Source organism: Cinclus cinclus, chromosome 3, assembly GCF_963662255.1.
Source record: "Cinclus cinclus chromosome 3, bCinCin1.1, whole genome shotgun sequence".
NCBI classification, from domain to species: Eukaryota; Metazoa; Chordata; class Aves; order Passeriformes; family Cinclidae; genus Cinclus; species Cinclus cinclus.
The window spans coordinates 32,024,108-32,154,313 of NC_085048.1; the positions used below are offsets into that span (position 1 = coordinate 32,024,108).

Consider the following 130,206-nt stretch of genomic DNA (forward strand, 5'->3'; position numbering starts at 1 on the left):
CCAAAAGGCGGAGGATACCAATCTGAATCTGCTCCATTTGGTTAGACCCAGCATTGCCTGTTAGATGAATGCTTCACCTACTTGTTATTTTAAATACAGACCCTGCCAGTATCCACAAAGAAGGCATCCACAGCAGCATAAGGGTCCCTTACAAAAAGCCACCTGTACATAGCATGCATGCCTGAAGGCTGTTTTCTGGATCGGAGTCTCAGACTAGTTTAAAAATTGGGTGTGCTTTGCATAAGCTGGGAATCAAAAGCTACTTCAACCCTGTGCACAAAACACAATTTTTGGCTCCCAAAGAGTTTTGCAGTTAAGAAAGGAGACATTATTCAGTCTGGGCAGCAGCTGAGCAGGAGCTGTTTGGAATGCAGATTTTTCAGAGTAGAATTAAGAAACCACCATACTTTGCTAGATCCCCAGAAATCACAAAACAAAAGTCTGGGTCTGCAACAGCCTATACATAATGGAAATCAAGTTGCTCAAACACTTAGAAACCTCAGCAGTTGGATACTGTAAAGTGGGTAGTACCTGAGTTTGGTCATTTTCCAGCTTCCAAAAATCTATGGTTGAAAGCACAGCAGTAATTTATCTGCTTTATCAGTTTTCACTAACTTTGCATCCTAGCTAGTATCTATTGAGCCAAAGGTCAGCCAACTTTTAAACATACAGGATAACAATCAAGTTGCAACTGAATAAAAATGAATACTACCTCTAATCCCATAATAACTGCTATCTCTTCCTCAGGAACATAAGCTGTAGATTTTCCAAATCCATTTGCTTTGTTAATTAGAATTTGATAATGAGGAGTATCTTTTAGATCCTGTAAAAATAGAAAGAAAATAAATAGCCTCAAAGAGGTATGATGACTAAAGATTATATATTATAATCAGTTAACTTTCAGTGGGCTTACAGAACCTAAATTGAGGTACATGTATTTATATATGTGTGTGTATATCTGTACAGCCAGTTAAATTTTATGATTTTACCAATGTCAGCATTAAATATAAAGCAATCAGAACTGCAACACACAAAGTTCTTGGCATATTTGAAATATTTTTAAAGAGTCAAGAGTTTAATTAACCTTTTATTTCCACAGAAAAACAAGACTTGCAAGAAATTAGACTTAAAATATCCTTGCTTTTTGTACATAGGCCCAATGACCATGTGCTACCACCCTTCTTCCTTCACAAGTGACAACTGAGCTACAGAGAGGAAGAGACAAGTTCAGAACATAATGCCACCTCCAATAACCATGGTCCTGATCCTGGAGAGAGCTAAGGCAGTTTCTACGTGTATATATATGAATTTTCCAACAAAGAAGTGCCTATGAAAATAAATCCTGGGCCAGGGAATATGGGCCATGATACTCACTGCTCTCCATAAACATTCCTGCCCAAAGTAACCCACAATCTAAACAAATAAAAAAAAAAGTGATGGATGAATACAGATGGAGTTTATGAAGAGATCAGTATCAATCAATGAAAAGGCAGTGGCCTCTGCTCAGGGATTTCATAAAGATCTGGAAGTCAGAGGAAGGCAAGGAAAAGTTGGGCTGAAAACGTGGCTTATGTTTTGAGGTATTTACAAGGATCAAGCTTAGTAAGCTGCTGCCTGAAGGTCAGAAGGTTTTGCAAGGTGCTTATGACATGAGAGGCAAAGGCAATTAAAACCCAGAAACCAACAAAAGACAATTAAACCCCTTGTCATTGCTCTTGAAATTAAAACAGTAAAGATGAAGACAAGACCGCTGGGACAATAGAACAATGTAAGGTACATAAAAAGAATCAGTGTCTGCTGGGAAATTCTTGGGGGTTCAGCTGGTGATAGCACTACTGAGAGGAGAAAAGAAAGCAAGGATGCAGGTGTTTTGGAAGCCAAAGATGAGTGACATTTGGTTAAAATTACATCAGAGAAGGAACCAAATGCACAAAATGGGACTGAATGTCAGTTCCCAGCTGAAGATGAATTTTCTGCTATAAGTGAAGATTTTCATGTTTTCCTCATTTTCAGTCCCCTGACTTAATGATTAGTGTTAACTTCCTGCCACTTAAGCAGCATGTCAGTGGCATGCAGAGTATGCAGCATTGCATTACCAGATTAGCACTATCAACAAAGATTTCGCATCTGCTTTTCAAATACAAGGACTTAAGCAAGAAATTCAGAGGCTTTCAGAATTCTAACAAAAATATGTTTTAAAACAGATTTACACTCCAAGTAACCAGTCCTCAAAAACATTGCTTTCTCACTGAAACTGATTAAATACAGAGGGTTATTTGCATTTCTCAGGTGCAGTGAAGATGCCACGAATTATGGATAACCAGATAAAGGATATAGCAGCTTCTCAACTTTAGTCACACAGCAGTAGAAATCCCTTTAGACAGCACAGGTTGACACTGGTACTTTAAATACAACGCTGCATATAAAAAGTGAGTAGTTTTAATTTGAGATATGTCCACTACCGCCCTGACCAGCGAAGCTTAGCCAGTCAGTGGTGTAAAAACCAAGCTGTAGTGGGACCACTGAAGCAGCTGAAGTGCTGAAACAGCAAAGGTACCACTCAGCTGCACAGGTGATACAGAACTGTGGAGTATTTCCCACTAGGATAGCAGGATGTTGGTCTGTAACAGTGTTTCTGAGGTATTCTGTATATATTTTAATAAAGCAATAATTTAGTACATTCAAACCTGTTTCACTAGAGGGTATCTGGGTTGCAGTTGGTCTCCTGGAGTGTTAGCTTTTACATCCCATCCAACAATGACTCCTGAGTAGCCAAATCTTCTGTGAATTATTACCTGGCCCACACGGAACTTAATATATTCAGGCTTTGGACTGTGGACATGAGTTGATTCTAATTTAACAAAGAAAGAGACTTAGCAAGGATAAAAGTTATATTAAACATTTTAACGGAAATCATTCTGCCTTCTACTTGAAGAGAACTGACAACAGGGGAAGTAGAGAAAGATGCTTTGTTTTTTCCCCCAGAATATTAATTGCTATATTTTACAAAGGAACATCCACTAAGAAAGACACTTTTCTGTTTGTATACATTTAATATCACATAGGGATCTTAACAGAGATTTAGAAAGCATTAACACATGTATGCATTAACAATTACTTAAGCCTTACATACTTTACAGTGCTTACATGTGGTAACTTATTGTGGCATTATTTTTTGCCTGTTTAGATCACAGAATTCTTCTATTCAGTCTGATTAGGGACTTTTAACAGGAACAAAGTGGTCAGCTATTTCTTATTCCTTTTATGAAATTGATCTAAGTCAGTTCATTTGAATCAGGTGAAAGCTGCATCACTGTTTTGTAGGTCAATACAAAACACATACACTGGTGTTTTCAGTAAAATATATACACAGTTAAATCATACTGATACTTCTACACAACACAGGGAAGAGACCTTGGGTTTTATATCTCCTGTTTTGTTTACTGAATATTGTCAATCATGTTTAGAGAGATGAAAAGAGGAAAACAGTCTGCCATTTACAAATTAACTGTAGAAATCCGCTATAGAAGTCTTACAGACAACAACACGAGTAAAATATAAAAGGATTGCAAAAACTTCCATACCTGCAAAATAAGAATGGGGTTTTGCTTCATTTTCACCACTTTTAGTTTTGCTTTCTCCATAGTACCAGCTCCTAAAATGTGAAATTAATAACTCAGAATATAAAAAAGTTCTTTAGAAGCTGAGTTTTAGTAATAATCAGAAGGTTAATTATTCTAATCAAAATACTGCAAAGCCTTTAATACAAACTTCTCTACAATTTGAAGCCCGCATGAGTTTCACATTAAAACCACTTCTAAGGAATACACAAGAAAAAGGAATTTGTTCCAACAAGAAAATAAGAATATGAATCTAATTCCTTTGAATATGTTATTCTACAGTTGCATTAGAATTTTTATATCAGAGGAAACCCACTAATTTTACACAGCTGAGCAAACACTATTCTTCACTCTTAACAGCATGATTCTTCAGTATCATTTGTAAGGTCTTTAAAAATTGGTTTATGCTGGTATGGGCAAGGTGAATCCCTATAAAACAATTTTTACCATATACCAGTCCCTGGTGACGAGTCCCTGCCTAAAGCTGCAGTAAGTGTAGGTTTACCTTCTGCACTAGACTGAATTTTGTCTGAATTTAAAGGGTGGGGAGTAGGGGACAGACATGTTTTGAAAGGGGAAGTGGCTAACGTTCTTCATTGCTATAGTGAAAAAGAGAAAGTGTAAAGAAACAGAAAATGGAACATTTCCTTCTGCTGGCAATGTAACAGCAGCAGGAGTCCATGAACAGAGGTGTTTGGGTAACACTCTCCATCCCTGCTAGCAAGAAAAATCATTGGAAAACCAAAGAACTACAGGTAGTCCTAGTCTTCTTCCTCTTTGATGGTGTCTTTCAGTCTTGCGCCCTTCACCCTGCCTGGAAGAAAGTGAGAGCAGGTTCCTGGGCAAACAATGCTTTTTACAAAAGTTTTGGTTCAGCTCAAATGTGTAGAAAGACTTAAGGCTGACAAATACCTCTTAACAGAAAGAGGAATGGGCAAAATTTTAACATGTCCAAGTGCTTTGTTAAAAACAGCAGCTATTATGGAAGGTCTCAAATGACATTATTTTTAGGATAACCAGTTCTTTATAAAATATCAAGAAGACACAAACAGCTCCAACTATATAAAAGTAATATATCATTTGATCTTTGTAGGTTTTATCTTTAGGTATGCATGGAGCTTTCCACAAAGTTAAAAAGCAATTTATGGTGAACCTTAGAAGAGCACAGCTCCTGATTCTGTTCATAGACCATTCCCCTAGGTTTTGCTGGGAGCAAAACTAAGTCAAGCCCCTCCACAGTTCAGAGGACTTGACACCTTGATTATTGTATGTGGATTGAGAATAAAGGACTTTTGAAGGTTCATAAAAAGTAAAACTGACACAACAACCAGAGCTGCACTCACTTTGCCACTATAATCCTGTGCCTAGAGTGGGTCACACTCTGGGAACAGGAGGCCTTAGATGTGGCTCAAGCTACAGTTCCATGGCCTTTTTGGCTGTCAGATTGCATTCAAAGGAGACAAGGAGGAGGGAGAAGTCTTTTGCATAGGATAAAAAGGATTTATTACTTGATGGAATTCACGGGGAAAAAGACAAAAATGGCAAAGTTGCAACAATTTAAATATGGGTGAGGTTCAAGGGGAAGATACAAATTCATAGCGAATTGGAGAAATTCTCCAGTTGGGAAGGGTAAAGGGTAGGGTTCACAAAGGCATTGTCCAATGAGGGAGGTAGGGGGGGAAACTGGGTCATATGGACAAATAAGACCTCGAGTTTTAGGGGATTTCCAAAGGAGAATTCCAAGCAGGGGGCTGGCACAAAGCAGGATTGACAGGCAATTCAGGATAGATTGACGAGGTGGGTGGAAGGGAATAATTTTGGATTAAACCATTAACTTGAGCAATAACAGAACACACCATTAACAAGAAACACACTGCAACATAAATCCTTTGGAGTACTTCTGTAGTACAAGAATTAAATCTCACAAACCCTTCAACGAACTGAAAGAAGTCCATGAACAGTCTTCTTAAATTAAAATTGTATGTATGTATAAATGGATATAATTTTACTTTTTCCAGACCAATCGTTACATGGCCAGTAATGAAAATTTCACTTCTTAGCCCACAGATTTCCTGTCTATGATTTCTAATTCAGATTTTCTTGAACTACAGTATAGAGCATAAGATATCCATCCAATGCTTTAGCATCTTACCCTACAAACATGCAGTTGCTTATAGTCATTAATTTGGCTAAGTGTTGTGCCTTCAGAGTCAGATAAATTTCAAGGACAACATGGACAGGATCACTGCCATAAGTTACATTTAGTTTCTCACGGAGTTCAGCTTTGATGTTTGTATAGGATATAAGTACAAGGTTTTCTTAAAACTGGTAGAAAGTTCCAGATCAGTCTCAAGAAGCAAACGAGAGATACTTCCTCTTTGTCCCTTATTTCCCCCACAGGACACCTTCCTGCTCAGAACAGACCATGTATGAAATCTCTTAATTGCAGATGCTAATGCCCTACCTTGTCTTTGAGAGCCACAGCTTTAAACGATCTGCCCACGCATCTGGACTCAAGTAAGATCTTGTTGACATGCTCCAAGAGGCAATTATCCTTTAGGAATAAAAATTATCATCATACTGTTTTTAAAACCGTCTCTAGTATTCTTACACAGATTTTTAATACTGAAACATCGAAGTTCCACTTCTGTAGCAAAGAGGAAGAAAGGGTCAGAGTCAATTTCTCCTCAAGATTAATATCAACACTGCAAATGAATATTCTTTCAATCATCACTTGTACCAGTAAACCATATAAACTGTAAATTTTGGAAAATAAATAACATTTTTCATTACAAGACTGCTTTCTTCCTGTACTCAGACCATAGGAATTGTTAAATTACATTCAGATTCTGCAGCTTCAACTGTTACTTGAGAACAGTGAGCATGAAATATTTTAAATTGTGTACGTAATCAAAAGACTATTTAAAAAGCCTACAGGTTTTTGCATAAATCTAAATAATAAGTGGTTGACTCATGCCATGAGGCCTGAAAATTATTTCGCTCTAGGTCTTTATGCATAAGCCAAGTTTAGTTCTCTTTTCATCAGACCAATCTTTTGCTCTTCCTGCTTCGTGTATTGGAATTCCACAGATTAACCACACAGCCAGTGCACTGCACAGGCCACATTTACAACCGAGTCTCTCTTTGCAGGGTTCAAGATGACAATGTTTGCCAATGGACACCACTATCAAAAATTTGTCTCCACTTTTTATTTGGAGATACATGTGTGGGATTCTGTCAATACACAGCTTCTTAATTCATAGAAAAAATGGCATACCTTACTTACTTCTTACCATTGTCACTGCCTTAAGTAATTTACTGTGAGTGAATTTTGTGGGTTAAGAGTCTGTACTGAGTCATACCATGCAAGAAAATGCTTTATAACACTAAGTGTCAAAAGGTGACAGAAAATTAGAACTAATGTTAATCAAATGCTTAATTTTCATCTTTTGAAAGGGACATAACCCTTAGTAACACATACTGGAATGTCCCAAAAAAAGAATGAGATTAAGGCACTCATGCATATTAACGAGATTTTTATGTGAAGAAAACATCAATTGCTATTTGAATTTTAAAAGACATCATTAAGTAACAAAATACAGTCATATTAAACCACAAAAATGCCTGGGGTATGATTTAAATGTTGATTTTATATAGCAAATCCACCCACACTCCAGCTTTCCAGGACAAAGTACCACTGGGGATGAGAAAGAGTACTCTTACAAATAAATGCAGTAGGGAAGGCGAGTCTTACAACCTTTCTGTTCTTTGGATGCGCTCGGCAGACTCTGTCCCGTACCACTGAGATATGAAATACTGTGCAGGAAGAGCAAAGAGCAGCATGGAAATCTGCAGAGCTGCAGCTGCATTGATGTGAGGCATTCCAACAGGAAGTTTCGTCAAAGACACTTCACTGCTGCCTACTCTGAAAAGAGGAAGAGAAAAAATTTAAAAATATTCAAAATATGTAGCTGTGAGCTTTGCTACATGTGTAGTACTTAAAAGTTCCCTTCAGGTTGCTTTGCTGGTTCACAACATAATGTACAATCTGTACTCAGGCATTTCAGTTACAGCTGGAGCATGCTTAATTTAGGCCACTTTAACTGCATTAAGTTTTATGGTACTTAAAAAAGCTAATAGAAGACTAAAATAGAGTGCCTCACAAGACAAAAGCAAAAATCTGCTTTTAAGATTTAAACAGCCACCTTTTTTGTCTGTAAACAGAGAGAAAAAAAAGAAAAATAATCTGATTTGGTGCATTAAACATATCTGGCGTACCAGATTGATGGCCTCTATAAAAATAATCTGTTTAAGTTCAGTGATAATTGCATTTCTGACAGAACTAAGGGGTTTTTCTTTCAGGTTGAAGGCACTTACAGCACTGTACCAGGTTGATAATGTGCCACAGACCCACCACTGGATTAGAAAAGGATTTGACATCACCTCTCATTCCCATAGGCACCTGAAACACCATACTAGGGCATATCCATTATTCTTTCCTCCTTGTCCAAACAATCAAGATATTCACCTGAGGAGCACGTTTACTGTCTTTACATCTGTGAGATTTCTTCAAATCAGAACTAAGATGTGCTGAAATTTGAGACTTGTGTCTTATACACAGGTGTTCTCGGAGTTCCCAGATTTACTGCAGCATTCACCCACTCTGCTCTCCAGGAGCAGCTATTGCAGCTTCTACTCTCTGCTGGACTGGAATACTCAGCCTGCAAGCAGAAGCAATTCACTACAGTTGTGTCCAAGCTGCTTCTAGATCCTGCTGTCCTAATTTATGTAATACGCAAAATAATTTGGGTTATTGTAATAAACACAGCACATGTGCATATAGGAAGGTTGATTTATGAAAACTGCCCAGCAAAAGTAGTCAAGATCACAAAACAATGCCAAAGGGGGCTCAAAGAATATTTTAAGGAATATGGAAAAATCTTAGTGTGTGATGAAGCCTCACTACAAACTGTATTTTTGACTTTTGCATCATCTGCTTGAGCCACCAGCAGTGAAAAAAAAATAATCTCCTTTTAGACAGTGTCAGTAGTTGTAAAGTACTTGTTTAGCGTTGTGTGCTTTGGGAGGAAGGAGAGTCACAGTTCAACCAAATATCCATACCCTGCGAGGCCAAAGGGCTGGACAGGACCCGGGGATCGCTACCGCGCTGCCCACAGCGCTTACACAGCACGGCAGCGCAACTTCTGCCGCTGCACATCTTCCTCCGGTTTCTAAAATCGGCTTTTTGAGCAGCCAGATCCCCCAACAGAAAGGATGTGGCAGCATATAGAGAGTTACCCGAATCAAAACATTTTTGTGAGTATTCCGAAGCACCCGAGCAGCCGCAAGAAGGGGGCTGTGCCTGCACCCCCGAGCGGGGTCCGAGCCGGCAGCGCCCGGGGGGAGCTGCAGCTCCCCGGCTCCTCCCTCGGCTGATCCCCCTCTCCCGGCCCGGCTGATCCCCCCGTTCCCGGCCCGGCTGATCCCCCCGTTCCCGGCCCGGCTGATCCCCCTCTCCCGGCCCGGCTGATCCCCCCGTTCCCGGCCCGGCTGCGGGCGGCAGGTGGGGCTTGGCCAAGGGAGGGTTGTGCCCACCCCTGCACAAACAACGCCCAAAAGGACTCCGGAGAGGCGAGCGCCGAGCCTGACCCCGGGCTGGGAGGTTGTCCCCTGTTCTCGTCTTTCCCTCGCACAAAAATCTCTCAAGGCAGACGGGATCACGATTTCTTAATCTCAAAACGCAGCAAGCACCCACGTGGACTTTACACCCCGGCAGCTTTTTTTAAAGAGGTTAAAATAAAAAAATAAAATTTCTAATTTATTTCCGCAGGCTAACCTAAAGAAAATAACATTTTCAACTTCCTTACCTAGGTGTTTTTTCCTGTGAATACAGATTGGCAAGTGGCTTCAACCGGCTGTGAATAGAAGTCCGGCGGTAGTTCTCTCATGCGAAGTTTATGCAAAATGTGTCCTAACAGAACCCTGCCTCTCAGCGCGCTGTTGGTACTTCATAGAGCACCTGGTGCGGCCCCTGGGCCCGGCTTTGTCTCAGCTGGATGCCGGCACAGCTGAAGCAGGAGCGGCTGGAGCGGTTTTCATAGCGCACGTGTCAGCGCCCAGCGGGAACTCGGGGCTGTCCCTGCTGAGCTGCTGCAGGGGGCTCAGACCCGCCCGTGAGCCTCATCTGCATCACGGATTTCTTTGGTGTGAATTCAACAGCAACCAAATTTGCTGATGGCACCCAAATCGGAATGGGAGCAAACAGAGGAGGCAGACTCAAAACTGCAAATGATCCACCGAGATCGGTGCAAATGGGAACATTAGAGACGAGAAATGCATCAGCAGCAAAAGTCGAGCCTTACCAAGAGAAAGGAAATGTTCTAGCCACCGCTTCTCACTGAGCACAGCTCTCTAAAGGGCAAGACTATGAAAAAAGCCCAAAATGTTAACAAACCATACCTAGTGAACATGTGGGAACCCAGGGACCAGGCCTAGGATAGATTCTTGTTGATGGATTTCAACCTGTGTAACATGGTAGGAATACCCAACTGAAAACTCATATGAATGCTGCCCTAGACTAGAAAAACAAATTCTACCTAAGAAAAATAGTTTATAATCATAGAATCATAGGGTTTCAGTTAGAAGGGTCCTTTTCAAGGGCATCTAATGCAACACCCATCCCACCCCCACCCCCCCCCACCAAGCAGAGACATCTTCAGCCAGATCAGGTTGTTCAGAGTAACCTATTTGCCTCACACAGCCCACCCCAAGGAGAATAAACTGTCTGGGGCCATCGTGGCTGTGTTTGCATCACACCAGCCCAGCCTGCAGTAAATACTGGGACCAACTGGCTCCCTTGAGCAAAACCTCAGGAGCCATGTAAACACCTGATCCTACCTCAGGGAGGCTGAAGGTTTTAAAATGTGACTTGAGCAACTTATTACTACCCAAACATTAAGACGTCTTCTTAATACAAAGTAAATCAAATTGCAAGATGAAGATGCTTCTTTTGTGAAACAGGTTACTCCCCATGTGTGTGAGTAGAGATTTTCAGTGTAAGAGCCAGAAGGAAACCAGTCGTATGTGCTCTGTCATGACTCAGAGGTGGGCAAAGAAGAGGCCAAAGCCAGAGGAAAAATACAACTTCAGAAATTAACATGCAAGAAAGAATAAACAATCCTGACCATAACATAATTTCAGATGGTCTGCCCTTTCTTAAGAGAAGGCTTACATGAATTTTCTAGTAATTTTTCCTAAATAACTTAAAGTTTACAAGGGAAATCGGTGGTTGTCGATCAGAAGAGTTTAACACTGACACATTTTGCAGCCTCAAACACTTTACAGGCATTAAACAGCACAAAAGTTTCCAGTTCTAGATATTTAATCTTTCCCCATGTACTTGTGCAGGCAGACTAATTGGTGTCAGTGAAGGACAACAACAGTACAGACTGCACATATACCCAGTTTCTCATGTTGAGATTCTAGCTGGGTAAAAACAGGCAGTGTATTGAGAGGCAATCACTAATTAAGAACTTCTAAGTAGCCCTCTTTTTTTTGGCATAAGTTTTTGATAGCTGTATTCCATTTCTTAGCAGTTCATTCTTACTCCATCTTCTTAATAATTAAGAGAATTCAAATTTTCAATAAGGTGCTCAAATTTTTTAAAAATAAACCCACTAGATTTCACTGCTCCAGAATACAAATACAGTAATTCTGTCTAGTATTTTAATCATATTCTAACCAGGATTACATTTAAAGTTACTGTCTTTATTATTTTGAACATCCGTGTTCAAAGTCAGATTCAGAGATCTGAGACAAAACACAAATTAAGAGCTGAGGTTGCTTGGCACTTGAATACTAATATTTTTTGAAGTCAGTATTTCCAGGAATAGGCCTCTGCAGAAATTTGATGCTGAATGAGTTGGTTACCTGCTTCTGCTCTTGCTTCTTCCTTCTTGGTTTTTTTTTTGGGGTTTTTTTTTGCATTTATATACCTAGCTAAAGTAAAATAAAAGGCCAACAGACCAAGTTTAGGTAAAGATCTTCCCACTTCAGAGACAAGAAAGAAAGCATGAAGGAAATTTGTATGGCTGTTACCAGACTAGGAACATAATTCCCAAATTCTCTACTCTGTCCCCCCTTCAGTGCTCACACACATTTCCAAGTATAAGAGAAACTCATATATTCTCACTGCAGTCCTGTCAAACAGTAAATTAAGCCTCTTGCAAAGATTTCTTAGCACAAAGATTTCTCTGAGCTAGAAAAACAACCAGACATTTTGGGTGTTCAGTTTCCTATTAACAGTAGTAAAAACCACAAAAATTATATTTTGCATTATACTTTGTTGTACATTAACTCAATTTTATGCTATTTAAATTCCAGTCACATTGCCCGTTACTTGCTAGCACTTGCTTTATTTTCACATTTGCTTCAACTAGCAACATTGATTAATTTTTAAAGCCATTACACTTTGCTCATTTATCTTTGGGAAAAGTGACAAACGTTTTTTGCAAAGCTCGTATGGATTGCTAGAGCATGAGAGAACACAGGCTTTGGCACAAAAGCTTTGCACTGTGAAAGCAAAATGGTCAACTTCAACAACCACACCATTTCCTTCATTTAATGAGCATTATGATCTGTCCAGGTTAGAGAGGGGGTGGAGTTTAGCAGTATGGATGTGATGGTTGTTCTAGACCACACAAGGCATCACCTGGATGTGGACTCAGCAGGAAAAGCCAGGAACCTTTACTGGAAGTTGGCCACTTTTGCCTCTCCTGCTCCAGCAAAGGACTTGTGGACTCCACCCTGGGATATTCTGTGGGACACAGTGCTGAGGTGAGGCTGTGGTGTGGCTCCCATGCATAGCACTGCAGGGACAGTGGTCAGGGGCAGCACGAAGCTGACATCCCAGTGGGACCATTCTCCCCTGCCCTGGTGCACAGGAGCATTGGAAGCGGCAGCAAAGGCACCTGCACAGAACTGAGCTCGGCAGAGCAGCAGCACAACCCCTGCTCGGATGACCCAGCTTCCCGGGGGGCTTGTCTATCACTCTTATCTCTTCTTCTGGGCTGGGAAGTGTTAGCCATGGGGCTCCCCCACCACACTGCCTTTGTTTCCTGACTACTCCGTGGGCAGCATGCGGGAATGATCATCCTCGTGCTGGGAGTGTCCACCACCTTTGTTCTTGTTCCTGGTGGTGAATACCTTTCTGTCGTAAGACAGCTTCTCTTTTTGTATTGTACTGTGGATGTCTTATTCCACCAGTTCGTGTTTTCAGTAAGTTGTTAGCTCTACCCATAGTCTCCTCATTCTTAGTCTCTCCTCTTTTGTCCCTTCTTTACTTGAATGGGCAGGGGCTGGGGTGTGTGGCTTGTTTGGAGTTTAATTTCCTGCTAGTGTTAAAACCAGCACATGCTCAAACAGCACAATCAGGTACCAACATTTCACAGCATCTGTTGATCCTAAGTCTTGATTTCTACATAAAATAAAAGAACCATAGTAGGTTTCAAAAAGAAACCTGTCACAGAAATGGGATCTGGGATACAATTGTATTTTAAGGATTCTGTACACAGCTACACAGAAAGAGATTTTTTTTTTTAGATACTTTTGAAACAAAGAAAAAGTTATTAACTGCTTAAGACTCTCCTCAGTAGCAAAACTAAAACCCTGGACCCAGAGTGGCTTATGCCTGGATGAACACACCACTATTACAATTGTGCTGTAATACTGGAAATGCACATTGACCAGAACTACCACCTCCAGGAGGTAACAGCAGCACCAAATGAAGTGTCTCATATTTTCAGTATTCTTAAATTATTTTCTCCAAGCAGAATGTGCCAATGAGCAAAACTCACATGCCTGGGACAGAGATTTTTCCTCTATTGCTAAAACAAGTCTTGTTTTTGCCAGACTTCACACGGAGTTTGGAAAGCCACAGGGAACTCAATTCATTCCACTGTGACGATTCCACATTCCCATTGCCCAGAAGCACACATATCTGCATCTATGAGGTGAGTGAGGGTCTCTGCCATCACTTCCTTGTGTCTTTGGGTAAGACCATAAGGAGGAAAAGATCATCTGATAAAGCAAATAACATGTGAAATTAAACAGAATCCACATTTCTTTTTTTTTCCTTGCATCTGTTGAGCAGAGCAGCGAAATGTAGGTATAAACAAACCAACCCTGCAGTTTTGTGAAAACTGCAGTCTGTGTCGACTTTTCCTTGCATCATCCACTCAGGGCAGCTAGGCTGCAGACTAGTGCTCTACAGGCAGGAAGGCAGGGAATTCTCTCTGCTTAAGTGCTTTTTTAGCTTTTTCTAGCGCTGTTGGGAAGCAAAAATTTCCATAGATTGGACACAGCTCTGGTACACACAAGTTGTCACCTGAACCGGGAAGGCTTCCTGGAGGCTGAGGCAGGTGCTCTGGTGCACATGTGAAGTGAGCTAAGAGGACTGAACACTGTGTTCTTCAGTGCCAGACACTACTGCCTTTATATTGCCTCCTCAACTGTGGGGTTTAGTGAAAATCCTGGCCAGATAGCAAATTCTGATCTCCATCAAGAGTGCTCCAGTTCCAGTTTTGTCTGTTCCTTCTTACCCACTATGCAATACTACCAGATAACACTATTCCATATTCCACAAGGAATCAAAAGGAGCTGAATTTAGGGAGTTCTGAAAAACACACAACCAATTGTCCCACTGTACAGTAAATTACCAGATAGAAACAAACACTGTTGGACAGCTTAGAAAAACATGTTTTCTATTTATTTAAAAATAAGTTTGTAGTTACTACATTGCAGTGACAGTAATTCTTACACATACATTCTAGTTTGTATAAAAGGATTCAAAGTATTATGCATCAAAACTAACATAGAAAGTGTCCACATAACAGTAAAGAAATTTCCAATCCATATGTACAAAAAGAAAGGGCAGTTATCCTGGTGAGATACTTCAGGTTATAACATGATAATCTAGATTTCTGGAAGGAAAAAAGCCTTGATAAAGCTAAAGAATTATAGTTTTCAAAACTGTTACTCATCATTACATACAACAGATTTGTGTTTTACATAATTCTGTACAAAATAAGTGTAATTTTTAATCTGAAAATCTGTCAGTTTTAAAATTAACCTTTCTAGGTAATTTACTTGAAGTTGAGCTCCATTCTATACATATTGAAACATTATGACAGAATTTAATTCACCCATGATCATTATCCAGTTGTACACCACACTTCTGCAGTTTTAGTATGGTCCAAAAATGTAACTTCTGTATGGTCTCAATGCATTAGCAAACCAACCCGGGCACTTGTAAGCACAAAACAGTACACGTACATCACACAGTACATGATAGGTACTTCTATTTCTTTCTACTCCTAATTTGTGTGACCTCCTTCTTTGTTCTTTCAGTGTAGAAATTAACAGTATACTACTACTTTCCCTCTCTAAAATGTAATGTTTGCATTATTTGAAGTGAATTTCCTGATGTATTTATCTGCATTAAAAAATATCCAAATGACTACTTGTCTCACTATGTACCTCCTAAAAGCTAAATTTATTCACCCTTATTTTATTGCAGCATATAAGGTTTCTCTCTAGAGTGCCTTGAGGCTGTTAGAACCTCGGGAAAGGGGGGGGGGGGGGGGGCGGGAAGCAGCTAATCACCTTTTTCTGCAATTTAAGATGTCTTTTAATCTGGCTTCCTGGCATGTTTCCTCCTCTAACACACTGTAAAAATGACATGGCGAATTCCCGCATTAAAACCAGCAGAAACACAAGAGCACCTGGAGGTTAGCTCTGGTTTAAAAGCTACCTGCTGTTTTCCCCCAGACATCATAGAAAGTGAGAAAGCTGTATTCACAATTCAAAAACAAGCAGCTATGTAAGCTGTCAGTGCCAGATTTGTTATTTGAAACATATTGTCAAGCCTTGGCCAGTTTTATGAAATGTAAGACACTTTCCTCTGCATATGAACAAACACATATATACAGTAATTTACAGCAGAAAACTAACAGCCCTTTTATCAGTTGAATATCTAGGTCCCCTTGGAAACCAATCTGTTACAAGAACTTCAGGGATAAAAGAAAATATATACTCATTTTACACAGTTCGTTTGTCTTCATTTAGGTCATGAACAGAAAATGAGCTTTTGCTGTTTCTAGGTGAGGTTTCAAAACCCTCTACCTTCTCTATCACAGCACTGTAGCAGAGTTATAATTAAATCTTTCAAAACACCGTTAAAAAAAAAAGGCAAAAAGGAAAACCTTTGACAATCTGCTGTGGACAAAATATGCTATTTTAGAATAAGGTAAGGACTTGTGACACAATGTAAATATTGTGCTATGGCTATATTTTGATTGACCAGCGATGTTAAAATTACCTCAGCAAGATTCACATGCTACAAATCAAATATGATTGTTGATGAAAGTGAGCTTGAAAACGTCTAACCTCCAATCTACTATATAAATACAGGGTGAAAGGGTCTCATCCAGTTCAGCCTATTGCTTTTAACTATTTAACGTGCCTAAATTCAAATAACACGCTAAAGCATTTACTTGCAGTCCTTGATCCAACAAATGTGAGCAAAATATTTCAAAATGCAGTGTAAAAACTGTAACAAGCTTGAAGTTACTGAATGGACAGTTGCATGTAGTCCTTTTTTAGGTAAGACAAAAGCCTCTGGTACAGGATTGGTGCCAGAATATTAAAAATATTTGTACGGCAATACATTAATAAGCTGTCTCTACACTACAATTTATTTTTTAATAGATATTAATATCTATATGTGCTGCATCAGGGTCCTTTACCAGTTAAAAGTTTTACAAATATTAAGCCATAGTAATATTTAACTCAACCAACTCAACCTTACAAGTCTATCAACAAACTGATCACAGGTACAAACCAGACACTGTACAAATAAACATCTGTAAATCTTTATCACAGCAGTCGAATCACTGGAGGAAGACATTTCTCTGTAAAGTATCACTGGTCATTGTCGAGTGACAAAGAGCTCTAGTTCAGTATTGACAATAATAATGAATATTACAGTGGTAAAATTTCAATTCAGTTCCCAGAGAACACACTAACAACAGAAACAAAGTGGCTAAAGACTTGTTAAGTATGTAGGCACAGGTACAGTGATTCCTGTTAAACATTTAGAGCACACTCATGACAGAAGCAGAAGTATTTCCTCATTGGTAGTTAAAGAACACACTGTTATTGAGAAACCACTCAGCAGCAAATACCAATTTCAACGTTTCCCAGTATAGCATAGAAGTACCAGAACAGTATCCTCATATCCATGTAAAATATAAATGAATTTAATGAATGAAAGTGAATTAATTGCAGCCAGATCATTTGTATGTATGTGACTATGAAGCTATGTTATTTACAATGCAAATGTAAAACAAGCACATGAGGTTTTCATACTCCATTTTCTGAACCAGTTGTTAAGTACTTGAGATGGCATTATAAAACATGCATACAGTTATAGTTCTTAAATTATTTCAGAACACTGACCAATAGTTTATTGCTCACATTTAAAAACCTAAGACTCTGTAATCAAAAGCTCTTTTTCTGTATTGATACAGTATCTCACAACCACCTCAAAAAAGAAATGTTTCCCCAGACAAAATAGTCTGATGGTGACTAAAGTCTCATAAATAAAGTTTGCAACCTAGTGAAATTAAATTATAAAAATTATTATTTTAAATAAATCTGGTATTAATTTCTAATACATTTCTAGCATTGCTTGTATTAAAAAAATTGACCCAAACAATCTGCAGTTTATTTTTAAAGGAAAAACATTAATGTGCCTAATAAGAATCAAAAACTTACTGGCTAAAGTCACCAATATTACTGGGTGGGAAGCAGTACCCATGTTCTGCAGGTAAGGCCTTCTATCCTCATAAAATTAAGAAGTACAATCTTCTACCTACTGTTAAGGGAACGCAGATTATTTCAGCCTCCAAAACTTACACACAAGGTATTTTTGATATATAAATATATACATAAACATGCCATATAAAAAACATCATTACAAACGGAGTAAATACAGAAGAAGAATTTCAGATATAATCTATTTTATATATTACAATGCAGATAACATCAGGAAATTACACATTTTTAAATGATTGCCTTCATCAGTGAGATTTGACAAAGTTAACAAGTAGACTCAATCAGATTTGAATTGTGAAGCTGTACTGCAACTGTACAAATGTAGCTTGTTCTATTACCACATGTTTAGTGACTCCATTTTAATTGGATGATAAAGAAACACTTGTTAGAAAAAATAACTATGCTGACAAATCAAATGCAAACTAATCCCTAGCCCCCAAATCCAAATCCATAACAATTCAAAGAGAATCTGGAAAATATATCAGCCATTTTTTACAGCAAAATGAACTACCTAAAACTAGGTATGGTGGATACTACTGTGCTATCCACAGTAGCATATTTCTATTACTCCTGGTGGCAAATACCAATATTCTTTGTTCAAACTTTTAGGCTTTTTTTTGGTAAGAAAATAAAGAGTGAAGAATCAGGCCTCAAATACATATACAGAATCTGTGCAAATTTACGATCTTAATTCTGCATGTCCTCCCTTCCAGACATTGCAGGTGATGTGTAAAAACAAAACAAAACAAAAAAGTATAACTAGAAAATTTTGGTTACATTTTTGTACCATACCAGATCTCAGTAAATATCACTACTTAATGCTTTTTTTTTCGTTGAAACTGGACAATACTTTTTTTAAGTGATAGAAAATGGTATTAAGGTTTGTTTGTAAAGGTATAAAATAACTAAATGTACCATAAACAAATAAATAACTGCTTTTCTTTTCCAGAGCAGTACATATAACAATACATTCCCCTAAGTCATATAGTTATCATTTACAATAGACAACTTAATTTTAGTAAGGATGCAAGAAATAATAGAATACAAGGCACAATCATTAAATGGAATTTTTCTTTAGGGTGTATATTGACATATGTCAGCGTGATATACCATAAAAAGTGCAGAAAAACACAATGTGCAATGAGACCACTGTATAAAACATGATTGCATAAAAAGTGATTTGGCCTTTTAACCCTAATAATTGAAAATAACCAATCTTCCCCCTAAAATTAAACTATAAAGTATGACATTTTAAAATTTTCAATTCTAGTGCTACCTAAAAAATCCTGAAAAAAATTTATACCTGGGTAATATTTTAGACATATGTGTTTATGTATATATCAATATATACACATACACTATTCTTTGTAGGTCATTTCAGCCTCTTAAGTATGTCTAAAGTTGTAGAAACAACAATCTGGATCAGAAAGTAAACATCATAATTCCATACCTGTCCTGTAATTTCCTTGAATCCTTTAACCAATTATACATTTAGACTAAAACATCTCTGTCAAAGGACCCCACCAGTGCATTATTTTCTACTAGAAGTACCAAAAAGGATACATTTCAGAACAATGTTAACAACTTACTATTTAAAACAAGACACAGCTTTTATCACTGCAAATGGTATGCTGTACTGACACTCAAAAAGAAAAAAAGGTTTTCCACTGCACTGATTCTCAGTCTTTGGCACAATAAACAGAGATTTAGTGATTGATACAAGAATCAAGGTCTGAAAAATTAGACGTTAGTCAAACTTTTTCCAATGTGGATATATATATTTGTGATTACATTTTTGCTATGTTTGGCAGAACTTGGATAAACAACGGCCTGTGCTAGGCTTCTTTTGAAGCTGAACGATCCATCACAACTGAAATTAAACATTTTCAGATTAGTAAAGTTTGGTATTGTATTATTTAATAGAAATGCAAGTGAATTTACTGCCACTTTTTGCCAAAGTCTACCTTCCTCGGTGACTTGACTTTACAATCAAAGTGTACCTTGCTTGGTCAAAAATAGATTTCTGTTTTCAATTTGTGGCAATTAAAAGTTCTATTACCTTTTTTCAATTGTGTAGAGATATTAGATACTACTTGAGCAGAGTAGCTCTGAACTCTGTACGTCAGTCAGAAATTGCTTCAATTATTCTCAACTGTGAACAAAATGACTGTTGAAATGTATAACCTATTTGGAGGGCAATAAATAGCAAAAGTTTAAAATATATATTTCTTTCAAAGAATGTTCTTTCAGTTTATCATTTTGCTAAGTTTTTCTCCCCAAATCAGAACATACTCTTCTAACCCATAATAGCAGCAGGGAAGCAGAAGTCTGTTCTGCTGTTCCTTAACTGTACCTGCTTCATAGCATTCTGAAGTAAAACCCTTGGTAAAAATTACCAACCAATTAAATTAGCTTTTGCTTTTTCAGTCAACTTTCGGACTCTACCTCTGCTTGAAGTTCCAAAAGTTAAGGAGGTGTCTTCAAACAATAGCTGCCTTTGCTCTTCCTCAGAGTCATCTTCATTGTAAAAGGCTGTCCTCCTACCCTGGTTTCTAGTTCTCATGTGAGGTTCAGAATCTTTGAGCTCTTCCGAACTCTCTTCCATAGGCTCATGTGTCTTTTTCCTCCTGCTTCTTGTTTGCATTTTAACATTTGAAGGAACTAAGAGGTCTGAGCCTGGCTGGCGGCTCTTTATCTTCCTTTTTGCCTTTCTACCCCCTCGGCCTTTTTTTTGTAACAAGTCTTCCTTCACATTATTTTCAGAAAGAGAATTGCATGCAGTAGATACAGAGGCTTCCTCTGGTATATCCCTTGTGGTCTGGATTGTATTCTGCTCTGCAACCTTTTGCTGTTCAACAATTTGTAGCTTTTTTGGTTTCCTCCCTCTTTTCTTGTGCACCACCACTTCACAGCTACTGTTATTAGTCTCCACCTTGGGTTTCCGTCCTGGACCTCTTTTAACTGGAGGTTTCAAAGGCTGTCCTCCATGTCCATTTACCTGAATGCTTCCTGATGCCAAAGCATTATTCTTGCAATCTGCTGTAAAAGAAATGATACAGAAATGTACACATCACGTAACAGATTTACATTTACATTCATTTTCACACTGTCTTAATAAAAACTCTTACTAAAATATCTGAAAGGATTCACAGTGATTGCCAATCTGTCAAAATCTAAGAAACCCAAAGCTGAGCTTAGAGAGCTTAATTCTAGTATGGAATGAGGTCTAACTTGTAGTTGGATTTAGCACATGGTAGCTGCAAGCAAAAACAAACCCCAAGAAACAAAAAAGCCAGGAAAAATGGAGGGGGGAGAAGAAGGAAAAAAAAAGGAACAGCTGAAGGGTTTTTCTCAGCTTATACACCACCAGTGGGCAAATCTCAGAATTTGTATCTTCAACAACAAAAGGTTGCTCAAGAAGCATTACTGCAAGGATTGGGAATGCTTCACAGTAAGTCATCTCCAGAGAAACAGAAGTTTCCTTTCAACCTGAGGTAGCATCTTTTGTATCAAATTTGTACAGATTTCTCACACTAACAGATAGCCAATTATAAAGCAGAATGTAGTTGCTTGGAGACTCACAGGGTATGAATTTTCATTACATGAGAGGTACTCAACTTCCTCAGAGGAGCATGTCACTGGACCTTTTAGGAAGACATTCTGACACCACAGCCCTTGCCTAAAACATGGCTGAGAGCAGGCTCATAGCCAGCATGATAGGTCCAGCAGCCCTTTGTGAAACACCCACACACAGCTTCTGCTGTGTTTGAATGTACATCATCAAGCACTAAAAGTACAGGCCCCCTCTGTCCTAGGAGTGGGTATAAGGAGACGGGACCATGACAACAACATTCAGAAACCCCTGACCTGACCAAAACATCCCATCCTATAGCAGCTGCATATTTAGCCATGCAGTGTGGGAACAGCTGGGGTCTTTATGAGAAAGCTTACAAGCAATGGACAGATGATTAACTTATCAGAACACAAGCTACTTTTTCAGAAGCATGGATGAGTAAGAAAAAACTCTGTGGGGAGAGATTAATTAGATGGGACCCAATTTGAAGACTACTGTGTCCCCATTTTCAGAGAAAAGATGTTTAGTGCATCTACCTGCTTTAAGCGTCTTCCTAACAGTTCAAAGCTCCTTCATAAACAGGAAAGCTTTCTGACTAGGACATCTTATTTCAGCCTCTACAGAAGCTTTGAATTTTAAGGTATTCTGACATCAAAAGACCAAGCAAGCTCACTCAGGAAATTGCATGAACTATGTCCACCCAGGCCACTTAAATATACTAAATAGAAGCAGTAAACACTGCATTGGTTTTTTTGCTCAGCTAAGAAATGAATCGGCAACTGGGATCCTCTGATCCTTATGCTTGTTGCTGCACAGAATGCCATCACACTCAGTGCTACTGACCCAAATATAACCCACAGAAGTTTTATGTGATTAAACATACAGGATTTAAAGTGTTGCCATGCAGAAGTCTGCTTTGGAATTTAGGAATTTTTAACATGAAATGTGTAATAACTTAAAATAAAGGTACAGATATGTTAACACTCAAAATCACCTAGACAGAAAATATCACAGCATGGAAATGGTGTTAAGAGAAGTCAAAACTGCACTAATTCATCAAGAAGGAAACTAATGGTGACTGAGTTGTTCCATTAGATTTTCCTATTTCTGCTAAATCGTAATGCATTCTAATTTCACTACCTCCAAATTACCATAACTAAAGTACAACACTACAGTCATGACATCAATAACACAGAGTGGGGAGGAAGTTCCAGAGAAATTTGGTACCTTGTGGATTAATGGTGGAAGATTTTACTTTGCGCTTGATTTGCTTCTCTTTCTCTGGATTTTCTCTTGTGGAGTTATTCCTAGTGTTATGACTGTAATCAGATGGGGTAGGGTTTGATACAATATTCTGGTTCTTGGAATGTTTGGTTGAATTCTCCAGTACTAGACGGATAAAAAGAAAAAAAATTACCAAGTCATTTTTTTCTACTCTTCAGACTTGTTGGGCAAAAACGGAACTTATGTTCTACTACAAACAATTTGCGTCAACGATCCAAAAGGGAGAAAGCTTCCTAGATAAAACAACATAGACTAACTTGTTTAATTTTCCTCTGAAGAGCCTCAAAGGCCCATCAGTTTGAAAACAGAACCAGTCTTAACTGACAGAAATATATTACATTTCCAAAGAGACAGTTTTATCTTTAAAAACATTCATGGCTTAATTAAAAAAAAAAAAAAAAAAAAAAAAAAATCCAACAAACCCCAAAACACCCCAACTTGCCTGACTTTCCTGACCCTGCAGTAGTATTAGGTTTTGTAATTAAAGGCTTTATAGTTAAAGGCTTTGCTCCTGAAGAAGTAGATGGTTGTTCTGTAACAGCCACATCTGTTATCCCCCTATTGCTTCGAGTCCGCACAAGGGAGGAGGCCTCAGCAGCTTTTCCATTCATCTGAGGCAGAGCGTGTCTCAGTGCTGTCGACCGTGCAGGTGCAGAAGATGATGAAGTGGCAGAGGTTTCTGCCTTCAGCTGAGGTTTTATTAATCTCCTCTTCCTTTCAGGGCTGCAAAAGGAGTAACAATTTGTATCCTGGATGACCACCTTGTCATTTTACAGGAATAAATAAAATTAAATGCTAGTGTCTGAGATTGTGGGAGAAAAACAATCACCTCTGCATGAAGTATGTTAAAAATATGGCATTTACTGTGGAAATTCATGTAAGTTGTGAGCTTCTGGAAAGTGAATCTTTACAATAAATACTATAGTTATATGACAAAGCATGATGCCATCACTATCCTAACGATGCTGTTTTACTGTACACATTTAGCAGTTATTTGAATTTTAAGCACTTACACTAGGATAGCTCTAAGTAAAGTTTAAAACTCTTCCACATCATAGGGACTTGCATGTCAAAGCTACCATTCTGCAATATAGGGAATAGTAAAGGAAGTATTAAGAAAAAAACACACTAAGTTTTATTGTTTAGGTACGTCAAAATTTCACAGCATTTCATGAATACTGTAAGGGAATTAATGTACCTGGATGCAACACTACTGGAAACTGAGCTGCTTCTACTTCTTTTTTTCCTTCGTTTCTTTATTGTATTTCTTTTATGAAAGCGTAGGGCAGATTTATAATCTGATAAAATAGAACTTATGTGTTCTTCAAAGAAAGCAGAAAGGCGCAAGCTCATGCTGTAGATCTAAAAAAGAAAAGCCAGTAAACAAGTTTTATACTTCTCCAAAGAATCTTTTTACTTATTTATCACCAAACAATAGCTAGAAAAGTAAAAAGTAATTAATATAGAAATGTTTCAGGGAAAATTTACAATCTGCCTCAACAAATATATGCTAACCCATGTGTAGGTTTGCTTTAACTATTTTCAAGGTTTTGAAAAGTGTGACGTAACTGAAGATGACACAGAAAAGGAAAAATTGGAAAAGCCAGTTTTTAAGTTGCCTTTCTAGGATGTATCCCTTTCTAGTTTCAATAGAAATCACAAAGAGACATCCTTAATGTAATTTTACTGTAGCATACCTAGGGTCAAGAAATCTTATTTTCTGCTCTAATAAGTTGCATCCTTATATCCTATATTTGAACATCAGTCTATTCCTTTTATATATGAATTGATACTACAAGGAAGTTGGCCTCAACAGGTACAATAAATGTATTTGACTTATGTAGTTGCACCTTTTTTTTCCCCTATCTCTAGACTTGGATGATTTACAGAGACTCTCTTCTTGCTACAATTATAAAGGGACCCACTTGGGAGCCCTATCTCTGGGGAGTATTTTAGGTCCTTTTGGCCCTCAGGCCTCACTCCTTGATGGAGCACAGTGGATTCCTGTGCCAAGGGCTTATCGCTCTCCACAAGTTGCTATTAATTCTGGAAACATAAAAAACACTAAAGTAACCTGTCTAGGTACTTTGAGGAGACAAAGCACCTTCTATGAAACACAGAGACAATATTGAACCAGTTCCTACTTAATGACACGCCAAACCATCTGTGTGCAAGACTCAATAGGTTTGACAGATTCTGCACATGTTACTGGAGATGATATGCAAAGGAATGTTTGTCTGATGTGCCCAGCTAACAAAAAGAAGCTGATGACTTTGGGTTTACTGTTCAAGAAAGCATCAGTGACAAAGATGCTAAAAATATAAGCGCATGACATACTAAAACATCACATTCAACTACATGTTGCATGCACTGAAAGCACATCGGTTTATCTAGAATATTAAAACTCATGACATAAGAACCTTCCACTCTACTTCTGAGCAAAACAAAAAAAAGACAAATTTATTGCTATACCAGTCTGTTTGCAAGAAACATGAAAGAAATGAAAATGGCCAAGGAATCTATGAAACCACACAAAGCTAATGTCAGGTATGAGGCCAAGGAGAGAAAGAAAAACCATGAAAGAATCTAGACCTGCCCCAAAAGCCCTGCCATTTGCTGCAATTGAAACAGCAATTCTTTTATGGGGTGTGGCAGCCTCAACAGTGAATGGGCCAGTCTGCTACTGACTGGAGAGTAATCACTGATCCTGTTAGTCACCTACTAAAAAATTTGTGCCCAAATCTTAAAACAATGAAGTCCTAATGATTAACTTGCTATTTAGATCAGCCAAATATAAAAGTTGTTAATAATTCTGGTCTTAAAACCTAACACATATTAGTAGAAGAAAAGCTACACAGAAGCCTTGAACCTGTTTAAATAGCCATCTATAATTTAACTGCTATCAGATACAGCACCTATTACTAGCAGGACATCTCAGTACAAATAGCTTTGTAAGCTGACACTTTATGTAAACTGTCCTGTGTCCCAGAAATCCTGAGCTTCATTACAATTCTACTGCATAGTGGTGAACAGCACAGAATTTCAACATCCTCTGCTGTCGATACCTGGATATTTCAGTTTGGGACAACTGTCAAAGTAGAGGGGGCTCCCTGTGTGTTTGTTTTGAAAATCTGGTTTCTTCCCCAAAATATCAGTTAAATTTCACTATTGTACTCATAATCCTGCTTCTACTGAACTTTTCTTCCATGTGGTTTCTCCTTTAGACCCACGTTCTAATATTTACTTTTGAAACACACATGCAGAACATCAGAACTTTTGGTATTTGAAGAGCACACATTGCTTTCTCTTCAAATACAAAGCTGTAGAAGTTTCCCAGAAATACTCGTATTTTAAGATTAGAAATAATTAAACTTGTTTTTTTAAAGCAATCAAATTACACTGTCTCTCTGCTTTTTCAGTCTTATATTTTTCAGATATAAGTGTTCTTTCAAACAACAACAACGGAAAATAATAAAATCTTACCCTTGATCTTTTACTTGGTGTATAGGCCTTGGAATTGCTGAAAATAAGTCTCACATCTTTACATAACTCCATTGGTGACTCGTAGTTACCAGCTTCCAGTGTTTCTCTAACAGTAGCAAAGTCCATAGGAGTGTCAATAATATCTCTATAATCCTGTTTAGAAATAGCAAAGCAATTTATTACAATTTTTTCCCAAGCCTTAATATATCATTTTCATTAGGATGAGTTTGATAAACCTGTTTAACAGTGTCCTCTTTAAACTGGAAGACTGCTAAAGACATTTTGGTCCTTTCCACAAATATACAATATACCTCCTTGCAGACATACTCAGAAGGGTCAAGGTTAGAAGTTAACTGATAGATGATTTAATTCTTTTTATAAACCAATTTACTGAAATGCAGAGCTCAGAATTTTGTGTCCTAAGGGCTGCATTACTGACACAATGACATGAAGGTAACAGTGATATCAAAGTGTGCCTACAAACCTTCTGGGTGGCTTAGCAGCTCAAACTTAGGACTAAGACTGATACATATTAGCTTTAAATACCAAGTTTGAATACTTGAACCTGGTCAGAGGCTTATCACATCCTTCCTGAAACCTGAGCAGTTTCCCAAATGGAGACCTGACAATTTATGAATGTCATGAAGTATTAAAAACTCCACAGGTTTAGGTAGGACCCAACTCAAGCCAATGACAGAAGAATTTTTCCATGCTATGGAAGACAAAGAGATGTGTCCATACGAGAAAAAGCTTAAATACCAAATTTAACCAAAAAAAAATAAGTTAATCCATCAGTGCAAATAGAACCTGGAGTGCCTCTGCATGTTAAACAGGCTTGTGACACCAGGGAGCAGTGTGTTTCATGCCTAAGCCTAGTAGAGTGCTCTCCATCAGCGCATTTGAGGATCTCAAGCACACAGGACCACTTGTACTTGGCCACAGCATAAAGTTTAGATTACTTCAAAAATAATGATACCCAGTGGCTGCAGCAGTGTCAAGACAGATCAACTAGTGACTTCCAAAATAGAAGCATTTATTTTCTCTAATTGAGACAGTTAATTTCACCCAAGTTAATCACCCGGGAGTGATATTTTACAGAACCTTAAATATGATAGAAGGAAAGCTAGCATAATCTTTGCTTTATTACTTGAAGTTTTCATATAATTTTTTAGTTTTCATACTGTGAAATGAAGCAAATGATCCCTGACAACATATCACATGCAACAATCAAATATATGCATTTCATATATATGACCATTTTTCAGTCAGAAAAGGAAAGACATCTTAATTGCAAAAGCTGTAATTTACTTAATAACATAAGCATCCCTGAATATAAAATATTTTCTAACAAAAGTATCTGAGAGAGCAGAGAAGTATTATTTACTTTGAAATTAGCTGAAAAAAGTCAGTAAACATTATTATACAAGTGACAATTGGGTGCTGAAAAAAATTCTGTTACTACAGCTGCCTGAAGTTTCAATTGAAAGAACTGAAAAAATGGACAAAGTTAAAAAAAACCCAAAAACAACAACCCACCACTTAAAAATTGGATAATAACCAGTTGTCTTCTTCTAAAATACTCACTGGATACTCAAGGAGATCCACTGGTTGTCGAAATGGTTCAGAGTCTTCACACTGAAAAATGAGATTGAGCAGCTCCTGGCATTGCTTTTTCCATGACTGAATATCATATGACTGTGCCCTATTACGTAGCCGCCGCTTCGGCTGATGATCCTGAAATGACAATATTGCCTGGTATATATTAAATAAACTAGCTACTTTTACAAGATCTAATGGAAAAGCTACCCACAGGATATAAACTAATTCACAACATGCAGCAGCACAGACAGAAATGTTTTACAATGAACAGCTCGGAAGAACAACATGTCACTAAGTTCAGAACTTCCAAAAAGCTGACATTACACAATACTAGAAATATTACATTCCATTGTTTACAAATACATTTTAGCAATTGTAGCACTAAAAATATAAACTAAAAAATTTTAAAACACCTACCTTTCTTTTTCTAGTGGAAGTCCCCGGCACATTTGTGTCTTTCTCTTCTTCCTTTGAGCAAGATAATGAGTCGCACAAAAAGGTTAAAAAAATATAAGCATATATGAGTAGGCAATTTCTTTTATACTTTAAACTTATAATTTGAGCCTTTACAGCCCTATCTCCATCCCTCTGAGAAGCATTTCATGTGACTGTCAATTTTGAGAACCTCTCAGAAATCTAAACAGGACACTCCAGCAAACTATTAAAGCTCTCTGTACTAAAGGAAGAGAGGAAGCTGGATTTTCAACCAGCTTCCCAGCTGACAAGAAACATTGCACCGATTTAGAAAAGTACACTCCACTTCCCAGCAGTCACTGAAACCAGTTCTTTGGTCTTCCACAGGACAGACAGCAGTCTTGTTTCTCCAGTGTATCAATGCCAATGCCCAAGACACAACCACTTACCTCATCAGAGTCAGACAACACTTTCTTCTTCATTACATTATATAAAGGAATTATGTCATAGCAGCTCTGGTCTCTGTAAAAAGAAACAAAAGCTGACATTTATTTTCTACCATCACCTGTGGAATCAACTGTAATTTGCCTAGGAAAAAGAAAATATTTATGAAGCCATTCCCAAATAAAATGAGAATGTGTTTAGTGCTATATGAATACTAAGAGAACTGAAGTAATAAGTCAAGCTAACCATCCGCTCAAAAAGTTGTAAAATATAGATCACTTAACAGTGTGAATGTTTTCAAATTAAAAAAACATAATCCTTTACCATGCATTTGTCAGCATCAGAAAAATCTAATCCTATGCTACATAAAAGGTTTGAGGCCATCTAGCTTTGCAAGGTGCATTACAGTATATTTATTGTACAAAAGTGCAACTTAATAATTCAGCTTAGCACCCACAATGCATTTGAAATGCAAGTGTGTAAGGACTAACACTGTTATTGTGCAAACCTGCTTAATTAAACCAGCAAAACACACTGATTTTCAATTTTTGATTCACATATAAAAACTCCTCTACAACAGAAAGCTCAAAGTTGCTCTACTATGTAGCAATACAAACCACTGGGAAGAAAAGTGGTTTGTAACACTTTTACCAGTTGTAACTAAACATTCCTTACTCTGCACTGGAATCAGAATCCATAATAAGGGCTACTGCCATCACAAGTAGAACAGCTGTGAGAGAAGATAAAAAGACAAACTAACTGCAACACCCACCTCCCCCCCCCATTTTCAGATCTTTAAGATACTTGGATATCTACTTAAGATGTAGATTCTCAGAGGCATCTAGATATTTCATTTTCATTAGAACCATGGGCTTTTCTTTCCATTGTCTAGGCCTTCTACGTAACAGTTACAACCATAAAAATAAAGTCTGGGCTTTACGTGACATGCTAGTTCTCTTAAATTAGTATATTAATAGACTCAAGCTATAGGCCATTATTAAATAAGAATATCCACTAATTTAGCTAAGCCAATTAAAAACACACACTTTGAAAAACTCTGAGCTACATATACTTTGAAAAACCCTGAGCTGCTTAATTAATCAGAAAAAAACCCATGTAGGACAAAGATGTTGAAGAACAAAATTAGTAACAGAAAGCCCTTTAGCTATATATCTGTTCCTAATGGCATATTTCATTAAAATTTTTAACATCTAAAGCATTTAAATGTCTTACATTCTCCAGCAAATATCAGAAATCACAGGCACTGAAGAAACTGAAGATTTATTTACTGAGTTAAAGTCCTAGATTTCCAAATAGTAAAAAGAGTTCTAATGTTTTTTAAGAACACACAAAATAAAAAACAAAGAACTAGATTAAATTTAACACTGACAAACTAAATCACTAAAAATGTCACAATTTTTGTTAAACTGATGAAGTATCTTGCTGTGTCTACAAGGTAGAAACAGCAGTGCTCATTGTGTACAAGGAAACCAAGGCAGTGTGCACAGTAAGTTCTTACAAACTTCAGGTCTGTAGGTGTGTCAACTGACTGAAAAATCATAAATATTTGTCACTGAGTTTGTCTGTAGATAATAACAGAAAGTTTGAAATACAGCTACAACTTCAGTTGACTACAAAGCCTTTAATTTTTACTTTGCATACATATAAAACATCATCTTCAAACCTATTATAAATTGTAATCTAGATTTCGTAATTATGTTTACATAGCCAGGATTCAAACTCAAAATTAGAACTCCTAACTTACCAATTAATATATCTGTAACTCCATGAAGATATACTCAAATGCTTTTCTATCTTTTAGGAGGAAGTCTCTCAAAATAAAATGCCATGCCACTCAATGTATGACAGAACTTGTTCTGCAAACTTATGAATTCTTTGTCAACATAAGCTCTATTCTATTCTGCCCCAACTGCAGACAATAAGTTTATTTACAGTGCAGAACTACTTCAATTTAAAATTCAGATCTGAAAAGGCTCTTACCACGGTAAGAGATAGGAATAACAACACACCTCCTAAAGCAACTCACTTTATGAAGTGTAGCAGAAGATCTGTGACAAATTTGGCAGATTTGACAATAGGACTTCCGGGTTCATTGAACGTGCGAGTATTGTGTTCGATGTACCGCACTTCCCACATTAACGAAGAAAGGCGCCTGTACCCAACAGGTGGCAGAAAAGGAAAAAGAAAGAAGGACAATTTCTAGCAGTGTATATGAACAGGAGGAAAAAAGTTACATCCTTCTTCTCATTCACTGTTATTTTCCATTACATCAGAAAATGTGCACATAGGATATGCTGCCCTAAGTGAGCAGCAGCAGCAGGCAGCTTCCTCTGGCTTCCCCGTTCTCATGTTCTATTCTGTAGTAATCTAGACAAATGGCTTTAAGAACAGACAGACGGCACCCGTCAGGAAAACTCAGCTGTAACAGACACTTCAGCTTTTATTATTCCTTTATGATGTGTACAACCCATCCTATATTGCCTCTGAACTCAGTTAAAGATTAACAAAATAGTAATGGAAATGTTATAGAGTATACCTTTCTCTGACACGTAGACAACAATCAGATTTCCCCTGATTTAATAATCTAACTATAGAATAGCCACATTACAAAAAATGATGCACAAAAGCTGAATAACTGAAAAAAATAGATCTAAATCTAAAAAAAAAAATATAGTAAAGACTCTGACAGCATAAAAGTTAACAGTTTTAAGGTAACAAAAACCTCATGAAAAATTAACAAAAATCAAGTGATCTGAACAACCTACTTAATGCAAAAAGAAAAAATCAAAAATTACTGAAAAGCACAAAGCAGTATGGTTGCTTATTATCTGTCTAGGCCTCAACAATAAAAAATAGCAATAAAGTCCAATTTATTGAAGGTGAGCTGAGTGCCAAAAATAACTGCTTACTCTTTTGACAAGAGAAACAAAATTCAGCAAGAAGTTCTCTCCATCTCACAGCAAAGCAGCACATTATAGAAGAGAAAGCTGGATTACCTCACAACACAATAAACAAGGAATTCAATATTGCAATAAAATGATAAAAACCAGAAGTGCTTTTTTGAAAATGAAAAGCAAATTTAGTTTAGAATTCCATCTTCATTTAGCATACATAAAGCACTAATAATAAACTTTGAAATTTGGCCCAAAACAAAATCCTATCCATATTTATTCAAGAGAAACTAAAATGACACTGATTTTAAAACAAGGAATAGAACAAGAACTCAAGAAATGCATTCCTATGTAGATATATACTAAAACAAACAAACAAAAAACCCACAGCAATTGCAGTGACAGTTTAGGAAAACATCAAAACAATATCAAAAAGTATAAACTTAGTTTTGTTGCTGTACAACTCAGAAGTTCAACAGCAATAATTTCAGAAGTCAGATTCTGCATAGCTGCTTAAGTGATGCAAGAACATTTTTTAAAGCATATTAGGACAAAAAACCACTTGAGATATTTTTAAGGTTTCTCTTATTAAAATTATTTTTAAAGTACTTTAAAAAAATTAAGCGGAAACGTACACTTTTGGACTAAAAGTCACTCTACTAACCCTGCAATTTGAATCTCACATGGAACAAGTAATTTGCATAATCAGGAATTTGAATGCCATGTAGTTCTAAAGTACATTTTGGAGATGTTCAATTCTTTTTTGACTTTTAGAAAATGGAAACCTAGATCAAGGACAGATGATGAAAGAAAGTAAAACACACACCCGTGCCCACCTCCTAGTTTGGCATGACAAGACAAAGAGCTACCGGTACATCACAGCAGAATTGAGACTTGGGTCTAACCTGTAAAATCTGCTTTCCAGTCTCTGCTTAATGGTACTGAGGTCTGTGGGATATGCCACAACAGTGCAATACATTGGGTAAGCTTGAAGATCCACTGGTGCCACAAATGCAGAAGCAATATCTAGATGAAAAAAGAAACAAAAAAAATCCACAAACCCCACAGTGTTATATACCACAAAGTTCCATAGCAGTTTCAAGATTCACCCCCCCTGCAACATAAGCCATTTCTTGATGCTTGAAATGTACAGCAGCTTTCCAAAAGTAACAGTAACTCCTCCAGATATTCCAAATGATTTTTGATACTCTATTTAGAGTGCTTGCTGAGGTGTGCTGTACATCCCATTGCTGCACGGCCCATTCCGTTATGCATGAAGCACCACACTCCCCAAAGGCACAGCAAGTGCACATTTGAAATATACATGTTTGAAAAGTATAAAAATTATACACAGATGAAGACATTCAGTATCATTATTTACAGCATAGGCCCATTTCATTTCACTTTATATTGCTGTTATCATATTTTCAAACAAAGCAATACATTTAATTCCTGCCATAAAAGTTACAGTGCTATTTCAGCCTCTGTAAGATGTGGGTAAAATCCATGCTCAAAGTAAAACAGAAACACTCTCTCCTGTCCCTACCTAAAAGCAGTCTTCCAAAACCAATCCAATATAGTACTAGATGACTGCTGAACAATTTATATCTATGCACCTGAACAGCCTTGCTTTTTCCCTCCTGTATTTAGAATCATCATGAGGGCTTAGACACAGCATTCTAACATCTTACATCTCAAGAAAACATATTGCAATACAAAACCAGAAAATCACCTTTAAAAGTCTCAAAAGTCTTTAAAAACAGACAATATGCTGCTGTTAAAAACTACATTCTTCTTTTAAAAGCTATTTACTTATTCTTTTGAACGTTCTAGCAACTGTTACTTTGTACCAATATGTACCACACCTGCTATAGACAAATCCCAAACTAAGTGGTCTGCTATACACCTTAATGAAAAATACAAAACCATTACTCTTAAATGGCACACCAAAAACAGCTCAAATTTCATTTTCTCAGTTGTTTTTTGGGCTTTTTTGATAAAAGTCTAATTTGTTCTACTGCACTGTGCAGATAACTCCTTTGTTTAGGAAGCTTCTTAAGCAGCATATCGTCAAAGAAACCATATGGGATAACACAAGTAATCAGAATTATTTGAAGACTTAAGAGGTTTTTGGCTTTTCTGAAACATAAATCTTACCTTGCATTAAGTGCTTCAAAAATCAGTTAAAGTATCTGTAACTCTTGTATTTCATGTATGAGCACTGTTAGCCCAAAACCTAAGACTGCTGAATGAAAACCTTTTGATCCCCATAAAGACATACAGATAATGTATAATTCAGCCTGTATTTACTGATGGATCTCCACCCAGACATCTGTCTTTGATCACATATATTTTGCAGTGATGCATTAAACATTTTAACAACTACTTTTTCAGAAGCTGTCTGTAAAGAGTAATTGCTCCACAACCAAATAGCAAGTAGCTTTCCTAAGGCAATCAATTACTTTTCCCTCAACATTTCGTGTAATTAAGGAAATGTGGGGAAGAAATCAGGAATTAGAAAAGGCCAATACAGTGAAAATCCACACTTAGATATTCATTATCTAAGTAAATCTATGCCTTTTTTCTTCCCCCATCTGTCCATAATTTAGTTAATATTCACTTAATCCAGTTTTAATTTTAACCCCAACAGGAGATTCTGATAGCTGAAGTTAAAAAAATCAAGTACTTGCTTTTAACATATAAAACCCAAACCCCTAGCATGTCAAATTATCTACCAAAAAGCAACAGTTACCTTGAGAAAAAGGAAAAAATTTAGATTTTATAAAGTACTCACTATAAAAAAAAAAAAAAACAAACTTGAAAACTGTTCAATGAGAAAGTTTTCTTCCAATTAATCAAGAGGTTAAATGTATTTTATCACATTCATTTTGGTAATTTCATAAGTGCACATGATCGTAGTCTGAAAAATATAAACCAAAAATATTTCCCATATTATTCAGAATTTACCTAGAGTCATCAGTTGGTTTATCCCTGCAATAATTCTGTCACACTCCTCATCTCGGGTCCTGGAACCCCACTCTCCATCCAAAGGTTTGTAGAGCAGTGTTCTACGTTCATCATCAGTTAAAGGAACACTAGTTCCCAGCTCTTCTGGAAATACAGCTGGAATGTTATATGAAAATTAAATAAAACATAAATGTTTTCATCTTGTGTAATACATATACCTGTAAATCAAAGATACCATGAAATCATTTTTACAAATGCATAGCTCTTGGTTTGCTCAAAGACATTTTAGGATGTATCCAGCATCCTTTGTGTATATTATTTTGTGTTACATTTAAATCCTTACAATGCAATTTGGTGTAGAGGTCCTCTCTGAAGATTCATCCCCTTCCGAACAGCTAACTGCAAAAACTATTTTAGAACCAACTAAGACTCATTTATCACAGTTAAAACTTGTGTTTTGGTTATGGAGTTATTCTGTGTTTAAAAGCCAACATTCATGGTAATAAGTTATTTTGGTAAGGAACGGCAGATGATTTCCAGATGGAGTTTAAGTTAGCTTTGATATTGTTGCTAAAACATTCTCCAGGTACTGATTCTACATTGTCAGTTTTGAGTTCAAATTCTAAAACCATACTTCCTGAGTATGCAAATTAATAGTGTTATCACTTTAGCATCCTTGAGGACCTATTTGACAATTGGTACTATAACAGCAGATTTTCAAAGTATGATGTTAAGCAGTCCTCTTAATTTTCAAGAAGGTACAATAAATGCTGATATTTGTGAATATAGCAAATATCAGGTTCAGGTTTAGTTCTCTTAATCAGTAGCTACTCTTTATCTGAAAATGGTTTCTCCTCTCTTAAGACAACAGGGATTGGCCTCTACTAAAAAGTAAACGGGGTGGTCTACTTTAATTATTTATTTTAGTTGTGTCATCACTAACACCTGTGTTTTACTTATGACAAAGAGATACCTATTAAAAGAAGGACTGAATCAAAATAAAAAGTTGAAATTAACACAATTGCAATTTAAAATAATAAAGAATTATTTATGGCTACTTTTGAGAGACAATATTATTAAATATTTTCTGGAAAACACAAGGAAAAAATGCTCATTCTATTTTGCTTTTTAACACGAGTTCTATGAAGTCTTAGAAAAACCCAACCAACCAAAAAACTATGGAAGAAGAAATACTACTTGCTTGTCTGTGAACATGTGAACAATGCCCATGCTGTGCTGTCCACTCTGCAGCATGTGAATCTGCTACATGTGCTAGGCCAGAGGGGGAGAAGAATCCTGCTATCACCAAACTCTCTCACAGGCACAGGTTGCATCTGCAATGCACTGAATGTCTGCACAAATGCTGACATATCTTAGAGCAGCCAGTTTCCTCAAGCTGACCTGGGGCAGAGGTTTACCTCTCTAATTGCATAAGAGTTAAGTTTAACTGAACATTATCTATAGCAATTTCTGTATTATTTCTATTTTCAACATCACTCAGTTTATCTAGCATGTCTGTTTCACAGTTCTTTTATCTTGATTCACTTTTAGTTTAGTAATTGATTTAGAGATATTCTTCAAATGCAACTGGTTTGTGGCCCTTCCTCCCAGTCCCCCCAAAAAACAGAATTGTTTATGTAAAACCATATACCTTTTTTTTTTTCCTTAAGATACACTTGTAAAACAAATTATATTACTAAGGTAACATACCATTACTTGGTATCAGCTCCATGTCCCAAGGGCTCATCTTCTCAGTATCACCATTGTCCCAGCTTAAAAATAACAACACTTAAATTATCTACTAATATTGCTTCAACAATGTAATTATTTAATGTTTGTAACAAAACTTTAATTTATACACGGCAGAACAGCATCATAAACTGGTACAGTGAGATGCATGACTGAATTTAATGAAAGTTTCTCAGTCACTACTTCAAACGAAGTAACTAATTAACATAAAAAAGATTGAAGATAAATTTGCTAACCAGACGTTGTAGCACTGAAATAAGCTATCAGGATAATCAGGCTGAAGAGGTTCCTGGCTTTCAATTGTTCCAAACCACCAAGCATCATCTATCACTGACCTGAAACGGTCACCTAGGTAAGAACACAAAATAATTCCATCAATACAAGGCATGTTACCGTCCCAGAACAGCAGTTTTAGATATATCTGGCTTGATCTTGAATACAGAAATCCTTTTGAACATTTACAGCCTCAGCAGGCAAGCATGAGTCAGTGCTCAGTAAAAAACCAACAAAATTATCAAATTCCTTCTGAAGATTGTTTTTTAACCAAAATGAAAGTTAATATGACATTTTCGAAAAATAATGATTTTGCAAATCTACCTACATATTCTTTACTTATGAATTTATTTCTTAATTTCATATAGAAGGTAAGACATTTCAGTGCTTTAAGACTCCTTTAAGACTAAAATCTACTTGCATTAAATATTGCATGCTACCTTAAAATGACTGAGCACTATGACACTTCTGTATGGGAATTATTTTACAAGCTGCTGAGCTTGTCCTCCTTAGTTTCTGAAGTGCTTTTTCAGCAATGCAAATATAACTCAAGAGGTTTATTCTCTTTACTATGCAGGCAATCTGACTAATAATAGAATAAAATTTATTAAAGCTTGCTCAAAAAGGTTACCAAAGTAATTTACTATGACTTGCAATGACTTCACTACCACAAAGCATTCACACAGCTGAGAAAAAAGGTCAGAAGCATTAATTAAAAAAATTACACATGAGAATGCACGTATTACACACCATCATAAATACTAACATTTTCTACAACACATGCCACAAAATTAAGAAACAATTTTAATGTAGTATTCTGTTCAGTACAAGAAAAAATGTAATTTAAGCATGAGATTCCAAGAACTACACATTTTTATGTTCATGGGATTTGAATGTATACACACTCTCAACTGCTGCAGTATTTGTTCCATTTCAATATCCACCCTCTGCCCATATGTTTGCACAAGTAGTCTGAAATAAATGCTGAAGTTGTCTGAAATAATAAGAAGTAAATATATTCTCAAAAATTATCTGCTTTCTTTACTGCATTCTTTTTTTAAATTTTAAATTTAATGGATCACAAGTAATTCAGGACAATTATAAGGCTTCTATGAATAGTCTTAATTGTGCTGAATAGAACCAAGTAAATCAGAAATATCTGAAATGCAAGATCAGAAATGTAAATAAGGGTTGATGCTTTATTTTAAAATAATACTTTATTTTCTGAAGATCTATAAATTTAAAGTTTTCCAATATGGCCTTCCTTAGTGATCAGTTTTGCAAAGAAATATGCATAGGTACAACTAGCAGTGACTTCACTGAGCTGGACATTAAGCAGATCAAAACCACTTAAAGGGCCGTATACTGGTAGCTGCTTCTAAATATCCAAATACAAGGCATGGTTTGTTGTGGTTCATGTTCTCAAGAGCCACAGCATTCCTACAGACAGAATGATAAAGGAGAAAACAACATGAGTGAAAGAATCACCTCCTGAATCACTACTTTCCCCATGTCCTCTGTGCTACCTCATCTATGCAGAGAGCAGACCAAGATCTCGCAGAAGAAGGCGGCTCTAGTGCGATTTTCCAGAACTGAGTATCCCTGCATAATGCTTACTTTAAGATAACAAAAAATGTATGTGGAACTCACAGTGGCTGCTATGCAAGAGACAGGTATGCACACCTAACACACACAGCTGAAGTTCCAGGAATACTACTGGAATAGCTCTTAACCCAAGCATTAAACTTGAAGTTAAACTATAGTAAGATAAATACATGCAATAAATAGAATCTGAATGCAAATAAGAACCTGTGATTTCAAATTTGGGTTGTTCCTTCTAAAAGGATTCCTACATTAATATCAATTTAACATTAAAAAAACATTAAGCAAATATTCTTCCGCAAAAACAAACTAAGCCTATACAACAACAGAAATTCACATTATTAGCACTGAAAGCTTGATATAAGGTCCTGGTACTTCCAGTACTTCCAGAGTAGCTTCAATTCATTCCAGACTGCAAATTTCTTGAAATACAGTAACAGCTCAGGAAGCCTGGATAGGCTGTTCACAAACAAACTGTGGCAATCAATCATTCTTCTGTTGCTGCCATGATTTTCTGCAAAAACATGGCATGGCAGAGGAGGACAAGACCACAGATCCATATCCATGAGGAAATAGCATAGCTTAGTGACCTATTAGATCTTCATCAACCTTGTCACTTATGAGATCTTTAAGCTGAAATGGACTTCGAAGAAGATATCAAGGTTTATGTTTCTTATTGGATCTTATCAGATCTGAAGTCTTTACCAAATTCCCTATAGAACTGAAGATGAGCTGTCTCATAGTATGAAGCATCAGATGACATGGAACTTAACTCCTGTGGCATCATGTAATTTATATATCTACTGCTAAGGCTCACAACCTAAGGATATCAAAGGGCAGGAGATTAATTCATTCCATTGCTAAAAAGTGATCTTTATCATCGTATGGAAAAGATGACTAGGAAACAGATCTGACTGGAGGGTCATGGGCATTGCTCCAGTATCCAGCACTCTGAAATAACTGGGCACAGGCAAAGTAAAAAGAATCCAAGTCATTCCCTCATCACTTGGCAGAGAATTATAACTATATATGCTTCAATGAAGCTAAACCACAGGGTATAGAACAAAATTCAAAAAGTATAAGGACATGGAAAGAGCATTCTTGTATAATTTAGACGTCAATTTGCAATTTTTGAAAAAGTATTCCCATGTTTTCAGCAGAAATTTCAGAAATTGGAAAAAAATAATCCTAGCAGCAATGCAGTTGTATGAAGGCCCTCAATTAAAAAAAAAAAGGAGAGATACAAAAAATATATAGGCTTATCAGAAGAACTTATAGAACTTACCAGCTTATCAAGAACTAATGAGCTAGAAATAAACATCACATTCCTAAAACCTTTTCCTAACTATTCTCTCTGCAAATATAGAACTGAAATTTTCTTTGCACTTTCTTTTAAAGATCACCTTCACTATTTTGCTTACTTACTGCCACTTTAGTCAAGGACTAAGTAGAACTCCCCAGCTAACTATGGACAGAGCTTACCCTCTGACTTCAGCACACTATTAGGATTTCTTTACCATAACCTACTTTTAAGAAAGTTATCACAAAAATAGGTAGACATTTAAAAAACCAAACAAAACCACAGCACACAACTTTCCCCACAACTCACCTATATTCCATCGCCTATGCTTTGCATCATCAAATTGTTGCCTCAAAACTAGGAAATCTATGACATCTGGCATATCATGGTACCTAATTACAACAGAACACATAACTATTAAGCAATAAAACAGAAAAAGTATAACATAAAGAACTTACATTAAAAAATTTAGCACTTCAAAAATCGCTTGAACAGCACAAGGTCAATATTAATGTCATGATTTAACTTTTAACCTCAACACCCCCCATGGCCCTCCCCTGTCCAAGAAAACCCCCAATTTGCATACAGTACTGCTTTCCTTACTTCATGGTGAAGGCTCCTCCAGTCAGTTTACCCGTATCAGGGTCAAGAAAAGCTAGTTTAAGACAGCAGAGAGTAGGCAATCCCACTTCATACTTAATCCCAACTATTTTCATTAGCTCTTGCTCCTAGAAAAAGCAAAATACTATGTACCACCACTGAAGTTAATTGAAATAGCTTTCAGAAACATGAAAACATGGGTATATTGAATGCACTATATTTCTGCCAGATCACATTAAAATCAAGAATCTGAAATTTAGCCTTCCACAATGAACAATCATTTCACAATGCAGTATGTCTGAAAAATATTTTGCTATGAAATATAACCATCTCATCTGCTCAAGCTGATACAAAAAGTAGTGCAGTTTAAGGTCTTATTTCATTTGACTATTAAGTTAAATTTTCCCCAATATTATAATATTAAGAGCTATTAAGATACAAAGAAAAAAGAAAAATAAGTCTTACCCGCAATTCCATTTTATGCCATGGCTGTTTCTTGGGATTAATGTTATATATTTTGTTCTTCTTAGCCATTACTACGTATGCTTCATGACCTTGTCGGAAATAGTAAACCTAGAAGTGAAATGTGACAGTTATCCTACAAAGAGTCTGAGGAGCTGAAATGCTAACAAATACTAACTTTCCAATCTGTTTCCCTGCCAAAGTCATGGATTATGAAAAAATTAAGTGGAAGAAAATTTTAAAAGCTATTATAGAAACATTTACAGGAAAAAGCAGGAAAATACCTAGAACATTATTTTCTGTGTGAACAAAATACCCTAAATTACATGTGAGTGAGACCAACAAAATCAGTAACAAAACCATCCACTTATCATTGCACCATAGAGCAAATCAATGGCAGGAACAAGAATTCCACTAATCCACCTGGTTATACATCACTGCAGGACAGACCTAAGTTAGCAATCAAGTATCATGAAATTCACTATCTAGCTTATCTTTTTTGAACAAGAAATATAATCTAGAAGGAAAAGTCCTATTGTTCTGGTAAGGTTCTGGTGTTTGCTTCCGTATCACTGAAAAAAATAGCCTTACAAAGGCCTGAACAATCTAAAAGAGACATTTCCAGTGATTTTTTTTCCCAATCCTTCCAGTATAAATTTCCATGGTTGAGACATCCAGAGTCTAACAGTTCTACTTTGATCTTGCTTTATATCATACCATATGGATGAATGCTTTTATTATAAGCCATCACTGTAATGAGGTAGTAAGCTGAAACCCATAAATATATATTCAAGGAATGTATTTGAAACACAAAACAGAGATTCCACAAACTAGTTAGAGCAAAGATCTGATAAATGGCTGTATTTGTAGTACAATGTATGCCAAATAAAAGACCCTCAAAGTGTCCCAACATGGGATTTCCATTTAATAGCACAAAGGAAAGATAGCTTTAATGTAAAAGTCCAATACAACAGCAACAAAAAAAGCAGAGTAGAAATCCCTGTAAGTTTTAAAATATACAAATAAACACACTAATATTTGTATTTCTACCTGCTTTCCAAAACTCTTGTATCATAAAACATAAAGAAGTCTTTGCCAGGTTTCTACATTAACAGGCACTGAACTCAGTGTCATGTGGAAATTTTTAATTTTTTTAAATGGAGAAGGACTCAACACCACTTTTTTTTTTTAAATCCCTGTTTTTAGAGTATTCAATATGCATAATATCCTCTTGGGGACAAAACACATAGCACCTAGAAATTGCAAGAAAGCAGTGAGAATCTTCTTCTAGGCACTGTCAGAATCTGTCAGGAAAAGGAGCAGGGGGTACTGAGACACATCTGAAGGCAAATTTACACTACAGTCTCAACACTGAAATGATTGTTTCCCATACATTCCAGTGATTCAAAACAAAAAAAGGTGCACAGGCTACAAACAGTCTCTGCTACACTTAGTGTTTCTGTTAAACCGCTACATATATTCAACACAGTGTTTCCAGAAGTGAAATATTCTTTATTTAGCAAATGGTTCTAAGCATTTCATCTTCTGTTAGAAGAACAAACTGGGAAGGTATCTCAAGAAAGGAGAATTCATGTATTTTCCCAGGAAATAATATTGTTATTCTTGATGAATTCCTGCTTCTGCATGTTTGTTGCAGTACCCAGACAAAAGTGCTTTTTCTCGTGTTAAGGGCGGAACAAACTCCAACAAACATGCCTTGTATTTGGATATTTAGAAAGCAAAGTTGCAACCCCATCTCTCTGGTGCTTCCATCATTCCTCAAGACATAGGGCAGATATCTGTAAACAGCACTATTCAGAAAGTGAAATGGGATGGTATGTGCTATTCTTATACACCAAGTGTAACTAAATATAGCACTACTGTTTTTTCTTACTTGTTTGTACAGCTTGAGAACATATTTGAAATATATCTCCCCCCCCCCCCCCCCAAATCTTATAAAACATATCTACCATCCAACAAAATGTTGGAAGGCCACACAGTATCTCTTCTCACAACATTTCTCTAATTAAACCAACCCTTTATTTCTGTGAATCTCAAAAGTAACTTTCTAGATGAATAATTTCTTTTCACATAATAAATAAACCTGGGGAAGGCGAGTATCAGAGATGGAATTTCAGACAGAGCAGCTCAATTACAAACGTACTCTCTGTTGGTGCAATTACTCCTACTTTCTAGGCATAGGACACAAAACTTCCTGTTCTTCCATATAAAGTATTTTCAGCAAAAGGATGTACCCTACTTAGATATTCCTAGTACACACTGTACATGCAATTCAGCAGATGCCAAATCAAACACAACTGTTTATATTACTAAACCAATACGATGTTAAAGTCTCCTGAGCAGTATGGTACTGATAAATCCTTGGCTGCTTCACTGTATCCAGATGGTATCAGGCACCAAATATATTTATTTGGACTTGATGTTTTGAACAGCAAAGTCTCCAAAACATGCTTAGTGGAGGGTATAAATCCAAAAGCATTTTCTCTAGCTGCAACTCTCAACTTGAAATGCTCCTTCCCTCCCTCACTAGCTTTGCTGATGTAATTTTTGCATAGCTGTGCTGTGAAATGGATCAGTGAAGTGATCCAGTAAAAACAAAACTGCTTGCAACATCCAACCTCTGCTCCTGATGCAGTTTCTAAGGTGGTGCCCACAAAAAGCTTTAGCTTGGGAACAAAGTCAATCAACTTTGCCACCATGTCAAGTGTTTCTCCAACAGCATTCTGAAGGTGTGAGCTACACAACAACTCTGTTCAGTAACTCAAAACATGCTGCTCCCCAAAGAGACAATACACAGCCTATTACAGCATAAACCAGCTATTTCCTCTTATTTTAACCTGAGGGGGTTTTAAGAAACATGCACAGTCTCTCTGGCTTTCAAGACCGTGTTCTACCTAATACTACTCATTCATAGAATTCACTGTAATGTTCACCTGCTACATATTCCAAAGTAGAAACTGGTGGGTATCCTTTGCTACCTTATTTTGAGAAATCTGGGTCATGTTTATAAAGTATTTAAAGTCTGGTTTGTATAAAATACATATACACAAAACTTTTCCCGTGGTTTTCTATTGTAAGAGACTACCAGAATTTTTTTAATATCAGGAACACAAGTGATAAGGACAATATCAGAATTTTTCTTCAGAATAAATTATTTTTTTAAATTATATTAAAACAATCACACCAAGCAAAAAACCCCCACAACCTTCCCCAGGAGGTTTCATGCCTGGCTTTTATTTCAAGTCCCAAACTGAAGTATGTTTTCCAGATTTAATCTAATACCTCATTTCTAATCTGTTCTTCAGGATACCAAATGCTCTACAATTAAGGAATACTTTCACAACATAATCACCTCACACAACTTGTCTACAGGTGTCTTAAGGAAATCAACACACTGAATGCCATACAAAAAAGGAACACTAGCGCAACAGCATGGAATAATAATAAAAACTCAAAGCAACACTATGGAGAATATTTTCTAAGTACAAGGAAGAGAAAGCAAATTTTATCCAGATCAAAGAATGTTTTTAAGAAAATGCAAAATATTTTAAGTCTCTGGGGAAAAAATGAACAGACGAAAATACAAAAGGCAAAAACAAGCTGAAAGAAGCAAGGCCACAGAGGGAAAAACTACAATACCTCATCCCCCATCTGTGGGACAAATGGGCACCGCCGAGGAACAGTGTCTGTAATCCATGCTGAAGGCAGCCATTCTTCCAGCGTCAAACCATTTTCTGCCAGAACTCCTACTGCCAGCCTCTGAAGAAAACATACACAGAAGATTAGTATGAAATTATTGCTAGTGTGAGGATAAATCTTAACTGCCTTTTGAGGTTTTTTTGGGGGTGTGTGGGGACGAACTCTAAAAAGCCTGAATTTAATAAGTCCAGTAACTATGTCTCATACCCAAAAAGATAAAATGAAGCATGTCATTCTCTTGAACAAAATTCACATGGCTGCCTTGGCCAAAAAGGCACTAAAATTATACAGCTGCCTCCAATTAAGGAACATTGCACAAAACAAGGAGGAAGAGATTTATGAGGTAAATAATGTGAAAATTACCTGGTTTGGGTACATCCACATTACCTACTGCCATACTTACTTTAAAGTGATGTGGAACTGCATTTTCAGAATGTATTTCCACATCACATACTTGTAAGCAATGACACTCAGCAGTTGCTGGTCCTAGGTGCACACTGCTTGTCTGTATCCAATATGTCAGATTAAGCAAGGGTTTGTACAACCATTCAAGCAAGGGTGCTTTGAAATTCTTAATCGGATCTTGTGTATGTCTACAGAAAGCAATCCTGGACAGCTGTACAGAAATCCACTTCATACAGCCACTGCTGGAGGACTCTGCATCTCCAGACTGCAAATAGGATATGCCATGTGTAATTCCATTACACCAATTCAAATGCGGTTTCATATGACAAGAAGTACTGTGATGATTGCACCAGTGAGTATCATGGAAAAAGCATAGATACAGTAAAAAACAAAATCCCACTTAAAAAAAAAAACAAAACACCAAAATAGAACCTCTCCACTGTACTAAGTCAATAACATATAGAAGCACTTTGTGAATTCTGTGGTTCAAGCAGGTCTGTCTCGCTAAAAAACTGATACACTGTGACAGAGCAAAGTGTCTAGCTAACAGATGAATTATGGGAGGGTAAACAGCCTTTAACCAGAAAACCTTCCCTTGTTGTAACTTTACATATTAATCATCAGTGTAAAACTTTCTGGAAGCCAAGCCCGATCTTAGTTACTCATCAGGAAGGGACTTTTCCCACTGACTTTAATAATTTCTGAAGCTCTACTAAATCCTTTAGTAATTAGTTCCTCTACCTGACTACATGCTCAGATGGGTTTGGGGTGTAAGCAGGATGTTGAATGTGAAAACATTTTTGAGCTTTATGTCTATGTCATTGGGTGCTACATCTCACTGTAACAAAATAAGGAAGGAAATCAATCTGCATTCATTCCTTTCTAAACCATGATAGTTTTATAAAAAGTTTTTTCATCATATCTCTTCCAAACGCTCTCCCTTCTACGTCAATCTCTGTGTCTGACCCAAAGAAAAAAAAAAAAAGTACTGCACTTTTGATCATCCTGGGTGATTCTTCCTTGTCCTTCTTCACTACACTATCATTTCTTAGACTGATTTTTGGTAGAGGGGGATTAGAAATATAAGCACCACTCAAGATCATGAAACCCATACATTAGAGATGAACGTCAATTTTTCTCTACTCCTTTTTCAAGATCCTGTGTGTGGCTACAAAGACAGTCAAAACTTCTTTCCCCAATGATAAGACCTAATTTTGAATCAGGATCAGAATGAAGAACTTTCTACCAGAAAGGCCTATGAGCTGTCTGCTCAGTAAGGAGGTCAAATATCCACCACAAGAAACTTCAAAGACTAACATCTGTCAGGAATGACAGGTATAATTAATGCTGCTCAGGGATAGAGGAAAGAGAGGTGATTTTCTGCAATTACTTCCAGCCTCATATTTTCTTATGACTCAAGAAATAAGCAGGTCAGCTTTAAAAGTCTGAAATATCTAGGCCTGACACTCTTTGAATCAATGATGTCCCATATCTCCATAACTGGGACTAAAATGGATGCAAGATTCCCCAAAACAGTCAGCTTAGTTTTAATCTAAGTGGAAATACTAGGCTCACAACCAGCTTTTTATTTTTATAATAAGAAGCTAAATTAGAGGTTTCAATCATTTAAAAAGTCCCCCACCATCTATTTTTCTCATCTGCTTTCTTATTCCTTCTGATACCTTCTTTTGATTTCAGACTGTGTAAACAGCAATATACTATTGCTATTGATAGTGCAACTAATGACTGTGTACACTACACAAAAAGTAGCCTAAACAAAGGATAAACACTACTACCTGACATCACATATGCCATACCAGAGATTCACAGCTAATCTGACACTGTGCCAACCTCCGTGTTCAAACAGCTGTTTTGTCAGTCTACCTTCTAATGAGGGCTACAAGCACTGAATTAATGATCTTAAAGAATGCTGAGGACTCCTAATCTAATAAAAAAAAAAATACAGGTATTAGTTTAGATGATACAGTTAGCTTTCTTGGGTACTGCAAAAATAGAAGCTTGAAGTTTGCAAAAACAATTAGCATCTACTAGATAGATCATGTCTGGTCTCCGTTAAGAGAGAAAGAAGAGTGAAGTTTTCAAATCTAACAATTAAAAACAAAACAAGCTCTCAAAAAACACACTGAAAATTACTGAAGTCACTGAAAATTTCTAACTACTGATCTAAACTCTAATTACATTATATCAGAAAGCAAAAAAAAAAAAAAAAAATACAGACAACAACAAAATCTGATCAAGTCATATTTCCCTTGATAGAGTCAACAGTAGCAAGCATAATGCAAATATATATTATAGAATTGACAGAAAAAAATGACATGGTTGTGCAGATCTAAAAGAAATTGCAATTACATAGGGAGAAAAGTCAGCACAGCTGTAAAAATACTGGCATTTAATACCAATACTCAATTGTATTGGAATTTGAATACTCTACTTCCACAGACAGGAAGATTCTGGTGTGAGCAAGGATAGTGCTAAGGACATTAGAAGTGCTCCTTATGTCAAACATAACATATTTGGAAAGCTTATCATTAGAGCCATCTATCATTTGACTTGCAAGAGTCTTTAATTATCATTTGTTAAGAGTAGAAGTCATGATGTGTTTTACAATTAGACAATATTAAGTTGCATATGTAACTGAATCATTCATCCAATTATTTCTAAGTCAGCAGGAATGAGAAACCTGTAAGACACAAAGAACATCTAACCTTCTGTTTTCTTTCTTTGGGTTTCCTCTTCTTTGGTGATGTTGATGGTCCATCTTTCTCCTCAATACCCTTTTTCCTTTCCTTTTTAATTTGCTTCCTTTGTTTTTCAGGTCCTTCTTCATCCTCTGAACTACTTTCTGCTTTCTTTGTTTTAATTTTAGGAATTTTCTTTGGTGGTTGCAAATTGATTCCTGCATCTGCTGTCCAGTCAGAATAATCACTAGAATAGTCACTATACATGATACAACAAAGAAAAAATTAAAAAGTGCACTGTATTATACAATATAACCCAATAAAAGATTACAGTTAACAGTCTAGCTAACTAGAATGTTTTAATAGTTAAAAACCTAATTCTTAAAACCCTCTATTCTATCTACAATCTAAATGATAGTAAAACAAAAGCCTTGACATCATTTGGTCTTTCAAGAAGCTTAAATTATAGCATCCCTTGAAGTAAACACTGTTTACTTCATCAATTCAAGACGATTTACACTGAAGTCTGGATATTGTTTTCAAGTCTTCTGGTTTTGAATAGCTTTGAATGAAAAAATAAAGGATGCTTTATTCGCTCTCTAATTTCATACCAAGGATCACAAGTCAGACCAAGAGCCATAGGAAACTACTACTATCTGCCTGAAGTGTTTGTGTGCATGAAAGGAAATACCTTCCAGCAAAACAATTCTGCTTCTAGCTAACAAGGAAAAATCTTCCATAAATTTTATTTAGCAATATGACTGAAAATGAAATCCTGATAGTTTCATGTTCTTGTTCACTTTTCTTCTAGATCTGCACAAGTGTTAGTTAACTGTTTACAGCAAAAATTATTAAAGATTTCTTGGCAAGAATTTTCTTTGTAGGTTTTATAGTCACTTACCTAGAACTACCATCACTGTGCCATGCTCTTTCATCATCTTCTGATGTTCCACCGCTAGCAACAACTACTTCCCCTTCCTAATAAGGAGAGCAAAGGACATTGGGAAGGGGCAGAGAGGGAGGCAGAGGAAAAAAAAGCATTTTCTTTAGAGCTCAAGTTATAATAGTTGTTACAATTGTTACAATACAATGAAAACTTTTCTAGCCTTTAAATGTGTTATAAACATCTGGCATTTCTAGCTTTATGTTAAAAAGGCTAGTTTTAGTTTGCAGATAATTCCCTTACTTTTGTAGACTTATATAAAAAAGTATTAAGATAACTACACCTGGCTAGATGTAGTGTAGAGCAACATTTTTCATCAACATTTGACAAGGCTAGCTTACCTTCTCAAAAAATTATTTCAAGTGTTTCTAATGTCATATTTCCACATCTTTCCAATATCAAACAAAAACCAATGTTAATTTTATGTACTCCTCATTCATTCTCTACCTTAGTTACAGAAGCACAGAACAAATGAGGCTGGAAGGGACTTCTAGCAGTCATATTATCCAACCTCCTTGTTCAAGCAGGGTCACCTAAAGTTGGTGACCACATTGCTAGGCCACATAGGCCGTGCTGACTGGGCTTTAAAACTGCACATACACTTCGAAAAAAAAAAAAAAAAAGAAACCTTACAAATGAGCACTTTTTGTCCTTTGTTAATTACTGTTTAAGTCAAAGCTAAACATATACAACAGCATGTGCAAACCTAATACAATTTTTTAAAGAAGTGGAAGGAAATGCACAATGAAAAATGTAACTTGAGTTTCCACTAGAAACAATGTTTTATTTGCTGAAGCAGGAGTTTAATGAGCAGAAATGGAATATGTAAGTCTGCCTCACGAATAAGGATCTTACATCTGAAGAACTGTGTCCATTTTCCAGCTCTTCAGCAGGCCTTGCAGTTTCTTCTGCAGCGTATCTCGTACGGTAGTTGTGCTGATTAGCTGCTTGTTTCTTTGAGTCACTAGTGTCTAGTAAATTATCATGAGAATGGTTCTGTGAAGACACAAGTCAAAATACATAATTCTTGAGTGTACATTTTTTAATACATAATATTTTCTTTACTAATAGTATTCCAGGAAGCAATTTTTACATTGGCAAAAAGTTACAAGTCCAAAATTAAAGAGCTGTTGAAGAAAACACACCACGAGTACTTGAATGAATATAAGCACCAAACAGTTCCATGTATTCTGGAAATAATTAAATGTCTTTCCAGACACAAAACAATTTTTACATCTGTAATTATTAAAAATATTAATTCTCTGCAAAATACATGTCAGCTAATAAGGACTAAAACATAACTACTGATAGGGTGCTAAGGGCTTCTAAAAGCTTAGAATCACACTAAAAATGGCTAAGGAAAGGAGACTCTTACACAGAAGTTCAGAGTGTTATTTTGCAGCCAAGGGGTCAGATGTATTAGAAAAGAAACCTGTACAGCAATACAACCCTTAACATAAAGAAATGACTGTTAGCAAATACAGACCTTCAAACAGTATGATGATGCATTGAAAAGTTCAAATGAATGAGTCAGTTTGAAAGAATATGAAGCTTAAAAGAATGAAATAAAGCTGTAATTTAGAAACACTTCATGCTCCAGCACTAAGAAAGATTTTGATTCTTCTGTAGAATATATATAACGCAAACACTTGCTCTCAACACCAAGTGCACAATCTTGTGTTAGTCTGCAATCACTGGGAAAAACCCCAAGAGTTATGATCTCAATTTCAAGAGTTTTGTGGTATTTTTTTTTTTTTTTTGGGCATGTATAGTCAAACTCCATTCTAGCACAGATCCAACAAAATAATTTCTGGGCACAGTCCTAGGTGCCACAAAAAGAGATACGCTTCCCCAGTGTTATCATTCTGCCACAAAGAAAATCTCGGATATCTATTAGGTGCTGATAATAGCTGAGAAAAACCAGTCCCAGAGATGAAGAAAGCAGAACTGGAACAAAACAAAGGCTCTAATACTTTGACAGTCTTCTAGTAGAACAGACTGCTTGTACTTATTCCTCTTGAACTTTTTTCTTTTATAGGAAAGAGAAGAACTTTTCTATTATGTATGATAAATGCCGGTTCACTGGGTTAGATTTTCTTGTTGAGGAAAATAACTCCTGCTTTTTACAGTAAAAGCTGTACTAAAACTTGGCTAAACAACAGTTGTAGCTAAGATTTCATTTTCCTTAGCCACAACAATCATCATTAAAGTGCAGGAGTCCAGTAACTAGTTTTTTTCCCACACTCTGTTAGAAGATAAACACACCTTCTGCAAGCATGACTGCAACAGTTCTGTAAAGTAAGCCAGCACACGACTCTGTACACCACTTGTGTTCCAGTTTTCATCGAAGCACAGAGGACCAACACAAACTGCTCTATGTTCTTTTCATGTGCTTCTCTTGTTCTGTCCCTCTGTCTAGTTAGGGAAGTTATCACTGACAGCACAGCTACCAGAGACATTTCTAATGGGACTGTTCAGCTATCAGCATTTTAACATTGCCCAAGACTTTTGAGACCTGGGGCACTCATTCCTCCTTCTGGATTCAAACTGGCAGCACACGCCAGATGTCCTCAAGCTGCTTTGACCTGACCCAGAACAGCTCCAAGGCAGCCCTAAACCCAGTGGCTGAGCCTATCACACAGCCTCTTCTGTCCTTCAGCCTTCTGGGGCTGCTCACTTCTCATCAAGCTCTCAAGATTCATTACTGAAGCAAAGAGGTCATGAAAGCCAGCATTATAGTAACTTGTTTCCGCTACTGAATTGTGACTTTTTCACCATGAAACATAGTAGGGAAAGCAGGGACAACAGAATGGAATCACATAACCCCAATGAAACAAATTAGTCAAGTATCCCTTACAATAAGGGGGACATATTTTGCAGAAGCTACATTACAGCTTGACTGCAATGTTCATGTCTTCTCTTTAGAAACAAAAGAGAAAATCCCTGTTTCTCTTCAGAGGTGAGGCTTCTCAAACAGTTATCATAAATACAGCTTTTCCTACTCCAGTAGAACTACAGATGCATAGAAAACTGAAGCACTTTGCATTGCATTACTCTTTGCTTTTGAAAAGAGTTCTTTTCTTTTGGCAGTTCAAAGCTTGAGGGAAGAAAACAACACCCCAACCCCTCTGCCCCAACCCTTCCTTTGTAGAAAAAAGTAATATCACTATAAATATTGGGTCACAGTGATGCTGAAGGGTAACAAACTGCTTTGGGAAAGATGCACAATGTCAAAATAAGAACACGGAAAAAAAAAAAATCAGGAAAACAAAACCACATGTATTTATCCATGAGTAACAGAACAATAGAATGAAGTCAGGAAGGATATCTAGATGCCACCTTGTCTAAACCCACTGCTCAAGATGGGATGAGAAAAGGGGCCATAGGGTATACAATTGCCTCACCTTGCCAAAAAAACATATTTTAACATCATTCCTATTCAACTTAGCTTTTCAAAATCTGAAGAAAAGCTGTAAGGCAGAACTTCATTTATTTGGGGGAGGTGTGGATTTGAACGCGAAGGTTTAACTATAAAGAACTACAGGGGTTTTTTTACAAAATGTAATTATCACCAGCATGTTCAACTATAACTGAGGTAACACAGCTGATGCCTCTTCTCCCTCAATATATAACCTTAAGAAAGAGCTTGAAATTGTACTCTAATGGTAGACTGGGAAATGATTTGAGGTTCAGTCATCACTCTCTCTCTAAATACTTCTATGAACAGTCATCTATGCTGACAAGTACCTTGTCCAAGGCTTCCAGTCAGTATTAGAGCACATCTATTGATACACCAGAAATTACAGCTCCTGTCACAACAGCTTTTCTGTGAAATAAAAATGATGGCATTTCCTGTATTTGAGAGGCATACTGGACACCGCTGGAGGTCTTGGTAACATAATTTGTGAGAGATACGGTGGAAAGCCAGTGGTGTCCTGACAACTCAGAGCACACTACATGCTACGGTCCTTATGACTCACACCATTGGGAAGCACAGCTTTGCTGCAGCTTCATACAGGGCTGAAACAATTGTGAGAAGCTCTGGCTGTAGCAATTCATGGTATTTCTTAACCAGCAGCATCTATTTTTTATGCAAAAATGATTCCTCCTTCCTTAAGCCAACAGGAATTAACTTCTACTAGAAAGTTCAGTAAGGGCAAGGCACAGGCATATGTCCTGTTTCAGACCCCCAACATTAGATAGATCTCTTGCCCTGGTATTTTCTCTTTGGCTAAAGAGCACCCTTCCACAGTCTCCTCAAGTCTGAATCAGTGCCTGTAATTACTTAGTTTTTACTGTTATCACATCACATCTACGTAAAAAATTAGTAATAACTGCCAAAAGCAGTGAAGATAACAGACATTAAGCACTAACTGCTAGGCTTTGGAGCTTTAGATTATTTTCCTCTTAACATCTCGCTGATTCAATTGGAAGTATTATTTAAATAACATGTAAGTAGAAAAACTTATTTCGGTGGAACACTTCCAGCAGAACAAAGCACATGTTCCTCCTCCCTGGGTTCTTTTAGTTTACAATACAGTCATTTGCAGTCATCACAACAGAAGGCCTATGCCTACTTTTGTCCATCCATAACATTTTCCCATGTTAATTCCTTGAAAATTTGGCATAACATTTCCACTTAATGATAATGAGGAATATTTCCATTTTTTGTCACATTTTACTAGGACGCACATCACATCAACCCTCTAGTGTACAAAAATTTCACACTCTTAAATATTCATTAAGATGCTCTAATCCCAGTAGTTTAATAAACTAATCCCCTTAATTACTTGGACTGGGAATATTTACCTAAGCATGTTATTTACCTCAACTTTCATCTGCTCCTGAAAACAAGTAATTTGAAATACAGTTTCATTCTGAAGATGCAAAAATTCCATTCTATCCCCTTTCATTAACGTATCGGGGTTCAAGTTTCTGCTGTTTGCTTTTTTAGGTGCTCTTGCTAATAACAGAAAAAACCTTATTCCTCACCAATGACTTTGTAAGTTCAACCAAGTTTGTCATTCAGCTTGCAGGTCAGTGACACAATGCTATTCATGTCAAAATACCCAAGATTTTAGTTTCTCCCCCCCAACACCATTAGTCCCTTAAGCAATCATTTGCAAACACTTATCCATATGACCTGTGTCAAAGAAACACGGGCTTTCAATAGCAGAATACTTATGTGACTTTCATTTAAATTGTAGATATTGTTAAAGAAGAAGGACTGAGCTACAATTCTGTACTACTTTTAACACACCTTATAATGACCCTGTATTAAAAATTAGCAACAGGATTTTAGAATCCCCTCAAAATGTATTTGCAGCTGCTCTGTGTTCTTCCTTACTGACCTACACTTTAGCTTGCAATCCCAAATGCTAATAACATTCATTCCCACCCATCTTTTCATTTGACTTCTTTATTTTTGACTTCTTTCAGTTAGAACGGAAGAAGGGAACAGAAGAAAATATTATTTCATCATTATCATTATTATATGAATAGACCCGATAAATTTCAAAAGTTGCTCAAAAACCAGTATTTCCTACTGGTATGAATTACAACTGAATAGTCCTATGAAGAAAATGTTTTAAATACAAGCCTTGTTTTACTCTGCTCTCAGAGAAACTGACAGTTCTATAGAGTGAGACATTTTCTAGAACTCTTGATGCTGTAGTTGTCAGGGCCAGAGATTACTGGAAGAAAATGTCATGCCCTGTATTTTGTTGGAGGTGCTCTCAATCTCCTTTAGATCCTAAATTCTCTCATTAAACCTGTGAGAATCCACTATGAAATAAAAGGACTATAATCTTGCAACAGTGCTGTAATAAAACTCACAAGGAATCAGAATCAAAACCTACTGGATGTTCTCAAGGAAAAGAAAGTTTTACATTGTGCTTTCCAGTTTTACACTGTGCTTTCCAGTTTTATCTTCAACCTTACACAGCCTGTATTTAAAGTCACACTGTCACTGTAAAACAACAGCGCCAGAAGAGCAACTATAATGAAGTTATTAATTTCTATTTAAAACAACGTAAAAATATTGTGCAAGTTTTTGGATTACAGTCCATCTTGCATCTCTTCCCAGGTGTCTATTTGAATTTATTGTTAACACTACAGAAAATGACAATTCCAATTCACTCTTCCTGTTCCTGAGACACTCCTCCTGAGCAGAAAGGTTGCTCATGTTAACCATAAGCAATAACAAAAATCATGAAAATCTTAGCAGTTAATTTGTGAGATTCAATCATTCAAGAGCAAATAACTTTTTCTTCTTGAAATGTGTTTATTTAAAGCCCATGGGATATCTACTTATTTCTGAATCCCTTTGAGATTTCACTCTAGAGATCTGAATTAGTGCACTTCTCAGCAGTCTGATTCCTCCAAAAAGAGATCTATTTAATGAAGAATCAGCTATTGTAGAATGCGACATTTTTATTCCAAGATGTCATAAAAACGTATTCAGTAGGGTTTATGAAGGCTTTAAGTGCTCTGAAAGTACTACTAAGTATATCAATAATTTTTATATAGAAAATTTACTGACATACTCAAATGAAAAGACCATGATTGCCTGGGGCTTTTTATTTCCTCAGAAGAGAGGTGGAAAGTGACTAAAGGATTTACCAAGCTGTCTCTCCCTCACATTCTGGGAATGCAGAGCACAGAACCCCCCAGGTGTAAATATATGAAACTGAAGGAAGTTATTCCTAAGTAGCAGCTGCTTGAAAGGATTTAAAGGACATAAATATCTGCAATAAAAATATGGGGCTCAAAAGATCCAGTGATGCCATTACAGTTTAGAGAACTAAGGTTGTTTTCTTTTAAACAGGATTTTAAAAAACATTTAAGTTTCTTTGTTTTAAAGATATTATAAAAGTAATTGCAAAAAACAAAATGCTGAACCAGCTAGCCCATTCTGTTAAACTTCTATGCCCTAGTGATATTTTAGAAAAAAACTGTAACCCTATTAGAAATTTAATGGTAATTTGGTATGAATGTACATTATCAGGAAGGATGTTTTGACAAGGCTGTAGCTAAAGACAAGGGGAAAAAAATCCAGAAACCCTTGAGCAGTGCAGCTGTTTAATTAAACTGAAAGAAAGTATATAATTCAGCACCAAAATACATCCCCTTAAGACAAGTAAAAACTTCGTTAAAATCTGAATTTGTCAAGCCCATTTTCTATTACTCCCAAAAGAGAACTAAGAGTTACAAAGACTTCTGATGTCCTGGTATTTCACTAATAAGTCCTGTCATATGGCATAAAGCTTCCCCCCTCTACGTGCAAAAACCGGAGACAAAAGTGAACAAATTTCTTTCAACGTATCTTGGGAAAACACACAATGTTGGTGGCTGCAGAACTGAAAAGAATGCATCAGTACAATTTTTTAAGACAGCAATGCATTCGAATTTTAATACAAGAAAGAAATTGAAGTAAAAAGTAATAAATTTAATAAAGAAATTAAGCATCTGAAACTCAAAGCATGGGCTTTCCTTTACCATTGCTAGAATTTACTTCCTTAATTACAAAAGCAGTTGGTTATTTAGCTAGAAAAGCACAGATAAGCATGTGCAATTCATAGATAAAACTAATTTTAAACAAAGAATTTTACGTCTTCTTTCTGTGAACATAAAGTATATATCCTTCATTTTTTTTAACCAGCAAGAATATGCAAAATCAAAGTTTTTTGCAAGTTATATTAAAAAAGCATGTCACTTATGACAATTTAATTCACAATACTTATTTCCTTCTACTTAATCTATCCTGTTTTCATCTTTTCTGATAATGTACTCCCAGCTCTAGCAAAAAGCATGACTCAGATATATCCTGTAACAGCCCACAACATTATTTTTAGAGCACCATGAGAGAAAATACCCAATTCTCTATTTGGAGATGCATTTAATGTGTTAAGGTTAAGAACTGTGACTTGAGTTTTAATATAATCTTTCTACAGGACAGTACGTCAAACAGTAGACAACAGCAGCAGGGTGTATTGATTAATGGTGACAGACTCCCTACAGCAAATCATGTCCCTAACACCAGATTTGCAGGGATTTCCCCCCACTTCTGAAAGCAATCCACATTGTTTACTATTACATGTTGAAAGAACATAAGAACATATTGAAACATCAATACAGACATGCTTCCTTATTCTGGGGAGGTAAACAAACTCCCATACCCCAGGTTGTAAATTTAAAACTGAGAAGAGGAATGTAAATTTATGTGACTCAACTTATTCAATAAAATTTTATGCTTCATTCTGTGATAAGGTAGAGGTGCACTGCTTACCTTAGAGAAAGTAGGTATTTTGTTTTCTCTTGGAATGTGACTAATTACATGCTTTCTTTTCTCTTCTGATCGATACACTCTTACTTCTTCTTCTCCCTTTGCTGTTCTCCATTCTTCCTGCCTACTGAAAAAAGAAAACTGAAATGTTAACTTTAAAGGACATTACTACAATTGAGAGCCTCTATTCCAAACCAAGGAATAGACATTCAGCATCTGTATCATTCTTTGAACAGCAGTTCTTCTCTTTACGGTTAGCATATGGCTTTAAAATTAGCTTTTTCCAAAGTAATATTTTCATCTTATTTCATTAAACTAGAGCAGTTTATGCTTGACTATGGCAGGTAGGTTTTTTGACTTACTGATTTAAGTATTCATCACAAGAAGTCATTACTGAAAAAAATTAAAGTTCCAATTTGGAAATTAAAATTTATCTCAGGCACCCAATAGTTTAGATCAGTATTCCCAGCCATAAAATGCAATATTATGACAGGAATTAAAACATGTAATCTTTTGCTACAAGTCAGTAGATACTGAGGCAACTAGATTACATTGCCTGTACAAGCTTAATTACTGTTCCACTCTTCAAAAGGACAATTTTTTACTCCCAACCCTTCTGGAATTACAAGATTATTCAAATGATATACAAACTGAAGTGATTTCAAATTCAAGTGATTTCAAACTGAAACATTTTCTAAGAAATTTGAGATGACAAAATAGAAAACAAAAGATGATGTGAATGGCAACAGGAATGCCAAAACTGTTCCATTTAATTAAGTTCACTACAGCAAAATTCTTGATCTATGTTTACCTGGCCACACCAGAAGACAGTTCAGGCACTACAACCCTGCGACTCCAAGCCACAAGGTCCCGCTCAGTGGCTATTTCACTTCTTGGTGCATTGCTGTGCATCTGACGCACACCTTCAATTTGTCCACTACGCCTTAACCCTATATTTGGTGGGGAATGTACTTCTGAGGTAGAGCTTACAGATCCTAAAAAGTCAAAAAGCAATAGTTCTTGATCTGAAATTCTTAGGGAAGCATTTGAAAAGAAAAACTTGGAATGAAATGGAAAAAATAACTTGATCTATTACTTCAAAAGAAATCATATGGACTGAGTATAAGTATTTCAGCAGTTTATACAGTCAGCACAACACAGCACAAACAGCTACTGGGCTGCAGCATTCTGTTTAAAAATTCACATTGAAAAGAAGCAAATGTTCCAACAATCTGAAGTCAAGCAAATGTCTGCTTCTTTAAAAATACTTTTGAAAACATTTATGCAAAGCTGATTATTGCTACTGCACTCAAGATCTGTGTTATAAAACAGTGAGCTATCTCACTGAATCAGTGTGCTCCTTCAACAATCTTATACCTTCAAAAAAGGGAAGCCTCAACGTGCGAAATTAGGAATTGAGCTGTAAAATTTACAGGCAAAAAATAACAAATCGTCAAGGGTTAAAAATAACCAAACCACCCCAAAACATAACCACACACATGTAAAAGCCTTTGAAAACCTACACAGTAGCAAAACGTCAACATTTTTCATTACCCTTATACACACAAACTAATCCTGCTTACTACAGTGGATTGCTAACCATAATTTCTTAGGTGTTGAAAACTACTGTGCACTCTAGTGCAAGACACTGAAACATGGAGCAACTTTGCAGAGAAACAAGTAGTTTCTTCTACTTTTCTTCCTCCTGTGTCCTGTTTTCAAAAAAGTCAGATTTCAAACAACTAGATGGCCAGTTCCAGATTAAACAGTAGGGTAGCTTCTTCTATGGGAATGCTGCAATTCCCTGAGTGAGGAGATAGTAACAAAGATAGATCTGTAATGTTAAGAATGCCAACATTTTGCAAAAGCCAAAAAAAGACAATGGAAAAGCTGTACTGTTTTCTACAGCTCCACACCTCGTTTTTACTAGTTCAACAAAGTGCACAGATCATGGACAATACAAAGGGATTTATGTTTTGCAACTCCCAGCCCCAAACACCCATTCCTGCATGACCTACCTCTGTTTATCCGGCTGGTACTACTGGTTCCTGCCTCCCCAGAACGTCTCTGGTCCTGCTCTTGTTGAAGTCTTTGAATCATGCTATCCAATGGACTAATTTCTTGATTGACTTGCTGACTAAGAACTTGATTCAATCCTGTGAAGTAAAATATACAGGAGAACAACACACAAATGTAAATTTTTAGGAAATTAATGTTACAGACAGTTCATCTAAGTTTTAGCTTTGAAATAAGTACAGTAAATTCTCACATGTGTAACTATGGGTTAATGGTTATTTTTCTAACAGCCATTGCTTAAAATAGGACAACTTCATGTCTTTATATATTTGAGAGCATTATACTTTCTGAAGCAAGGTCAAGATGACCGCATTTCACTTCTAATAAAAGGTTAAATTTGATCAAGTGCCAGCAAGCCACAGAAGCTTAATATAACTGTTGTTTGTCAGCTCAGTCAATGCAAATTGTTCAAATGCAAGATTAGCCTGCCTCAAATGCATTACAAAACACTTTATAGGCTTCAATGAAAGAACTACATCAAGAAGGTCTAACTGAATTAGAAAATAATTATCTAGACTGTAGAACACCAAGCAGCAAAAATGTTTAATTGAGCTCCACATGGACATAATGACCACACAGATCAAATAATGGTAATTTTCTTTGGTATGTAAAACAGCCAAGAAACCTCCTTTTGGGTAGGTCTTGTGAATAGAAGATGGGAAACAGTTCCAAAGAAGTGATTACAAGGTGATATTAGTATTTCTGAGCAGCAAGCAAACTACACTGCACAGAAGCATGAACAACACAAAACCTGTTTTCATACTTAAAATGATCACAAACAACAGAGAAGTACAGAGAAAAAGACAGGGGTTACAATACGGATTCAAAAAGAAGTCAGATATCTCCACACAGAATAGTGAGATGGTGGAGTGGAATGGTGGGAAGTTCTAGTCAAGAGAAGCAGAACTTGCCAAACTTTGTAATGAGGAATAACAATGTTCAAAGAAACAAGATATAAATTATTTTTTCCAGCATGATTCCAAAGAAATATCACAGCATTTACTGCATTTTTCAAGATCAAAGACTAGATATTACAATAATTGAGCTATGAAATGAAGAGCTTTGATTGTGTGGCTGCACAGAAGCTGCTATCTCTTATCAGTATGCAGAAAAAAATATTTAAGATCGTGTTCTCAGGATTTAAAGGTTATTGATGTCAACTTCCCTAAAACAGCAGAACCTTGGAAAAATGGAATGAGATCTGGTAGAACCACAGCTGGATGTTTTCTAAGTCACATAAGCGAGACAGATTAATTTGTCAATCTCATGAGCAGACATACTGTCTACTGAGAACAATGGGAAATAATACCATTAACCCAAGAATGATCTTAAATAAGGAAACTGCTATCTAAACAAAATGAATTTTTTAATGTATCTAGCCTGTGAGACAATGCCTTAGCAAGAAACAGCAAGTGGTTTCTTTTTAAATGAAATAATAAAGACACTGGTGTATACTTGATTTTTTCAAAACATCTGGTTTAAAGGAGCTTCATGTTCATCAAAGTAGTAAATCAAATATGACTATCTGAATTCCCCCTACTCTTAGAAGTCCCTACAGAAAACTTAACAAGAAATAAATGGTCAGTGCTCTGAGTGCGATGCATCAAATCCCATAACAAAGCTTCAGAAAGAAAATGAACTTCCTTAGTGGAAGGGAACATATAAAATATATAAACACTGTTTAGGTCTACATACAACTGCATTGTTGCTATATTGCAAAAAGGTAGAAAAATGTCTTGTGTATCTCTATCACCTGTCAAGCTGGCAGATGGTTCCCCACTATTAAATCAAATGCTATGGACATCATCTTCCTATAGGCATTTATGTGTCATGCAGACAGAATATTACATTTAAATTTGTTGACTCTGTGTGCAGAGTCTGACTTATTTCAAGATATATTGAAGAATGTGCCCAGGACATTTCCAAATTTGGAGAATTTCACAATGCAATGGATTCACACTTAAACTGTAACAAAGAAGTAAAGTCACATCCTTCCCTAAAAATCAAATGTTGTTTCAAAGCCACCAGCTAAGAAATTCACATTCAACAGGAAGGATAGTTTCCTTTGTACAGTTGCTTCTCAGGTGGCATTTCTTCCTGTAATTTTGGAAGAAATGTAAATGCTCCCCTAAAAATACTTCAATATTCACTGCCCTATAATCCTAAGGTCTAAAAATAAGGATAGAGATTTTTTTTTGTTAAAATCACTGAGTTATCCTTCCTGGAATGCCTGACACACTACAGGCTTAAGTATCATGAACATATAAACTACAATTTACCAGAACAGTCAGTTTTCACAACTTTTCAAGAATAACCAAATGGTTAACAATGCTTGTTTTTAAAACATTTAAACTACTTTCACCAGTCACTGTTTGCTTATTCATACTAATATCAAACTAGTGACACATAATAAGTAGGCACTGTTTTTCCATCCCTACCCATGTGAAACACCTTTAGGCAATTTCCAACAGCCAGCCATTGGCTCAATATATGCATGCTCTTCTCTTGTCATGCGCATGAGAATTAAACTTTCACAATTTCTAGATTTTGTATCTTTATCAAGTCTTCGGTTCTTTAATCAAATCACCAAATTTTAAAATTAATGACTGCCTCCAACTAAAAAGGAAGAGAATTTTGCTTCTTTCAGATGACTTCTCATTTTTCTGTTCTTGTAGGTGTTACCTTTTCTAACAGATCTGTGGATGATCAACCCATTTTCTAGGTTTTCTAAAGCAGGAAATCTAATCCCAAAGAGATAACTGAGAGCTAACACATCATTATACATTGCTCCAGTAATGAAACAAACTCCCAGCTAACTGGTGTTGCAGCATCAACTAGTGCCAACTTGATTGATGACAACACTGTAAATGAAATTGTCACAAGCAATCAGTGCCAAAGACACTGTAATTCTTCCACACTACATGAACTACTATGCCCATAAATGAAGAAAAAGGACAAAGTGAAAGTGTAGAGCAACTGAAGGTAACTAGATAGACTACTGTTCAGTGAAGTGAAATTTTCCATACCTGAAGATGTCACTCCCATCTGAGGAATAAGCTGTTCCTCCCTGCAGTTCTCACGACCAGGAACTAGTCTTTGATACCTTGCAGGATGAGGGTTGCCATCCACATCAACCAAAAATGGGGGAGGCATAAGGTGTGGAGCCTGCTGTGTCTGTTCATCCAGGACAAAGTTGTTGGCATCACGGATAAGGGGCCGATAATCACTATGAAAGAACATCTGATCTGCTATCTGTAAACAAAGTCATTTTGTAATTTTTTTAAAGAACCTATTACAAAAGCATACAGAAGAGAACTGCCAAAAATATTCTTAACAGTGGTACTCATGGTCACTTTTGCAAAAAAAAAACAGAGCTATAAGCTGATGTGTTTATTTCAGTTTAAAGGGGAAAATGGAAGGACTCCATTATTATTTTGTTTCAAAGTACTCTTCTCTATATTACACTGCAAACAGAATAATCCACATGTTTGAGGGTGGGAAGCATTTAAAGAACAGGGCAGTGGGGTAATATTTAACTACTAGAAGATATTTAACCAAATACAGCATTAATGTATGAGTTTATAAATTTTCTTCTACAGTCTGACTATATGACAAAACTTTCTGATAATAAAAAATTGTGTCAGGGATTTATGAGATACGGTGCAGGCAGAAGCCTAGAAAAAAATATTTATTACATCAGGGAACTGCCAAATATTTTAACACCATCAAAATATATATATCCTTACTATAATACTAGATATCAGAAAAAGTTTCAGTTGATAAAATAAAGCCAAGATAAAAATCTAATTTTTCACTAAATTTTGTTTTTTATTTCTGTCCACCTGCTTCTAACTTATCATAGATGACTTTCCACAGACCCTCAAGACTGGAGAATTTTTTTGTCCAAATAAATACAGAAAGATGTATGTTCCATCCCTTGTTGGCACATGTACCTCAGTATTGTGCAATAAGAAAGATATTGAAGTGCAAGGAGGAAAGAAAAAGTGAATAAAGAGAAGCTCATGCATATACTACAGTAGCATGCCAAGGCTACCTACTGGCAAGCAAACCCTGTGGCATCCCATGTACTCAGCTGAACTCTGAACAAATGAAAATCAAATAATAAAATCACCATTCACACAAATTAAGATTTCCAGTGCAGTACAAAAACAATTAAATTATTTACTCAATGCACAGAGATCTCAAAAAATCTTGTCTTTTGAGCACTGAGAGAGGAATGCCCAAGTTGTCATTTAGAACATCCTCTGATTTCTGGAGAGTATAATCTATCATGCAACTTGTTATGTAAAAAATCAGTAAGCTACTCAGAGGTCTGGTTTCTCAATGACAAATGTCTCCCATCCTGGAAGAAAGAAGACCAGGAAACAAAGATGACAACAGACATTTGTCAATTACAACATCAGAAAGTGCATCCATATGAAGGGGATTTAAAAAAAATAATTGGGGAAGAAAAACATTATGGGATCTAGACCTCACAAAACTAAGAAAAATAACAACAGGAAGAAACTGGAACAATGGAAAGAAAGATAAATGGAAATCACTTTAGAGATTCAGAAGACTACTCTTACAAAAGGCATATGGACAAGGTGATATCCTACTGTAGTAAAAAGCCAACTGGATGAAATCTTGCTGCCAGAGTCTTTGTTAATAGAGTCTGAATGAAAAAGGAAAAAGTGCTTTCATGTGTCTGACTGACAGAATCAAGGCCTGATTAATACTTTTTGTTTCTTCATCTCACAATAGCTGAATACGATAGAGACAGAGGTTCCCTAGGAGGACTTACAATGTTTCCAAAAATCATAATAGAATATACATTACTTACACCTAGTATAAATCTTCCTACTAAGTACTTCCCACACTGAGGAAGAAAGAACTTCCAATGGCAACGTTATACAGTCAGAGTTTTATTATGTTGTGTCTTGGTTGTACAGTGTAGTCTGCATCCCAGGTTTTGCAATCAAAGGGAAGACCTGCTACAAGATCATAAGGGACTTTGTTGCAATAACACTTCTGTGTACCCTATATCGCAATCGTATAATAGAGAGAGTAAAAACCAATTTTTTACTCCATAAGATAACATGGCATTTCTTGGAGGAGAACACAGGGTCAGGACAGCTCTCAGGTAGAACAGCCCTACTGGAATCCAGGAAAATATCCTGATAAAAATCAGAAGAATTAGACATTCCATCAGAAAAGCAGCTAGAAGTAATAACAATGAGTCTTACTTGTTTATATGCTATTAGAGATCAAAATCATGACAAAAAGATAATATCACATCACTATTTGCATATGAGTCTTCTATTCATATGACTTCACAAACCCAGCTTGGGAATGAGCACAAAAGAAAGCTTTCCAAAGTCTGAGCTCTATAGCTCTATAGAATGCTCAGTTTCTCCAAATGGGCAGGGTTATATAAAGAGGTTTTCCCTAGTCCTGCACCTATCCACCATACACGAACTGTTAACTTGCAGCTAAGTACTGTGGTTTGGGCAATCTGGAGGAACAAATACCTTAGAAAGCTCAAAGATCACCAGGAAAGTGGTCATGGCACCAAGCCTGCCAGAGCTCAAAAAGCATTTGGACAATGCCCTCAGGCATATGATGTACTTTGTGCAGAGCTAGGAGCTGGTCTTGATCCTAGTGGGTCCCTTCCAACTCAGAATATTCTATGATTTTAAATTAATAGAATAGTACCTTACACCTTAGAACTGCTAGGCATTCCTAGACAAGGTTCCACCTAATCAAGAATTTCAGAAGTGCACATGCCCTGTTGACAGTGAACTCGGCTCAACTCTGATGATGACACACTCAGATTTCAGCTGAGATTGGCTCAAGGAACTCCAAACAAACAGCACACATATTCCTTTATTTTCCCCCACAAAAGATTTAATTCACAAAAATAGGTATCATCAAAAGAAAACAATCAAACAAACCCCAAATAAATAATGAACACCCCACCCCATTCACCTTCATTGTGGCCAAGATCACACTGCAGGGGAAAGAAAGCCTAGGCATTGGTTCCAGACAACTAGGAAATGTAGATACTATGTGAACATAACATGAAAAACAAAGACGAAGAAAAACAAGAGCTTGTTCCTTCAGTAGAATTAACACCATCTCAGCTATAATCACTGTCAATTCAAAAATGCAGGAATACAGAACAGGTTACCACACCTCTTTCTTCATTTCCCCATAGAGATGGGAAACACTTTAAAGGCCAAAAAACACATATTCTACCAGATCATAGTCTGACAAGATGTCTGAAACCCTCCCCAGTATCCGAGGGGAGAAAAATAGAAAGAACCCCCGCCACTTCCAGCACCTACCTACCTGTAGTTACATTTTCCCATAAATCAGGTCAGACAAAAACGGAGGTGATGAGACCACACATGGAAGACACCAGACACTTCCAAGCTGAGTTTTCTGTGAGTGGAAGACTGAGATTAAAGTGGTAACAAATATAAAGCTCCCATTTCCTCTATGATCAAGAATGCCAGCAGTAACACTGCACAGCAACATTGAATGATTATTTTAAATCATTCAATAAGTGAAAAATTTAAAACACTCTTTTCTCAGGGGCTGCAGCAAAAACCCCAAGAGAGCCAAGGGTCTGTAGAATTCAAGCAGGGAAAAACAACTATATTCATTCTACAAACAGATTTAATGCCTCACAGGTAAATTCTCAAATGGCAGTATAAAGGAAAATTATGATCTATCACAGCAAAGACCAAAAGACTCAAGAGCTACAATTTAATTTCCAGCATTTCTCCAGCAGAGAACTACATTCTTCCAAAACAATTGGAGAGGAAAAGAAACTTGAAACAATCCATGGACATGGTAAGAAAAATGTGCCTATTACAACAGGCTTTAAAGTTTGGAACAGTAAGAATCCTGAAACACAAAGAAAATTATCTGATAATTCTGATTTTCCTTGCCTGTGATGGCTCTACTTATCTGTTTTATTTGGAATGGAAGAGGAAATGCACAGATAGCAATAACTGAGGGGTAGCAACAGCAGCTTAGTAGTGAGGACTTCAAATCATAGTTGAGAAACAAGGCGAAAAAATAAATCCCCAAATGCAAATCCTTCTGTAAGAATACAGAAAGAAATCCAGTAGCTTACAAGACAAAGATTAAAAATCCCTTTGTTCTCCCTCCTTCAGGTCCCTCTGCACTGCTGTTTGCCAAAATGCTTTCAAAACCAGCCTGAGTTCAAAGATACGCTGCAGGAGGCAAGATCCAAAAAACAGCACTTCACCAATAGCATCAATAGCAGATACCAGAAGCAGAGATGAAAATGGAGCAGACAGGTCTACTTAAGTCTTAGGAAAAGAGAGAAGAGACACACCTCATTTCTTTCCTGGGTGGTAAAAGAAAAACTAAGATCTTGTGGACACTCCAAACCAGTATGGTTCCCAGAGCATGTTCCTCCACAAAGGAAAAAAAAATAACACCACATATCTTTACAGTCATGAGGGTCTGTGGCAGGACACCCACACTCAGAGTACACAATGTAGACTATGACATTAGAATAAAGATATAATATTTTAATTACACTAATGGTGGACTGTTGCTGTGTAAGTATGAAGGCATCCATGATGGTACTACATTAACAGACATAAAATTGCATCACTAAAACATAGTACATTTTTTGTAAATAATGCTCCCACAGGCTATGCAATATTTAAATAAAGATAGCGGGAATTAGTTCTGTTAAACACCCATTTTTTTGGGGCTCAGTTAGGAACCAGAAAAAAATATTTCAAGTAAAATGTGTAACTATTACCAGTTCCTCTGCAGCTTATTCCCATTATTTATGTGGATCCATTAATAGATATTTGTAACTTTTGTCACTTAAGAGAGTAGACAGTGACTGGTTAATTTTGAAATATCTTCTAAAATTATTATTATTTTGAACTTCCTATGTAAACAGTAGCTTAACAGCATGTTTTCATAATTTCAAAAAGACAGTGAAAGAAATCTCATTGCCAGCAATAGGCATTCAAAACATCCCATATAATTTGGCTCAAAATTGTCTCAAGAATTGACCCTCTTGAAATGAAGCTTTGAAGAGAAGTTTGCACAAATGCATTCAACACAGACAAACATTTTTATTTACATCTTGCACTGTACCTTGTCATATTTGCTACTGGAACCAAAGCCAAAAATCAGAAGGTGACCGTGAGAGTCAGTACATGCAAAATGCTGCCCATCAGGAGAGCACTTGCAGTCAAAAACTGCACCATGTCCTTGTCCTTCAATCTGAAATACATCAACATAGAAAATAATTAACAGAAATTAATAATTTTCAATCATGATTCTCAAAACTGTGGTGCTGACATTGAAATTTATTACAAAATCTGTATTGACAGTATACTGCTAGATGGAAGTTACTTTAAAACAAATCTTACTTTTTTAGCAATTCACTTTCCAGTGAATTTTGTAATAATTCTCATGAAAGATTCCAAATTGATAGCAGTAGAAACTGACAGACTTTATCCACAAAGCAGGCACAGTATAGGAAGTGAAAATAAAAGCTTCCCCTTGAGCGTCCTGCTAATGAACCTAAGCAGAGAGCTGGGCCCAGTTCAGGGCTTAGTCACTACACCCTTTCCATCCTGTGCCTTCTTGCTAAGCTACCCCAATAGCAGTGGCTGCTGCGGTGTTCCACAACACCTGCCCCCTGGAAAACGCACTGACATAGACAACCCACATTACACAGCTTGGCAACTACCTGCTCCTACTCCTAATTTATTGGAGTGGGGAAGGGGTAAATTTGTGTAAAAACTCCACCTTTTATAGGAGAATTGCAAAGATTTTAAAAAAGGAATTTTTACCTGATACTCATTTTCTGTTTTCCAGTTCCATTAAGCCAGAACAAATGGGTTTTTGTTTTTCCCTGCAACCTGTCAATCAAGCAGAGGTGACCAATCACCACTCTGAATTTTCATGTCTTCAGCACCTCTTCAGAAAGCCCCTTTCTATTCTCCCCAGCAAAGCACTTTTGCATTTTCTTTAAAGAGACACCAAACAAAATTCTTTCCCTAACTGTGGCAGGCCTATATATTGCCAGGAAAGGGGGGAAAAAAACAAAACAAAACAAACCACAACGATATGCAGCCTTCAGACAGCAAGGCTGTGCACTTCTGCAGCACATTCCAAAGGCCATCAGCATTATTTAAAAAAGTTAACACATCAAGCCTCAAAAATCCTGTGAGGTAGGTACTCGCTCTCTTACAGGCTGAGACAATGGCAAGAATTCTAAATCTTTTCCCCGCAGTCTTACAACAAATCCACACCCCTGCACATTCCCCCAGTGAGAGAGGCTGCTATATCTATTGCTTTAAGTTTTCTTACTACCGATAATTTCCCTAAAAGTCAAATGAGTTTTTGGACTAGAGAAAGAGGAACATAAACCAATGCAAGTTTTACGCTCTATTTTGCCCATTATTCCAGAAGAAATGAACGGAAGTATCTCACAGAAAGAGATGAAAATAAAAACAGAACTTCAAGCAAGTGACACTAACATCACAACAGTCAGGAATGCAGAATTAATTTAGTCTAAGCGAAATCCAACTACCACAGCAAAGTTACAACTTTGTGCTGCTTTTGCATATAGAAAGCTCACTGTATTAAAGGGAGACAGTTTGGGAAAGCAGGAAGAAAGCAGACAGAGTTTCACCACAACAATCAGCTTTGCAGAAATACAGATAAAAATTGGAAAAGAAATATTTTAGAGATATAACAGAGCTTTCTGTTCCCTTACCCTTCTTCTGACAAATGAAACATCAGTGTCAAGCCTCCTAATGCTCAAGTCCTTAATAAATAGATTTTCAGGATTCAGCCTAAGTTTTTAATACCTTTTGTTTTACAAGGAAAACAATATATGTTGTAGGAAGAACTATTTGCTAACCATGGTGAGCGGAAAAAAATGAGAAACAGGAAAAAAATACTAAGATGATGGGTTTTTTAAACCTTTCCATCAAGAAATGGTTCAGATGGACCATTTTCAAGAAACCCCTGGAAATCAGAGAGTTAACTGGAAAACATTGCCTTCTTATGTAAAGGAAAAGAACAATGTTCTACTATTTGGGGACAAGTACAATGCAAATAGTTTTAATCTAATCGTGCCCAGAATCTGGTTTTAAAAAGTGCTTCCAGAAAGGACAACTCTAAGACCTTTCAGTACAGCCCTTCAAGTCTGAAGTACAAATACTTGGAAATAAAGATTTGTATAAGAGCAAAAACTACTGTTGAGGATAACCTTCCAAGATATAATTACTATTCGAAATTAAAGAACAAAGTCAACTAGAGTGTGCTGCCCAGCAGAATTTGCTTTTCAATAAAACTATTTCAGGATTAATAAGTGACAACTTACAATAGATTTTTTTTCCATACTAAATCTAACACAGAGAAGCTAGTCATTTGAAACAGAACCTAAATGTTAAGTTGCAAAAAGGGAATCTGTAGTAAATCAGTGAAGCTGTTACTTCAGCAGGCTAGATAAAGAATTTCAGCAAGAAGGAAGCTGCCTTCCTCTCTCCATCCCTTTTAAATCAAAGATGCAAGAACTACTTAAAGACTGTATCCCAAGAAGATACAAAGTGCTTAGTCTGTCTGGAACCCTCTCCTGCTGCACCCAAGGATATTAATCGTGAAGGGAAGAGATTGGTCACATGTACAAAAAAAGCACTGGTTAATTAAGAGCTGTCACAGAATCACAGAATTATTTTGGTTGGAAAAGACCCTTAAGATCATATACCTCCAACCTCCTGTCATGGGCAGGGGTACCTTCTAGACCAGGTAGTTAAGAGCTCCATCCAACCTGGCCTTGAACACTTTCAGGGATGGAGAGTCCCCAGTTTCTCTAGGCATCCTGTTGCAGGGCTTCAACAGAGGCCATGTCACAACAAAAGGCTATGAAAAGTAAATGTGTTAAGACATTTCTGGTAGCAAAACAAGTAGCAAGGGTTTTTCAGTGACAAACAGGGAAGAACCAGTGATGCTATACAATGAGGACTAAGTAAAGATGATTTTTAGTCTCAGCTCCAAGAATTAAGAGTCCAGTTTGCCTGCATTTTCTCTAACAAGGAAACATGTGGACATTGGTATATCCTGAAGGGAGGAATGTTGATGAAATACGAGAATGAAAAAGACTCTTTCCCTCTCTTCTCCTCAGTTTTGAGGAAAGCTTACAATTTGCCCCAAAACCAGGGAGAACAGAGTTGTCAAGCCTGTACACAAAGCAGTATGTCTTAAATGCATAAAAATTATTTGTTGTATGAAAAGATAATAACATCTACATAGTGAACTCAGTAATAAGCCTTTTGGACCTGTTATCAATAGATAGTATGAAACAGCTAAACCCTACTTTTCAAGAAGAGTATAAGACATGGGGGAAAAAGAAAGTAAATTCAAATAAGATGAAAATTATTAAGAGTAGAGAGTACCAGACCAATTTCACAGACTTTCTTCAGAAAAATAACTAATTTTTTAATGCCAAGAAAATATAACTCATTCAACCTAGCCAGATTTCAATGGCATAAGGTGATATTTAAACTTGATTCAAATGATTGTGTTTAATAGGAGAAATGCAGAGTAGGTGAACTTTATAAAGAAAGGATAAGAGTTACTGATTTGGAAAAGGCATACAGAGCTAAAAGGATGTTATCAATAAAGTTTCTCAAGTCAGGCCTTTCTGTTATTGACTAAAGAAAAAATAAGAGCCCTTTGATGTAATGAACATTAGGGACTCATCCATTGAGAACAGATTTGGGACAGCATAAATGATATCAACTGAAGCAATTACAAGCCAACAGCACAAAATGCAACAGAGCATGAACCTAATAAGATTATTTAAAATAATTTACTAACACATTTACTGCCAGAAAAAAAAAATGAAACTCAGTCTACGTAAAATAAAACTCCATATTTCTATAACATCTTCTAAGACAAGTCACCAGGACAGTTTAAAATAATTTTTAAAAAAAAATCAGAAAAAATTAGTGAAACTAAAGCCTCTACTAGCCTGGGGTAGAATCCATCCTTCACATTAAGGAACTGAAGCAATTAGTTGGAAACACAGGGTAAAAGATAACTGTGTATTCTTAGTAATGTAACACATATAATGCAGCAACAAAAAGAAAACTACAATTCTAAACCAGATTAGAAGCGCATCCAGAAGAAGTGCATATGTGCTAGACAAACAGATAATGCTAAGAACAAAATCTTCCAAAGCAATACATGTTTTTTTGCTTCAGATGTTCAAGATAAGTAAATTCTAAGAGAACAGCTGCAGAGCCACTCATCATAACACAAAACCAAAGATCTCAGCTTCTTTGTATGTACACTAAGGAAAGAGGACTATTTTTTATGTCTACACTAAAAGACCTTCAGCAGGAAGAGAAATGCTACACTGAAAGACCTTAAAGGGGATGAGAACTTCTCTACTTACATGCATAGGAACAAATGAATATTAGTTACAAGCAACATTCCAACTTGAAAACTGAAATTCAGATTCTAATGATCACAACAATGGTATACTAGAACAATTTTCTAAAACTAGCAAAAAAGCAGCACTCATTGTTATTAAAACCTCTTTTATAAGTGATGAAACCATATCATAACTGTTCAAGTCAAATCAGCCTCCAAGCACCTGGAAATTCCTTTGCAGGTTTGGCTCTCCTTTGCCTCAAAGAACAATCTTCAATCATAGCATGCTTCCACAAGCCAAAAAGTATCTACAGACTTTTTTCCAAAGTTAAAGGAGGTTGCTACTCATTTGGAGGAGTGGAAAGCAAACTTACTATTAAATCAGTTTAAAAAAATAAAAATTAAAAAAAACCCAGCAGATTTCCCACACTGCTTCCAGAGCAGTAAGAAGGGATGAAATGGTAGGAAGAAGACAAGAAGTAATTAAATGCAGAGTAACAATGGGGAAAATTCCACAGAGGGAAATGGGAAAGAACCAACCCCCAACAGTAACATATTTACTAAAAAAGTTTCTATCTTCCTAACAGCAAAGTCAGTCCTTCATTTAGGAATCCTGCATATATCTTAAAAGATAAATCTATCAGTTAAAAGATCTAATAGGTCACCCACCCTGTGGATGCCTGAAGCTATACGAAGGCTATATAAATAAATTATTTACAGCTTTTTTTGTGTTGATGTTCAAGATTTTTCTTAATATACATCCTGCAAACTCAGCACTGGCTTCTTCTATTTGATCTATATTAGAGCATTACGCCAATTTTGTTCTCCAGAATCTGTTTCTCAGGATGTGCTCTTATATGCTATTCAAAGGTGGAATTGCTCAAAAATTTCAAGCCATTTCAGTAGGACTGTAGACAAACTGATTCAAAAACATGCATCCATACCCTTACTTAGGTCATTCCGTAATTCACATAGCAACAAAACTGACCTAAAAATATAATCCCACTGAATTTGAAAGACTTTATGAAGGCCACAACATAAGGAATACTGTTATCACATCTCTAGTTCCCACTGGAAACAACAATACATTGTTCATACAAACAAGAGATGTGCCTTTCAGACATTAGTCGAAAAACATCACCTTGTAGCAGAAAATCGACACACAGAGCATTCTGCTGAGGTATTCTAAATTGAACCTGATCTCTCACACTGTTCTTTTGACAGGGACTTCCAATCTTTTGGTACGTCATTTAGCCTAAAACTAATCAAGCAGTTGCTACAAAGACCTAGGTAGGCCTGATAGGTTTACTGTTTAAAGGATATGATAATGCTATTATGGCTTTAGAGTTTGCCAGTTTGCATTGAAAGTAGAATTAGAAAATAAGAAACCATATCACACAGATCAGTGGAAGATCAGACTTCAGAAGATGGGGCAGGAAAAACATTAAGATACACAGACATAAGCAGCCATAGCATAGGAACTGCCTGTAATGAAGTGTCCACTTAAAGCTAAAAATAAAGGACAGTCAACAGCCAGCTCTCTGAAGGAGCAAGAGCACACAGAAAAATCCAATTGCAACTCAGTAGTCTCTGCTTGATTGACAACTTGCAGGAAGAAACCCTTGTGACCCAAATCCATTAATGCCAGAACACTGACAATAAATTCTAAACAAAACAAGGATTATACTGCACTAAAACATTTAAACAGTTATTAACAGGGAATGCATTTGTGTCCAAATTCACAAAATCTAGACATCATTGCCATTACGAAATACATTCCTACTACAACCTCCATGGGGGTTTCTAATATTTCTGACTAATTTATACAAAAACATAAAATGCGTGAAGAGGGGAGAGAGACTGGGCAAGGAGACAACCAACACATCACTGCATCCAGACCGTCTGATCCTTCAACTGTACTGCAGACTTTCCATTAATAGGATCAAAATTATATCCTCCACAATTTCCACTGCAGAAATCAGGAAAACTCTTGTAGGTTGCTCCAACTCGACCTTTTTATGATCAAGTTCTGTACATGAGGACTTATGTCACTGGTTATGTTAACAGTTCAAAATCAACATACAACATATTCAAAGCTCTCAAAAGCTAATAAAGTGTTTCCATTAAAAATCTTTCAAAAGATACATTGTTTAAAATTGGAGAAAATGTATAATTTTTAAAAAAATCATACCAAGCAACTATCATACCTCCTAGAAAAGTAATTAAGGGCTTGGAAAGAAACACACAGAACCAGGAATAGCACCAGACAACTCTGCATTTGACAATCAGTTAGCTACAGACTTAGGGACAAAACACTTGGACATCATCTTCAGCAAAATTATTCCTTACTTTTTGTGTAGCCATAACTTTCAACCTTAACATCATTGCATGAGATGATTTTAGAGTAGAGGTTTTCTTGGGTTAGTGTGTTTTGGTTGTTTGTTTTGTTTTAAATATATAATATGTATTTAACATATAATAAAAAACTTTTCTGCATTACACACATTTGCTTGTATCTGTCTTTGTAAAAGCATATATTCACCATGGTAACTTCACGTATCGAATGTAAAACAAAATTCGTATGAATGTACTCACTTGCTTCAAAGCTTTCTCACTGGATGCATGGCAATACGCATTTTCAGTTTCAAAAACAAGCTTAATGTTTTAAATACAGTTTTTGCTTTGTTGAATTACGTATCACCCCATTTCCTGATTTTATGCCAGCATATACAAGTATACTGTTTCACTACTACATCATTTAAAATAAAAGCAGCATTTAGAGAGATACAACTATAATTATCACATAACCAGATGAGCATGACCTTACAAGGTAGGTTAGTATCTGCTTGCTGATTCTACTGCTCCAATTGTTTTCAAAGGCAATCAAATGAAATAAAGGAATTTCAGAGATCACCTTCAAAACAACCTTATCAAATCCACTTTTTGTTTCTTCAGCCCAAGGCTTCTCAACAAAGAAGCAACCTGAAAAAGAAAACTAAGGAGCAATACAATTCAGGGTTTTTTCTTTACTATAGCACAGTCATAAGAGCTTGGGTCTTAACACCAAGATTGCCCAGGAAATCTAAAAGAGATCTAAAAACAAGTATGTGAGTATATTACCCTGATCATATAAAAGCACTTTTCACTACAGAATAAGTTAGAACACAGTCAAATGAAAACTACCACAGCAAAGCTAAAAGTAAATAAGGTTTTAATGAGTGGTCCTGCACCATTCCAAGATCCTTCCAACACACCTTTTTCTTCTACCTAACTTTTGCAGTGGTAACTGTTAGAAATATAGTAGTGTTGTATCCCTTTAAGTGAGAAAGCAGGTGCTGGAGTCTTATCTTCTCAAGTAAACACAGAAGTCTCCCAGCAAAGTAAATCTTTTGTTCTTCACAAACAATATTTCAGGAATAACCAGACACAACAACTACAGTTTTTCAAAGATGTCTAGCAAAATTTATTTACACAACTGTCTCACTTCATGTACCTGACATTGCTGTATGGAGATTAGAAATTTAATTTAAAATTAATTGATTTTTAAAGTAGCAATATATAACCCTTTCTCTAAAAATTAAATAGTGCTTAGAGAGGCATTACAAATGTTTGTTTGAAAACTACATAAACAAGCTGTGGCAAATTTTCCTCTCTGGGGCATTTTCTCTTGAATTTGTTGTAAAACAATTACATTAAGTCAGTCATGCTAAATACCTGGTCTTCATGTATTGCTACGAAATCTTGACCAGCTTTCTCAACCACAGATCAGTATTTTCATCTTTCTGATAACAAGCACTGAAACATCATATTTTAGACTACGTTAGAGAAGCCAGCTCAAGCTATGAGTCATGTTAGTAAGACAGGATAAGACATTCAAATTTTACAATTCTGTAGTTGAAAGTAGACGTTCCTATTTTATAATTCCATAGCTAAAATGTTTGTAGAGTCATTAACAATTTTACCCTGCTGCAAAGCTCTGAGGGTTTTTTTTCTGATTTGGTTTGAGTTTTTCCCCTAAGGATTATTAGCTTTTGCAGTACTTTTCTAACTTCAGACAAGAACATAAGCAAGCAAATCAGCACTCTAAGTTCATTAGGTGTGATAAAGTAGCTTATACCTGTTGCACTGCATGCTCAACAATAGTTTAAGCTCCTTAGAGAGTTTTTCAGTACTAGTAACTTTAGAGTTGCTATTCCCAGTTATTACAATTGTTAAAGAGAATGACTACATTTAAGTTCTCATGTGGTAACATAATGCCAAGTCACATAATTCTATCTTGCTGAAAGGATCCATAACTATTTACATAAGGTTCCAGTAATATGTTCTTTTATCCTTTCAGAAACAAAAGTTTCCTCACCACTTCTCTTTTAGTTGCCATGATTTTAATCTAGAAGAAGAAAAAAAAAAAGCATATCTTTGTTAATGCAGTTAAATCCAGATTTATCCAAAAATTTTAAGTCATTTGCCTCTGGGCTGACAATTTCAAATGAAGTTGGACAAAATGTGCTGCTAAATTTATATAAAATTGCAACTGCAAAACTTTAATTTATTAGAAAACTGTCAGTTTTCAATTCAGTTGCTTTCATTGTACCTGTTTTGGTTTTTGACACAGATGGGAGACTATGCTCTTCACACTAACCAAACCTTTGAACAAGGTATTAAATCCTTTTTTTAAAGAAATACTAAAGTGTGTAAATTCTTACTTTCTTTAAAAAATGTTCCTATTTAGAGACTAGGTTTTTTCTGCTGAAAATTATAAAATGTACTGTAAAGAACACTTGTAAATCACAAGTCACAAGCTTTCTAGTTCTGGATACAATGTCAGTTTACATAAAATGTAACTAATGCATCTTAAATGAAAGTGTGGGGTTATTCATCATGAGCTTCTAACATTAGACTGCCTAGAAACAAAGAAAACAGCTAGAATTTTGATACAGAAACTCAGAGCAAAATATGCCCCAGTTAAAAAGAAAATCATTAAATCACTATTTTTTTTCCTAGGACCTGTAAGAAGCCTCATCCTACCTTACACCAACTACAGGTATCAAAGACGTCCTTCTAGGTCTCAGTGAAAGAGCATATCTTAGCTCCAGGATGAGAATCTTTCAAAAACAGCCAAGAAATGGAACTGTGGTCCGTGTCTTCTCCAGTAGCGATGCAACAGGCATGTCAGCCTGCCCCTGCCCCCCTTGCAATTTTAAATGTTTATTTTGTTTTATTTCCTTAAAAAGTGGGACAGAGGGCATAAGAATGACAAATACCAGTTCAAGCAGTAAGAGTTACACTGCTATTTTTGAACTACCAATATGACTTACAGGGCAAGCAGAATTTACTAAGTGGAAAGTAAGCATTTACACAGAGGAGAACAGTATTTCTGGGGGAGATTAAAGCTCCTCTTTCACAAATATAACTGAGTTACTTGTCATTTCAAAGGAAGTTGAAGCTGGGAAAGGGGAAGAGCAGGTTCAATTAGAATTTTGTCTTTTTCTTCCTCCTCCTCCAACAGAATCAGAAGGTTGCTTCAAATGACTAGTTTAGAGTTCAAATTGTGATGCATTTCTGAAACATACCCTTGGTATTTCTATACACTCTCACGAAACATGCTTTGGCATTCAGAAAAAGATTCATCATGCAATTCTCAACTATTAGAGATATACATAATGTGATGTCTAAGTGTCAAAGGCTAAGGTGACTTAGCCTTCCAGCAAGTCAGATGGTCACAAAGGTAGGAGGATTTTGAAGTACTCAGATCTGTGAATTTAATACCAAATCGTAAAAAAAATTAAATCTTTTTTGTATCAGTATTTCAAAGCATTCCTCACAATACAGTGGAAGAAATAAGGCCATCTTAGCCCTGAGTTCTGGAGGGAGTTCTTGAACTACCACCCAGAGCGTGCTAAGGATACTCTAACACAAAATAGTGCTCAGAAAGACTCTCTTAGCACTAAGGTAATGTCACAAGAATCAGTCCAGACAAACACTTCTCAACAGGGAACACATTAAGATTACAAATAAGCAAAAGACTGACCTTGACAGGCTGTCAAGCACACAGGAGGCACCCAAGGCACACAGATTATGTCAGACATAAGAAGGCAGACTGCTGGCTACAGCTGAGCCTGACTTCTCAACGTGACTGACAATGAGAGTCAATCAAATAAGACAGAGGAAACAACACCTAGTTATAACAGATATTTTGTTACTGGTTCTCTGTGGGTATATTTTGAAATCTGTTGTCCAGTACAATTTTTTTTTTCCTTAAAGGTTCCAACATTCCTACTTGATTAATTTCTACATTACACAGTTTTCTTAAACACCATAAGGCTTACCTTCATCAAAACACAGGCATCCTGTTTCAGTAACTGCAATGTCTACCTACAGAATCTGCCTAGTCAGGTATCAGATTCAGGCAAAGCAATGGCATTCAAAGATACAGTTAGAATCCAAAAATTCTATAGCGATAAAAATGTTTAAAATGACTGCTCTCCCCTTATCTTTCATTCTTGCTAGTGTAGTACAGTCTTCATAGTTTCAAAAACATACTTTAAAGTAACAGGAGTCACCACATGTTCCTGCAACTGTTCATAAACCTATGCTATAAACCAAATTATTAAAAAGAAAATTTAAAGACAAAAAAACCCCCAAAAACTAAAACCAACTACAAAAACACAAGCAAACGAACAAACAAAAAAAAATCACGCAAGCAAACAAAAAAAAGAGAAAAATAGAACTACAGGCCTGTTCACACCCTAAAATCTTTCAGGAAACTTCTTTTAATATTTTTTCCAGGGCAACCCACTCACAAGACAAGAACTATCAGCTTTATCACAGGAGAAACCAGTACTCCAGGGCCCCAGACAAAACGCATTTTGCAAGCAGTCTGAGTCAGCAGAGCCCATCCCCAAGAGGTACTGCATGTGTGCTTAACAATGTGTGCTTAAGTGAAACTGCCTAAATCCAAAAACTAACAATCAAGGACAGCACCGTAACACCACAAACCTATTTAGGGTCAGACCTCAAGGAATATCAATACTTAATGTCTAAATTATAATACCAACAAAAACCCAATCACCAAACCAAAGACCAATGCATCCACCTAACATTACCAGGTATCTCCATTTAGACCTGAAATATTATGTCCCTGTAGATTTTTTTGCCTTCATATGTTCTCAGCAATGAGAAACTTCTGTCTAAAGCCTAGGGGCTAAGCTGCAGCATATACCATCCAAGTGCCAACCCTGGCATTCCTAACAAACCAACAGTGTTAGACGTATTAGGAAGTAGTTTAGTGGGAACACCTGAAAAGAAAACAAATGCTATGACAAGAAGTGAGTGGTGTACACCTTCTATTTCATGGCCTGATGGAACAGGAATCCTGCAAATACAAAAGCTTGCCTGAAAGCAAATAATTTCTACCATTTCCTAATTTACCTAGAACATGATTTGTATACTCAAGAAAACTAGCCAGTGTCCAATCCACAGGCTACAGATTCACTTCTCTCCATAGTGGCACAACTTGGGAAAATCAGAAGAAGTCCTGTCTAGGGCATTTATAACTAAGGTGCTCTCCTGAGTAAGCAGCAGATTTTGAATTGAGTGCTTCACTACTGAGGATATAACAGAATCTAGGTCTCCCATTTCCTAAGTCTAACAGCTAAGGTAATTCCAAAATATTAATGCCACTTGCTCCTGCAGGTTCCTTTAGGAAACCAAGGACCTCCCTCAGTTGTTGGAAACGTGCCTTACCACTCAAAGGATCCAGATGCCTCATTGCAGCTTTAAGTGAGGAACTGCATTTCAAATATATCTTTATGTACATTATCATGCAGCTGTTTTCACCAGACTGCCCACCATTCAGTGTATTTTTTCCCCTGGATCCCCCACCAAGATACCTACAGCTCATACATTCCTCAGCAAAATAAACTACAACTTAAACATTTACAAGAGTCTGCGCTCTTCTTCTGTAGCAACAACACTCTTTTTGTGAAATACATTAACTCTGAAACAGTTGGCTAAAGGAACCACTTCAGAATTATTACCCTGTTTCTTCAGAATGCTTCTTTTCACCTGGGAAATACAGCAGATGAAACTGCCCTAATATTGCATCAAGAACATATTCTTCATTAGCATCTATCTCAAGTCAGGACTGGTGTGAATATGACATAGGCCAAAAACCAAACACCTCTATTTACACATGCAATTTAAAACCATCTCACCACCTTGTTGAATATCAAAATTGCCTAAAATGCTTTAATTTCATATTCTTGATATTTCTATGTCAAACTGAATATACTCCCTGAGTGTAGGTGACTCAAGTCACTGAATTAAACCAGTTCTGAATGTCCATGGACTTCAACACCAAATGTTGAAATGAAGACTGCAGGTGAAAACATGAAATATATAAAGCATATATACTTACTGAGAGTACCCCATATGACAGTCATTTATGGGACTGAGATTATTATTAATGATAAGGACCAAAATCTGGCAAACAGACCAAAGATGTTTCAAACAGACCAAAGGTGTTTCAAATTAACCACAATTATGACAATTGATTTAATAGCAAATCTTCAGATTAAAGGCCTGGGAAAGTACATTCTGCAGGACCACCAGAATCACCTAGTGGGAACAAACTACAACCAGCAAGGAATAAATAAATGGAGGAATCAAGGTTTACATTAAATAACAGTGTATTTGGTTACTATGATTTTCTTTGGATAAAAGAATTAAGACTGACACTGCTTTCATCCCTTGGTGTTTTGTTTTCTTTTTGGTGTTTTTGGGTTTTTTTTTTTTTGGGGGGGGGGGGGTAGTTTGTTGGTTGGTTGCTTGCTTTTTCTTTTCATGTTGACAATTAAGGAATTTGGGGCAGGGTGGAAAGTAATTTTAAAATACCCAAGTCTACTTTAGGGATTTGCCACAAGGCTTTAGATGTACAGAGCAATCCATCTAGGACAGAAATACCTGACTGGACTAACATTAAGTCAACAATCATCTATGATTTTGCTAATTCAACCAACTCCCCCAAGTTCTGCAACATTTTTCAAGGAACTCTTATGAGAAAAATCACCAAGTGCTGGTACCACAGATCAGGCAATGATAATGAGAGATTCTTGAATTGTATAACAGACATTTGCAATTTGATTTGCCATATAGGAAACAGAGAAGACTGGCAGCTCTGTATGAATTCATGCCCTCCTGTAGTAAACCTTTGAGTTTGTAGGAAACTGAAGATCTGCAGAGGTGACTGTACAATGTCCTCTGCCTGCCACCCATCACCTAAGAAAACCTCTAATTTCCACCCATGTCTTTTGAAGCATCAAACACAGAAGACCGGCTGGTGAAATGTTCAGTCCATAGAGAGATGCCTCTTTTGCATAGCTGGCTCATACAGTGTAATTCCTTGATTTGAGATGAACTGACTGCCAGATTTACAATTCCCCTCACCTCACACAGCAGGCAGACTTTCTCATATTAGTTTCTAACATAAAGCACTGATTGCTAGCTGCTGAGACCTTCTGATTGTCTACAAATTTCTCTGACTCCAAAGATCTCAAAATGTATGTGACTACTATCTTTTTTAGCTGTTTATGTTGCATGGCACTCTTGAAACAAATATTTCAGTCTTTTGGGGGCTAATACCACAGGCACCTGTAATTTAGATTCTGATAGCTCTAAAATGGACTTGGTTTAAAAAGAGAAGATAAGCTCAGACTCTTCTAACTTGATCTCCATGCAACATCATACATCCATTGTAGGCAGATCTGGAAATTCAAGCTAACCAGGCTATAAGAACATACACCTCAACTGGCAACATTGAAGAGCACCAAGTAATGAAGATGTATGCTCATAGCTCCAACATGATTGTCTTGGATCCTTCATAAGCTCAGGTACAGAAATCACTGCAGAGAGAACAATACTCAACCTAGGACATTGCTGAAGGAATCTAGGTTGCACTCTTTGTGATTAAGGTTGGCTGAATTTATTCAAAGACTTTATGAACTCTACTGTACTACACATCTCAAAACCTTTCTTTAGGTTCCCTGACCTTCCTGGCTTGAGCTCATTTCTAAATGTCTTTTATTTTTTTGTAAATATATCTGTGGTAGGTCTTTTCTTCAGATGATCTTCTTTATGCTGATCTCCAAGACTGCCATTCCACTACAGCTGAAGCCCATTTGCCTACACTCAAGCATTCCAAATAATTGTGGGTACAAAGGCTTCTGTAATTTTGTCCATAAGACAAAGTCTGAATTGCACAATACATTCATTACCTTTTTGAGGAAAAAGATATGGACAAAGACCCACTTAATATCAAGAAACAGATCAAAATACCTATTGCATTCATCTTGCAGGAGAATTAGTTTAGTACAGAACAGACCAAATTTGTAACCTGCATGTGGAAGAGCTCTACACAGAAAGGCTGAGAGTATTCCATCCTATGGGCCAAGGCAGAATACAACTACTTTATATGAGAACAGGAGACAGCTAAACAGCTTTAGCCAGATTAAGAATTAGTAATGCAAAAATAAGCCAAGTTCCACCTCTGCTCCCCAGGAAGGAACAAGAGCACAAAAGGAGGGTCTTTGTCACTCCATCTCTTACACGCTCTCTGACAACGCATGAATTCATACGTTATCTCTGACAACATTCCAGTTTTGTGTGATTCAAGCATATAGAAACAAAACACTATGAAATACAGCCAAAGAAGCAACTTCTAATATTTTCAAGATTTACTCTCTGCCCCACTGAACTGAAAAGGAATGTCTCATGACTTCACCAGTAGCAGGATCTTGCTCTATACCTAAATCATACTTCAAAATGGCCTACATAAGAATGTACTAAAAGCAGAAGGTTTAGAATGATTGCTTTGGCATATGTGTATAAAGCACAATAATTACCATGTTGAAGTAAGACCGGATTTTGACCCCTCTTGCCAAATCCCAAACTATGACATTTCCATCGTGTCCAGCAGAGAAGAGAACTCTTGGATCAAATGGATGAGGTTCAAGCACAAACACTTCATCTTCATGTCCCTGAAAATAAAGACACAGCAGATTGAAAAAGAGTATCGTCACAAATATTTACCCAAGGACACAACATGGTAACACTAGCCGCTGACACATTAAACTATGAAAATGCCTAGCAAAAACTACTTTAACCACACTTTTTATTTTTGGTAGCACTCTCTTCTTTCCAGTTACAATTTTACCTTACTAAGTAGTATGTCAAGTATGTTACCTTCACTATTACATCCCAATACTTCCACCAAGATTTTAAAAAGATGAGTATCCACAACATTAGCATGTATCTTGGGGTCTTAATATTCCACAGATTTCCATTTTTCTTCAGCAGAGTATGAGTTAGAAATTAAATTCAAACTCATAAAAAATGAAATACATAAAGTTAGAGAATAAAATCTTCAAAATTAAAGCTATAGAGATTTGCATTAAGTATTTCCATCTCTAATCAACATATCTAGTTACATAGAGTTAACCATCTTCTCAATTACAAAAGAAGTGTCAAGCATTAGTAAAACTCTTGATTTATTTTAGTTAGAAGACTGATTTTTCATACTCATGGAATGATTAGGTGGCAGAAGTGTCTCTGGGTAAAGAGGGCAAATTTACCCATTAATAGTACTTTAAAACATCACATTAAATAAAGATTAAAAAAAACCAATCACTTCCTTCTCTTCTTCAAGATAGATCTCCATTAAAAAAAAATAAAACCAAAATGTCCAAAATTAGTTTCAGACATCTTGAACAGCAGTGGTTACTTGTAACTTTAAGTTTTAAGTTTCTAATAAGCAGCTGATAGATAACTCTATTACACTACAATTATCTGGAAACATTTGTCAAGGTGGTTTTCAAACAGTATAAAACATATAAGGAGGAATGTTGATGATGTATAAATAAATTCTGCATTAGAGACTGATAAATCAAGACAGTTACACCTTACCATGAGAATGTGAATGAGCTGGCCAGTGAAAGAATTCCAGACTTTCAGAGTCATATTATTAACTGCAGTTATAACAGAGTTGTCATGGCGGTCCCATGCCACCATGGTCACTTTCAGCTTTGTGATTTTATCTTCCACTCCTTGAAAACTTTGTCTAAAAGAAAAGAGTAAAAAATTTCAGTGTAATCCAACTTTGCCAAAATAGTTTAACACTATTAACAGGTGAAAATACTTCCATGTTTTGCTGTATTTTAAATAACATTTCTTCAAAAAAAGAGAAATTAATTATATGTTCTATAATGTAGTACATACAATCACAAATAATTGCACATACTTAAACAATGACTAAAGGATCTTGCAGAATATGCCCTCTGATACATGACCTAACTTACTTAAATTGATAGCTACAGCATTTTTTGTGACCACTAAAGAACAAAAATCCAAATTAATCAATCAAGTAACTGTAAATTGTCCTAAAGAATATTTATAATAAGTAGTTCTCAATATGGAGAGAAGTATTCTGTACCTTTAAATTATCTAAATTCTCAGGCAACATTTAGTACTACACCACTACCCTAGCATCACTTTACTATTGGTTAATAATGATACTTAATTTTGCATGAAACGCAAACAAGAGCAATCTATAATAAAATTTATCAGAATACTCAAAAACCACATTTTTGGCAGTGTGATTTAAAGACTAATCACCCTTGAATTCTCTAGCACATTTACCTCTATGAAAACATCAACCAAACACAGTAATACCATGCTAACACTAAGCAGGCAGACAAAATACAGAATCTTCCATATAGCAAGCACAACAACACATTACACAATAGAAGGTACTGTAAAACTCAATAATAGAAAATGTCGTTATAGCCAAATTCCCTTCTAGATTCAATGTAGAACCCAGGAGGCTTTATAAGCTGAATTTACTCTTTCCTTTCAGTGCAGTGATTTCATTTTCTTTGAAAAAAGATTCTGTTCTTGTGCAGTAAAGATCAAATTTGCAACTGCACTTATTCCTCTCATCACAAGGATAAAACAAAATTTTGCTATAGGTGCTTTACTCAAATGAGCATTTCAGTTTTTCAGATACATTCAGCATTTATGACCACAATGAAGAAGAATCCATTCCGTTTTTGCCCAATATCAGTTAAAATTGAGAATTTTTACTGAGAGTAACTTAATCTGTTATCAAAGTACCAGTGTTTCATACACTCTTGTCCAACAGTTTGATACCTATGTTTTGTTGCATCTGTCCATAACTGACAAGATAACGTCTGATCTAAACATCTAACTAAATTACAGCTTATTTAGCCCTCTCTTCCACCCCTCTCTTGGTCTTCCAGATATCTTTCCACAGATTACTCCTAAAACCATTATAGGTTTCTATTTCTACTGCATATCCTACCAAGCATTCAGTATGAACAGTAAGGGGAAAAAGGTTTATCCCTTAAACCTGTTATAAATCTTTTTAATTTATGTCCACTGGAAAACATCTTCATGCCAAAATAAAAAGGCACAAGCCACAATTCCTACTAAGTCATTTTCCATCTTCAAGACTCTTTTGTTGCTTGTTCTAGTGTACACAAGTTTCCCATACCTACAAACCCTTGTACACTCTCAGACTGTTTTAACAAATGAGAAACCATTATGGAGTCACCAATTTCTTTGCTCTGGCATGTTATATGAAAAGGACCCAACACTGTTTTTCTAGGCATGCACGTTCCACAATATCGGTAAATATTACTAAAATGCAAACACTCTAAAGAAGAGATCTGCCCTTGTTTTCTTGCTCCAGAAATAAAAGTCTGTGTAGAAAACCATATAAATTTGACCTTCGGTGAGTTTTGATTACCTTTTATTCTTTCAATCTAATCAAAATACTACTGGCACTATTATCAGGACAAGATAATTTCCACAGCTGAATATGTGGTCAAATATTTATTTTCATTGGATTTCAAGAGCTAGATAAGCCTACTGTGCATTTAAGCAACAATAATTTAAGCCTTCTCTTTTTCTTTTATCTCACTGTCTTTTTTTTTTTTTTTTTTTTACTAAGTAAGCAAATTATATCCAAAGCCCTCAAGAATCTATGTGATAGCAGAACATTTTACATCACTTACCCTGCTGGGCGAGTAGCCATATCTAACAAAATACTTTTCCATTCTCTTCGCTTAAATTGCCAGATTCTTGCTGTTCCATCACGGCTCCCACTCACAAATCTAACAAAAGGGGGAAAAAGTTACTCAGAGATCAAAGGCAGATCTGTACAGAAAAGACACCTGAAAATTAAAGTCCCAGAATTTAGAATTCAAAAACAGAAGATATGAATATGAAGTCCAAACAGTGTCAGAATGCTGTACAAGTGGTTTGAGGTTAAAAACACTTCTCACCCCAGCAAAAAATTGAAGGCCTCCAAAAAGTCAAACTTGCTTCCCTATCCTGAGCCCCTTCCAAACTAAATGAAATATGACCTTTGGTGCACCTTGCTGAGTTAAGACACTGCACTGGCAGAGGGACACCACAACCCGATGAACATCCCAAGGGACTGACCCTATCACACTAGTTCAAGAGGAGAGCCCTGCCAGTAGAAGTACAGATATGATTTAAAACAAGATCTATTCCAAATAAGTTAGCATTGTTTACTAAGTATTATGATATTTATATGAAGTGTTTCCCAGCCTGAGTTTCTCTCCCACCCTTTTCTTCCCCCTTTTAGAGGTTCAGGGGTAGAAGGAGGAGAAAGAGGTGGGTGAAGCTTAGTCTACAACTATTTGTATCATGATAAAAGTGTACATTAGAACATCAAATAAGTAAAAGATGCCTCATAATAAAACAAACTATTTTCTTTAGCATCCTTCATATCCAACATCCAGAACTTAAAGTGAAACATTGAAAAAAGCATTAGGCTAGCTAAACAAAGCGTTGGTAGATCTAGTTTGATAATTTCTCTGTATGCAGCGGTCACTTAACTGAAAATAGGTTTACACATTAAAATATATCTAATGTATTTGGTATGTGAATGTGAAAATATATATATATACATACATATTTCCTAGGAAGAAGTTTCAAGTATTATTATACCCATAATTTTAGCAAACTCAAAATACTTCAATCATTATAATGAAAACAACTGTGAAACTAAGGAGTATCATTAAAAAGAAACTGTGAGACTCCAATAATTATAAACTATTTTACTGGATGAAACTCAAAATAAAGCTCTTTTTTTAAATAACTACCTCTGGAAACTGGTATTTTAAAATGTCAGGGTCAAAAAGCTAGCTCTGAATAGTGTGCTTACCTGCTACTACTATTGGAAAACTGAATGCTGTCAACTTTGTCCTACACAAAAAAAAGAGCAGAAAAAGAAAAAAGAAATCAAACTTTTCCAAATTATCCCCTTTTTTCCAAATTATCCCCTTTTATCCAAATTATTAGTTTAATCAAGTACATATGTAATTTTAAAAAATGTATTTACAGTATGAAACTCCAACTCTGATATCTTCTCTGGCTGACCTGATCCAAAGAAATAAACCCTAATGATGTGATCTGTACTCCCAGTGGCCAAAAACATTCCACCTGAGAAAAACAAACAGATAAGTCTTTAAAAAAGGGCAATCTACTATTATTACAGTATTTTCAAAGGGATGTAACATCAAATACTTCAATTTATTCTCTGAAATTTATAGCTACATCTCATTTCAACTATACCTGTAATTGACCTTTAAGTCAAAACAAGATTTAGAAACTCCAAAGCTTAATTGGAGCTGAAATACCTCACATTTACTGTCAGTAAATATGCATCAGCAGATGTATCCAAGATTAGCTAACCAGAGTAATTTGCTTGCAACTAAGCCCTTAGAAGCCTCCCTCTTAAAAAAAAAAAAATCAAACAGAACTAAAACTCCAGTACATTTTGATATTTTATCCAATTATTTATGCAACATTCTTCAGTTACCAGCTCTAGAATCAATGAAACCTAGGCCATGAGAACTCTGTAATCAGCCCCTTCTTGCACAAATCCCCATATATTAAAGCTCAGATACAGCTGACTCTCCTAATTATTCTGATAAAAAGTATACATCTATCCTGTTCTGAAAAGACTTGCAGTCACAAGAGACAACAATTCATGTTTAACTGTTTCTAAGAATTTCTGTAGCAAGTATTAATGCATAAATTGTGAATTTCTATTTTAAATATTTGGGGCTTTTTAACAGACATTTAAATTCAAATCCATCTTATTAAAAAAGAAATATGCTACAGTAACTGTACTGCACTTTATTTTACACTTCAAATGACTTCTTACACTGACACAAGGTGAGGAGGAATAGAAAGTCTTTTACCAGCACTAAAAGAAGAACATATCATTTGGACTCCAGGCCGAGGACGTTCTGTAAACTTCGTTGGCCTTGGACTACAAATTAAAAAAGGAAAAAAAAAGTTAAATGATTTCCTAATATTAGTTTCAAAAAACAAGTCAATATCTCAGAAATAAAGGACAGAAGGACAAAATTAAATATGAAGGAACAGATGGCTGCCCATTTATAAACAATTTTGTGTGACTATGCTTCATGATCTGATCTTTAGGAAACTAAGACATCCAGATGGACTAAGTTATCCTTGCATCAGGGAGCACTGTAACATAACTTAAATCCCATTCCCTTCTGATACTGCTACATAAAACACTCTCCTGAAGTTATCAGCAAGGTAGAACAGAGCTGTTTCCCATGATATTCAGTTTTAAACTGCTGGGTGTACTGGTTTTCTCCTATGGTATATCCTTGCTTTTACAAAAGAGTAACAGAGCTGGGTGCCCTTTATAGGCAAGGATATCGAAGAAATTTAAATGAATTTTGAAGTTTTCACAGTATTAGAATATAAGACTTTCTTCAAATGACATATATTCTTTGTAGGCTAGTTTCAAACAGTACCCAAAATGTCAGGACAATGGTTAGAAGTAAGGAATTTTACTTTGTGGCCCTCACTTTTCTCTATGCATTTCAGAATGTGATGTGCAAGCAAAACTAAAGCTTCAGTGGATCTGGCACTTTAAGGATGTGTAAAACCAAAACCAATCAGATCAAGTTCTTCAATCATTATTTCAATTCTGTTCATGCATTACAGCAACCTCAAACCAGTAGGTGGTCTTGCACAGTATGCCATCTGCAATCTTCCATCAAAGAATTAACTTACGAGAGAACAGCAGCACTACACCCACGAGTGTCATCACTAAAGATTTGCTCTAACATAAAAGAATGAATATTCAGAACTCATCCAAAATGTTCTCTTTTAAAAGCAAAATGGCCTATATAATTCATTTCACCTGAAGGCAGATGCATAAGAGATCTTTCTCCACTAATCAGTTATTGCTGTCTCAAAGAAAGTAATAAGCATTAAACCTTGGTCATGTTTATGCATAAAACAAAGTAATAAACACCAGCAATATCAGTTAAGAAATCTTTCTCCAAATTATCCATTCAGTATAGGCTGTTTCTGTGACCTTTCCTGCACGAGTTTTAAGGTAACTCCCTGCAGATTTGTGACAAGGAAACTTCACAAGATACACTAAACAAGAAAAAGATGTTTTTTACAAAGCAGTTGAAATGCTCCTTAACTGAGATACTAACAAGAACTATCAGATAATTCAATACACAGTTTACATAATTTGGAACAAATGTAAATAGATAAATAGGCTGTTGTTTTCTTCCACTGCTGTTTGTTAATTCTGCCTTTGGAGTTAGGACAGCCACAAAACAGAGCAAGTGTGCACTTTCATTCCAGTTTGGATAACCAATTTAAATTGTCAAACTTATGTCTCTCCAATGTGCGCTATTTTAGGCATTAGGAGACAAGAGATTCCAGCACTCTTCTACAAAAGAGCAGATTGTAAAATGAGTCGGGCAATCAGCATTTTTGTGAAGCGTGGAAAGGGGAAAAAAGCTGGTTCTCTCCAGGACAGTGTTTCATTTTACATATATTTTCAATGGATTTACTGAATATTTCATTAGTTTATTAATCTAATATGCAGACTACCCTAACTCTGGTCATGCAGTAGTTAAAGCAGGACTTCTTCACAGAAAACAGATGTGTGATATAACCTCTCTAACTTAAGTCTTTGCTCACAAGTTAATGAAAAAGGCTTAGCATATCTGAGTTCTGATATATGACCATTCCCTTTAACATCAAGTGCCTTCTGCATAAGAAAGCAAATGGGAAGCACGACATCACACTGATGATAATTGAGAAAACAGGAATATCTTGTCCAAAACAGGAATGTCAAAAATCAGCATGCATTTTTCCTGAGTTTTTTTCCCTCTTTTTAAAATTATGGGAGACTAGATAAGAAAAGCAGTACACGAAGCTCCTCTATTCCAATCTGTGAGACAGTTTTGCTGCCTTGCTCATATGGTCTGTTAGTAGCAGGCTAACATTGAAACTTGTGATGCAAAGAGGTGGCAGAAGATAAGAGAAAACTCAATGTCTTCCTCAGAAAAGATATACGGGCAAGTATTTCACAGTGCAACTAATTTAACTGTGATGCACTGACCAGTTGTAATAATTCTCCCTTAAACCTGAATGAAGCACATGATTCTTCAATTTCTGATAAGGCAGACTTTCTCACTCCTTCCTACTGTAAACTGATGAAGAACCCAACTCCTATGTTTACCATCACCACCCAGAATACTAAAAGAAGACTAAATCCAGGGTAAGACTCAATTGCCTGAATTTTCAATTGCTTTCCCATCTTGTTTGGGCTACATTCTGTGAATTCTTTGCCTGCAGCAACAACCAGTCTTCCTCTGTTTAGAAACTGAATTAATCTGCCTGGAATGTTACTGCTTTTAGACATACCTGGTAGCTTCCTGGTCATGAATCTCTTCAAGGAAAGAAGAGCAGCACACAGGTGCCTCTACAACACCAAAAAAACTTGCATCCACACTAGCCACAGAACCATGTCAACAAGGTTGCTCACTTTCCTTTGAACAACCTGACAATTTCGTGGTCAGCTGTGCCAACGTCCCTTTCACCCTATGACACTAAATCTATTGTAATAAGTCCTTTTGCAGTTCATCGAAACAGAGCTGTCACCAACATCCCCAGACTGGGCCATATGTCTGACCCAAACACAGAACATGCCTCAATTAACAAGGTTATCAAAAAATAGGAGACCAACATTGGAAGCCCCTAATTTCAGACTTAGTATTAAATAATATTAATTGCAGCAGAGTTCTTTGCAAAGCTGAGTTACAAGACTTTTGCAATCTGAGAATGAAACAAACTAAACATTTGCAGAGGTAAGAAAAAACCACAGAAAATAACTCAGTGTGGTTAAGAACAAAACTGATTATTTTTAATTTGAGAGCACACTGAACACAATACCAACTCTGTCTTTCCCATATCCCATGAAAAAGTTCAGCAAAGTACTAATGGCACAAACATCTTGAAATTACAATCAACCACATAATAATCATGAGGCTGCCCACCACCGGGTGATTCGAGTAGTGTTGAGTACAAAAAGTAGGGGTGGGATATGTAGATTTTCTCTTTTAAGTAGCTAAAATTTCAAGCCTTCACCACCCATCCCCATTTGAAGCACTGGATTATTTAGTAACACTTTCATTACTGATAGAAACTGCATTCTTGTAGAGCAGGCTGCAGTCAAGCTCAGGAGGAACATGAAATCAAGTTCTAACCTTAGCATGTTACAGCATCTTTCACCTGAACTACTCAGAACTTGGTTTTGCTTGAAAGCTCCAATTTCTCCTTCCTGGGGTGGGAGTTGTACTAGAACCAAGATACAGGGCAGCAAGCTCAGAGGCTGAACAACCATGGTAAGAGATCTTGTCCCTGTCATCTTTCTTCCTCTTTAGAAATACTGAACAGAAGGAAGCCTGTATTTTTTACTACACAGATAAATGGAAGGATAAACTTCCCACCTCACCAGCAATACTCTCTTCCAGATGGCTTACACATAATTTTTTAAATATAACTTCAAAAGAGGCCTTATGACAAAAAATTAACAGGCATCTTTCTTTCCCTTGATGCTCTTATATTGCTAGTACTTGCTTTCCCCCAGCACATAACTGAATGGATGTAGAGGGAACCTGCCACGCTTCCACAGCTCTGGAAGGACAACCACATCTAAGCATGTAAGAAGTGCAATCACCTCAATAAAAACTGTTATGACAACACACATCCACTGCTAAGCTGCATTGGCCATGCAATGCAGCCTTCTTGTGGAAAATCACACTGCACTGTAAGTTTGCCAGTATAACTTATTTTGTTTTAATGGAATAATCATGATAAGCACAGTTAGAAAAATTTATCACTTAGCACACTGAGTAAAAATTTCCCTAACTAACAAGTTCCCTGAACTAGTATACTGTTCAATTCAGAAAATTAAGACTTGTCTGTGTGTCCAATTGTTTTGATATCTCAAGTGGCATAGGGTTATATTCCAGTCCCAAAAGACATACCTGTCTTTTATTTAAAATTTATTTATTTTATTATTGACATTTTAATCAAGTTTTAATTTGGATTAAAAAGCATCAATTACTTCAAATACATTACAGCTCTACTAAGCTTAAACAAGAACCTAAACCAAGCAAAAGCACACAGTGATGCCTTTTAATATCTTCATATAATGCATAATACCCTGTGGCAAGGAGTTTTGTAAATCAGACGCATGTTTTGCAAACAGCCATCTTCTTCCAATTTGAAAACTGATACTTGCATTTGATACCTTCTAGAACCATAAGGGCCCACAAGCAATTCCTCATTATATTCCCTTTTCAACACACTCATGACTGTACATGACTCATCTTCATGTATTAGTTTTTTTTCCAGACTGAAGAAATACAGCTTAATGGTTTCCTCTCTCTTCTCAAACCCAACATAAAAAGTATTTCCAAAACAGAAGGTAAGAGCAGTAGGAAAATTCCAGACTCAAAATTTAATCTGCACTCTGTTGTTAAGCAACACGAGTCACTGGCATGACTTAGGTTACCAAGCCACTTCCTTTCCGTGCTGCACATGACAGCTGAACTGATTTGTTTTCTCTAGGCCCCTGTCTAATTGCACCTTTTGAAGTTACTTCTACATGAAATCATTCCTCAAATATCTTTTATTCTTTTAATATTTGTTCAGCACATCTCACTAAAAATTTTTATTCTACAATTATATATCACCATGGAAAGGAATTAGTTGAGAATACCCCACCACAACCAGCAACAATTTTGTCTCCCTCTAAGTTTTATCTCAAGACAAATCCCATCCAACTCCACGAGTCATTCAAACTTTCATCATTTCTAAACATTAGTCTCCCAGCTTATATATTGTAACCTACCTAACTCTCAAGGATTCACTATTTTCTAATAACAGAATTACTTTCAAAAATCAATTCTGTAGACTAAAATTTTACTTAGGAAAAGGAGAAGAAACAAAACAAAATATAAAAAACATGAGGGTCAAAAGGTGTATCCTTGACAAGATTTCATCTTGTCAACGAGAGCTCAGACTTAGAAAGCCTTAAGAAAAATAAAGTGGTGGCAACTCCTTTCCTTCACACAAAAATAAGGATGTCAGCTATCACCTCCTGCCCTCAGTATAAAAGGGAGTCCTAATTTGACTACAGCATGCACTAGGCAGTAGAGTAGTAACAACCTGACACATGGCTTCATTTACAGTACCAAAAGAGAGACAAAACATCCAGAGAACATCAAAATAGTTAAGGCCCAACAACTAGAGAAGTACCTACGCAAGCGTGCCTGCAAGCTCTGCATAACCTCAGCACACTGGAAGTAAAAGATCCTAGCAGCAATTACCAAAACTACAAGGAAATTGAACTTACCTTCGAGGAGCATATATCCATAAGAACACATCCTATCATCAAAGCTAAATCACTAATGATTACTAAAACAACAATTTCCAATTTTAAGCTATGGGTTTTAGTAATTAAGGAAAATAAAGAGTAAAGAGCATTTAAAAGCTGTTGAGCAAGTTGATTTTTAAAAAATTATATATGAAAGTCCTGACAACATTTTTTAGTATTTTTTGAAGGCATGAACTTCAGGCACAACTTCAGCCATCAATACCTGGCTGTCCAAGAATTCTGCCTTCTGCCATGTTACAGCCAAGAGCAACTATGAAAAGATAATATAGGTAATGAAAGAACAAACATCAAAAATATCCTGATTTATACTAGGACATTACTGTCTCCTTTAAAAGTGTATTTTGCAATCTAAATTGCAATAATTTTATCAACTTAATATTAATTTCATTTGAAATTGTGATGACATCAGAATAATGGAGTGCCAACTTTGACATTATATTAAACAAAAAACCCAACAGTAGACTCATTTTCTAAATTAACAGATATACAAGAGATAAGCAAGGTATAGCTACATTAGAAATAGATCACACCAAACGATCACATACTGAAGTGAATGACAAGCATGATTTCGTCAAATTTTTCTCCATATTTGTACATAATTCTTAATTACATAAACAGAAGTAGCAATAAATAAAATAGCAACTAACTTTATTTTAAGGGTGCCAGCATCCCACAGCCAAAAGCATATAGTTCCATCTGCCCCGGTTGAAGATAAATATCTCTTTGAGCCACTGCATAGTGGAGAGAACTGGGAAAAGGGGGAAGAAAAAAAGAAAAGTTCTCTTGTTAATCTGTTACAGATGTGCTAAGCAGTTCCACAATTCATCTTACAAAAAAAAAATTAAAAAAAAAAAAAGAAAAAGAGAAAAAAAATCAAGCGTCAAACCACACTTAGGGAAACAGACTGGAATAGATTGGAATGAACACCAAAATAAAAAAAAAAAAAAAACACTGCTCCGTCACTCCCTCCAGAGCAATCCTTCTGGGTTACTTTCCAAAGCACTCCAGGTTCCTCCTCCCTCCCCTCACCACCCAAGTTGCACATTAGCATGCAACTCTAAACAAAAACAAACCAAAGTACTCCCAGGGACTGCAGTTTTTACTCAATGCACCTGTGCTCAGAATCACAGCCTGCAAAGGAATGGTACTTCAAAACAGAACTGCCCACATGTGTCATGCTATTGTTTTGAACAAGGATTATGTCTAGGATTCTTCAAAGGTCAGGCATTTTGACAATAAGCGTCTTTTTTCACAATGCATACCATGAAAATTCCTTCTCACTTCAAGCTTAATTGCCAGGCATGCATTTTTATTACACTGAACATTCTCATGACTCATTTTTGCAAAGTAAAAACCTACCTGCAATGACGTTATAGAGGCACTGTGGCCCTGCAGGACTGCTAAGGGTGCACAAGTTCGAAGGCACCAAACTCGGATCATTTTATCACAGCTTCCAGCAGCTATCATGGTGTTTTCATAGTTTACTGCCATATCAGATATTTCAGCTGCATGCCCTCTCAGGGTAGCCAACAACCTTCCATCATCGGTTGCCCAGATTTTTACAAGGCAATCATCTGATCCCTAGAAGTAAGGTAGAAATAATTTCAACCATGCCATTGGCCGTTTTGATGATAGAGTTAGCAGTGAAGTGACGTGAAAAACAGAACTAGTGACATGCAGATATTCCCACCCATGCTTTTAACAGTTTTCTACATTGCATCCAAAACACAGGTTTACATTGATTCTCATCATCAAACCATGATGTATTTATAACACAGATCACAAATCCTACAGCAAGTTGATTTATGCTTCAGTAAGACACTTTTTCCAAAAATACAGCACAAACTGAAGAAGCTGTTGCAATACATTAAGATTTACATTAAAAGTGAAAGCAAATTATAAACTGGTACAGTGTCATTTATACCCATATGTTCCTTATCTTCCTAGTTTCATCATCATCATCATACTTACCACAACAAGTTATGTAAACAGCATGCATGAAGCTATTCCATTATTAGGTCACACTAGCACAAACCTGCTTAAATATTCACATTAACAAACACTGAAATGACCATTCTTTCTCAACAAACTCAAGATATTTCATCCACATATTCATACTTGACTCAAGTTTTGCTAGTCTTCCAACACAATTCTAACAGCTACTTGCCTATATACAACAAATTCCCAGCCCTAGCAAAAAATTCAGAACTCATTCCTTCATTTTTATTGCATTTCTGCGCCTTCCTGAAAGTCTGAGCGTCTGCACCGCACCATGACTCAATACCATGACATTTGAACACCGCACACACACCAACAGACAAGATTTTTATTGTAAACATTTAATTCAATTACTCATATTCAGAAACAACACAAAGCTGGTTTTAAACATCCAGAGCACTGATCTGCTGCTTGACACACACAGGTCCTACAGGTTACAATGGGACACCACCTTATAAAATTTCACCAGTTTTTCCTGTTCCATTTATTTACAGTGCCTCTGCACATCTGCCTCTGAAATCTAGCATTTACACTTTAAGGACAGCAGAAGGCATGGCAATACTATCATCTACCTTTTATAAAATAGGACCAGGTCTCCTAGGCAAAGGAAATAGTTACAGAAGCTTGTTCATAATTATATTTTTTGCCTCTTGGTGAGAAGAACAATGATACAGCCTATATTCTTTCTACCTATGCATAAAACTTCCATGCTGAGATTCTGTGGAATACAGAATCTGCCTCATTTAACTGCTAGACTGCCACAGTGCCAGACCACAAAATACAACCAGAGCCTGAGTTACAGCAATGAGCAGAGGACAGAATCACAGAATTGTTGAGGTGAGAAGATACTTTGGTCTAGAGCAAACTCTCTGCTCAAGTAGGGTCAGCTAGAACATGATACTGTATCCACCACACAGGTTTTATTTTCTTCTGGGCATCTACTGAAGGCACCCTCTTGTTCCATCACCCAGGTCCTTAAATGAAGCATGAAAGAGTACCAGTCTCAATACCACACCCTCTGGTACACCTCTAGTGACTGGCCTCCAGCTGGACCTTGTGCTGCTAATTGCAACCCTTCAAACCTGAAATTGCCCTAAGATGACAGTCTCACAGTCCACACATCAAACCTGTACATCATCAGTTTGTCAGTAAGGACGCTGTAACTATCTGAAAGATAGTGTCTGCTCATGTTGCTCTCTTATCACGATATGAGACTCTAGAGTATGAAGAAGCTTGTATATTCTTCTCAAAATGTAGTCACCACCAAAAAACCCAGGAAGCTGAGACAAAAGGGTATGTGTGCTTGCTGGTGTGTAAAACTGCAAATAAGAGCCTCACTGCTCAAGAGAGACCTGAAAGTCTCAAACCCAAAACTACCAAGCACTAGAAAAGGTAGAAATCAGTCACAAAGATTTTAAATGGTCAGCAAGGAAAAACATTTAATATTGTTGTGGCACCTAATATCACGTGGAGGGTCCCCAGAGGTCTTTTTAGTAACAGCAAACAAAGATCAGCATAAAATGGGCCTGCTCCCTGCCAGCTGGCTATAGTGTTACTATAGAAGTGCATATTGTACATCTCCACTGCAGAGAAAAAATACCGTCAGCCAAGTCTCAACAATAAAAACTGGGGGGGGGGGGGGAAGGGGAAACAAAAGAGAAAAAAAATAAAGATAAAATTATAAATTTTGTAGCACCCTGGCAAGACATCAACAATAGAGTTTAAATAAATTAGTGTTTCTATCTGTCTGAATGGGACAATCCACAACTCTTAAGATACTGTTGCAATTCTACTAGCAAGGGCATGTGGATTACACCATAGCTCATGCTTCCAAAGTTATATCCACAACTGCTACAAATTATGTACCTACTAAAAAGCATCTGTCAAAAGTGCATTCTAAAACAACTTCAGCACCAAGAAAAAATTGATGACTACATTACCAAGGTATGAAGTAAAACTGGTTCATTTTCTTACCATTACACACACTTGTGGGATGAAGTGAAACTGCCAAGCAACACACAAATTAATCTTGGGTTGGAAATCTTACACAAACTATTACACAATGCTGTTTATTATTCCTTAGAAAGAATCATCTCAGCGGAGACGGGAAAATATAGGTGGGGAGAAAAAGAGGTTTTTGCAGTCAGAAATTTTATGGCAGGAACTAGAGAAGACAGTATTTGTTTCTATTACCCTGCATGGGTTCTGCAAGTCATGCTTTTCAGTAGAACCACAATACAAAGTCTCTACAGGCTGCACGGGGGCAGCTGCCTCACCACAGTCTTCCCCCCATGGGTTGCAGGGAATCTCTATTCCAGCACCTGAAACACCTCTTCCTCTTCATGCATGATAGGGTCTGCAGGGCTGTTTCTCTCACATATTTTCACTCCTCTCTCCCAGCTGTAGCTGCCCTGGGATCTTTCTCATTCTTAAATACATCCCGGTGGCACTACCACCATCACTGATGTGCTGAGCCTTGGCCAGCAGTGGGTCTATCTTGGAGCTGGCTGGCATTGGCTTTGGTTATGGAGGAATCTTCTCACAGAAGTCTCCCCAGTACCACAAATTTGCTATGCTAACACAACAAATTCCAGAGGCTAGCAGGAAAGATGTATATTGTCCTATTGCCACTGTCTTTAGGCAAAATAGAAGTAACATCTTTCTAGCAAGGACAACATCTCCCAGATGAGTATGACTCAAAAATGTGTTGAGAACTTATTTTCCTTTTAATTTGAAACAGAACATGAACAGAGCTTGAATTTAGAGGCTTTCAATCCTTCAGATGTGGAAACAATTATGATGCAGCTTCTAGAATTATACATCTAAAACAACTTATCCAACTAACATCTACCTAACACACTGAAGGTTGTGGAGTAAAAACGTAAGACAAGAACAATCCCTTACCAATGCATATGAATTTACTTACCACACAAGAGACTTAGAAGCTGTAGTGGTCTAAATTAAGAAGAACTAGCACTATTTCATTATACGGATGCAATTACAACACATAGTTCATAACTGTTTATCCACTGACTATATAAGGCCAGGTACAGCAGCTTGGATTTTACTGAAATGTGGAATACAACCATTTGCCAACAACCACTTAAACATCTACACAAACACTGGATTGACCTAAAAGTGCAGAGATGAGTTCAGTTCCAGGTCCTCCAAAATGAAGATTCAGCAACCACAATTAATATCTATGGCCACTTTATTTAACACCTGAAATAATCATGATCTAAACCAGGAACTTTCCTTCAAGCAATTAGATGAGGACACTAGCCAGCAAAGGAATTCCAGCAAAACTCTGGGGTTGCAGAAACATATTGCCCCTCTCTACCTCCCATTTTATTTCAGGCTGTCCTACTTCTCTATTAGAAAAAAACTGTTGTTACAGTCAAGAGAATTCTTTCATAAAATCTTTAATGCGTTCTGCCATGTCACATATAAAATAAACCCACAACACAGAGCCCATTTCCTGATAAGCAAATCACATGTAAACCACAGGACAAAAGACTTTAATGCCTGTGATTTAGCTTGCTGATGAAAACAAAATAAATATGAAAATAAGTTTCTTCTATGTCTGAAGTAACAGGTGAATAAATAAATACACCTGTTCAAAACACTGCAAGTTGTCTCATTCCTTCAACCACACATCTCCCCATGTGACAAAGCAAGATGCATGTGGGCAAAAGAGAGTATTATATTTACAACTGCCTTGACAGAATTTTAGAAGTTAGGACGTCAAGGCAAAAATAGAAAACCTGAACTGTACTTCTATCAGCATTGTTCTAGCTATCTGACACGAAGTTAAAAGGACACAATCAAGCTCCTGAATCCACACAGGTATTGATTACATCCAGTGTTCGTAGGAAGGCAATAAATGCAGCCAAAGCATCCTGGACTGGCATGAAGTGTGTTTGTGAAATCCTTGTCTCTACTGAAACTGACTACTTACCAAGAAATCTAAATAATTACACTGACATCTATGTGGTTTTATAAATCCCATCCCTTGGGAAACCTGCAATTTCAAGTCCTGATTTCAGACATTTGTCTAATATTTATGATTTAACAACAACAAAAATAAGAAAAGAGTTAAAAATACTAAAACCACTAGTATTTAAAAAGAGTTCCAAGGATCTCATAAAGACAATTTGGTGTGAATCAACATTTGTTACAACACACCATGTTGTACGTGATTGTTACATATGATTGTTCTCTCTCTGACTTCCTAGTCTAATTCAGTGACAGCAGTTCCTTGTTCTGCTTACGTTTTTGCTAGAGAAAACAAAGCCAGAAGAAACAATCTACACAGGGTAAATCCTTTCCACTGAAAATTGTTTCCTCAATGAACTGCACAGATCAGCACCACCATCACATCTAATTTTCAAATACACATGCCAAAACTTATTCAATATGTAAACCAGCATGGCTATTAAAAAGCAAATATGAGAGGAACAGTAGTAAAGGACTTATTCTGCTTTTCATTCATAATCAGTGTCTCTATATTCAGTTTTTGGAAACAATTAGGTGACATACCTCTACTTAAAAAATGAAAAAAATCTACCAAAAAATAAAGATTTTGTACTCACAGTAAATATTCGTCTGCCAGTCCGATCAAAAGTTACACAGTATACAGAAGATAAGTGTCCTAAAATTCGCTTGTGCATCTTCATATGTTGATAGACTGCAGTTGGAACAAGGCGTTCAAGTCTGTATTTTCCATTAAGTTTTCTTGAAAATAGGGTATCCACTACCAAATGGGTAAAGAAAAAAAGAGGAAACATTTATATTGCATTCATAAACTAAAATACTTGACAAGGATGGAAAATTTATTTCAACACTGGACTACCTGCACATATGAACAGGTTAGTGTAGTAATTATCTCATTTTGCCCTAGCTAGAGAAAAATACATACAAAAGTAGCCCGTGATACAGACATGAAGAAAGTATTGAACTGCAAGGCATAGTCCAAAGATGCAATACAACTTCCAACTTGAAGTGCCCAAATTCAGGAGTACTGAGCTAGCTTCCATGAAGGAGTAACCTACCTCAAATAGAGAAAGCATAAAAGCTTCCACGTAGCTATTAACTGAAGGTCAGCACACATTCAAATATTCTCCAAGGCAACCTGCTTCTTGAGGTCTACTGAAACATTTACCCACCACTTGGAAGAACATTCATTTTTTAAGAATCCTGCTATCCACTACAGCTAAACAAACACACACACACAAAACCACCAAATGAAAATTTATAAATTAATTCACTGAAACTTACAGAAATTTCTGATTTTGACTAACAAAACTTTGTTTCAAAGAACTTGGTGATATTTTTCAAGTTTAAAAGCTAACAAGTTCCAGGAGCAAGAATTTACTTTAACAAAATGGAAATCTCCCATCAAGAATGTCAGTGAAGAAAATAAAGCTCACTGTGATTAATTTTAAACTGCTATTCAGCAGTAATAAAGCAACAAAGTATAATACTTCTCTGCATAGATACATAATCATTAGTCACACTCCATATCCTCCTCAGACCAAAGAATGGCAATGTGATATATTTTATAATCTACAGAACTGTCATAAGGCAGGCAATGTAACATTCACACACAGAATGGTGTTGAAGATTTAAAGTAAATTTCTAAGAGACCACAGTCAATCATCCAATCTAACCTCCCTGCTCAAGCAGCATCATCCTGAAGCACGTGGCTCAGGACTGCACATAGACAGTTCTTGAATGTTTCCAGAGAGGGAGACTCCACAACCTCTCCGGGCAACCTGTTCCAGAGCATAGTCATGCATACAGGGAAGAAGCTCATCCTCACATTCAGGTGGAACATTCTGTGCATCAGTTTCTGCCTGTTCTTGTCTTATTGCTCAGCATCACTGAGAAGAGACTTGCTTCTTTCTCTTGGCACCCTCCCCCATCTGATACCAACAGACATTGATACGTCACCTCTCAGTTGTTGCTTCTCAAGGATGAGCAGGTGCAGCTCTCAGCCTGTCCTATTTATCACAGAGAGAGCCACTCCAGCCCATTAATCATCCTCATAGCCTTCCACTTGACCCACTCCAAGACCTTCATGTGTCTCTTGTGCTGAGGAGTCCAGAATTGGACACAGCACTCCAGACTGACCTCAGCAGGGTTGAGTAGATCACTTCCTTGACCTGTTGAAAATGCTCTTCCTAAGGCATCCCTGGATACCGCTGGCCTTCTTGCCCACAAGGGCACTGCTGGCTCATGGACAACTTGCTCACTAGTATCAACTGCAAAGGAGCTAAAAACCCCTTGCACCACTCAAGTCTGGCGCAGACCAACATGACAGTAGTTCATAAGCCAGCACAGGTCAAACTACATCAGATATGCTAATTTTTATAGTGGGATTGTAGCAACTCTGTAAGAACCACAAGATTCTTGTGTTATAGCTAAGTCCATCAGCCTCAGGCCCTAATTCAAGAAAGTTTTCCTAGTTCAAGAAGCTCCATGAAGAAGTGGAATTATTAGCTGTAGAGCAAAGCACTTTTAGTCAAGGAGCTCTTAAGGCTCTACTCTATCTTCACCCTTCCCTCATGCCAGAAGAAGACATGGTTGCATTTGCTTTACGACAAAGTTTTCCCTTGCCAGCAGTCTACTGCCCAGCAGCAGGAAACCAAGATTAGTTCAGGCACAAGATAAATCTAGTTGTGGTATCTGACAAATCATCCTACATTAAAAAAAAAAAATCCTCAACAAAAAAAACCCACACACACACAAAAAGAAACTAAACAAGTACACACACACAAACCAAAAGAAGGCCTTTGTCCCAACAAAGTGAGTTTACACAATAATCTCAACCTACACAGAAATTACCTTTTGTCTACTTTTAATATAAGATGGATATCTCAGTGCCTTCAAATGAAACAATTGCTCACAAAAACTGAAAAAAGCTTAACTGAAATTTTAACTTGTAGAAATGTGTCAATGAAACAAAACTGCAGAAAGACTCTGGGATAAATCAACAAATGACTTTACATAAGCATGTGATTTTTAAAACACACCTGAGAATATAAAGAAATTCTGAATTACTTGAGATCAACTTCAATTTTGAGAGGGTTTATGGGAGTACGTTGTTTGCTTTTAGGGTTTTTTTGGTAACACTGGAGAAGCTAAGTTTAGTAGAACACAAGCCAGTATTTCTTGGAATGGTCTTGCTGATGCCAATCACCAATGTGCAACTTGCTACTAGTTCACACATTCCTGGGAAACTCAACAGGGGAAACACCCCTTGTTCAGTAACAATCAACCTACCAGAGGAAATAAAAGGTAATACTGTGACACTGGAAGCAAGAACACTGGAATCCATCTTACTCTTTACCCTTGATCAAAACTTAAAAATGTGCAAGAATACCAAAACTGGTTAAAAATCAAATTAAGTGAATTAAAAAGCAATTTGACATGAAAAAAACCTCCACAGTATTATGAACTTACATTATCTGGGAAGATTTTTTTGTTTTACCAAGTTCATGCAATTAGCAGAGGAGAGGGGAAGACTCAAATCTCCCACAGGTTTAAACACTATCCATAAGCACATAACTTTTAAAACTTCCCAAACTGGGAAGTATCTTTTAGTTATTTAAAATGAAATTCTCACATCCACCACTGTTTTTCAATATCCCTTTCATTTAACTACCTTTATATTTACTCTTATCAACTTGGTCAGAGAAATCAGGATAGATTCTTAGCACCTGGCAAATTCTATTTATTCCAAACACCTGTAACTTTGCTAGCACATCAGCTTTTTTTTCCCCTCCAGAGTAAAGGTAAAAATCCAAAATACCTCTGTCAAAAATTCTTGCATTCAAACAATAAAATTGATTTTTCTTGTCCAAACCAAGATGAGAAAGGTTACCCACTGTTTGTAATAACGCCTTAGTACTAATTATAGGCCCTTGGTTTTACAAAAATTGTTACATCAACACTTGTCACGTCTCTAACCTGTCTAGCTTGATTTTAACTGCATTTGGAAAACAATGAATATAGAACTCTCTGTGACAGCAAATCTAATCTCTCTCATTTTAGCTGTATTAACACATTTCTGGGTTTGCTTGCCCTCACACAAATGAGTGAATATGAAGAAAAGTTGTTAATCACAGGAAGAATGACAACGTGCAAGCAGTTAAACGGTTGCAGTGGGAGCCAAAAACTCCATGAGGGAGTGAAGGAAGATGATACTTTATCCCAGGATGCATTAAGAGAATGCTGGCTGGGCCTTACAAGTCAACCAACATAAAGGGAAGGGTTGTAAAGAAGAAAACAACAGAATAGAGCTTGTGCTTGCTGGAAGGGCACTGTGAAATGGACAATGCATTGAAAAACTATCCAATAACTGGCTGACCAAAGAAATTAATACTACCTTAGTTTTACATTCCCATCTTCTACTTACACATAAGGTCCTGTTTTCAAAATAAATAAAATTAAAAGCAGATAAAAAAACAGTTGTTACTAAGAGGTTGTTGAACAACACAGTATGATAAACCACCACTTACTCCCAAATGATATTCCAGTTTCAAAATTAGAATTCTTTATATTTAGCAATCAGTAAAAGCCAGTGTCTGAGAAAGCTGTGAATCTGCTGGTATTTTGAAACTTTTTCATAAATTTTATCTTTTTAAATTGGTAACAATTATTTACTAACTGGTTCCAAATAAAATTAAGTGGCTTCTAGTTTTTAGTAACTGGGCTCATGTTCATATAATATGACCAGCCTCCAAGACTGAAATGGTCTACTTCCACCCAAGCACTGAATGGCTGAGGTGGGAAGGAATCTATATAGAGATCGTCTCTTCCAAGCAGGGTCAGCTAGACCAGGTAGCTCAGTGCTACATCCAGTCCAGTTTTGAATGTCTCCAAGGATGGAGACTTCACCATCCAAGCAACCTGTGCCAGAGATTTTATCATCCCCCAAAGCTGTTTTCTTAGGTTTAAACTGAAGTTCTATTTTAGTTTCGGTTCCTGACCTCTGTCATGTCAGGATATACCAATGAGAAGAGTCTGACTCCATCTTCATCACATGCTCCAATTCAAGTATTTATAACCATTGATACTACCACCACCATCCTGCCCATGCCATGCTTTCTCTTCTCAAGGCTAAACAAGCCCAGGGCTCTCAGCTCCTCCTTGTATAACAGATACCTCAATTTCTTCATCGCCTTTCTGGTCCTTTAAGAGACCAGTTAACAGCTATAGACTGTCCATGTATGTCTTTTCCTGAGGAGCTGGATCCAGCACTCCAGGTGTGATCTTATTTACACTGAGTAGAGGGGAAACACCCTCAACCTAATGACAATGCACTGCCTTCAGTAATCCAGGATACTGCTTCGGTTTTGTGTGCAAGGGCACATTGTGTCTGACACATTCAGCACTAGGACAGCCAGGTAGTTTCCTCCAAAGCTGCATTCCAGCGAGTCAACCCGCAGTATCCACTGGTACATGAGGTTATTCCTCCCCAGGGGCCTTTGCTCTTTCTCTTTGAGAAATTTCACTAGATTCCCGTTGACCCATTTCTCCACCCTGACAAAGTCCTCCTCAATCGTTCACTACTCCTAGATTTCAGTTGCTTGCCAAACCTTTTGTTTCATTATCTAAGTTATTAATTGAGATGTTGAACAATACTGGCTCTTACACCAGCCTCTGGAGTACACTGTTAGTGACTGGCTCTTGTGACAGCTACTGGATTCCACTCTGCTGATCACAGCCCTTTGACCCCAGCAGTTCTGTTACATCTTTTCAGTTTGTCATTGAGAATGTTATGGGAGTCTGTTTAGAGAGCCATGCTGAACTCAGGATAAATAATATCCACTACTGTCCCCAAATCTCCAAGCCCCTCAACTCCTTTAAAAGGCTATTGGGCTAGTCAAGCACAATTTCTCGTTCACAGATCAGTACCAACAACTCTTAACCATGTAACTGTCTTTTCCTACATTGACCACCAAAAATATTTGCTTCATCATTTGCCCAGGGACTGAGATGGAGGACCCACCTTTAGTTCTATAAAGTCTCCTTCTCATCCTGCTTCAGGTCCCCTGATTCATTTAGCAGCAGGACTACCATTCCTCCTCCTGCTGAGAGACCTGTAAAAATTCTTCATGTGTTGCTCCATATTCCTCACCAGATTTACTGCTAGAACTCCAACTCCCATTACTGCAGAATTACAGAATGATCAAAGTTGGAAAGGACCTCTAAAAATCACCTAGTCTAACCCTCCTTTGAAAGAAAGGCCAAATACTGCTCAGAAGCTTTAATCTTTAGAGTTTAAAAAAAAATGGGGTAGAGAAAAAGCATGCTACTCTTGACCTAAAGCCTCTAAATGTAAGAGTTTAAGTTCCTTTTTTTTCGTAAGGCCCACTCAGGAACCAAAAATGCGACTTTCTTTTTTAAAATACTGCCTCTGCTGTCACAATTGACTGCTGCCAACAACCTTAATCTCCAAACCACATATCTCAAAGAGTCAAAAACACCTTATTTGTTTGGTTTCCTGTGGAACAACATAAAAATCAAACAAAGCCGATAGAAGTGGTGGGAGTTTTCAGTGGAACTTACAAAAGAGTATAGATTTTCTCCCACTCAAAAGGCATACACAGGCACCAAATGAATGCCTTCAAAGTTTCAGAACTTCTCCAACTCATTCCACACCCAAAATAGAACAAGCAGCTCAAAAAAAACCAGAAATCTGTTAAAGGGAGATAAATTTGGGGGTCTGAAAGATATGGCAGTACTAGCCCTCTCTTTTTTCACTTGGCTTTCTTTCTACTTTCTAATTTTACCAAAGCAATCAATTCTATCTCCTTATTTACACAGTCTTATCCTTGAATAAGGATAAGCCTTAAAGATGGGGGATAGTAATCTGCCTTATCCATTAGTCAGTGATAAATCAAATTTAATGTTTTACCAGGTACAAATTACATTTTCAAAATTCATACACAATCTTTCATTTTCTTCCTTTCTGGAGATGCATTTAACTAACAGAAGTTCTGTTCTGAAAACCAGAATCCAACTTCATTCCCCTTCCAGTCACACAAAAATAGAACCAGATTCAGAAGAGTCCTGGAATGATACCCAAAGGATATAATTCACTTACAACTCTTACCCTTATTGAATCAAGTTTCATTAACTTAAGAGGCTAGACAGGCCTCTAATGAATAACACAGAATTCAGATCTGTTAAAAATAACAGTAGAGACTGCTAGACAACTCCTTTCACTCTCCAAGCTAGTAAGACTGATGTATCAAGTATTCAGTTTGGGGCTTTTGAGGGCTTTTTCTTCCCCCTTCTTCAAAGATGTCCAAGACCAAGGAGAAAAAAAATAGAATAAAAAATAAAAAACACCAAAAAAACCCCCCAGCTTGAACTGACTTCTAACTTCCTAACTTCCTACCATTTCTCTGTTCAGGTTCTGAGCTCTACACAGTATTCTAAGTCTCTTGACCTAGAGACAACTGTCAACCAAGTAAAATTATTAAGCTAGCTACGTTATCAAGCCAGAACTTGTCTCTGGTCATATCATGAAGGTTAAAGAAAATCAACTCCCAACTGGAGTACTTCTGAAAATACAAAATTCTATATACACCTCAAACTTCACATCCAATATTCATTTGCTCAATAAAAGCAACTGCCAATCCTTCCTAATTCAGAGTGGTAAGAGGTGAGATATTTCAAGAGGCAAAAAGCAAAACCAAATGAAAGCTACACAATCTCAAACATTTCCAAACTTCCCTGACTTCAGTAATACTGTTTGCTTTCACTATATAGTTCCATTGGTACTTTACTCAAAGTTCCACAACTTCTACAGGTCATTTATTCTTGCACACTAATAAGTAATTTACTTTAGTGTAATTCTCTCCAGACCTGACTAAACATATATAACAAGCTGTTACTTTTACACAGATCTTTTAATATAAATGCCGTCTTCCCCTTTATTTTCTTCCTATAGTTAACAGAATAATTGAGGTGCACAAAGTACTCGTAAGTTTTTAGGCCTAAAGTATTTACTGTATTTCTAAAAATTTCAGAAAAATTTCAGAACCTGGCATCCTCTTTACAGCCAAAAGACCAGTACTACTTAATAAACTTACTGAAAAAAGTGTAAATGAAAAAAGTGTAAAATGCCTCAGAACTTTTCTTGAAGTTGATTACTCTGCAAAACTGTGAAATACTGGTTTTGAAAGGCAAATATTTTTGCTGGTCAGGAAAAAAAAATCTTTGTCTGGGGCAAACAGCCAGTCTCATTCAGGTCCTCACACTCAAGTGGTCAGCTTTCCCAAGAGTTTTGATCTCAGTCCTGTCAAAGGTTTGTGCTTAGGTTCGTTCCTTTTTCAGCAGCTCCCAAAAATTACTTAAAAAGAGCTCTTTTCCTCTTTCTGCATCCACAAAAATGAGACCTTTAACAAAACAAATTAGCATATGACCTAGTTGCTCTAGTTCTTAATTAAGGACTTCAGCAAAATTTTTATAAGATATTGCACAAGTGAGAGCAACTTGACAAAGACTACTCCATATTCAAGTTTCACTTCTCTTCATCATGTTCCACAGATACTCTGTAGTTTCCAGGGGAAAAACATATTTGTACAGATCTATTTTAATTGGTACAAACCAGCTACCTACATACATGGCACAACATACACAAACATTATTCTAAATAATACTCTATCAGCATCATACCTGCATTGATTCGTCAGGCTAGGAAATAAATCAACAACTTTGTACATTCACTGAAATATAAGTTAAGTTTCCCTGCACAACACAGAAGAATTTCAGAGTCTTTTTTTCTGTTCCTCAAACATTAGTAGGTTATCTACCTGAAATATATACAGCCTGAAGAATAGGTTCTAACTTTTTTTTTTTTTTTTCATAAAATGTAGTCTTCCCAGGGAAAAACTGGAAGTTATTTAAGGAAACAGAAAAAAAAAATCTAATTCAATTTAGAAAACAGAAGTGTTATTCAAGTTCCTTATTTCATTGAGAGATCAGAGTAGATAGAAAAAGATAAATCTAAAGTAAATGCTTTAGAGTACAGCTCTGAACCAAATATTCCAAAAACCCAAATACACTTTGCAGTTGAAAACATTCAGTTACCAGCACTTATAGGAATGTTTGGAAAAGGAAATTACTGGTCATGAAAAGTGGTATTTGAAATAACTGTAATTTTGCAAACATTCAGTGCTCTGCAAAAGGTTTAATAAAAATAACATTTATTTAGAAAACCTGACTTGATCTTCTACAAAGAGTCTGAAAGTTATTTTTCTTAACATTTCATTTCACTGCCACAGCAGCTCTACAGCTTTCTTTGAACTCCAGCTACCATGGATCTCATACACTGATCTTTTTCCCATAAAAAAGTATACACCAGCTACCATACACTGTAAGATACAGTACAACATAAAACAGTCCTCAACCATTAACAAGAAAAGCTAAGCAACCTCTAAAGAAATCTTAGCTATTAAAAAGCTCAGACCTACAGTCACCTTGCAAAAACAGCCCAAGATTTTCCAAGATCATCATCAAGGTATTGCACAACCACTCAAGGAATTTTCTAACCAGCAACAACCATTTTCTCCTACACACCTAGAGCACAACACAGAAAACGCCTTCTAAGTGAATACAAAACTAGTGGCTCTAAACAAAACCACACTGAATAATGCAGGTGCTACATTAGGGTTTTAGTGAACCACTTCTGATCAATACATGTACCAGCTGAGGAGTTCTTAAAGCTCAGCTCAAAACAGCAAGCAAAACCATGTTCTCATCCTACAGTCCAAGCATCTACAGAAACACCAAGGAAAGTATCTAACTTCTGCTTTAAAATGGAAATGCTACTAGGACACCAAATACTCTGCCATCTACCAAGTCAAAACTGGCTGTGCTGAAGCTGAGAGTTTAGCTCTCAGCATGGTTCAGCTTCAGCTGTTGGGAGAGAACTATAATTCTCTCGATTAAGTGTAACAGTGTGTATATTGAGATTTGATTTTGAGTTCCTTCAAAAAATATAAATGGCCCAAATTAACCTCTCTCAGTTTTATATTCTATATAAGTTATGTGTTTCTATTTAAATTCATCAAAAACCTAGAGGCTACCAAAACCTCCAAAAGGAGTTCAGAGATTGAAAAATTGCCATGGCAAGTTACCACATTAAAAAAAGTCTCTGTTCCTAACAGCATCTGCCTACATATTTATAACCCTAATACTATATACAGTGTATGTATATACATTTTTTCATATACATTGTTTCATATTAGTTTCCCAACATACCTGCAGTTTTGTTTTTTTTTTCTTTTTTGTCATGACAGAAACACTTGTCTTGTCTTTGCAGCAGCACCTGATCTAGTGCCAATCAATTGGGTATTCTTTACCCACTCCCATTCAACACTGCAAATTTATCTGCAACTACCATTTTGGTAAAAAAGCCCACTCCTTTTCTGGTGTAATCCACACAGACAATTTGGTTTTAACCATTCCCCTTTCAGTGGGCATCAATAGAGAAATATGAAAAGATACCAGTGATTCTGTTCATTTTTCTATACACCAAAAAAAATAAAAAAAGAAAAACACAAAGAAGAGAAAAAAAGAAAAAGAAAAAAAAAGAAAAAGAAAAAAGAAAAAGAAAAAAAGAAAAAGAAAAAGAAAAAAAAGAAAAAGAAAAAGAAAAAGAAAAAGAAAAAGAAAAAGAAAAAGAAAAAGAAAAAGAAAAAGAAAAAGAAAAAGAAAAAGAAAAAGAAAAAGAAAAAGAAAAAGAAAAAGAAAAAGAAAAAGAAAAAGAAAAAGAAAAAGAAAAAGAGAAAAAAAAGAAAAAGAAAAAAAAAGAAAAAAAAGAAAAAGAAAAAGAAAAAGAAAAAAAAAGAAAAAAAAGAAAGAAAAAAAAAGAAAAAGAAAAAAGGTGCTCCCTAAAGCATCTTCTAAAATATTACATCTTGATCCTTATGGCAACTCAACACATGCGTATCTTTGTTCTTAAAACATGAAAGCTAACAAACATTTCAGTGACCATGGATGAGCTTAAAAATAAAAACTGGAATACCTCTGACCTCCAGCTGTCCGTTTTTCAACAGTACAGACAGCACGTGCATCCTTCATGATACAGCACAGCAGAGCAAGCTAAAGGACAGCTACAAAATTAGTGAATGGACCAGAGAGCAAAAAGAATAACTTCTACAAGACTCAATTTTTTTCCAAAGGAAACTATTACCAATCTACACGACTAACTCTTCCTAACAATGGGTGTAAGCCTTGCTGCCCTATAATACTAATTATTTATCTACTGGCAGCCTTATTACATCTTTAAGAAAGAGTTCTGTTTGTATGTATTCATTGTGTAAATATATTTTATTCAATTTTTTACTTCAAAGACAAAATTAGCTTCAGAGAAATTTTTACAATAAATACAGAAACACAGCATCGTAATAACACTAAAGGTAAGGTATGCGACACTAACAAGGATAAACACAAACAGAACTACTATTTATCTCTCACCATCATAATAATCAATCACCCTGATAGTTACATGTTACAATGGCAGTGCCAGAATAAAATTGACTTACCTATACTAGGTGGACTGCCATAATTTACAGGGGACTCTGGAGGCCTTCCACAATGAAGTGCAGCAAGAGCAGATCCCTTCCATACAACATGTTTGCAACCTGTTTGTTAAAAATCACACCAAATAATGAAGTCAAATGAGCTTTTTCATGCAAAATCACAGGAAAGGTATGAAATACCAAGAACTCTCAAAATTCACATGAAATTGTCATACTTTTGTTTGTACGAAGCAAAGACTGTCTGCCAGCCCCTAATAATGTCTGCACTCCAGGGACACTTTGTGGAATTTCTTGCTCTAGAAGCGGTCCAAGTCGATGGCATATTTGAAGCAAGTGATCAGGTGCCAAGTGTCTGTAGTATTTCACCTATTATACCAAAGAGCAAAGAAAACATTTTGAGAGAGAATACAATATTTTTGATGCATTACTGGTTTAATCTTTTCCCCCCAGACTGTTACACAAATTCGTAAGAAAATTATAGGATATTAAAGGATAAAAACAAATAATGACCTTTAAGTACAACAATTCATTCCAGCTGGTCCTAATTAATTCTCCTATTCAGCATATGCCACTTTGTACAGAGAACTGTTGGTATTTACTACTTTCTGACTTCAAGGCACACTTGGTCATACACTAAAATAAGAACCCTTATAATCACAGGAAAAAAAAGTAAAGTATATATTCAATATTACATTTACGTATTGAGTGGTCTGGTCAATTTAAGTTACTGTAACATAAAGATGAGACAAAGACTGTAATGACAGCAGCATTTACTTCTTTCAAGAATTACAAATACCAAATAAATAACATAGCTTTGCACATGAAAACGCAAACCATTCTGCTTCAATTTACCTAAGTTAAAACATCTTGAAACTTCACAAATGGCTTGATTTATTTTACACCTAAAGCTTTTAAACAAAAATGTTGGCTTAAGTAATTCAACTTTTAAATTGGTATATATCTTCCCTATTGCATCTATAAACAAAGTTTTTGTAAAGGTCATAATTACACAGTACCAAACCAAGCTCCTATTACCAGCAACATAATTTCTCACCACTTAATGAAATACCTTTAATGACTGCCAGATAAAAACAGTTTACTCTTTTGAACTACTACAATTCTAGATCAGAAAACTGTCTTAAATAACAAGCAGAGAAAAAGTTTTTGAAACATATGTAACAGTAAAAATCCTACTAACATAAGGCTTTTGGTTAAGAAATAGCATTTTTAAAATGGATTAGCTATTGTTAATTCAGACTACAATAAAAAAAATTAAAATAATAAATTAAGAGGGAGGATAGACTCAGTTTTTTCTAATTCTTGTATAGAATTTGGCATGTAGTTACTTTGTCCTTCATACAGCCTGAAATACATCTTCACAGTTTTACTTCACAGAAGAGAAATAAACCCCAGCAAAATACTGAAGAAAAAGCTTGTGATATTTTGTTATTCTGTACCTAGAGATCTTGACTAACACTTAGAATGATGCTTCTGTATTACACTCAATTAACAGAATATACCTCATTCTTCATCAATTGTGCTCCTATCTTGCTGACACACCATAATAGTTTCATGTACTCCAGCAGTTTGTTAACATAAAGAGTGCTGATACCTCAAACAGGTTCTGGAAAAACCTTGCTTATACCAGTAATTCCCACCACCACCACAATCTCCTAGTGAAGGAGGGAAAGCTTTCTCTCGGCTATCTTGGTCTAACCCTGGCCAGCTGCTCAGTCTTCTGCAGCTACTTGCTCATTCTCACTGCAGTGGAACAGTGGAGAAAATCAGATGGGTAGAAGAGAAGAAACTTGTGGGTTGATATAAAAACAATTTAATAAGTAAAGCAAATCTGCACAGCAAGCAAGGCAAAATAAGAATTCATTTACTACTTCCCATCAACAAGCAAATGTTTAGCTGCTTCCTGGAAAGAGGGGTTTTCCTTCTGTGGATTATATTACACTTGTAGAAAACCTTGCAAGCTATCTGAATTTGGCTGCCTAAAAGTTAAATAACTTGCAAAATTCACACAAGTGAAAAGTTTTATTTAAAAAATATTAAAAATTGTATTTCACTTAAAATTGCAGCTTGTTATAAAGATCAGTTAATTTTAAATTGCTAAATTCAATGTCATCAGAAGACACAGAAGAGTGGCAAAAAAAATTCAGAATTATGGTAAGAAAAATTCATCAGAACAGCAAATCAACATGCTTTTTTCTCCATAAAGGAGGAATCACAGTCAAAATACATGCATGAGAGGTCTAAAAATATCTAAATAGCCGTAAGAAGTTATGAAGCTTTATACACTTCTTGCCATCAACACTTCCTTAGCTTTTTTTCTCCTCTGCTCCTCTCAAAAGGAACCAAAATCTTAACAAACACTGCTCTTCACTTAACTTAATCTGAAACCAGAATTTACTTCTGCAGAATCTGAATTTATCTCTCAAAGATTAATAGCTACTGGGTTTTTTGTTGGAGTAACACAACTAAACACACAATACAGCTGTCATTTTATCCTGTGCAAGACCCTACAGCTTTACACATCCTAAGAAATGCACAAAATCTAAAGCAAATGAAGTAAATAATGTTTGACACATTCCAACACTACAGCAACCAGACATCTTGAGTCATATTTCTCATGATTTGTCATCAGCCATGTACTCACTTTTTATCTTAGCAGAAACTAGGTAGGCTCAATTCCTCTCCCAGTTTTTAAAGCAAATGTTTTGATAAGCGTTTTCTGTTTTGTTCTTTTCACCTGCATTAAAGATCTCAACATATACCTTACACCCACACTACAGTCTATTCTCATGTAAGTCCATTTGTGTGAAAAGAGCTATTTACGCCACATTATGCAGTGGCTGTGTGATGCTTCTTTGCAGTATTTATCTCAGCAATCATAGTTCACTACTAAGCAGCATTTGAAGCAGCTCATTAACAAACTGATTCAACAATACTTAGCGAGCTGTATGCTTTGCCAAAACAGAAGTGGCATTGCCCATTTAAGCACGTCAGTTCCAGGAAGTTTATAAAGCTATTTCATGAACCATGCACAGTCAACTTTTGGCTCTCATTTTCCTCCACAAAGCTACAGTACACACAAGAAATTTAAATACAAAGGTAGGTTTCATTTATCTGTAATATCAGATAGGAAAACTTATTTAATTAAAAAGTTTTTATTTGGACTGATTTTTTTTCCTCTTTCAGCCATCAAATAAAAAGTGGAACTTTGATAACTTATTAAAAACAGGCCATTAATTTTCTCCAGGTGACATAATCTCTTCACCATGAAAAAAGTAAAATTCTCTATCTACTCCAACTGCCCAACCACTTCAGGACTGACCAAAAGTTAAAGTACAGTGTTAGGGGCACTGTCCACTGTCCACTGGCTTGAGGCTTTGACTGTCTCTCTAGGAAGTCTATTCCAGTACTAATTTGTATGTGTGACTATTATAGCAGGAGTCACAAATTTAAAAACTGTGTAGCAGAAATTCACCCAATTCCTCCCTTTAGAAAAATGAAAAATAAGAATTGCATAAAATATAACCACAACTTGGAAGCAACAAATCAAGACAGGACAAGGTAAGTTTATTTAATGCATTAAACTAAAATTATTCTGGCTGTTCCATGGTGCAGCCTACCAGGAAACAATTCTTGCACTGACAAACTGCAAGAAGAACCTAGAATCAACAAAAATACACCTACAACCCAAAAAAATCCACATCCAGAGTACATTACAGTCAGATTTTTGAGACCTAACAAAATAAAGAAATTTTTGTTTTAATGATAACTTTAGAAACTTTATCAGAAACACAAAAGCTCAAGACAACTCAGAATGAAATTTTAAATTAATAGGATGAGAGAATAGAATGAAATCTGGTTTGATATTAATTTCTGATTCCAAGAGCAGAAATGAAAGCAAAAGGAAAATAATAGCAGATGTATATGCATTTAAAATTCATACAGCTCTAAATGAAAGTGAAAACTGGACTCCACAAACAGGAATTTTAAAATTATATGCCAAAAGTGTGATGTCAAACAGCATAAAAAGCACAGGATTTTTTCTCTGCCAGTCCCCACTAGCTGAAATTCTATCTGTTTTTCCTCCTCAACCTATTAGACTCTTCAATATCTTTCCTGTTCTTCTAAAAGAAATGCATAGATGATGTGCTTTTAAGGTAAATAATAAACTCTCTTTTTGTTCTCACAGTCTTCTCACCTAAGTTAACACTTTTTAACTATTACCATAATATAAATTAGAACTCTGTTAGCAAGTCAAAATTTTCAAATCTTAAGCATAAACATTATTTTTCCAAAAATCAGAAGCAGCATTACCCTCAAACCTCTCCCTTTACTGACTAACCACAACTTCACCTATTCCAAACAAGCAGCGTGGGAATACACAAAACGCAGCTACACAGCTATCTGACTAACATATAAATCTTTATTGCCTTTGAAATAGACTTAAGTGCTTATATTTTCCATCTGCATGACTCTGCAGCATAATTCAGCATCACAATAAATGAAACAAAAGAATCGGGATTTGACCTAGACTCTTTAGTTAAATTTTCAATACATAATGCACTTATACACCACCAGTGTTTTAGACAGCAAGTAAATATATGACCTTATTCTAGTGTTCCAAATATTCCACACACGGAAACATTCAAAAATTGTTAGTTCCCCCACCCTGCTAACAGTCAACATGCTTAACCACCAGGTTGGTTGTAAATATGTTTCCGAAATACACATTTCCACACAAGGACATTTAACAACAAAACCAACACCAGCTACCTATATTCCAAAACGTGAGAGCTCAGTCTTAACAACACCAGCAGCTATCCCACTTTAACTATCCTGCTATGCAACATATTACCCAAAACAAGAACCAAACTGAATTATATTAATTGTTGCATTGTATCAGATCATCAGTCTAAGAGATTACCACATACCACCAACCACTGCCTTATTAGTTTAAAATTAGGAATTGCAATGATATGCAAGTAGTTTTTTCTGAGAAATTCTCATTCCCTTTTTTCTTTCTTTTGGGGGGAGGTGGAGTATTGTCTGGGAAGACAGGGCAAGGACAACCAACAACAGTGAGAATAACCATTTTCCCAAAAACATATTTATTTCTTGTATACTTTCCAATTCTGTTTGAGCTAAAACTATTTAACAACTATTTCTAATCAGAATGCCTATTATTTTACTGTGAGATTACTCCTTCTCTAATTAAATACATCTGTATTAAACCAGCCATCCCAAGAACATATTATTTTTTCAATTAAATAGGTGTTAAATGCTTTTAATAGGTGTGAGGCCAGAGCAGATAAATTCAAGCCTTAGTATAAACAGTGTGTGTTGCGAGCTTGCCACATGAGAAGGTGTGAGCAGAGGCAGCATTTTTTGCCTTATGGACTAAGATGTTCAGCTGTGCCTGTTAATATTAAATTAGCTGTAGCTGATTGCCATTCCTAAACTTGCTCATCATGTTTTGTGGGCTTTCAGTTTTTTAAACAAAAGTTACACTTCAGAAACTTCATATCCCTCTTCATCCCATCTCTCAACAGTGTTTTTTAGTCTCAGTTTGAAAGAGCTAGCACAGAACAGTTTGCTTGGACAATCTTCTTGATTATCAGAGGAACAAACAAATGTGCGGTGCTACCCAGAACAAACAAGTGTTTCTCCATATCAAAATATAATAGTTTGAACAGAGAGGTTTTAACATCACCTACGTTCTCAGCTGTGGGAATAGTCTGTAGAGCAGAAGCACTTGTCTTTTAGAACTCGGAGGAGATAATGTAAATTGATATATGTCTAACAGAAGCAAATGTGAATGAGACCAAAAATCTGGCTAAGGATTACAATCAGAATACTTAGGTTTTTCTTAGCCACAGTGCTAAGTCTTTCAGATAGCCTTCTAAAATGTTGTACAGACTGTTCCCAAAATACTGTTAATAAAAACTAGGTGATAATCCAGCTCACTGATTCAAGTTTTAATTTTGCTCCCTATTCCTTTGACTATCTTTATGGAACAAGCAACCCTAAAGAAACAAACCACTTTTTACCTGGTTACTTATTAAGAAACAGAATTTCTAAACAGTAACCACAAGTCCACCTAGAAGACTTAAATACTACACGAAAAAAGAAACACAGTACCAATGTACTTAGTGTCCACTCCCACCGACATTCTTTGTAACTTCATGTAGGTTCCCACCACAAAAAATGAACAGCGGAATGGCCAGAAAAAAATGTTTTGCAATTTTCACTTGAAATCACATCTAATAATTGTGGGCTGGAGAAGAGAAAGGCACAAATGTCAGAAAAAAAACATCAACAGATCCTGAGACCAAGACATAACTGCCTATTAAAACATATTGGGCAATCCTACTTAGTGCGATGTCCCAGCCTTCTCCCTCCTCAACCACCACCACTGCGAATTCTAATTCAATAGGGAAAATGACAATTACATTAATATTCTGGATAATAAAATTTATGCAATAGTTGTGATCATCTACACTATGATGTTTATACCATAGAAAACAAAAAAAAAAAAAAAAACCAAACAAACATAAAAACTTCACAGCATTCCCTATGATAGCTCTAATCGCCGAAGTGAATCTCAACAGTTGGTTTCATTCAGCTCAAGTCTACTTGGCTCCCAAAAGAAGCTACTGCAACACATTCTCCAACTCCTCTATACCCACTCCTATCATCTCCCCCATGGTAGTGGTGAGGGCCATGGTGTAGCACAACAAAGGAGTTGGCCATCTTAAAATTACTGTTCATTTTTCAGAAAGTTCAGCTTCCTCACCCAACTAACCACACATTTGGATGAGCACTCCTGCCTACACAAAGGATGCAGCAGAAATGCACAGCTTTCATCCACAGCATATAATTAGAGCAGCTACACCCATAGGGAAACTGCAACACGAAAAAAACAATTGCCCTGGAGTCAAATGATGCACCAAAGCTTGCTCCTGTAACAAAGGCCCTAACAAAGCTGTTGAAAAGCTTAAAAATGCAACAGAACACTTAAACATCTTATCCACAATGCATAAACTCACAAGGCTGCTTTGCTCTGCTATTAAATGATCTGTTAACTCCTACAATTCCTTCGTTTCTGTCCCCCATAGTGAGAAATCCTCAATCTTTCAAAAAGAGAGCAAAGTAAGCTATCTTACAATTTGCAAGTTTTCACAACAGAAGCAAGACAACACAGAACATCCTGAGATCTGAGGCATCCTTGATAGACCTATCTCGAAAGTGACCTACCAGGGACTCAATTCTTACAAGGTCTTAGGTTATAGCACAAATAGAAATCTTAATACTGGCAAATATTAGAATGAGACCATCACTCTAAAATAAGAGCCTACACTATCAAATCCATATTCAAGTGATATATACCACACATGCTGACTCTAGAAAAATATAATATAGAAATACTGAAATTGAAGAAAAATCACTTAAAAGTGCAATATAAGTAAAATAGCATTTCTAAACTGACATATTTGCCTATAGCATTTACAAGCATGCATACCATGCTTGTTCAAGAAAATGAAACATTAGCTTACTTAAGAAAATGAAACATTCACTTTCACTGGCCAAACAGAAAAATGAAAATAACTTGCATGATGAAAATTGCACCACATTTAACATTATTTGCACAAATTAAGTAACAGAAATGAAACATTTAGGGCTGTGAATTTCAGTCCAATAAAAAAGTTAACTCTACTAAAAGTATTTAAGTAAATGCTTTTAAATGAAGACACAATCAGAAATGTCACCATCTCTTGAAATATATACATAGATATATTAAAGGAAGTAATTATTAAAAATATAGGTAATAAAAGGCATGATTTTGTAAGGAACAAAAGAGAAGCTCGGGATTAAATTCCATCCCCATTACACAGAGCACTTACTCCCTCCCAAAATAAGTCAGATATGTAACACTATATTAATGGAACTTTTATTTTTTAGCCTTTTATCCCTTCAGACCTTTCCACAAAGTTTAGTGAAAGCTTAGGGCATTAATGGCTAAGAAATGGTATCAAAACATGGCAAAACATGCCATCTTGAGAAGGAAGAGTCAGCATTTCAAAGCTGGAGTAATAAAAAAAAAAAAATAAAGATCGAGCTGACATTGTTTCTGTCTCAAAAGCCAAGGATCCTTTGGTTTCAGACAAATAAGTTTTTGTTTAATCAAACAGGACACAGTGAAAAACTCTTCTTTTGTACAAAATGTAATTGTCACGGTGAAATACACTTCCGTGCCAGCTTTCACACGTCTAAAATGTCAAGCAATACAAAGTTCATGCAGCTTTGACAACTGTGGCTAGAACAGATACAGGATGGAAAGAAGCATCAAGAACAAAGTTACCAATAACACAGACACACACACACACCCCTACAAACACACCCCCAATATCTAAGTCGGGACAAAGTGGGAAAGCACTTAAAATGTTTATTAGGAAGTCTAAGGAAACTTTGCAATGAACCAAAGACTAGGAAAAGAGAAAGGACCTAGTAAGCATCACCTCTCCAAATCTAAGTATCCAGCATCTAGTCCAAATTTTGAGGAAGTACATCTTATGTCATTACATACCTATGCTGACTAAACTGGTATTTGCCTGCATTCCACAAACAAAAGAAGTTTATTGGAAAGGGTCTGAATGAACTTACTTCTCAACAACTCTTCTTACTTCAACCTTTAAAATGTCTCTTTCCTCACTTTCTCCTTCTTCACATCCTTTTATATTCTGAGTATATAGAAGAAACTCAAATCCATGCTGCACTAAGACTATACCTCCAAGTCGTTATAATTTATAAGATAAAAGAGAAAGGCTAGTGATAAGCTTTACCAAGCAACGCCTACCATTGTTTGAAATAGGTAAAACAGCCTCACAGCCCTACAAATAAGTAAGTTAATAAGAATATCATAAAATATCAAGCACTTTGAAATTCCCAGCTGAGTTTCTTCATATTTGATTTCAAGAAAGTTCAAGAGTACTGATATGCATTCTTATGTTTTCCACAAGTTAACTGCTATCAATTCTTCTGCACCATATGCATGAAAATTCCTGCACCAATGCAACTCTTGCTACAGGAAAAAAAGCCAATGCTGTAAGTAAACCTTACCATAACTACAACACCTATGCTCCGTACAGTAACATTTGTTACAGAATTTTAAAAAATGTATATGGCAACAGTCTTTATTGGAGGCATTAACAGATGGAAACTCTATCCTTTTCTGTAAGTTCAAAAGTTCTCAACATATTTATTTCAGAAGTACTGAAGTTGAGAGCTACTACTATAAGCAACCAGCAAGGAAAACCTCTCTTCGATGAGCATCACAAACAGGGCTCAGTCTTTCTCTTAAATCGTTTCCAGAAATCCAGTGACTAAATTATACAATAGCGTACCCGAAATGAAAACGGTACTAGCAACAAGTTGCTGACAGATACAATTCAAACACCTTAATCGCTGTTTTCCTAACTCCTGAAGTTCACAACACGTTAGGGACAAAAATATGCAGGCCCCTCTCTGCCAGCCAGAGCTACATGGCTGGGAGTAACACTTTGTTTTATCGCTGATCTAACCTGAGATGAAAAGCACACGCCAGGAAATTTTAAGAACAAACCGAAAACCCACCTAAGTGAAATTTGTGATGTGACCCCGGCAAGCCGTGTCACTCCCACGCACCAGACACGCGGCATGTAAAAACTCCAAGCCACACCACGCACCTCACCGGCGGGCCCCGCCCGGGGGCAGCCGGAGGGGCGCTCGGCCCGGCGCGGAGCAGCCGCGGGTCCCGGCCGGGCCGCGGCCATTGTGCGCGCGCGCGCGAGAGAGAGAGAGGGCGGCGCACAGCGCCCCCTGGCGGCCGCGCGCGACCCGGCACCCGCCGCCGCTCGCCCCGCCCCGCCCGGCGCCGCGCCGCGCGCGCGGCTGTGGCGCCCGCCAGCACCGCGTCCGTGACGTCGCGGAGCGAGCGCGGCCGGGCCCGGCGCGCGCGTTGTTATTGACCCCGCTCGGGCGGGCGCCGGACGGACCCCGGCCCGAGCCCGCCCCGGGACACTGAGAGAGGGGTGCAGGGAGGGACAGAGGCTGTCATAAAATTTAAAATCAATTTTAAAAAATTCCAAAGTTTTGTTGTTTTTTTTTTTTTCTTAAGTTGCCTTTTTTTTTTTTTTTTTTTTTTTTTTTGCGGGAAATTCAATTTTTTTACCGGGCTACTCAGGGAGAGTGAGGGAGGGGGAAAAACAACTTTGCCCGCCGCAGCGCTCTCTCCCGTTAGCAGCGCCTGCTCCTCTTACCAGGTTCTCGTAGCTCCGGGGATGCTCCTTGCCCGTCCAGTCCGTGCGCTTGGGCAGCAGCTGAGGGAGAGAAGAGAGGACGCCCCGTGAGCGGCTCCCCCCTCCCCCGAGGAGCCCCCCGGCAGCGCCCGGGATGGGGCGGGGGAAGCGGGAGAGCGAGGGAAGGGGGAGGGAGGCCGCAGGCGGGGCGAGTGCCGGGTGCACGGCGCCGCTCTTACCTCTTTCTCCGCCACTTCTCGGATCAGGACCTGCAGCAACAATAAAAGCGGGGCGTGAGAAAAGATTTCAAAAAGAGAGAAAATGGGAGAAGGAGGACGAGGCGGCCAGCGCGCCGCCCGATCAGCCGCCCTGCCCGGCCGCCCCCTCCCCGCCAGGCCCGGCGGCGCAATCCATCCATCCATCCATCCCTTCATCCATCCATCCATCCCTCCATCCCCTACCTGAGCCGCTTGCTGGCATGGTCCGTCCTCCAAAAAGCGAGCGATGAGGAAGTAGAGCTCTGCGGGGAGAGGAAAGGCCGTCAGGGCTGGAGCTCGCCCCTTTCCCGCGGGCTTCCCTTTCTTTCCCCCTGCCCGCCGCCCCTCTCCGGCTCCCCCGGCCACCACTCACCCGCTCGCAGCTCCGCCGTGTGCCGGCTGCCGCCGTCCCCGGACATGGCGAGACGAAAACCGGGGAGGGGGGGAAAGGGGGAGAAGGGGGGTTGCACGGGCCGCGCTCCCGCGGCAGCGTCGGGTCCCAGCGAAAGGCGCCCGCCCGGTTGCTGTCACTGTTCGTTCACCGGGGAGAGTCTCGGCTCCACCATTCAACCCACGGGCAGCAGCAGCAGCAGGAGGAGGAGGAGGAGGAAACAACAACTCGCAGCCGCCCGCCGCCAACGCCGCCGCCGCCGCCGCTAGCCAGCGCGAGCGAGCGATCCCTCCGCCCGGAGAAAGAGTCCCCTCCTCCTCCGCGCCCCCTCCTCAGCCCCCACGGCCCCGCGCGCCGCCCCTTCCCCCCGCGGCCCCCTGGTCCCGGCGCTGCCTGGCGGGGGCGACCAGGCGGGGAAGAAGGGGGGGAGCCGGGCTCCCCTTCCCCCGGCTGCCGCCCCGCTGCCGCGGCGGCCCCCGGCGCTGTCCGGCGCTGGAGGGGAGAGAGGGGCGAGCGCTAGGCGTTTATTAGCGGGAAGGCGGGCGGGCTGTGGCAGAAGATGTCGGCGGGGTGGGCGGGAAGGCGGCGGGCGGGCGGCTGAAAGGCGCTTTCTCTGCGCGGTGCCGGCGCGCGGAGGGATACGACGCACGGGGAGGAGGAGGGGCTGCGGCGGGGCAGCGGCGACTCGCGGCGGCGGCGGCGGCGGCGCTGGAAGTTCCCGAGTTCCAGCGTCGCAAGAATGGGAAGCGAGCGAAGCCAAAATGCCCCCGGGGAGCGCGGCCCCGCTGGGGCGGCCCGGCATTTCCACACCCCCCCCCCCTCTCGCCGCGGCTCCCCCGTAGCCCAGCCCGCTCCCTCGGAGCCAGCCGGGGGCCTCGGGGCGCTGCCGGGGGCTTTGGCATCTGTGCGTAAGTGCCAGAGTGTCACGCGTTGTTGGTTCTTATTCTTGCAACATCGTGCCCGGGCTCCTGCCGTGGGTTTGGAGCGGGGGGAAATCCCAGGAAGCCCCAAGCGCCCAGAAAAGCGCCTTTCGCTGTTCGGCGGGGCTACCCAGGCGGCTCCGCCTGGGGGGTGAAGGGCTCGCGGGGCGCTCGTTTTCAGAACTTCCCTTAAGGGAAAAAACAACAACAACAACAACAACAACAAAAAAAAAAAAAAAAAAAAAAAAAAAAAAAAAAAAGAAACCAAAACCAACCAAATAAGCCCCGACAGCTGATAACGATTTTATTCATTGCTCTTGCCGCCAACCAGATCCGACGTGCGGGACTGAGGACCCTTGTGCCTTCCCGGAGCGATGGGCAAGAGGAGGAGTGTTGTCAACGCGAGGATGAGCCATGGAGGGTGATGCCTGCAACCTATGGCTGAACTGGAGGTAATTCACTAGCGGATCGATAACCTACCGAAGGTTCCTGAAAGGCTGCAACATTGTACGGAGCCCGGTTAGCGGTTAAATCGTTTCTTTATTTAATGTTTGCTAGCTTGAGGGTACTGAATAAAACGTTCTGGTTTGTGCTGTGACTGTGTCTTTGCTGCTTACAGTCAAAAAGAAAATAAAAACAAAGCAGATGTCCGATGATTATTGGCTTTTTTTTAAAAAAATCCATATCTGATTAGGGATTTAAAGACGCACGATTGCTTGTCTTACGTTTTGCAACGCGTCTGTGATTTTTCAGGTCGAGCTGGGGCCTTGCGAGAACGAATGTGTTTGTGGACAATAAGAATGAATTTAGCAGGGATCAATATAAACAGGGGAAGCAGTCATTTTTTAATATTCCTTTAGCCTCAGTTATTAACTGATGCAACTTGTGAAGCAAAGACCAAAGTATATTTGAAATTATATAGAAACAAGACAAAGAACTGTTTTTCTCCTGTACATAAAACCCCCTGAAATTCTCAATTATCCAACTTTAAACAAAATTTAATTTGAACAACATTTCTGTGCAGCTGAAAGTAACATGAGTTGAGCATTTCTATTCGTGTTTCTAAGGCCTGCAAGCTCAGTGTAGGAGCTCGAGCTTTGTGCTTGACATGGTGAAAAAGATTTGCTGCAATCACCCTTCTGCTTTATTGAAGAAAGGTTACCCTGAAAGGAGGCTAAAATATTACTTATTTCTATTGCCTTATTATAAAAATTATATTAATATAATGGATGTCTAGATGCTGTGCATTTTTTACATATAATTATCACATGTCCTAAAAAATTATTAAAATCCTAATCTAGAATTTGTTATCACTAGGGTAAATTAATTTTGCAGGATAGATTTTTTTTTTTTTAAAGCAAGACTGTTCATACTGGATTTGATCACTGATCAGTATATATTTTAAAATGTACATGTATTTCCCTTTCCCCAGATTTGTAACAATAACCACTGTTTCAGCTTCATTTTAAATCCACACTTCAAATATTTGAAACTGAAATGAAATCATATTTAATGTCTAATAAAGATTTTTAAAATAAATTGCCTTGAATCTTTTCTTAGTAATGTAAAAGATGTATTGTAATATCATTCATAGGTGATTCTCACAACAAAGGGCTACATTAATAATGTGATTAACATTTTAATTACCCATGATGTTTACATAAAAGAAAATATACCTATATATGTCATCACTGAAACTGTAAACTGAGCAATAGAGAAATTTTAACAGTTAAGGAGTCTGAAAGTAGAGGAAAAGGTCTCCTAGACATATTGACCTTTCTTGTTCTTTTGGCAACTCATAACTTTTCCTGTTCTAGTTCAAAATACAGCCCACAAAGTTTGTGGTGTTTTGACAATAAAATAAGGATCATGTCTTTTATTTAATTTTTTTAGCTCACCAAGCAAAATTAAATCAAAGCCCCAGACTTTAGTTTGAACACTGCAGTACTACAAGTAATATTTAATAAAGAGCTTTTACAAACATATGTACCACTTTCTTTTTACAGATGAAATCTGATGGGATTTGTTCGTTCATGTGTGGCACAACATGAATGTCACACACAAGAGAAAATGCCTAATTATTATTGTATGGTGATACATATTAGAATGAGAATAATAATACATACAACAGTAGGAATATTTCATTCCAAACAGTAACAAATATTCCATTCATTTTTCAGAGATATTTTTAAAGGTTTTTTTACTCTTCCAGTCAAAAATAAGAATTTTTTTGTAATGCAGACAAGTGGAGAAAAATATAATCTCTGAATTTTTTCTATCTTTATTGTTTTGCTTTCTAATGATCCCTTTTCTTTCATGTGATCTTGTCACCTTACATTATTAGGAAATAAAATACATTCATCCTGCTTTGTCAGCAAGATTTAATGTTTTCCGGAGAAATTACTCTGAAAGGTCTTCATTAAAAACAAAAAGAAAAATAGTAATGGAATTATTTTATCACTTTCAAATGTTAATGTTCACACACAATTGCTAAATTAATTTTTTAAAAAAGGAAACAATAAAGTTTCATAGATTTTCCTGTTGCTGTAGATTTTGCACATCAGCTATACTAAGCAATGGACTGATCCCAAGAGTTGCTGGTTTGGGATGTCTGTTTTTACTTTAACTTGGCCATGTGTTTTCATCCCCCCACCCCCCTCCCTCCTCCCCCCAAAATGTGCTGTAAACTCTATAAGTATCCAAATACAGATATATTAGAATTATTTAGAATTACTGGTTACCTTTGACAGATGAGAATGTTGTATTTTTGGTTTCTTCTGAATTTTCTGGCTTCTTTCTCACTGTTGGGATTGTCTGGTTGTTTTTTTTTTGTTTGTTTGTTTGTTTTTTCACTGATATATTTTAGCCAGTGTTTTTTGTGTCAGTATGATTTTATACCTTGTGCCCAGAAAGTACATTATTTGGACCCCAAAGCCTTTCTGATTCTTTTGAAATTTGCTCTTCTCCTTTTCTCTAGAGACAAAGAAAAGTATTTAGGGTTTGTAAATTGTCAAGCTGAACAATGTAGCTAAATATTTGAAGCATGATATTGGCAGGGGGTGGCTGAGAGCAACGTAAAGCAGTGACTAAGCTTTCCTCGGGTTTGGATGGTTGGTTGATTGGTTGGTTACTTGAAAATGGCTTTTTGGTGGGTTTTTTCCACCTCAAATGAGAATTATCACCACTAGTTGCTTGTTGATTCTTCCTCTTGAAACCAACCATAAACTTTACAAGGATGAGAAGGGTGTGATGAGTGCTTGTGAGGCCAGCAACTTTTTTTATTATTTCCATTTGTGTTAACTTTGCGCAGAAAGAACCACAGCTGCTAAAATACAAAACTACTATGAACAAATTCCTTCTGTAGTTTTGAACAATAACTTGGAGCTTAACTAAGTAGCTTCACATCAAAATTCATCTAAATACTCACTTGTTCATGCTTCATGCCAAGAATAAATCCACATTTTTTCTGCACCCTGCATCGGTAACTTACCTGAACTTTCTGCTCTGATGTTTCTAATAAAGTGCTTAGCTGCTTTGTATTCTGCCCTTATCAGATACTAAATAGTGGACTGTATGCACCTATGTTTTACTTTGTTGCCCTTTACCACAGAATGTACATGTCTTCCCATTATTTTTGAAAATATTTCATGATGCTCCTGCTTGCTTCTCACCAATGGTGAAAAGTAGCATAGAATTAGGCACCTGTATTACCCAAACTACCATCAGCCCAGAAAAATTAACATTTTTTAAAAAGCACACAAATAGATGAACCTCTGACAAACATTTTCTATCTGTTTTCCTCCTGTGTAGCTGGAAGAGTAAAGAAAAGCCAAGACACTTATGAAGACAACATTAACTTTTGTGTAAAAACACATAATTAGCTGCAAATCTACTATTAGGCTTCTGAAAGTAGATCTGCATGTCATTTATATTTTGAGCAGTAAATGAGCCTTGTTGGAGTTTATCCAATGAACCTAAAAACCTCTTTAATATGCTGCTACCCAAATAAATATGAATTGCATCAGCCATGATGTTCTTTTGGTCTTACTGTTATATCTTTGAGGTGCAAAACCTTCCCTTACAAAGAGAAACTAAGAATAAGGCCTATGTTATTCCTGCTGAATAGAAGGATTCTACTGGTTCATGCTGGGGATTTTGTTTGGGTTTGTTTTGTTTAAAAGCAAATTTATTTGTGCTCCTGTATTTTGTAAAGACTTTCAATTCAATTTCCTGGATCAGTTTGACAGTTCAACCTTCTATGCTGAATAGATTCCTTAATTATCCAGATGATACTGAGAAGATTATTAAACTGCTGTACTTAATTGTTTGCTATTGGGCTTTTCTTTACAGAGACTTGGATACTTGCCATATCTATTTTCACATTTATTTGATGTCTCCAAAGTTTTCTGAGTCTTCTAAGGATTACATAAAAGATTTTTAAGGGAAGCTTTGAAAAAATTAATACACAGTACATTTTAGAAGAGAGCTACTCCATAATGAAAATAGGACCTATGTTGCTGTGTATATTGAGTTATTTGCTTAGATTATCACTTCTACAAAAATTCTGAAAATGTTTGCTGTTGTTTCACTTTTTAGTAAAGTCTTCCAATATGCTAAGGCAATTTTTGTTGAGCAGAAGATTCTCAAAATAAGGTGTATCATTAATTTATTTCAATGGTTTCATGTTAGTGTTCTGAGTCTAAGAAGACTTACTTGAAGTCCTAAGTGACAAATTTTATTTAATTTGTAATTTATGAAGTTTTCTTAAGGCACAGTTTAATACTGGCCTTCAGCTACTGTTTGTCTTTCCATTTCTCTAAATGAAAATTTAGATTTCTGTTTAATCAGGTTTGAAGTCCATTTCCAATTATGGGTTTGGATTTGATTTTTTTCATTTACTGCAGTAGCCCGTTAGAATTGCAACTTTTAAAAATACAGATGAGAGGTTATTTGCCTGTTCTTTCAAAATGGTGCTGGCTATCAGTAGCTTTGGTATAGACTTGGAATTTGTCTGAGTTAATACAAAAGACTGTTAAAGAATTTCATCTATGTAATAATTTAAGGGATTCTGTCATTTTGTTATCAGACATACACTCTCATAAACTTGCTAATATGCAATTTAGATACAAGTAGAGAGGGCCGTAAGAAACATCAGTGATATCTACCCAGAGAAGAGATGAGCAGAACAATGTAGGTAAAATGTCATGATGTTACTTTCAAAATAATCTATTGAAGAAACTGTATGAGTCATTCATGCTCCTTATGGGCTCCAAACCAATATAAGGGGGAGGAAAAAAACCCCTCTATTTGATAGCCAGCAGCAAATTTTTTAAAAATACCATTCTATTTATTACATATTCAACATTGAGAATATGGTAATTTTTTCTAGAACTCTAATATGAAGCCAGTGAAACAAAACAATAACACATCTTCTGTTGTAATACTGCATTAAGCCTTTCACCTTATCTCAAAAAAAAATTAGAGTTCAGAAGGAAATTAGGATCAAGGAAAAATAGGAATAGAATTAAAGACCAAGGAAAAGGAATAAAATACACAGAGGAAGTAACATTTAATCAGTGCATACAAAATTTCTCTGTTTCAGAGAAGATAAGCAAGTCCCTCTCTAAACTCTAGGGCATAGTTCAAGAATTGAAACACTTGAAAGATTTCTAATTAAAAACTATGTTTTTCCTCATAACAAAATATAGCCATCCTGGCCTCACTTTTGCATCAGAAGTCTCAATGGCAAGGATTTTAGCAGTCTTCAGAAGAACTGATGCTTCTGTAAGAACAGCCAGTGATAGTACAGATACATAATTGTAAAGATAGATAGTCTGATCCAACACAGCCTCACTCTGTTGCCAGCCTAAAGACAACCCTTAGTTTTTCCCAAGTGTTTCCTTCTAATGTTGCTTTAGTTTAGACCTACCAAGTTTTTGTTTTTTTTTACTTCTATGCAGTTGAAATATCTAGTTTCCCCAAAACAGCGATGATGTAGAGTGAGTAGTACCAATATTTGCACTTACAGTAAAAATTCAGGGCTGTTAGCATTGAGCCATTTGGCTGACAGTGCCTACTTGGTGTAGCATATGTGATTTGTCAGTCATCCATGAAATACACATCATTGATATTCCGATCTCCATTTATTGTTCAGTCTTCTGAGAAAATACTGGTCTGCTGATCCAGATTTCTCAATATTTTGTATTCTTGTATAGCATCTACTTGGTGCCTTGAAATGATTATTTTATATTTTTGGTTTGCCCAGCTGTGGTGAGCTATATAGACATGCTGTACTAATTGAGATAGAAATTGTGTAAGATAACTGCTGATTTAAAATAATTGAAACAAGCTCTTGATTTTACAGGTTGTAGAGTACCAGAGACAAGAAGTGTGATCAGACCACAAGCGATCCCTGCATACATGTGATGCTGGTTGCATTTTTTATTTGCTTCCTTGTTTTTAACCTAATACTAATGTAAGATGAAGACTGGCACACGAGTCCCTTTCCCCAGGTGAGGCCCTACCACAAGATTAAAAGATTGTGGCCATTTTAGATCAACTAATCGGTAGTTTTCTCATGCAGAGTGAAGTAGCTCTTTCTTAACAGAGATTAAGAAGAACCCTATCTTGAGGATATTTTCCCAAGTGGCTAGTTCAGTCTATTCTGAGGTACAAAATACTGATTTGTCTTCCCTGGAAGAATTTGAACTGAAGTGGGATTCTCCTGCACACCAGAGTAAATTAAAACTGCATAACCCCCTCTTTGATTGGGACCTAGTTTGGTAAACATGCTCAGAAAATCATCCATGAATAGGGTGTACAAGCAAGACAAGCTCTTGATTTGTGGATTGTAAGGTAGCTGGAACAGGCAGTGTTGGGCAAACTAAGAAGTTTTTTAGACACTCAGAAACTTTTACTGTTGGAAAATTAAGTATCTGTATTTTGAATGGTAAAAGAATGGAAAAATTATTTTATAGTTTGTGTCATACACATTCTTACCTCATCACTGATGGGTGTTCTTGCAATAAGCTCTGGTGCACAAGCCTAGTGCTAGTTTCTGCACGTGTGAATTTCTTTTAAATCCAATTTCCAAGATTCAATAAAAAAGGAATTGAACTATTTCAGCATCAAGTTTGACTAATACTAATTACCTCTTGGGAGACCCTTATGAATAAACCATCAAATAACACTGAAAGTCAATCAGCTAACATAAACACATCTTATGAACACTAGACTGAGCAGTTGAAGAAATACATAGGTGTTTAATATAGTTGTTATAATAAAGCTATGTCTGTTTAGTCCATTTATCAATTTTTTGTATATGTGTTTGAAAGTGCTTTCCTCAAACCCTCCATAGCAGTTTCTGGGAGTTTTAACATGTTAATCTCAGTGCATCCCAGATTTTACCACATTAATTGTACCTCTGAATTGTGTTGTTCCCAAATACTCCCAACCCTGATTTTTCAGTTGAAATTTTTCAGCAGCCAGCATCCTTACATTTTTCTCCTCTCCCAAGAGAGTGGCGTGTATGCCTTTCAGTATATTCACTGATGGATAATTCTAACAGCGTAGGACCCTGTAAGAGTCATGGCCGTGGCATATTTGCAGACAACAAAATTACAAATTCCAGTACACAAAAGGTAAGGCGTTTTTGCTGCTGTATTCCTCAGTTTTGAATTTTACCCATACTATTAATCTGAAGACCGCTATTGCCTACTCAATTTCTGGCCAGTTGCTCATGCCAGTGGCCATATCCATATTTCTGGGAGCTTTCAACCTCCAAAACAGGACATCTGCATTGGCAGCTGGGCCTGAGCTACCCCCTGAGCCATGCCAAGCGTGGCGTGGGAGAATGCTGCTTGTCCTGGACCTAGTGCAGGGACTGTGTTGTCAACAATTAACAGTGTAAGCTGTGGGCTTCAAGTCTGCAGCTCTGTGCCCTGGCACCTTTTTGGTTTGCTAGCATAGACACAGCTTTTGTGACAAACAAAACTGAAACTGCCATTGTGCTTTACGTCGGAAACTGAGATATCTTTACAGTGAGGTATAGTATGCAAAACACGGCCTTTGCTAGGAAGTTCTAGAGGCAGAGATAAATCCTGCCTAGTTTGTAACAAACCCTAAGACAGCTCAGCTCACTTTTGCTCAGCCTCCAAACTACTTGAGTCTTTAT

General features: G+C 36.9%; 1 protein-coding gene across 1 annotated transcript; it reads right to left on the reverse strand.

Moving 5' to 3' along the window:
* Nucleotides 1-19,881: 19,881 nt before the first annotated feature.
* PHIP (pleckstrin homology domain interacting protein) lies at nucleotides 19,882-121,192 on the reverse strand. The gene is made up of 40 exons (XM_062489830.1): nucleotides 121,096-121,192; nucleotides 120,927-120,985; nucleotides 120,705-120,734; nucleotides 120,487-120,546; nucleotides 110,389-110,539; nucleotides 110,177-110,275; nucleotides 99,203-99,363; nucleotides 93,972-94,193; nucleotides 93,260-93,360; nucleotides 87,064-87,134; nucleotides 86,199-86,299; nucleotides 86,022-86,062; nucleotides 84,844-84,942; nucleotides 82,715-82,868; nucleotides 81,655-81,789; nucleotides 66,458-66,586; nucleotides 61,330-61,555; nucleotides 58,246-58,383; nucleotides 57,039-57,222; nucleotides 56,231-56,354; nucleotides 48,799-48,939; nucleotides 47,902-47,978; nucleotides 47,028-47,259; nucleotides 43,837-43,956; nucleotides 40,180-40,287; nucleotides 39,718-39,842; nucleotides 39,424-39,506; nucleotides 36,176-36,287; nucleotides 35,901-35,962; nucleotides 34,191-34,346; nucleotides 32,129-32,249; nucleotides 30,359-30,484; nucleotides 28,317-28,389; nucleotides 27,871-27,921; nucleotides 27,439-27,588; nucleotides 25,855-26,007; nucleotides 23,570-23,733; nucleotides 22,814-23,094; nucleotides 22,279-22,476; nucleotides 19,882-20,552 (listed from the first exon to the last, which is right to left on the reverse strand). Exons 1-40 carry the CDS (start codon nucleotides 121,139-121,141, stop codon nucleotides 19,906-19,908), a joined length of 5,511 nt encoding a protein of 1,836 aa, XP_062345814.1. The 5' UTR covers nucleotides 121,142-121,192; the 3' UTR covers nucleotides 19,882-19,905.
* Between the last annotated feature and the right edge of the window lie 9,014 nt (nucleotides 121,193-130,206).

Bases quoted from the DNA above. Each gene is read 5' to 3' on its own strand.
- PHIP (XM_062489830.1), bottom strand. From the start codon at position 121,141: ATGTCCGGGGACGGCGGCAGCCGGCACACGGCGGAGCTGCGAGCGG. The intron at 40,288-43,836 runs GTATTGTAGTTT...TTTCACTTCTAG, and splicing joins TCCCACAGATGGGGGATGAG to GTTTACTATTTCCGACAAGG. The intron at 27,589-27,870 runs GTAGGTGTTTTA...TTGTCATTTCAG, and splicing joins CTTCCACTAGAAAAAGAAAG to GATCATCAGCCGAAGCGGCG.